This window comes from Lygodium microphyllum, chromosome 11 (assembly GCF_053477565.2).
Source record: "Lygodium microphyllum isolate KBCC chromosome 11, Lygodium_microphyllum_v1.1.10, whole genome shotgun sequence".
Lineage (NCBI taxonomy): Eukaryota > Viridiplantae > Streptophyta > Polypodiopsida > Schizaeales > Lygodiaceae > Lygodium > Lygodium microphyllum.
In genome coordinates, this window is record NC_141145.1 from 126,318,850 (window position 1) to 126,463,028 (window position 144,179).

Sequence of the window (144,179 nt, forward strand, 5' to 3'; positions counted from 1 at the left end):
TTGGTTGAGATGTATCAAGAGACACAAGTGTTTAGATCACTAAAATTGAGTGTCAATAGACACTATGTTTCTTCCCTGAGTCTTTCAAACCTGCAAAAAACCTTCAAGTTCTTTCAGATCCAGATCTTCCCCTTCTTGATTTGATACTGGGATCTTCATGTCTGAGTGGCATGGGTTGTTCCAATGGCAGAAGAGAGAAAATGGTGAGATTTTTAAGCTTGGTGAAGTTTGGATATGACTGTCATGTCAAAACAGGAACCAATGACTGGTAAATGAGATCCCACGAGCTCCACAGGTTGAATTTGCTCAAACCCTTTGAGATGGAGGACCCTCACTAATGGATCTAACTCCCCCTAAGAGGGTTTGTACTCATTTTGCCCGAGTTGAGAGATCTAAGCCTTCAAGGTGGTTGCTGTCAAAACTACACCCAGATTTGGGAAAATGCAAATGTCGAGTATGGTGTGCATCAATCTCCTTGATTTTTGTGCCAAGAAGTTGCGTCTTGACCTGAAGAACAACTCTCGAGAAGAAAGCTCGAAGAGATATGGCCTGGTTGATGAGATATGGCTGCTCCAACAGAGGTAGGTAGGTGTTGTCCACAGACACAATTATGGCAACAACTCTGAAAAGTGGCAATGTTGAAGCTATGGTTTTGCCCAATCTCAATGATTGAGGTGCCAAGGAGGAGCTCCATAAGTAGAGAAACACTTCTCTAGAAGGAAGTTCAAAGAGATTTGGCCTGTGGAGAGAGATATGAAAGCTTCAAGCTGACAGGGTGCTGCTAGCTATGGCTTCCATGGAAGCTTCATTGAAGGTAGGAATGCAAATGAAGTTGGAGATAGGGTCCATTACTCAAACTGAGCTGAGCAAAGATGGAAAGGAGCTGAGAGGAGTGAAAGGAGAGTTGGGCCATGCTCAACTGAGCTTTGATACCATGTGAAATACGTGGGATCTAGAGCATGGCAGATGCAGAAGCTATGGAGGTTGAAAGAGGAAAAAGAAACTCATGAAGACATTGATCCTTACTAGGACAAATTGTTACACAAGTGAATTAGGTTCCAAGATTGAGACTTAGACTCATAAACACAATCTTGTGTATTAACAGTGACATGACACTTTACTGGAAAGAAAAGAGTACTATCATTGCATTAGAAAAAGAGTGCAAATACAATGCTGTATAGGATTTGAGTGGTGGTACTTTCTCCTACTGTGCATATAGGATTCTGGTCCTGAGCCCTCACTGCTCCTCACAAAGGGACTGAAGTAGGTGTGATTGCAAATATCTCAACACATTAGGCGGTAAGGTTTTTATCTTCATCTTTTGTATGGATACAAGTAACAATTGGACCCTTCATCTACTCAGACTTGGAAAGACTACTCCCAAGGACTACTTTCGACAATATCAACTTTCTTTTCTTCCCCCTACATTACACTTTTCAAGGAATATTGGATATGCATACATTCTCAAAAGTTGAAATATACTCTTTTACTTTAAAGAATTTTTTTCAAATATAATGTATTTGTATTAGTTTTTTATTATGAAACTTTCATTGTAAATCTCTTAAAATTACTTATTGAATTTAATATATTTTATTAATTGTTAAATAATTCTATATGTTTCAATTCTTAAAAGAAAATAGTAATACTAAACACACATACACACACACATTGAGACAAAATCTATTGCTTTATTATGGTTGTGCTTTATGTTTCTATATAGACTACATGCACACACCCTCTCTCCCTAAAAACACACACAAATACTGATTATCCACATGTTCGCTACGAACAGTTAGATACATCACTAACATACTCATGCTTAAGTGCACAAGCTTTTATTTTAGAGAATTTTTAATTGAAAGTCCTATCCTTTTTATATACACACTTAAGTCAAGCCAACACCCTCTTTTGCATGGCTCTTAAACATTATATAAACATACATAGGTTTACTTTACCAACTATATACCTTAGACAAATCTATACACATTTGCTCTCCTTTCTCGATCCTTTACAACTTGCGGTTATTAATGATACTTGGAAACCTCAGATTCTTATTTTATGTACCACTTTGCACACATACACAAGTAGTATACTAGTCTTGTAATTTGCCACAAAAGTAGCTACAAGCCACTTTAGTGGCTGAGGTCCTATTTCATTATATTTGCAATAACATGTGCATATGATATCAAAATTAGATGGGACTTTACCAAAATTGTAAGATAGTAGAGTAAAAGACTTAGAACAAGTTTTAAGTAGAACTTCATTTTCTACAAAATTTGGATTTTCAAAAGTGCATGAAAATTGCTCAAAAAGGCATTCAATACTGCTATTTGGAGCTTGTAAAAAAGTTCACAGTTTTTATCTAGTTTTAAATCTCATGGGAATATATACTATACATATCAAAGTATTATTCATGAAAGTTTTAGCTTATTATTTTTTTTTGAGATGGTTTTGATTAGAAACACTAAAAGTTTTTGATTTTTTGCTAAAATGGTCTTTAAGATGGATATACGAATATATACTTCCTAGATTGTTTTGACCCTTTATTTTTTTTTTTCAACCGCTATCTTGTGCTGATCACATTTTCATGAAACAATTTCTTCTTAATCTTTCTCCTAATGAGAAATAGAATTTTTCGTAGAGGATCCAAATTGCCATAAGAGTGGCTTTTTTGCTACAAGACTAGTGTTAAGCATGTGCACTCATGCATGCACTCACACTCATACATGTTGCTTGATATTATTCTACTCCCATTCACAAATATACACATGCAAAATACCTTAGGTGTTGCATTTGGGATAATACATTTAATCTATCTCTATACAAAGATAGTATTATCAACTAGGTTGACACGTGGAGTCTCATCACAACAATAGCATTCTATGATTGGATATAATTCTACATCTTACTTTCTTTGTTTGAAAAAACCACAATATCTCTTTAACCATATCTAATCAAAATGAAACATCTATTTTACACTATGCATAATACTCACAAGTTTTTGAAGCACATAAAAGAGAGACTTATCGTATAGCTTGAGACATTGTGGTTATATGGACCGCCTTACAAAACATAAAATGGAAAATAGAAAGTTGCTTGATTAAGGTTTGAGATCTAGTATTTTTACATTTCACTTTTTTAAAAATATGTTTTGTTTAAGACTTAAATTATAACTTTTACAAAGCATAGTAGTAATTTTTAAAAACACATAAACATGATATACAAGTAGCATGCTTAAGTGCTAACACAAGTCTCTTCATTGTTTTATAATTATGAAAGAAGGTGCCATTCCCCCATCCTTTGAGAAGATATGCATTTTTCTTTGCTTCATTTAACTTTCCTTTACTTTTGATGATGTCAAAAAGATGAAAATGTAGATTCTAACCTTGTGAAATCTTGTATCTATGAAGATTATAGCTGCCTTTGTTAAACTAAAGGCTACAATGTTAGATCAATGATCAAGTAGAAGCAAATGATCATACTGCATTAATTCTAAGTAAACCAATTATTAGTCTCGTATTGAAAACTAACAATAACCAGTAATGGTGTATTTAATCATAGATAAACACTGATTTAAATCTAACCTCTTAAGCCTAACACCTAATTAATTTACTTACGGCCCAATTAGTTTAGCTGAAACTAACATTTTATAATTGATTAATAACATTTTTAAATTAATATTAACTCCCTTGACCCCTAACTAACCCCCTTATTTTAAACTAAATCCTTAAGCCTAACACTTATCTTTTATTTAAAACTAAAGTATATCACTAACTAACTAAAGGTATAACTACTAAAACAAAACTAAGGCTACTTTTTAAAGTAAGCCAACCCCTTAAAACTAACACTGAAATATTTGCTTTATAACCTAATTAGTTTAACTAAAAATAATACTTAGTAATTAATTAATAATTGTTTTAATTAAAACTAACTATGTTAACCTATAATAAACTACTAAAACTAATAGTAACTAATAAACTAAAGTAACACTAGTTTCTAAATTAATGCAAAGTAATGTGTATCACTAATAAATTAATCTAATGAGACAATCACTAAATTAAAGCAAACTAGCATGCATCACTAATTGATTAATCTAATGCTAAATACTAAGGAGTAACATAATAATTTGGTAGTAATCAACTAACATGGGAATTAAAAATCACTCATCACTAACTTATTAATTAACTATGTAATAATTAAATAACATTAGCATAATAAATAATTAAATATAAGTAATGTAATACTAATGTGAAATTGATAATTATTGTTAAGCATTAACATAAATAATTAAATGTTAAACTAAACTACCTTAATTACTAATTAAATGTAAAATAATAAAATATTTACTAATTAAAATTAAATATTAACTTAACTAATTAAACATTGAGGTAAACGTTAAACTAATCACATTAAAGTAACTAACTTAAGGTCTTTGAAGCCTATGACAAAGAAAGGCTAAAAAAGTTCTATGTTGATGATGAGATGGTTATGGAAGCACATGAGGCTTTCACAAGGTGAAGGAGCTTCATCTTTACTGATGTTACAAAATTTGTGATAACTGTGTTCCCTCAAAGCTTCTTTGAGCTACATGCCCTTGATGAATATGCTATTGATGGTATATAATTTTTGAAATCCATATTCCCTTGAAGCCTCTTCCAACTAGATGCTCTTGATGACTATGCTCAATATGTCTTCTCGTAGGCAAATTGGATGGCTACTTCAATGTGCAACCATAGGGAGTGTACTTTCAAGGTGCATATGAGATCCAAACCAATATCAAAGAAGATACTAGATTCACGCCAACAAATTTAGATGGCCAAGAACTATAGGTTGTTATCACTCCAAAGATGGTAAGGAATCTTCTCATCTTCAAATTTGGAGATAGTGTTTACCATGGCCAATATCACCTAACAAAAAAACAAAATGTGCCTAAAAATTTCATTGCATTGCAATTAATTATATTGTCACTTTCTGAAGGGCCAAAGCAATAGACGACATAGTCAACCTAGACTTAGCCACCTAATCAAAAGGATCTCACATAATAAAAAGATGAGAAATGAGAGAAAAGCAAAGCAAACAAGGCACATTCACCTCAAGAGTCCATATGTTTACATGTTTAGTGTTCTATGTATTTTGACATGTGTATTATGCTATTGGAACAATAGTTCCAATATTAACCACTTCTAGAGATTTTGGATTATGATGACTTCATTCTTTCAAAGATAGTCTATAAATGCAAGAAAGAGATCATATAATCGATTATGATGAATCTATTTCCTTAATAGAAAGCCTATGAATGCAAAAGAGAGAGCACATAACCGATCAACAAGCATAAATGAAAGAACTCCATCGACCCTTTGAAAGACAAAGCCTACAAATGCAACATTATTAGCCATTCCTATAGGTTTTGGATTATGTTGACTCCATTCCTTCAAAGAAAAATCCTATAAACGCAAGAAAGAGAGCATATAATCCATTCCTTTCATACAAAGCTTGCAAACACAAATGAGAGAGGGTATAATCAATCAACAAGCATGAATGAAGCACTCCATCCCTTTAAAAGGCAAAGCCTACAAATGCAAAAGAGAGAGAACCCCACCCTCCTTCAAGGCCTTGACCCCAAGTATGATGATACTATTGCACTTACTAGATCTATGTTATCCTCATCCTTTACTTCGTCAATATGTTGTAAACTATTTAAATTAGAGTTTAAGGATATGCACACGCACACACACACACACACACACATATAACACTTGTGACATGCCCACTTTGATGTGTGTGTGTGTGTGTGTGTGTGTGTGTGTGTGTGTGTGTGTGTGTGTGTGTGTGTGTGTGTGTGTGTGTGTGTGTGTGTGTGTGTGTGTGTGTGTGTGTGTGTGTGTGTGTGTGTGTGTGTGTGTGTAGCACTTGTGATATGCCCACTTTGAGACATCCTTAGCAGCATGATTTAGTGGCCTATTGAGAGAATTTTCTAGGCGACGTTGTGTTAACCCCAGTTCAAGACGGAGAAAAAGAAGTCTAAGAAAACTCCAAATGTGGACACAAAGGAAGAAGCAGGAAGGGAAATGGCCAAAAGCACAAGGGTAGTCTCAAAAGCTAAGTCAAAGGCAAAAGCTCATTTTTAAATGCAAGGCACCCATAAAACTTTTGTAAAAGAGTGCCAACCTCCCTCCTGTGCAAATTGTAAAGGGTGGATGGGTGTAGGTAAAGAGAAAGGGCAAGTAGAAGGGAATGGAAAAAGAGAACCTTGCCACAATGGCCGGTCATATAAAAAAGGAGATGACCGCTCAAAGGGATAAGGGTTTTGTATATAAACTCAAAAAGTGAATGAGAAGCTCATTCTTTGGTGTGTGGCAAAAGCTCTTCTTCTTCTCCTTCTTCTTCTTCTTGCCTTCTTGATTGTGCTTAAGTGAGGGAGTGTGAGTGAGTGAGTGTGTGAGGGTGAGGGACCGGGGTGAAGAAGCTCCCACCATCTCCTCTCTTCTTCTTCTCTTCTCTTCTCTTCTCTTGTCTCGCGCGACTATGGAGGATGGAGCCTGAAGGAGAGGGATTGAGGTTGCTTGAGCTCGTATCACAAATTATGGAGCTACCAATGTGTATGAGGGAAGAGGGTACTAGATTGGGCATCGAGGTAAGCTCACTACACTCATAGAGAGGGATAGCACGTCGGCTATGTGAGAGGTAGCCATTAGTGCTCGGCTTGAAAGAGTTGAAAGAATAAGTGGTCCATAGGTCTTGGCAGTCGAGCGTGAGCTCCCAACATTTTGGTTTCATTTTCAGGACCAATAGATTCAAGCCTTGAGCACTTGCGCGCTTCGAATAGAGCATTGAAGTAGGGTTTCACCCCCGAATCGGTGCTTGATATAGGCAGGAGATTTAGGCGATTTGATCTTCGAAACAAGGAAGTGTTTGGAGTTTTTTGATGAGTAGACAAGTAGATTACTTCAACCAAGGGATTATTTTGTGATCTTTTGTTTCATTTATGTAGATTAGGACCAAGAACTTGCAGGGAAACAGTAGGGTTTTGCTATTGTGAAACAGGTAGAACAGGGTGAAGAAAAGGGGAAAAAATGAGTTTTGGGGTTTAATGCATGCAAGACATGGAGTTGGAAGGTTAAAGATGGCTGGACAGGACCCTATAAGCCCAAAACCAATAGGGGAGAGCTCATTTCTGCACTTTAGTATGAGAGAGAGAGCTTAAGAGAGAGAGAGAGAGAGAGAGCTGCAAATATAGAATGAATCGAGCATGTTGGTTTCGAGTCCATCTTCCATTCTAGGTGCCTCCAGGCCTTCTTTGTGCTCTATTTGCTTATTCTGGAAGGCTATATTGTATGCCATAAACCCTAGGGACCCCTGGCATCGATCATGCCTGCGTAATCGAACCACCCCATCGGTGTCTAACTCCCAGAGTCGGGACCAGTTGGATAGTCCAACTGGTAGAATCTAACCATCCGACTAGTCAATCGAACCAGGCCCAGTTGATGGACAATCTGATCGGACCCATGCCGACGACTTTTTGTCCAACTGGACACCCATTCGGACCACCTTTTTGTCCAATCAGACAACCAAACTTAGGAATCAAACCACCTTGGTCCGATCGAACTGCCATCCGATCGGACACACCTAATCGGACTTGGACTATCCGACTTCTAGAGTCGAACCACCACCCAGAATTGGACCAACATGGCAAAACATAAAAATAGTGACAAATCACCCAATCTTTGACCAAAACTAGTTGAACCAGACCTCAAAACCCCCCTAGATAAATGACCTGGCTTACAGAAGTCAAGAACACGAGAAATTGTGGCCTAGAGGCAACCTCTAGTAGCCTAGTCTCGAAAGTCCAACCCCACTTAGAGTTGAAACCAACTCATTGACCCCAATTCCACCTTGACCGAGCAGAGAAGAGCAGTAAAGACCCAGACAATTCTTAGGAACAGCCAGAGAATGCACTTAGAGCCACATTAGACCTACGAACAAAAAGGGGAATAGCGTGAGCTGCATTTTCCATTCTGTATTCGCACCCCACATTGATTTTATCACTTGAAGTGCACTAAAAATCCAAAAGCCTAATTTTGTGCCATGCACTAAAGAGCACCATGTAGTGAGTGTAAATAATTTGAGAATTGGTTGCAATAAGAAGGAATGCACCTAGACTTAAGAAGTTGAACAAACCCATCAGTAGGAGAAGACCATGAAACTTAGATGAGTAATCGAAAACCCCAAGTGGCAAGACCAAGAGGAAGACACGACCTAGGGGTCAAATGCATCAATGATCAATATCATTGGGAAAGAGAATCTACCCGATTTAATCAACCTTATCGACACCCTGGTGGAACAAGAGACCTCAAATATGGTAGAGACTAGCACGAACCGCAGACGCAACGAAGAGCTCCATCTGGGAAATTTCTCGGATGAAATCCAAAAGATGGTGAGCAAGTACGACTTGCAAACTCGGATGGACCACCACGGTAGGCCATCTGAGGATATCATAGCGGACCTCAAAGAGGAGAGGAAACTAGTGCGGGAAGCTTTACAAGGCATAATGACATACAATTAGGAACAACAAGCTACAAGCTTACGATAGAATGTAGAAATGTGAGTGATCCAGTGAGTGTTAGCCTTAGCAAATAGACAGGACAAGACATGACGTAGAGAGAGAGAGGGCACTAGAAGGAGACCTTACGCTAAACGAGCTTCTCATGAAGCAACTATTAGATAACACGTCCATAGAGCAGAGTGTTGCAACACTTGCAACCTCACTACTCATAGGGCTAGGAGTCAGCCAAGGCTCCAAAAGCTAGTAAAGAATCCATGTTGTTGCTAAGTAGCTAGACAAGTACCAGTCCATACAGCTTCGTAGAGAAATTCGAGCAAGTTTGCAAGGCCAACGACTTCACTGTCTTGCTCAGCGCTTGCAAGCTTTCGGTCTGTGCCTAGGCAATAAGGGTAGGACTTGGTACATGAGCTTAGATACAACAAAGCGGAAAATTTCAACAGCCTCAAGGATCTCTTTATCAAGAGGTTCTCCGAGGTAGGGTACTTGGACAACCTCATAGTCCCCGACTAATGAACGTCAGTCGCATCAAAAGGACAAAGAGGACATAAGGGACTATGTTACCCACATGCAAAGTCTCTTTAAGAGAATCCCATCTAACGAACAACCCAACAAATGAGCAGTCTCCATAGTGTTCATCAATGGGATCTATAGTGAAGAGCTTTACAAGGCCTTAGCGAGCAACTCCAGCCTACAAAGATACGTCCTAGCTAGGGTTTTCGATGAAGCCATAAGAGTGGATGACTAGCTCAAGGACAAAAGCTCCAGGAGCTTAACTCGAGATAGCGCTAGTTCTACATGCTCGAAGAGAGCTGCTATATCTAGTGAGCGATCGACCCTTAGCACCCAAGACAAGGGAAGAGCATAGACCAAAGCCAAGAGCTGGCTAAGATGAAGATGGAGATAGCAAGGCTACAAGAAATGGTGAGGAGACCAATGCATCCACACATCCAATGTGTGCATTGTGGTGGCAACCACCTCCCAGCAGAGTATAAAGATCCAAGATCCAGGTCCTGCACTCATTGCGGTAGGTTTGTCAGCCATGATGCCATGCATTATAGGCTACCAACAAGGAGATTTCCGTATGTCCAGTAGTATAACCCACTATACCTAGGGAATAGGCTGTCGAATTTCTTTGGAAGGGGAGCTCTCCCATTGCCAATGATGTGAAACTAGCTATTCCTAAGATGGAAATCAACCCAACAGGCATGCCTAGGCCATTGGGACCCTTCATAACCCACCCACCAAACAATGCTTCAGTCCACTACGTGGAGGAGCCAAGCAATGAGGATGCATACATGAACCCTTATGTCTCATACGATGAAGAGGGTAGTCCAATCCTCATGGACTACTGACCAATGCCGGTGATGAAATTAGGAAGAGATAGGGGTAGAGGCTTAGGGGGATAGACCCAAGAACCGAGGACTTGTGGTCACCCATGCATATCTCCTCGCACTGCCCCGAACGAGAGCAAGCTAATGGAGAAAAGGATGATCTTAGGTGCCCAAAGTGTGAAATCACTCACTTGTTTGCCGAATGCCCTAGACAAAAGCCACCCTCCAGTCTCGGAAGCTAATGAGCCATTAGTACCATTGGGGCTGTTTGGAGTTGAGACATTTGACAGAGAGAACACACCTATCCCATTACACGTCATGACTCGTGCATAAACAAAGTATGCCGTCATATCACTGACTGGACCTAGCAATCTAGACAAAGCCTTGATAGGGAAAAAGATCCGTAGTAGGTGAAGGAAGAAGAGGAAAAAGGCCAAGGTCACGCTTAAAACAGAGAGTGCTATGACACTGCCCACACGAAATAAAGTCAGCAGAGAATGGGAGTGGCAAGGTATGGGAGTACCCCAACCCAAAACACCAACTCGAAGCCATAGAGAAGGTCAAGGAGTGGGTGAAAGAGGCCCAAGAACACTTAAAAGATGTTTAGCCCATCCTAGAGGATAAAATCAATGAGCTCTCTAGTGTGAGCACATTGGTTTCACCTGCAAGGGAAAAATCGAGAGACGTATCGGCACCACAAGCAATACCGCAGAGACGGAGCTTATACACTACATGCCAGCAAAATAGTCAAGGCCAATGGCCAAGGAGTGCTAAATTAAGAGATGCAAGTAGTTGATAACCTCCTCGCCACATTAGTGACAACCCCTGTGACTTTGCCTTTGGGAGAACTGTTGACACAGCACCCAACACTGTGGCAAGGGTTGAAGCAGTGGGTTGAAGGAGCAATGGAGCAAGGGGTAGCTAGCCTACACAATTATGATGCGATAACTCAGATACCCAGTCTAACGCTGCACTCATTGCTCAAGTCATTACATGTGAATGCTTTTTGGGAGGGCACAGAGATGCATGTAGTCCTACCGATCCTAGCATTAGGAGTTGCCACACAAATTGGGATCGTGGACACGGGGGTAGGAGTTAGTGTGCTTAGCCATGCAGTACTCTAGGCTTGGGATGACCCACCTAATGATAATGCTAGGTTTAATGTTACACTGGCCAATGGAATGAAGGTTAGTCCATTCAAAGTACTAAAGAATTGGCCATTGAAGATCGTGGGAGTCTAGTTCTCCATGGACTTCATGGTCATGAAAGGAGTGGACTACGACATCTTGTTAGGCCGACCCTATATATGCAACGCACGAGTCGTAGAAGACTAGGGGAATGGTCTGGATCTTCCTAGGCAATCAAACAGAAGTGGTAAGGGTAGAGATGGATACTTGGAAGACTACGCCAGTCGACTTAGATGCCATCTCAGCCATGCTAAAGGATGATGCACAAGTTAGAAAATTGTACGGGCCACTCACCAAGTATATCCCTTGTCCTAAGGATGAGCGAGATTGGATGAACGTGCTAGCCACGATCAATGTGCCATTCTCGAATAATGAGAATTATGAGCAAGCCGCTAAGGCAATTGGTAAGACTAGCGGCATGCCCTCAATACCAGTCTCTGCATGATGACTAAGAGGTTGCATAGACAACCCAACCCTGTCAATGTATGAGTAGCCACTATCACGAAAATTGAAGATGAAAATGAGAAACCGTGGCTTTGGCTCTCACCTACCATGACTGTCATCACTATCAAGCAAACACATACAGTTGATGCATTGATCGATGAGGGTGTTGATTTTAATATCTTGACTCACGATCATTGGGTTCAAATTGCCAGACCACCATAGTTACAACCCACTAACACCAAACTCAGCCCATTTGGGCGTCGATCATATGCACTTCTCGAAAAGTGCAAGGTTGCAATCTCTTTTGAGTCTAAAAGCATACCAATGATCTTTTATGTGTTGCCGAATGTGAAGGATGCAAGTACGGAATCACTATTAGGAAGTACGTTTAAAAAGCAGACACTTTGTAATGTCGACTACCAATCACAATGTATTCATCTAGCCATCAACAACGTACATATAGTCATGACTTTCAGCAAGGGCAATGCGGCTCCATCAAAGCCTACAAGGCCACTAGTAGAGCAACCCAGCACCAAGCATAAGCAAAGGGGTTGTAACTCATCACAACCTGCCAAACCTCAAAGCCAACAAACCACTGAAATCAAAGCTAAGGTCCATGCACTGTAGTTCAAATGGATGCTTAAACATCAAGGACCGCCACCTAAGAGCACACAATCATGACCTCACAAGGCTAGGAATTGGTATTCAAAACCTAGGAGGCAGAGAGGGAACTATAGGCATCGACGAGTGGTCAAGCAATGATGGGCCCCCAAAATCTTATTCCAAATGCAAGGCTATTACGAGGGTAATTCCTAGATATGGGTACCTAAAGCCAAGATGTCCAAGGGCACTACTCAAATGCTGCCCGCAACCTTGACCACACCAAGCTACATGACAGAAATGACCCCAATGCCACAAATGACTCAGGCTACAAAGCCCATAGAGCCTCAAATGCATAAGTCGGCAGAGACTAAACAAGTCTATCAACCAAAGCCACAACCTGCTACTCACGCACTACCTCAACCTAGTCTTGCTAGTGTTCCTAAAACCTCAGGAGAGTCTAATAGCATGACATCTGCATCACAAGCCAAGCCAAGTGCACCAATGACTCAACCACACCATCAAGAACAACCAAAGCTACAACCATCAGCTGTTGACTTGTCTAGACCTGTCAAACCCCAACCACCTATCTGCAACCCTTAGACCTTCTTACAAGTGAAGATCAATTCAAACCTTGGCCATAGACTTCATTGAAAATATGGGGGATGACTTAGTTGATTGCCTAAGATGCTTAGATGCCACATTTACCACACTTGCTAAAAGCTATGATCAACTAGACCTAGGTCTTTTGGACAAGCCTTTAGCAATGGGGATACGTAGTTTTCTTGCTTTTAGGAGGAATCCAAATTCGTATTTGTTAAAGCTCCCCAGGCATTCGAGGAATTAATTTCCACCGAGATATCCCAAGAACACGCATGAAAACAACGTCTCATTACGTCTTATGACAAGAGCACAATCCTTGCCACGAATCAGGAAATGGAGGAGTTGAAAGGGCTTGTTGACAACAACTCCTCTTTCTTGAGGAAATGGTATGCTCTTCGACTTCAATGGGAGCAAGAGGGCTACCAAATCATACCCAATACTGAGCAACGACGCACAATAAAAACCTCAGAGTATGACCCCACCTACGTAGCTTCAACCTCCTATATAGGGTGTTAACCATGATTCATCACTGAGCCCTAGAAAAGCACATCATGACCCATCCATATTTAGATCGAATTCTGACTGAGGAGGAGCTACACATTGCCAACAGAATAGACTCGAGTGACTTCCTAATGGATGTCCTCACCTACATCACTCAAGTAGGCATCTGTCCTTTCGACATGGACCACTATGCTAATTTGGAGTACAATCCGAACTTCTATGCTTGGCTCATGCAAAAGTAAAGCACTGTGAGCACGAGTTGAATGCCCTTGACCTCTCAACCCTTAATCCTAGGAAGGATTCTTCTCAATTCCAAGGGAGAGGGGGGAAAATGAATCAAACATGTAAGGTAAATGAGATATGCATGGAAAAAACAAAGCCTCAATCAATGTCCAAAAGAAAAGAATAATTAAAATTCAACTTGTGATTGAGGAACAATGTCATGAAATTTTGGAAATTGATAGAATTGCTTGAAGGAAAAGTCTCTTTCTATTCTTAAGCATTTTAATCATCCATAAGCACATAATCTTTTTCTTTTCGCAAGAAATTGTTTTAAGATAACTAATCGAAAGCATGGCTTAATGATATGCACCCACCATGATAGGACAGGAAAAGACGTTCTCAGAGGAAGAGTAGGCAAAGTATGACCTCTCACTTGAAATGAGGGCCTTTAATTAGTTCAAGTTTAGGCATGTCTTGAACTTGGATGATATAGCCATGAAGGAGCAAGCCATAAAACAAATTGTGGAGCAATGTAATCTGCAAAAGTATGTGGAGGTAGTTGGCCAAATGGTGGACTATAACCAATGTGCAAAGTTCCTTTGGAAATTCAATAGGAATCACGACACTGTGATCATGCAAAAAGGAGAGAAAACCCATTAGGTACAGATTGAGTTGACACTCGAGTTGGTGGAGAAGGCATTGGGCCTAGCCAACAAGGTGGAAAGATGACTGAAGAGAGACATGTATGCCATGCTAGGAATGGAAAAAGTGATGGGCCACACTAACGATGGTATTAGCTTGGCTGATATTCATGATCCAAAAATCCAATTGCAGGTCAAAATGGTGCATGCACTATTCTCTAGCCAAAGATACAACTCGATAATGAGTCGGATCAATGTGCTAATGCTAGAGAGCATCGCTACCAAGTCCTTCAACGAGGTGAACCTAAACGGCTTCGTGTGAGGAAGATGATAGAAATGTCAACAAAAGCATTGGCCACCGACGGAAGACCCGCAGGGGGGGAATCCGGGTCTCTAAAGCTGGGAGATCGTCGTCATCAAAAGCCTCTACCATTGGCTTCACAGGAGTCTTGAGATGGCCATTCAGAGAGGCCTTAAGGGAAGCGCAAGAAGATGAGGAAATTGATGAGATGTCAGACAGGTTCCCTCCATGCTAAGAACATTAAGCAGTCCAACAAAAGGAGGCTGAGTGAGGAAGAAGGAGAGTGGCAAGCACAATCTAGCCGAGGAGGGGCCAAGAAATGAAAGAAAAAGGCTCAACAAAAGAAGGACGAAGAACATAGTTGGAAGAAAGAAAAGGAAAATCTTTCAAAAGCCCAAAGGGAGTCCAAAAGTGCCGAAGAAAGAAGAAAAAGAAGAGAAAGGGCGGAGACAAAAAGAGTAAAAGAAGGATCCAGGAAGACTGAAGAGGAAAGGAGGAGGAAAGCAGAGTAGGAGGTGGAGGAGTTAAGGAGGAGGAAGAAGAAGGCATAGCCCTCACCATCCGCCTCTCTGAGTGGAGCAACCTTCAAGGGAAGAAGACATGGTTGGCATGAGTCCACTCAAATGCAAAGGCCCAAGCACCAGCTCCTCCCAGGCACCCAAACCCTCGCCACCCCCAGTAACTGAGGGCAAGGGTCTAATCAATCCCATCCCACCCATGTCCTAGTGTCTACCACCCCAATCAATGCACCCACCCAAGGCTCTTCTACCACGGTGGATGCTAGCAATCTTGTGGCCTAGGTATAGTTTTTGGTCAATAAAGAGACAACTCAAGGCGCAAGTGGAGGACCCTCCATGATAGGAGCAAAAAGACAGGCAACTCTACAGATGCAAAATCCAGATGGGACCCCAAAAGGTAGAAGATAAAAGCATCTACAACCACTGGTCCCACTACACTATTGTTGTCTACAAACTACGACGACTATGTGTAGGAACTCTTGTCATTGGACCAGGTGAAAGAAGACAAGAAAATAGTCGTTCACTGAGCTTGAGGCTGAAAGGGAGACGATGGTAGCCTCTCAATTAGAAAGAACCCGTCAAGTGGTCATGTATCAAAGAGAGATCAAGGAGCTAAAGGAGAAGCTTAAGGCCAAGGGAGGAGAAGAAGAGAGGTGGCAAGCAAAGCTTGTAGCGGAAACACAAAGCCTCATGAGCCTACAATGCCATTATGATGAGCTGGTAGTGCTATATAAAGACCTGCAAAATGAAAATGAAAATATACAAAATGCCACGAAGCAGCTAGTAGCAGAAGAAGAAGAGAAAAGTAGATGGCACCAAAAGCACATAGAAGATTTGGAAAAGAGGATGGCCTCGGAGCTTGAAGAGAAACAACACTTGGAAAGAGAAATCAAGGAACATGAGAGGAGGCTAAGGGTGTTAGCCTACATGCACAACGAAAGCCTGGAAGAAATGAAAAAAAAAGCAGATGAATGGGTGGAGAGGAGTGAAGAAAGGGTGAGAAACTTAGCACACTGACGGGCTAGCCCTTGCAGAAGCCAATGAGGTGTTAGCAAAGAGTAGGGCAGAAGTCGCACAAATGAATTTGGAAGCCCAACAACGTGCCTTCCTTGACACTCTCTTGGATGCCATGCAATCTAAGGAAAAGCAGTCCATTGAGTCATTAAGGAGAAAGCTGGAGATCACCTGCAACACTCTAAGACACGGACTGCACGTCCAACCACAAAACTGCAAGGCCCAAGGAAGCAAAGCCCCTAGAGCACAGGGGAAAAGAGAGGCAAAGGCCAACTAAAGACACAAGGTGAAGTTTTGAAAGGGGGCAGCAAGACTCGGCTCCTTAGTAGAAGGTTCTTAAGACAAGATCCTTCTTCGCAAGAATGCCGCCTCCTGCCACTCTTTTTGACCTCAAATGCCAACAAAGATATATGTGCAATAGCTAGGTCAATGATGCGCAAAAAAAAAAGAACAAGAGATCCCAAGAAGAAAATCACAAGGGAAATGCACCACACGTAGGTCATAGTCACTGCAACTAGGGGTCCTCAAGTTAGAAACGTCCGGTGGCTTCGGTCGGTTGGCTCCGTCCCTAACCCCGTAGTCCATTTTAATTCCCCACATCACGCTTCGGGCACATCAAGGGCAGGACATACCTAGGGAGGTCACACTCAACCTCTCTCCCTAGGCCGCACACTGCATTTACAACAATGCACGAACTAGGTCCTCAAGTGTGGGACAACACCACAGGCTTCGATCCAACTCCGAGCTCCACTGGCACTTGCACCATGCACTACACAGAGAGGTAGATACACCCCTTAGGAAGTGCACAACTTTTTCTTGCAAGTTAAGATTGTGTCGTATCAACCTCGGAGGGCACGAGGAGGGATCCGTATCCAACACCATCGTCACTTTCAAGGACAAATCTGTCCATCCGCCATTCTCCAAGAAGGATCCATCCAATATCATCTTCAATTTCAAAGGACAGATCCACCCACCGTCAACACCAGGGATGGACCCAGCCCAACACCATCTTGAATTTCAAGGGCAGATCCATCCAACACCATCCTCAGCAAGGGTTTGTATACAAACTCAAAAAGCCATCTGGTTATACCAACCCCACCTTCCAGCTACTATCCATTAGTGCCATGGGACTGGCACTCAGCTAGGAGGGGGGTAATGTTAACTCAATTTGAGATAGAGAAAAAGAAGTCCAAGAAAACTCCAAATGTGGACACAAAGGAAGAAGCATGAAGGGAAATGGCAAAAAGCACAAGGGCAGCCTGAAAAGCTAAGTCAAAGGCAAAAGCGCATTTTTAAATGCAAGGTGCCCCTAAAATTTTTGTAAAAGAGTGCCAAGCTCCCTCCTGTACAAACTGTAAAGGATAGACGTAGGAGTAGGTAAAGAGAAAGGGCAACAAGAAAGGAATGGGAAAAGAGGCCCTTGCCACAATGGCTGGGGTCATAAAAGGGGATGACCGTGGATGAGAAGCTCATTCTTTGGTGTGTGGCAAAAGCTCTTTTTCTTCTTCTTCTTCTTCTTCTTCTTCTTACTTATACTTGAGTGAGGGAGTGAGGGAGTGCGAGTCACTGAGTGAGGGAGTGTGTGTGTGAAGGTGAGGGACCGGGGTGGAGAAGTTCCCACCATCTCCTCTCTTCTTCTTCTCTTCTCTTCTCTCGCGCAGATATGGAGGATGGAGCTTGAAGGAGAGGGATTGAGATTGCTCGAGCTCACATCACGAATCGTGGAGCTACCAGTGTGCACAAGGGAGGAAGGCACTCAATCAAGCATCGAGGTAAGCTCACTACACTCGTAGAGAGGGATAGCGCGTCAGCTATGTGAGAGGTAGCCATTAGTGCTCGGCTTGAAGCTCACTACCAATGTGCATGAGGGAGGAAGACACTCAATCAAGCATCGAGGTAAGCTCACTACACTCGTAGAGAGGGATAGCACGTCGGCTTTGTGAGAGGTAGCCATTAGTGCTTGGCTTGAAATGCTTGAAAGAATAAGCAATTTGTGGGTCTTGGCAGTCGAGTTTGAGCTCTCAACACACTGCTTGGTGCTCTTTTGAATGACATGAGGTTTGTTGACTAGGATATCCTGAGTCCACTCCACAATAGAAGGTGTTGGTTGTTCCCACAAGAATCGACCTAAATTTTGGGTTCTAAGTAAACCAAGGTCACCTATTCAGATTAATTGGCTTCGATTTGGGCAATCTAGCAAGATTTAGTGGTCCATTGAGAGGATTTTCTAGGTGAACTGCTTGGTATTCTTTTGAATAACACGAGGTTTGTTACCTAGACTCTCTCAAGTTCACTTTGCAATAGAAGGTCTTGGTCATTCCCATGAGAATCGACCTAAATTTTGGGTTCTAAGTAAGCTAAGGTCACCTATTCAAATTAACTAGTATCTATCTTTGAGTATCTATTTGTGCTAGATTACCAAACCAAAGTCAAACTCATTTCTCACTCATTCATGCAACACAATAGGAAGATTAAACTAACACTTGAACGAGACAAAGATTGAACCAACATAGATTAAACTAACTAATTGAATCACACAACATGCAACACACAACCTTTGTTGAGCACATTGATTAAAGTAACCTTGTTAATTGAATTACTCCATCACAAGCCTGATCACAAGCAAGTTGACATTGGCATGGTGAAGATAGTACCTTGAGGATTTGCAACAAACATCATAAACCATGTCGATAATTAAAGTAACCTTGTGTTAATTGAACTACTCCATCTCAATCCTGATCGCAAGCAAGATGACATTAGTAAGGTGAAGATAGCACCTTGAGGGTTTGCAACAAAGACTGTAAATCATGTCGATGATGACCGACGACAACCACATTTGGGACCAGCAAAAGTGTGCATTCAAACATTCAATGCTAGCAAAAGCATTCAAGGGGTTCAAGCATTCATCCTTAAAAAAGTAAGTAGTGTTCCTCGGTCCTGCAAAATTCTTTTATACAATCAAACACCAAAAAAATCCCAAAAAACCCCTTTACTCATATCAATGAATGCATTAGTGCCTAGGTAGCTATCTGCAAAGAGTATGGAAGAGCTAGAGCCAAGGCTAGGACTACACAAAAGGTCAATGCCCACCACTAGTGTCATGAGTCTTTGTTGGCCGTGTTGGCCCTATAGCCAAACAACTCCATCCTAATGTGGTTCCAACAAGGCACTAAGACCTTCATCAAATCTGAGGATAAGCATACACTTTAGGGTATGAAAATCCATCTTAGAGCCAAATTTGACATTGAAGATGAATCTAACCATGTTGTCTTTTTTAAGGCACTCAAAGTCAAGAAGGTGTCACCCACAATGATGATTTTTCAATCACTCAGGCCTTCACTTCACACATGTTAGCTATAGCAGGACACCCCCCCCCCCAATGATACCCAAATGGCTATGGAGACTTGGTGAGGCTCTTATCTGCATGCATGTACAAAGTCGATGCAACCACTACCTCACTCATAGCCCACCCATTCTCAATGGATGAGCTAGAGTTTGTAGTTAGGAAGATGAAAATGGGTAAATCTCCAAGTCCAAATCTGGTTATCAATTAGGGGATAATTAAATTATCCTCAAGTCACATGACAAAAGCACCATTAATAAATGGTGGTCCCTCACAATTCTCAACACATCTTATAAGATTGTAGCAAAAGCACTAGCTCTCACAATTAAATTATTGCTTGTTAGAATACTACACCATGATCAATACAGCTTCCTCCACAATGTGCATATTCATGATGCTATCCTCAACCTCATCCTATAAATGGATCATGCCTTGGCAAGTGACTAGCAATTTGTGCTCATCAACATGGATATGGACAATGCATATGACTAGGTGAGATGGGACTTCATCTTGGCTCCAATCGCCAATCGAACGGATGGTGATCTTCTGCAAAATGATCAATGGCTTGTTTTCAAATGTCTCGATGGCTATCAACATTAATGGTAAGATGTTAAATGAATTATCTCTAAAGAGGTCCTAGGGATGCCCCATTTCCCCCCTTCTCTTTGTGGTTATTACTAACCCACTATTGATAATGATAGAATATAAGATACAAGCATTTCTTCTCAAAGGGCTTCCCCTCCCTAATGGGAAGCAATTCTATTGTCAACTATTGGCAGATGACAACTTCAAAATCCTTGAAGCTTCAAAGCCTAACATTGATTCTCTATTAGAAGTCTACAACCTATTTTGCAAGGTGTTAGGCTTAAAGATCTGTGTGTGCAAAATAGATATGCTTCCCCTCAAACACTCTCGACCCCCCAAGAATGGCAACTTGACTACCACTATAAGCTCATAAGACCTTGGTAGATCTTTTGATACCTTGGCTTCCCACTCAGGATAGCTCTCACGAAGAGGTAGAAGTCTAAGTGGTTCAAAGCTAAGGTCGAGGGAAAAATCAGGTTGTATGTCTGCCTCCCCGTGGGACATTGTGGTAGGATCTTTATTGTTAATTCAATAATTAACCCTGTTTCTTGCTTTATAGCTACTACTTCCTCCTTCTTCGGATTTGCTGGAGAGACTAGCCAACAACTTTGTATGGAGGTTTGCGAATTTTTAAAACTAGCACTCAATCTCTTGGGACTTCCTATGTGAGGCTAAGAACAATGGTGGGATTGGGCTAGATTCTCTCTTGTCCAAGGCAACTAGGCTACTCTTCAAGTTGGTAGTCAAGCTTGAACTAGATCTTCCATGGGTACACCTAATGACATCTTGGATGTAGGGTGCTTTACTAGCCAAAGGCAAGTGGATGGAGCTGGAGTGGATGGATGTCCTTGTCACAAACAAGGAGTTTAAAATCAAGTAATCCCCCATGGACAAGGAGTTTAAAATCAAGTAATCCCCCATGGCTAACTCCATCTTGAAATCCTAGAAGAAGTTCATCAAGGGCATGAAGTGGATTGTAAATTCTGGTAGACATTGAGACCCCTCTCTAAACCAACATATGTGGCTCTCCCCATATGGGTACAACAATGGCAAAGTGCCAACTACTTTTGCACACTAAGCTTTTCCAAGCATTGGATCATAAAGGAATTCAGAGATGGAAAGATATTTGTCTAGCTACTACAAGGGAGTTCATGGATGAGGATGAGATCAATGGAAGATTCACTCTTAACCAAGCTAAGCTTGCTAGTCTTAAGTAGCTCTTATAAAATAGAAAAGAGGATTGGCCTATTGCCCATACTTCCATCAAGGCTCCCATTGGGAGAGTCCTCCACATGGCCAAAGGCATCCCTTTCCATGTAGCAAAAAAAGGCCTAACTTTGTAGAAGGCTACCATTAAGGACCACTAGAAGGCATGGAGGTCGTGAATTCACAAGCTATGGACAAGCATCGTGTCCACAATAAGCTCAATACAATGCTTTGGAGAATTTTCTCTAAGAAGCTAAGCACCAAGTATAGGTTGACTAAGTTTACCAAAATGTCCCTATGGTGCCCTATGTCCTATAAAGTCAAGGAATCTATGCCTCATCCCATGTGGCATTTCCATGCAGCCCAAGCATCGTGACGGAGGATGAGAACATGGATACCAATGGCAGGTCTCAAGCCCAACATCATAATGAAGACATCACTTTTTGGTGATAAGGGCAAGCTTGATGATGAAGAATCTCTAAAAATCTAGAATGCCATCAGAGCCTTATGCCTCGCAGCTATTTGGAGAAACATGAATGAAGTAGTGATGGCCAAGGAGAAGAGAATTCTGCTTGGTTGTTTGATGGTCAATGTAACCAGAGAACTTCTAACTTATCTTAGGAAGATTAGGAAGAAGTCATATCTTTCAAGTTGGATACAAACTTTTAAAGAGGATTGTTGTATAACCTAGATTTTGGGTAGTGGCCATTAGGCTCTTCTTTTGCTCAAGGAACCTCTAAAGTGCATTGTATATACTTATTTGATAGCATCACTTTCTTTACATTTTTTTAAAAAAGTAGCATGTTGAAGAGCTAGCACAAGTCTCTGCATTGTTTTGTAATTATAGGAGGAGGTGTCTCCCCCTGTCTTTTGAGAATATATGCACTTTCCTTTGCTTTTCTTTACTTTCCTTTATTGTTCATTGTGAGAAAAAGGAAAAAATGTATATTCTAACCTTATGACAAATTGCACATATAAAGATTACAATTGCCTTTGCTAAACTAAAGCCTGCAATGATGAGACAAAACCCAATAAGCAAACTAGACCAATTCTAAGTACACATTCTCTCTCTCTCTCTCTCTCTCTCTCTCTCTCTCTCTCTCTCTCTCTCTCTCTCTCTCTCTCTCTCTCTCTCTCTCTCTCTCTCTCTCTCTCTCTCTCTCTCCCCCTCCCTCCCTCCCTCCCTCTCCCTCTCCCTCTCCCTCTCCCTCTCCCTCTCCCTCTCCCTCCCTCCCTCCCTCCCTCCCTCCCTCCCTCCCTCCCTCCCTCCCTCTCCCTCCCTCTCTCTCCCTCTCTCTCTCTCTCTCTCTCTCTCTCTCTCTCTCTCTCTCTCTCTCTCTCTCTCTCTCTCTCTCTCTCTCTCTCTCTCTCTCTCTCTCTCTCTCTCTCTCTCTCTCTCTCTCTCTCTCTCTCTCTCTTTGTGAATTACAACAATATAACCAACTTATTAGTTACTATAATATGCACGTGTGTACTATAATATTAACTACTGACTACACATAGCCTCTAAGTGCTTAATTAACTACAACACTAGCTAGAAATACTATTTATTAACCCATGACATACTAATAATTTATTAATTAATAATAATTAATTTCCAATTAATTGATTTTAAATAATTATTAATCCATAATGCGGCTCCCTAATAACTAAGTAGCATTATTTAATAATTACTTAATAATATCTAATTACTAATTCATCCATGCCTAAGCCTCCTAATAATAACTAATTACTAATTAATTAGTTTAAACTATTTATTAAGTAACCCGTGTCTTACTAATAATTAATTAGTTAATGTAACTAGTTAAGCCACACCTTACTAATAAATTAGTTTTAACTAATTTCTAATGATTAACTAGATCACATTTAACTAATTAACACCCTAGGTCAACTCCCTGCCAATTTGCTTAGGTTAGCCTCATTAGCAACCACAGTGATAAAGACAGAAGGAGAGGGGTGTCTACTTAGGTGTGTGAGATGGAGGACTCAACAAAGTAGCCATCGTCCTTGATACTGCCTTGGGAGGTGAGGTCGCGAGAGCTGCTAGAGCCCTTGAAGAAGGAGTAGAGGACATTGAAGGAGGGTTGTAGGAGAATGTTTACACGTACATGAACTTGACAACCCTACTCATGATCACGACAATTCATGATCATGATCACAAATGAACTCAAACTCAATCATGATCAATCTCACAAAACGAACTCACTCATGGTCACCACAATAAGAGTGATATGTCACGATATCACAATCAAAATGCTTACAAAGGTTTGAAATCACAATGAACTGACTCACATAATAGCAACTATGTGATTTGTAAGGTTTTTATTATACTCATTGAGTGCTTGAGCTCAAAAAAAAAATAAGTGTTGGTGTTGCTTTTCATAGCATACGTTCGATTTTTGGCATTACTTTTTTCGAGAAGAGAAAAAACCAGCGTTGGATTTTTTGAAAATGAGAAAAAACTAAGAAAGTAAAAAAAAACCAGGAAAAATATAAAGTCATAATGATCATTAACTAAGAAAGTAGGAAAAAAACCCAAGAAAAAGATAAAGTCATAACGATCATTAACTAAGAAAGTTAAAAAAAACCAAGGAAAAAGATAAATTCATAATGATCATTAGCTACCCATGTAACCAGTTGATGCAAGATTTTTAGGTTATCAATTTCTTTTCATTTCTATTAAGTGTGTTGTTCATTATCTCATAGGAATACTTCAGACCATGATCGTTCATACTGCCTATTACATGCACCTATACTACTGTTAAGGTAGTCGACCTTTTGCTAAATTGTAAACCATGGCTACAACATTTTCCACGATGATTACTTCTTCCATACGTCCCATGCCGAGAAGGGATACTTAGACTAGAAAAGGAGATGTCCAGAAGCTTATGCAGGCCTCTGTCTTTGTTTCATATATTAGTCCATTATTAGAATGGAGCCCCTACTTTACCAAAGACAATGAGTTGGGCTCCTACACAAGTGCTAGTGTAAGGCAAGGATTCAACATTCCGAACTATACCTAATCCCTCATCACCACTTACAATAAGTCTGATGAGAAAAACCAATATATACTAAATGGTGCTAAGGTTCGCAACATATGGAGTACCCAGCAAGCTTGCATAGGACGGATGATTCCATCATATAACTAATGTGTTTCTAGGACTTCTTGGCATGGGCATGGGATGCCATCAGTGTGTGTTGAATCCCAATATGTCTTGCAATGGCATTGTCCCAACTACCATATATATCTTTCTCTCCCTCTTGGCTCTCATCCGACAGCCCTTTGGCTTATCTATGCATTGGGAGGTTCAATCCGTGTGGGAGTCACATGCTTTGGGATCTCAAGGTTTTTTTTTAGCTATGTCATATTTTCGGATATGGCTCTACACAAAACAAATGAAAATTTAGGTTGATTACACACCAACGGATGGATGCCCAATCCGCATTAGTCTAATGAGTAGAAGGGCCAAGATGTCCAAGATCCCTTATGCATCCACAGTGGGTAGTTTGATGTATGCCATCATAGCCACTCGCCCTGACATAGCATTTGCAGTGGGAGTTGTGGCATGCTATATGCCTACACCAAGCAGAAGGCATTGGGATGCCATCAAGGGCATCATGAGGTATCTGAAGGACACAACAACTATGTGAATCTATTATGGTGACTAGGATACAAGAGTCGTGGGATACACTGAATCTGATTATATAGGCAACAACACCTCTAATAGGCATTAGAAGGCTAGGTTCTCACTTTCTTCTTTTGTCTGAATATAGGTAACAGCTAGACCCTTCACCTACTCAAGCTTGGAAAACTACTCCCAAGAGCTTCTTTTCAACAAAATTGACTTTCTTTTCTTTTCCATGTTATCCTTTTCAAGGAAAATTAGATTTGCTTACATACTCAAAGTGCAAATGTACTTGTTTTATTTTAATAAGTATCCCAAACTCATCATACATTTGTATTGCTTTTTAGTTTTAAGATAATCTCTTTGTGGTTGTGTGTGTGTGTGCGCGCGTGTGTGCGCGTGTGTGTATGCGGGTGCGTGTGCACGTGCGCGCGCGTGTGCACGTGCGCGCGCGCGCGCGCGCGTGTGTGTGTGTGTGTGTGTGTGTGTGTGATATTTTAAAGGGAATAGTCACACACACACACACACCCACATTTCTTGCTTAAGAATTAGTTGAACATATAAATTGACATGAGCAACACATTTATCTCCAATTGGAGGATATCCAAGGGGATTAACAATTAGGCATTTGCATAAACAAAAGCTATCAATGAACTAATTTAGGTAAGTTCTATATATACAATAATTGCAAGTGCACATTAATAACGAGTTTATTAGTTCCTTAGGTATGCATGCATTCTATTTAAATAGTAACCAAATCAAATTTGCATAACTATGGCAATCATAACAAATTAAATTGAGTGCTAGTTTCAATGTAGCAACAACTTGTTAATATTGTTACACTATGCTGAGACATTGCAAGTTCAATTGCCTTGTTAGTAGGAAGCATAAATATTAATGCATTGATGGTGTGTTGTAAGATTTGATGATTCTCTTATGTAAACGAGAGAGTGAGATGATTATATATTGATATGCATGGTGTGCAATGTGGCATGGATGACAACAAGGCTTGTAAGTTTGCATATTGATAACAACAATGACTAAAGCTCATATCAGGTAATGGGATGTGTGGTTATGATGGCTATGATGTACAAGCATGAGTTTGTAGATGGATGATAACAAAGAAAGAAAGGCTTGTTGTTGCCATAATACAGCAACATGCGTACACACATCAATGGCCAGTAAGACAATATGATATCAATGACAAGAAGAGTCTACATTAAACAAGGTGATGTAACCATGAAGGCATGCCAATCCATAGCAAGTCTCTAGAGTCCTCTAAGAGCATGGTGATCCTTTGTAAGAACAATCAGAAGTCATTGATTAATGGTTGCCATAGGACACAACATCATGTGCTCTGGCTATGATTAAACAAGGAGAGGAAGTAATCAAACAGTGTAAGGGCTAGTGCAAATTGTGGATTGTAGAAGAAGCTCGAGGGATGGGATCAAGAAGAAGAGGATAGAGAAGAGAATATTTCTCATTTGCATTTGTGGGAAAAATTAAGCCTTATAACACTAGCTTTCAATAATAGGAACATCCACATGTTTGACCCATGAAATCATTGTCTTTGTAATTAATTAACTTCAACCTATGAAAGGCATGTGACATCTTTTGGTGTGAACACAAGGCTTCCATTTTTTTGAGGCTTCTCTCACTCAACCGCCAAGACCCACGGATCGCTTATTCCTTCAAGTGTTTCAAGCAAGCACTAATGGCTACCTCTCACATAGCTGACGTGCTATCCCTCTCTATGAGTGTAGTGAGCTTATCTTGATGCCCGATTGAGTTTCTTCCTCTCTCAAGCACTTCGATAGCCCCATGATTCGTGATGCAAGCTCAAGTATCCTCAAGTCTCTTCCTCCAAGATGTGTCCTCCATAGCCACACACAAGACGAGAGAAGAGAAGAGAAGAGAAGAGAGGAGATGGTGGAGGGCTTCACCTCCAAGATCCCTCCCCCTCACACACTCACTCCCTCACTCACTCACACCCAAGGGCATCCATCCTCTTTTTTACATAACCGGCCATTGTCATTTTTCCCATTCCCTTCTACTTGGCCTATTTCTTTAATTTATGCCTATCCACCATTTTACAATTTGCATAGGAGGGAGCCTAGTGCTCTTCTTCAAAATTTGTGGGGTGCCTTTCACTTAAAAATGTGCTTTTATCTTTAGCTTTATTTTAAAGGCCATCCTTGTGCCTTTGTTTTTTCTCCATCCTGCTTCTTCTTCCATTGCCTCCGTATTTTACTTCTTCTTTTTTCGTCTCGAGCTGGGGTTAACATTACCCCCCTCCTAGCATAGTGCCAGTCCCATGGCACTGATGTGTAGTAGTTGGAAGGTGGGATGGGTGTAGCTAGATGGCTTTTTTGAGTTTGTATACAAGCCCTTGCAAGGGATAGTTTTAGGTGGACCAGCCCTTGAAATTGAAGATGTAGTTGGGGTGGGTCCTTTCTTCTTGCTGCTAGTGTTGAGGGGATTCGTCCTTTGAAATTGAAGATAAATTTGGATGGATCCCTTCATGGAGAGAGGCGGATGTGCAGATCCATCTTTGAAATTTAAGATGGTTTAAACGAATTCCTGCTTGGAGGATGACGGGTGAATGGATCCCTCTTTGAAATTTAAGATGGTGTTAGACGAATCCGTCTTTTGGCCCTCTGGTGGCTGCTTTCCCCTACAATGTTCCAAATGAGCACTTTTTGACTAGGGCTTGTTAAAGATGCGGGATCTAGATCATGGCAAAGGCAGAAGCTATGGAGGATGGAAGATAAAGACACAACTCATGTTGAAATGACAATGTAGACAATTGTTACACAAGTGAATTAGGTTTCAAGATTGAGACTTGAACTCATAAACACAATCTTGTGTATGGACAACAATGACACAAACACTTGACAGAAGAGACAAGTACTATTGCATTATCATCATTCGTGGTGTTGATTCTACCCTAGCCATCTATGTTTGTGACGTTGATTTAGCTTTGTCCATCCTTGTTTGCAATGTTTGTGAAGTTGGTTTCGAAAAAATGAGGGAGAATACATGGAAATCTTCCAAATGTAATGTGGTGGGGACAAGTCAAGGCTTCATGTAGTCTTTTGGCTCGTCTTTTGATAAAAAGAGACTATGTCATTAATTTCAATCAATTCAGATACAAGCCGTCAAGTTTTGAGCATTGGGCAGTTAATTCCAAGAACTGGCCTCTAAACCCTTAATTAAGGCTAATTGACAACCTAAAGGCCATGGGTTAATTTATGTATTTTGAAAAAAAGAAAAAAATCTAGAAACTTTTAAATTTTTAGCCATTTTTATTGATTTTTGAACTACCTCTCTCTATGCTCAAGTGGAATTTCTTACAAGGCCCAAACTTGAGTCCAAATCTCCCCTAATGTGGGGATTGAGCATGACCAATCTTTCCTTCAAATCAACTGAGAGGTGAGGGCTGAAGAATGTTGCAACAAATGGCAACATGTACATTCTTGCTTCCCTATGCACACATAGGATGGGCCTCTTTATGCACACAACATGATGCATTTTCTCTATCCACTACACTACAAGGGTCCCTAGCCTTCCACCTTGCGCCTACTATTGTTGGCCGGGTTGTGTTACACCACCATCAACTATACATGCTAGCACTGAAACTTATTGTTTTCTTAATCGGGTGTGCAAATGGATTCTATGCCATATCATTCAAGTATTGTGAGCAATGTGTGAATGGCTTCTATGCAATATCATTTAGGTGTTGTGAGTAGTTACGGTAAGTGAGTATTTTACCAATTCAAATCAAGTGGTTGGTGAGATTGAGAGATGTGTGCATCATCAGCTATAATGTTGTCACCTCCAACAATTGTTTCCTCTACCAAGTACTGCTACATGGTCCTTGCCATGCATATCACTTGTCATTCTAGTTCAATGGAATGTGTGATCCACTTCGAAGGCTTCTATGACTCTGAGCTCTTTATCAATAGCTTTACCTGGGCCAAGTGTTTCTAACTATATCCCATTGTGTATTTATGTTCATATTTGATGCATTAAGTGTTGGAAAAAATGGGTTAAACCTTTGTATATTCAAATTTTCTTGTTAGTCTAGTTATTCAGGTTTTTGATCTTAAGCGTGGGATGCATCCCTTCACGTCATTTTTGCATCATTCCATGTGAATATACCCATTTCTCCCTGAAACTAGATCTTGACTCTATAGTCATTTTCATCCTTTGAATTGGACATTTTTCTTTTTTATCTCAGTTTCTTTTTGCTTATAGATTTTTTAATGTTACTTTTCGTTAGTTTTTGCATGGTTTTCTCAAGCTCTTGACCGATTTCGATGTGAATGCATCAATTTTACACTAGAAAAGGGTTTTAATGTAATGAGCATGTTTGTCTCTTTGAATTTATTGCTTTTCCTTTTTACTATGTTGTGATCCAAGCTACGAATCTCCAAAATTAATTTCAGTATTCAGTTGCATATTTTTTTGGGGGTTTTAATGCATTTTTCTAGGTGCATATCACGCTTTTTTATATTTTCCAAGTTTATTTATCACTCAAGATGTCCCTTCTGACTCCCCTCTACCCCATTTCTCTTTTTCCCTCCTGTCATTGTAAAATTTTTCATTTCTATTGTGTTTTTTTAATTTTAAGGAATAAAACAAATAAACCCTACCAAAATAGTATGTTGATCCCCTTATATACACAAAACTTATTTATTTTTTTAACACACACACACAAAAGAGAGCCACCACCCACCCCCCCCCCCCCCCCCCCCCCCCCCCCCCCCCCCCCGCTTTGCATGCCCAAAAAAAGAAAAGGATGACCTTGGGGCCCTTACTAATTGCCCATTCTTAGGGGGAGGCCTTTTCTTTCTCGATTTTTGGAAAACAAAAAGAAAAACACAAAATAAACCTCTTATTTTAGTTTGAAGTTTCAACTTAAAAAAAACTCCCAACTACCTCCCTCCTGTAACCCTCTCTCTTTTTCTTTCTTTTATATTCTCTGTCCTCCCCCTTCTCTCTCTCTCTCTCTCTCTCTCTCTCTCTCTCTCTCTCTCTCTCTCTCTCTCTCTCTCTCTCTCTTCTTCTCTCCCCTCCCCTCCCTCGCTCTCCCTAACTCCTCAACCTTCCCTACCTCTTTCTCTCTCCTCACGCTCTCCTTGGTAGTCGCTATCCCCCTCCCTTGTCCTTCTTCCTCCTCCTCCTCCTCCTCCTCCTCATGCCTTCTTCATTTCCTCCCCTTCTTACCCTCCCTACTACAGTGGCCTCTAACCCTCCCTCCTCTCTGGCTTGTTCCAATACCACTACAACCTCCTTCTAATGCCACCATAGCCTCCGTCCATGCCTTCCCTCCCCCCCCCCCCCCCCCCAATGCCTCCCTACCCCACTCTGCTACTCCTCACCCCATTGCCTCCTTGTCCCACTCCCCCTACTCCCCGCCCACACCACTAGCACCTCCTTCCCCCAACAACCCACTCTGTCCATATCTCCTCCCCTCAAGCTTCCTCCTCAATCTCCTCCTCTTGTCTCCATCTTCTCCTTTGAGCTCCCTCATCCATCCCCTCTGCTCTATGCTTCCCTATCTTGGCCCCTCTACCTACCCTATCCCCCCCACCATGCCCGCCCTTTTTTCACCCTTCTCACAACCAACCCCCACATTCCCCTTTTCCCCACCTTCCCACAACTGCCCACCACCCCCTCCTTCACCCCCATCCCCCCCCCCCCCTCGAAATTTTTCCCACCCCCATAACCCCCTCTCTAGCCCTCTTTCCCACCTAGGCCATGCAAGAGGCTTTGTTATTTTCATGCAACGAGTCCCCTCCCCCAACTTCTCGATCTTCTACAAGTTAGCCCCCTCTCATGCACATGTTCATGCATTGTGTGTCTCAAGCTCATAGTATGTGCCTCTACGTAGATCTCGGTTCACACACAGGGATTGCCATATTTGTTGTTCGTGGATTTTTCTCCTCTATTTGTATGTAGAATTCATACCCATGCCTAGGGATTTGCCATTTGCATGTCAATTGACATTCCAACTGTTCTTATGAACTTGTGTTGCTAGTGTTCACAGCATGCAAGATGCAAATGTGCACTTATGCATGGTGAGGAAGTGGGCATTCATGTGCTCGATTGCTCAATAGATGCCTTCTTTCTTATAATTAATTCACACATTAATTTTTAATGGCCCTCTTCATTTAAAAGTTGAAATTTATAACACCAACATCCATTTTAAAAAAAGAAACACACTGAAAAAGATCATGAGAAAAAATGCCTTAAACCAAATTTACAAACCAAAAAAAAAAAACAAACAAACACATAAATTTTAAACCCAGCAAAAGAATAACAAACGAGCCCAACCATGAATCCCATAAATAAACAAGTAAATAAATAACAATATTACAATTCTCCCACTATCATTGAACTAGTGACCTTGCCTATCCTACTATCTCTCTTCAGTAAATTGGTACAATATTTTCAACTATACCCCCATGTTATAGTCATGAGACAATCCCCAACCACATTATAAGTTGTTAATTAAGGAACTTGTTGATTACTTTTTTGGCATAGGACATGCACACTCAACACAAATTTTTTAATTAATTTAAAATGACATGTTGTTCACAATTGCACATGCTTTGTGTGCTACACAGATGAACTAATTTTATTTAAAATAAACTAATTGTCATAAATGAATGCACAACAACACTACATACACTTTTAATTTCTTAATTTATGAACTTTGCATTTAAAGATTAGTCATGTGTAGCACTATTTCCAACATAATAGAATTTAATGGAAATAAAATTGAAACATATATTTTCTTATTAAGGTTGACAACCTAATAAATGATTTCACCCATTGGTAATAAATTTCTTTAAAATCAACCCGTCATTAAATTTCAATCCACGCGCTATGCACTGCAAAGCATTAATTAATCAATATGCTATGAGAGTTGGGGACAATGTCATTTTGTAAGTCTATTTACTAGTCTTATTGGTTCCTTCTTGTGGTCTAATTAGATGTCGAGTCATGATCTATATTGTTTGTGTGAGTTGTGGTCCGGCCTTCATTATCGGGATATGATGTGTTTGATGTTTGTTTTCTTTTGTGTGTCTAATGATGGCGTACTAGTTGCCTATTTGTCCACGTTTAACAAGGCTTTTAATTACATGTGTGCATAGGTTATGTCAATTTTTTTTTAAAGATATGTTTTGCTTGGGGTTAGTCTATCATCTCTTGAATAATATGTTCTTTTTAGATGTCTTATCGGTGTTATTTTGTTCTATTTTGTAGGCATTCCCTTCTACAATTAGAGACCAATTGAATCAATGGCACCCTAGTTGATTCAATATGTTTCATTGGTCAGAGTATTCCTCCATTCTATGGTCAAACCTTATCCACAAAGGTGGCTTAACATGATCTTGTCACCAAGTCATTTCCACTTGTACCCAAAGATCTTTCCATCTGTGATGCCTTCTTGTTCAATTATAGCATGTACTTTGGTCCACTCGACGATATTACTGTTACATTACATTCCAAAGGATTAGGGAAGGCCTTGTCCCTTCCGTACAGTGGTGATGTTTTTCCAGCATCTTGAGACTTAATTGCCTTTGATGTGATGATGAAGTTATTGCAAAGATCAGCTTTAAGACTCTTGTCCCAAATAGAGTTATCACCACATCATGAGAAGTGATCTCCATGATTACAGATCCCCTTTGGAAGTAGCCATGCAAGTTTTTGTAAGATAGATTTATGTCTACCAAGACTCCTAGAAATTATTTATCGAATATGCTACTCCTTGTATGGCCTCAAAAGGCATTATAAGTAATTAGAGTGTCTATTTATGTTTTAAGATGGACCAGCATCTCTAGTGAGTAACACAAGGGAATGTTACAAATGTCACCTTTAGTGCCTACTCGTATGTCTTTCTTACATATTCCACTTCTTCAAAGGGTCTACTGCATCCTTGTTAATCTTCTTACAGTCCCTTTTATCCCTATTGATCTTATTCTAATTGAAGAGGATAATGATTCTCCTCCATCCACAGTGATTCATTGCACAAACAATTTGAAAATGCTATTGATTCAACTCCTATTCCAATCCCTACCATCTTTGTGCTTGCCACATCAAGAAGTTCTCTTCCTACATTGTTGAGCTGTTCAAATTTGTTTCTAACACAACGAGAGGGTAACATTTGAAGTGATGCCTCCTTCCTCCATTACCTTGTGGCACATAATTCCATTTCATTCTTATGTAGGGACATTCAATGCTCTATTGAGTGGGAAATCCTAGCATGTGTTCAAAAACTTTATTCATCCCTCCATGACAAAATGCAATAATCCATGGACAAAAACTCCATCAAACCATGTTTGAGTTAGGTTTACTCAAGAGACGTTGACTGATATCACTCAATAGATGGAACAGTCAATTAGGATACTAGAAGCTCATAAGTCCAAAATGGCATCCTTGTAGGCAAAACTTACTAACAGTAAGGCACAATTAACCTCTATCACAATCAAAATGGATAACCTTAATTAAGTGGTTCATGATTCCACACCTAAAATGACTACTTAAACAACTAAGTTGGATTAGCCAAAGCTACCATTGATGTGCATCCTAAGAAGATTAAAGATTTATAACAGTAGCTAGCACAAAATTATTCCATCCCTCCACCGAGTCCAAATGTTTCACAGGTTCCTTCACCTTCCTTTGTGGACTTGGCTACTCTTCAATGCAATGCTTCATTGAGCCCTCTTTTAAGAAAAAGCTAAAAGCCTACAAGCTCAAATGGAAATTATTATGACTATCTTTGAGCAGTCTATGGAGAGTATTTCCCTTAATCATTCTTTTTGGGTTCATTATCATCAACAAAAGTTAGCATTCGATATTAAGTTGTCCATGATGGGGCTTTCTCCTCTAGAGGAAGGTTGGGCTAGAGCATGGACATTTTCCCTACTCATACAAGTGTTTTTGGAGGACTCTACTACTCCCAACACAATGTTGATGTCTCTCATGTATCATGGGAAACTTAATCATCCCAAATGATGATTTTTCATGATATGTTGTGGATGTTATTCTTCTAGCGGCTTTATATGTCCAACATCTGGAATTGCAAATTGGTGCAATCTTTCAAGCTTACACTTCTAAGGTGGTGGAAAGCTATACTAAAATATATTGGCATTCTTCAGTGGATGGTTCTCAACCAAAGATAATTAAACCAAAACCCACCATTTGATTCTATCTTCTTTGATACGTACTCACACCCTTCTTCCCTAGGCCCAACTATTCCTCCCCATATGTACTATCAATAATTTGTTGACCACTACGAAGCCTATCTTTTCTATGCAAACTCAACCTCAGGTTCTTCCCCGTTATTATTCCAACCCTCTCCTAGTCCACGACTTCGTGTCTTTAGCCCTTGTACCTATAATGTTGACCATACTTTTCCCCTACTAATCCTACACCTACTACCCCAGGCGGATCTACCTTTGATGCTTATTGCTATGAGCAGCAACAAGTCTTCCAAATTCCAACTCTTCAAATGAGACGCCATGACGTACCATTCATTCTCTTTGCAACCTACAAAATCTATCGCGTTTATTTTTAAGAAAACCACCACCCCAGAACTTAGAAGAGGGAATACCAAGCAGCGGCAAGTGCTCAATGTAGCGCAACGTTGATCACGTCAACGCAGTCAAAGCAAATGCCATGTGACGCCAGGACCACACGCGACGTTCACAAGCCAGGTCAACAAAAGTCGCACAGCCGCTGAATGCCAGGTCAACACATGGATGACCAGCATCAAGACGCTGCCTCAGTAGTTCGCCTCCTGCCTTCAATTGTCGATGCTTGCAGACGGCCATGATGTATCCGCCATCCTGATACTGACTCTACAATCTCCTCTCTACCTCCAACCTCAGGCCTTAAAGGACACAGACTAGGTTGATGCTCAAGAAAGCTTCACCTCTTAAAACTCGTTACACTTGATACAAGAGCCCCGACAAAGCCTTAATATTGACATGAGGATCCTGCAATACCATCGCAAAAAGGGGGGAGGGGTAAGAATGCCTGAACACAAGGAATAGGAAGGAAGGGGAGGCTCAGCAGCTGGTGGACGCTGGGCAGATCTGGCTGAGAGACAGAGGGGAGGAAAAGGAAGATTGAAAGGAGGGAGGAGGCTGAGGAGAGACAAACCAGGCAGGGTAAGAGGCTTATGGGAGCAAGAGGAAGAGGGCAGATGAGCAGGGGGACACAAGCAGGAGGAGGTGGAGCAGGAAGAAGATGGTATGGTGGAGGGTGGCAGAAAGCAAGCGGGGGGAAGAGAGGTGACTGGGGGCAAAGCAGGGCAAATGAAATTGGAGATTGACACCTGCTAGGAGATTGGAGACATCCTTGTCCATAGGGACCCAACTGCATCCATAGCAACCATCGCGGAAGGATGAGAATTGCAATGTAAAGTGACATGGATGAGCCAGAGCCAGATCCAGATCCACAAGCAAACAATCAAGAGTCCCATGTCCAATAAAACACATACCTCGATGCACCAATATGGATTGCACTATTTTGGAGCCAGACCTATTAGGACCAAGTAGAAAGTCTCCACCATCCTAAATTAGAGGCTTGTTTAAGAGTCCTCCGAGTGGCTATCCCAAATGTCTGACAATCTCTACAACCTGTCCAAGACAAAGAATAGCATGTCACTCCTTTGCTAACACTCAATTTGCAGCTTGTCTAAAGAAACAGCAAAATTTTCATACGAGTAATCCCATTTTTACCTCCGTGATGAGTTATAAAAGAATCATCACTGTTACTTTGAGAAAACGAAGGACCCATCCCAGTGAGCAAAGGGTTACCTTCCATCATAACACCATCTATTCTCAGAGATGTTTATTAACACCAATTATACTTGGGACTTTTAAATCCAAATGGTCCTCTTAACAATCTCTGCAAAGATTATTAACAGATTAATTTCTATGATCCATAAGGGCTGCAGCACCTGTGGATTCTCATTCCTTTAAGGTTCCCAACCAGTGATACATAATATCATACCAAAGGTTTTTGTGGGCACTCATGCACAGGCCATTGACTTCGGCTGGTACAGTGAGTTGGATAAGTAGAAAAAAGTACATATGCACATTCAGAATGCTTTTTTTCCTTACGAATGGGGTTGCACAATGAATATGTAGCTTTTGTTGATCGGGATATTTTGTGCAGTATGAATTAAGAAGATCTTGAGGATGTCCATGCATCATAAGGCTGGAAGGATGCCTTACTGCATATGTATCAAGCAGAGAAGCCTGCTGATGTTGGAGACAAAGAGTTAGCAAAGGATACTGAATTTGTGATTCCAGGTTGGCCATGCACTACAAGGCTCCTAAAGCACTGGAAGAATGTCTTACAAAATGTTAATTGGGCAGAGAGGCATCTGGATGTCGGGCATGAAAGTTCACCGAAGGATAGTGCACTCATCATTGATTGTCCTAACCGCATTGCCTGTCTATCAGAAAAATATCCCTTTGCAGGACTACCGGAGGTATTGAGGAACGTTAAGCCAGTAAAACTTTTGTAACCCCATGTAATGTATGGGGTTGAGTGATGGGGTTTGACCCACACAAGAGGGAAGTCAACAACCCCTTCAGGCATCACTTAATCATTCTGCAACACCCAAAGGTTTGAATACTACTCATCAAGGATTTTGGTGGCTCTCTCTGTGCAGAAGCTAGGTACTTCTAACAGCTGAACATCTGCAGATGACAGATTCTGTGCCCTTAAATGCTTGCATCTGTAAACGGCAAAGTACATCAGTCACCATCCTGTGCAGTGGCTCATGCTAACGTTGCCCGTTTTCCTTTAATATCACGAGCCTGATGAGCATAAACAGAAGACGGTTATAATTCGAAGATATCCAATCAAAAACCATTACTGGAAAGAAAAGATAAGCTTGGGAACCACTCCTCACCTTTTTAGCAATAGAGGACCTCGAGCTCATAAATACCTCGTAGACTTTTTGAAGCCTAATCCGCTCTTCTTTGGAAACTGAAGCCCTTGCTTTTGCAAGGACCGATTTCAAGATATTCATGGAAATAATAGGTCTTTCAGACTTACCATCTCTACAGTTGCGTACTGCCTCCACTTGAGAATCAATCAGGATCGCTTGCATATCTGCACCACTGTAATTTTCTGTCTGTGATGCCACCCAACAGAGATCAACATCCTCAGCTAGGGGCAGCTGCAGAAGAAAGGAAGCACATAAAATTGTCATTTGAAGTTTATAAACATCTTTCTAGCAAAGACATCCTACTCGCAGTCTCAAGGACCTTCTCCCCCTTCTTTTTCAAACTATATATTACTGGCTCACAGTAATGCATGTAATTGGATATAAGATACACATAAGAAGATACATAGACCTGATTCTCACCTGCTTTGAAAGGACTTTCAAAATCTCAAAACGTTCTTTTGCTGTAGGCAAGTCACACAAAAGAAGCCGATCCAAGCGCCCAGGACGAAGCAAGGCTGCATCAAGCAACTCTGGCCGACTGTTTGTATCACCACAAAGCTTCAATATGTCAAAAATCTATTAAAGTGAATGGGTTACCACTTCCATTTCTATTAACAATCGGATGTAGGGGAAGCATCTTAAATGCATCTTTGACAGCCATAACAATGTTTTTCCCATAAACAAAAAGCATAGATAGTAGAAGGAGAAAATTAAGCACTAACTGTACCTCGTGGCAGCAAAAACAAACACACCATTAAGAGCTTCTACACCATCAAGCTCTGTCAGCAACTGCATTATGAATAAAACAGAACTTTGCATTCAAACATGCAAGTGTATGTGGAGATCGGAAATAGTTAGGAAATTCAGCCATCCTCAGCACCATAGGATATAGATACCTGATTGACAACACGATCTGTAACACCAGTATTATCATGTCCACGCTTTGGAGCTATGGCATCAAATTCATCGAAAAATAGTATGCAAGGAGCAGCAGCTCTTGCTTTTGCAAAGATGTCCCGAACCTGCAAGTGTGCTTAAAAGAATAAGGATATTGGATTCTTCTCAGGCTCCATAAATAACGGCAAAGTCTAATTCAAATCTTGAATCAAAAGAAAAGCAGTCCATGGGAAGGGACTAACTCCTTGTTCAGATGCTCCAATATATTTATTCAAAAGCTCAGGACCCTTTACAGATATAAGCCTTAATAAGCATGCTGCAGCAGCTACACCAACAATGTGAGTTTTCCCACATCCAGGAGGACCATATAGCAGAACACCTGAGCGTAACCTGAGGGGAGCATTTGAGAATATCTTGCTGTACTTCACTGGCAGCTCCAATACCTGCTCAAAGCACACATAAAGTTGTTATTGTAGTGGACAGTAAATCCAAAGTTGCTCAAAAAACTCTTATCAGAATTTCAAAGAGAAGCAAGAAGGAAGATGTTGGCAATCCATCCATATACCTCTTGCAAAACTCGACAAGTATCACTAAGCCCTCCAACATCTTCCCAACTCAACTTGACTTGGTCGGATGGCCTTGCAATGTCCCTCATTGAAACTGGATAAAAGTCTTTAATTGCTTCAGCAAAATCTTCCTCCAAAAGCTCACTCCTGTTCTGACAAGTCAGATTTTTATTTTTCAAAATATTCCGCTCTTCTAACAGCCCGTCAACAATGCTGTTATCATTTTTTATTAAGCCATCATTTTCCGTAGCTGCTGTAGCTTGCTGCAACAAAGGCAGTAGACGACGAGCAGCAACATGGACAGCCCTGTCAACCAACACCTCCTGCCAACATAAAGTCAAGTTGTTAACACCAAGAATGCAAGGAACAAAATAGCAATCTCTCTCAAAAATTACTCTACATACATATAAATGCATATGTCTATATGCATACATATTGCATACAAGTATAAGCATGTATATGTATACACATTCAATCTAGTTTAGTTTATGTTTCCTTGACTGCAAATTATGTAACAAAATATGAGGATGTAACCAACCAAATCAGCTGTATCATAGCCATCACATTTGGAAGCAATTTCAGAAATTATATGCTGCTGGCAGACCAAATTGCGCTCATCAATCTCTTGGTGAAGAATTGCAGCGCGCTCTGAGACTGCTGGGGCTGGCAGTTCCACGTGGAAGTCAAACCTCCCTGCAAAACTAAGCAAGAAGTTAGAGCTAGGAAAGTCAATCTAAGAAGCTATTTATTCTGTACATTAAGAAGATGAGTTAGTCAGACAGATATAAGTCTCTCTTCATATTTGTGCATTAAACACAACATGACTGTTAGGTTCATCAAGCAATCAATAATGGACCATGACCATTTACTCCATTCACAGTAACAGGCTCAGTTAGGCTGCTTTAAGATTGATTTTCTCTGGAAAAGAGAAATTAGTCAGCTTTGTTTGTGTTTCCTTATGCTCCCACTATTCTTTCTTATGCAGACCTAGTGTTGAGCCAGTAAGCAGGCTACGGGGCTTAGACTTTTAATATGAAGACATTGTCATATATATAAATCATGACTCTCGTCAATTACTCTTGATTATTCAGAGAGTCAAATAAACTTGGACTGTGAGGCTTAAGCAAGCAGAACCTAAAAATAGAACCTATGGCAATAATCCATGCAAGTACTAGTTGACTCACTCAATGCAAGATTGGCACCTAAGCAGCAGTCAAAGCTGTTCAAACAGATCAAAAAGGTGCTCCATCAGTCATAGAAAGGCCGACATAGAGATGTCCAAGCAGCCAGATCCAGAAACTATCCAACAAGGCCCCATCTATCAGCAGATAAAAGAACTCAAAAAGGCCAACTGGGCTGTGCATTAGTCAAAATCCAAGCTTCAAGTTCTGGTATCAATGGAAAGGAGCTATGACGGAAAATTCTCCAGTTGGTGGAACTGATGATAATTAATCACGTGGTGAACAATATGGCCTAGTGTGTAAGCTTCTTGTAGTGCATCATATATTACAATTATATAGACTGTGCAGTGTGCATGTGTCCACATAAGAGGTTAATAATCAGATTGAGAGTCACATTGGCTCTGCTCATTGCACCCAACCGAGGAGCCTTTCAATCTTCCAGTCCACTATAAAATGAATTATGTGATCGATTTCCCCAGAAACTTTGGGTCCATACTATAGAGCAGTGATAAGTTCTATCTGACAAAGAGCAGCCTGGTTGTCGCTGGCATGCATTTGAGACTACACAAAACATGTTTGGCATCCAATGCCGATAATGCTCTTTTTATGTATCAGCATGTTTTGATTCTTTCTGAAGAGCTACAGCATATGGGATCTGGCAAAGAGAGAGAAAGAACCTGAAGAGCACAAGGATGGAGGAAGACTAGAAACTGCCTGTGCAACTGCAAGGAATACAACAGCACCACCATGTTGATTTCTCCCACAAGCCTGTTTGATTGAAAGCACAACAAAAAAGGAAGTAAGAGGGCACACATGATAATTTCTCTAAACAATAATTGCATACATGCAAGACTCCCATTGCATGATAGTCTATTTATGGTAATCAAAAGCTATTCCCTGTGTAGAAGTGAACAAGTACCTGGAAAGTATCTAAAAGATCAGAGAGAAATTCAGTAAGGGTAACTGCAGTACTGGATGGTTCATTATCCTGAGAGTTATTGTTTGATGGAATAAGCGCATCCAAGTCATCAAGAATAATTAAGGAAGGGGCATGTCTAAGAGCTTCACAGACAGTATCCTGAAAAGCTGTACGGACAGTTTGAACTTGTTCGCCCCCAAGCTCTCTGCATTTAACCATGATTCTGCAGAAATGCATAAAAACACCCACACAATCGTATGTTAAAAGACATGAAGCTTGCAAGTATAAAAAGAAAATAAGACACGTTCCTACTTGTGAGCAAGAATTGAATGATCTTCCTCAAGTTCCCTTGCTAAAGCCAATGCCAACCGACTTTTTCCAGATGCCTGAAATTGTAAAAGGAGTTAAGCTGGTCAACATCTTCAACAATGTCAAATTTGACTGGTAAGTCTATTGCTATACCAAACCAGTCTCAACCATACGTGTTAACAGCCATGTGGTTCACATACGAAGAAGGGCAAAGCCAAGAACCATAAAGAAAATCCCATGAAGTATAAGTAAAAGAAATTCCTCTTAAAGCTTTAAGCACACAATCTTATTGCATGTTAAAAGTTCATTAACCAACAATTGTTTCTAAAGTACCAAGAATGAAACAAATGATTATTTATAACTTTGCCTAAATTACAACCTTTTTGTTCTTTATAACTTTGCATAGGTGTGTAAGAATATCAACTACCTAGCCGTTAATAAATGAGGGGTCCGAGTAAAAGAGATGGGTAAACAAGGGATTTTGATTGAAATCCATCATAAAAGAGCTCAAAGCTAAAATAAGATTTAAAGCTTACCGCAGGTCCATGAAGAAGCACATAACCAGGAGAAGCAAGACCCATCTTCTGGCGTTTCTCTTGTGCTTCTGCGGACAGAAGTACCTGCAACCCTTGAATGGTTGAAATTTAAAATCAGATTAAAAATGAACATCATAAACGAATAAGAGATTTTAGAAACAACAAACAGTATTCCATACTTTTGAGAGCCTGCAATGCAGGTCCTTTTAGCCATTTTAGCGAATCTAAAGATGGAACCATGTTCTCGTCTGAATGTTTTTTGAATGAACTAGCAATCTGACGAGGTTCCCCAATAATTACATCCAGACACTTTCTGGGGATATCTTCTCCATTTACACCATCTTTATCCATCAACTCTTTATCGAGTAAGAACAGACCCTCCAAGGATTTTGGACTTTCAGCCATGGAGGCTTGCAAATCAGCTCTCTGAGAAGGTTCCTGCCTTTGTAACGATATGAGAAAAGGTAAGACTCTGAAATTCTCTTTCTTCAGTTTCTTGCTACTTTTGGGTAAAGAACCCTGATTGTAGTTGTTGCTGAAGAGGAACATGTCTTTTGTAGGACATATGCAAAACTGCATAACTGTTTCTTTTGAGATTGGTATACTACTGCAATGCCCACTTGAACACTCTGAAACAGCAGCCAGTTGAGCAGTCGCCCAAATTTTGAAAAGGATGTATGCTTTTACGCTTTCTGAGAGTTTTCCCATTCCTTTAGATACATCTGTAAGAGAAGCTGCAATTGATAGGAGCTGCTGGTGCTTCCCTGTTTCTTGTATGTTGCTTCCAAGATAAGATGTGTCTTCTTTAACTTCATTTTTTATATGATTATTAAAATTGGAATCACCTGACACAGCTTCTTCAACCTTGAAATCGAGTGGTGACAATATAACACATGGATAAAGTGGACATGGTGTTTCAGTAACACTCCTGACCTCAATATCTGTACAAAAAGGACGACATTAGCAAAACCTTTCAGATGTTCTTCTGCAACAAAACAAGTTTAGGAAATGGATTATCTATTCACACAATAAAATTGGATTCCAAATCCGAAAGTCATTTACTATACAAATCTTTATGTTTGTCATCTGGAGGAGATAACATCATAACGAAATGTTAAATTTCTTGGTAATCTGTTTAAATGGAACACTCACAAGAATGAATTGCAGCTCCTATCAAAAGTCGTAGTGTACTTGCAATCATTGCATGTCCTCTTGTCACTTTGCTGCAATATACAAGGCGAAGCACAATCTGCCTTTTCTGATCATCCATCTTTCCAGCTGGTTTGGCACTGGATTTCTGATTTTGTTTCTTTTCAGAATCTGCCTTTTGTTTAGCTCCTTGCCCACCATCTGAAGTTGTTATGACGACAAGCTGCCCATCAATGAAACAAATATTCCTTGCAGTTTCTGGGAACACAAAAATGGATGTGGTGGGGATGATTGAAAATAGGCACTCTTCAGTATCAACTGTTTGTGCAAGAGACATTTCAATGTCCTGGACACGTAACCATGCTTTTACAGTTGATGACTCAATAGAAGAAGCATTTCCATTAGCTTTAGTCCTTGAAGGTCTTTGTGGAACCTTTTTACGGGGTTTGGGTGCAACAATAAGCTCTGCCCCTGGTACTAGACGCACCTGTAGTACATATTATGATTCATCCCAAAATGATGGCGTGAATTTTATCGAATGAATAAATTAAAAATGCATACCACTTGCTTTGGTAAGGTTGAAATGACATGAAGAGTAAGGACATTTTCACCCTGAACCCGTATGGGAAAGAGTTGACCTGAACACAACACACCAACCTGTTTGCATTCTTTATAGTGTTAGCATGCTGCCTCATTTTTTCACATAGCATGCAAAATCAGTACATTCAAAATAATAACTGAAAGGATGTTGTTGGAATCATCCATGTCTTATGGGTAAACTAGCGTTCTGGCACCAAAATATCCTAAAGAGTTTTTGTAAAGCTAGAAGCAGAAATAAGTGGACTTGCCAGTAAAAAGCACAAATAACAGAAACCACAGCCATGTGCCAACAGCCCTACTAAAAGAACTTATTTTCCGAATGCTAATGTGGGGAATATCACACTGAATAACATATGCAGGTTACTCACAAACCCATACCTGACTCAAGATATGATCTTCAACAAACCCTGCATTGAGTTCCAGTATTTCCCAATCATCCTCTGTTGCTGGCTCAAGGACCACTGTCTTTGCATGAGCCACATGTGTTTGTGCCTTTACAAAAACTCGAGCACCATCTGGCAGCCCAATGCACTCTGCTAGTTTCTTCGACACCTGCAGCAAAAACAAAGATCATTAAAACATGAATGACTAGAAAGTTTCAGGAGTGCTAAAAGGAGAGCAGACTTGCTGCAAAGTTGAAATTTTGCAACATGCTAACAAGCTTATGTAGCTACTTAGTAAAAGACAGCCAAAGTTTACAATATATGCCACCTAATTGTCATATTTTGGAGAATAAAGAGCTTTCTCTCTCGTTGCTGTTTCCAAGCATTATTGGAGCTCTTGTTCCCATACTGCAGTCTTGTCACTTGCAGTGATGTAAGTCTTATCCTGTACTTTCATGACAAGATCTTACATTTACTTCATAAACCCTCAGGTCTTTTGCTCAATTGGTTTTTGTTTTTACCTTTTCTTTTTCTCTCTCACCCAAAACACCTCTAACCACAATGCACAATTTGTGATGGAAATCATGAAACACACTCATGGATACCCTGTGTACCAGCTCTTGATATTTACAATGGCAGTGCGTGGCACCTGAATTTCTCACAATCCCTTCTCTACTGAAGTGCCCTTCTACATTAGAAAGCGTGAAAACTCGGACCATGTGACATCATGAACTGGATGCTGCGAAGAATTTGGAAGATCCATGGGCAATGGCCCAATTCGCAAGCCATCTGTCAAGGTTTGCTCTAAAGAGGCTTGCAATTGTGGACATGAGAATTCTACATCCAAGGCACACACCTGGTCCTCTTGATGACACTTTTCCATGGCTTGCACAACCAAGTCATGGTAGTCCCCTCCACAAAGGCTAAGAAAACCCTTTTGACAAGCCATCATAGCATATATACCAATACAAGAGATGCAACTCCCATTTATATTATGGTGAACTTTGCATTCCCTACAAGCAATCTAATTACAACCCAAGAAATCCATCTGAAGGGCAATCTCTGTTTGGACAAGAGAAATGCTTCAACACCTCTTGTCCCATGACATCTCCACACTGCTGGTCCATTGATAGTTGTGGTGCCAGCAGGCTAAAAAGACATATCACAGACCGAATATCTCAATTGATGTTCTCGGACCAGGTAACCCTCTGTCCCAAACCAAAACCATGTGAGGGCACAACCACAGCTGACAATCTAGTTGTGTGTCATCGTCCCAATAACTACAAAAATGATGAGTTACTAACACTTCCTTGAACTAACCCATCTAGCTCCACGTGCTTGCTACTCCAAGATAGATGCATTTTTTACTGCACATGGATTCCCAAACAGTCCAACTGAAGCCACCCTCTACGTCAAGAAGCAAGAGAGGAATTTGATTATCATCATTCTTTATGTATATGATATGCTACCCACGGACCAAATGACTTTTGGTGATTGATTCACTCCTTGTACATCATCACATTGGCATTGCAAGGGGAAGTTAAAATTGGTCAATCATAGGCGGTGTCCAATGTTTTAGAGTGTGGTGTGGACACAACTATGTAAATAAGCTGTGTCAATACTTCTAGAGTTAGTTTCGCTCCATTTGAGTTAGGGATACGTCTGACTAACTTTAGACCTATTGTACTTATGAAAAAATGCTCTAAGGTGTGGGCAGCAAAGAAACGGCTCCTAAAACCTACAAAAACAAGATTGAGAGAGAGTGGTGGGCTGCATGGCAATTTATAGGAAGTTTGGGACACCCAAATTAGGGTTTGGCATGTGGGACATAGTAACTCTCTAGGATCGCGTTTCTTTTTAAAATAATAAGATTTCTTCATTAATAAAGCGTGTTTTGAGGTTATTTAAGTCTAGCTAATGCAGTTGTAGCTCAAAACCTCCTCTCAAGCCCAAAACTGAGCTATGAGAAATAAACCCTTGTATTTTTCCTTTACCCCAATGTGTCCCATCCCAAAGCAACTATATCGGGCAAAAGCTATACATCAACTACCCCAGTGACCTAATTGATTATAGAGGCAATGGTTATCTTACCAAGGGGGCCTAATTGATCACCCCAAAGATACTCGTCGGCTACCCAAGGGCCTACCAAGTCTTGCAAAGGCGGATGGAATTAACAATGGACTTTTTTTTTAGGTTTTGTTTTAGTTTGTCTTAAGATGATTTAGCATTAAGTCAGGATTTGAAATCAATGTTCATCCCATTGAGTCACTGTGCCCTAAAGCACGGGAAACAAGGATGGATAGCCCCACTACCTTCATAAAACAGGTAGAACAATCCCACACACTACTAGGATAAGTACCTAGGGATTCCTAAGGATGGGTGTATGTGTGACAATCGTATGGAGAATATGCGGAGAGAGCAGCAAGAAGATGTGGAAGCAAGCAAGACAAGCAAAGCCACTATGCAATCATAAGAAACAAACCTACCTTTGGAGACTATCATGTGCAATTACACAAGTATGGTGGATCTAGAGTCGACCACTCGAAGGGTGACCAAAAAAGGATAAATGCGTACAAATGCATATTTACATGAACAAAATATCAATGTATGGAGTAATGTAAAGGAAGATACAAGTTTTCACGCTCATGCAGAATATGATGCAACAATATCACTTGGACAATGCTCTCGCAAGGGAATTATTCACTTATCCAAACACTCTTTTATAATCATGTTATCCTACCATAATGTACAATATAAAGTAAATAAATGTTTGAGAGTGAAACTGTAAGCATCATCACTGTCACTATCAAGAGAAAGAAATCGCCTCCTCTCATACTAGGAGGAAAAGCAAGAGAAAAGCACCCTCTCCTTGTCAATCTAAAGAAATAGAGGAGGATATACCCAAGCCGATTCGAGCTAGAAGATACTATAGAATTGGCTTGTTGGCTACCTTAAAATATCTACAAAATTGTAATTAGAAGACACAAACTCTAGGCAAATAGTGTCTAGCTCAATCTACTCTCTAGTGAAGTGAAAATAAATCGCCACATGACATGTCCGAGGGGTAATGATCGAACTGCCTACAAGGGCAATGACACTCTGGTTGTTACAGTAGACAACTATGGGCATCTCACAAGGAAATTGAAGTGCAGCCAACAAGTTCCTCAAGTAGATGGCCTCAATGGTACCATCGAAGAGAGTCCGATACTCTGCCTCGCCATGGAAGCCTCTGCCATCTCCTACTTACGGCTAGCCCAAGAGATGGGTGTCATACCCAAGGTTTAGAGGTAGCCACCATGAGAATACTACATGTCAAGATCTCCTACCCCGTCAAAATCAGTGCATCCTTGTAAGCATAAACCATTACTATAAGTTACTTCATAATTATATGTGCACCTTAAATCTTAACACATTAAGACAAGCAATCCAATGAGATATTCTAGGTGTATTAAAATACTAACTAAGCAAACTAACTCAGTATGCAAGATCTGGCTTGGTATGAATCAACCAAAGTAATTTCCCTATAACAGAACATTAGATATGAACATCAAAAGGCTGACCCGAGGTATCCTTATACAAATGGACAGATGAGATATTCTAGATGTATTAAAATACTAACTAAGCAAACTAACTGAGTACGCAAGATCTGACCTAGTATGAATTAACCAAAGTAATTTCCCTACAATAAAACAATAGATAAGAGCATTAAAAGACTGACCCAAGGTATCATTATATAAATGGATAGTGGGATCAACAGACGTGGCTACTGGCATGTCTGATCAGTGCAATATTGTTCTACCAACTGTAGGGTGTAACTTTGATATGACAGAAAGATATTTCTCTCCGATCAAACAATCTCCATCCCCAAGAAACAAAACAACAAACCTAAGTCGGTCATCTCGAATGTAATGCAAAGCATTGCCTTGATTTCTACAATAGCTGCAAAATCTGAGCTAGTGAGGAGTATATCATCAACGTACAGTAGGATATAGTTGACCCCCGTGCTTGTGATGCACACATATAGATTTGAATCATAGGGAGTAGAATGATATCCATAAGTTCATAAAAACTCGTCCATCCAAGACCTCAGCACTTGCTTCAACCAATATAAACTTTCCACAAGCAAAATACCTTGTCGTTCCGATAAGTGGAAGAAAAGCCGAGAGTGTTTGAGGTAAAGGTCCCTGTGTCTAGCTGCCCATATATTCATTACACTAACAGTACTCCTGCACCTATACACTGCAAGTGGCGGGTGTCTATCACTGTCGCTTCATTTTTTATTCTTTCAATGACATTTGAATAAGGAAAGACCGGTCACACATTGTGACTGTTAGAGTTTTCACATATGCTCTCTCTCTCTCTCTCTCTCTCTCTCTCTCTCTCTCTCTCTCTCTCTCTCGCTTCAACCACTATAGCTCTTGCTTTGCTCTTGCCTCCAGTTGTGTGCTTCCACTTAGGCTCTACCTTTCAATTGGTATCAGAGCCAACCATTCCAGAGCTTCTTCATCCTTTGCTTCAACTCAAATTCAAAGCTTTAACTCAAGATTTTATGGCAGCCATTGTTTCTTCCTCTCGAGGTACGCATTGGGTCTTTCGTTTTTTCGACTTGTTTCAGCTTGCTCCATGCTTGTTAAGGAGCTTTCCAAGACTTAGCTGAGCCTTGTTAAGTGCTTATTGAGCTGAGGAGCAACCATTTTATTCATTTTGAGTGGATACAGAGCTTCTTATAGGAGTCATGGAAAGCTATAGCAACTTGACAACACTATCGTATTTTGGCCATAACTTTCACATATGGTATCGAATTTAGGCGTTTTATAACTGGAAACAAGGATCACAATGAGAGCTACAAATCTGGGCACTCACAAAGTTGATTCTATGTAGTTTTCTGTTCTCTCTTTCACACAAAACAGGATAGTTCTAGTTTGGATAGCAAACAATAAATTCCATAATACATGTTTGATGCTTCACCGATACTATTTTGGTGCCCAAATGGTATGGTTATTCTTTTGGGATTGATTTAAGCTTGAAATAGCTCAGATTTCACTATCATTTCAGTGTTGTAATAACAGGATAGTAAGTATTTATCAATGAAAAGCTTATGCCTAATGCTCATTGATACTTTACAGAATACTCAATGGAAGTACCGCTACTTTGGTTATTGTGTACACTTCCTGATATCCTATGGCATGACTTTGAGCTAAGATTTAGGCTCTGTTACATTGATCTTGACTATGGTTACATGCCTTGGTTACTTCAATGGCTTAAATAATTACTGGCTTAAAGAACCTATTAGGTTTTATGCTCTTGGCTTATGCTTCATGTATCTTGGATACTTTAATGTCATATACTTGATATTTTGAGCTTGCATTGCTCATTTGACATTCGATTTTATTCTAATGGGAGTTACCTCTGCTACTTTGGATATTACATAGAACTTTGAATTTATGCATTTAAGCTTAAGCTTACTTTCACCGAGACCGTGGAACACTTTATGTACATGCTCTCTTGATATGTATTGGATGCAATTACCCTACAATGGGCTGATTTTATCATGTCTATCACTGTGTTGTCGATGATATTTATATGCTTTGGGTTATGTATTGAGCTTTGCTCAATTGATTATGAATTTGGCAACTCTCCTCTCTTTACCCTAAGATCTCCTATGTGCATGATGTCTATACCTACCACTTGTATGGTCACTAACACACTACAATTGTGACAGCTCTCAGTGCTGGTTGTTCCTAGTTTTTCTTTCTTCATTGCTCACAGGTAGTCTAACCAACCTTCCTTCCGTGGATGGATGGTAAATCCTTGATTACAACTTAATTACAGCAACAAACAATTAATGCAAATCTGAAAATACAAATTTACCTACTGATCTTGGACAATGCACACCCGATTGGCCCCAAAATTGGCGCCCCTTTTGGTATTTCTTTAGCTTTATTGAAAAAGAAGTTAATTTGCAATGGGATTCTCCCGATCCCCTTCGCAATCGAAACTCCCCTTGCTATTCAAAGTGACCAGCAAGTCTTCAATCTATTTTGCCCCTTGATTCAGGCACTTAATTGGCCTTAACCCACTTCATAGATGATGGAAATGCCCCAAATTCAATGGCTAGTTAGTCCTCCACCTGAATTTAGCTGAATTTCACCTTGAGCCCTGAAAAGTCCAAGTCTTGGAGCTTCCAATTTCTCGCACACTTCCTGAGGCTGCTTCTAAACCCTAATTTCTGCTATAAATTAGGGTTTACAGCAGAGAAATTTGCAATTTCTCAACCTCCAAGGATCCAAATGTTGAGATCTTCAAATCAAGGTTGTAAAATGGCTCGGAGATGAGAGAGAAAGCTGTAGAGAGAAAATTCAGAGTTTTGTCGCAAAGAATGACTGAAAATCAGTCAAATGCAGCCATTGCCCTACCACAACAACTTGTAGATGCAAAGAACTGAAGAAAATCAGTCATTTACTGTTGTTGCCCTATCTCAACAGCCTATAAAGGCTATCACCTGCTATTGATTGGTCTTCTCCTGCCCCTAGTTGCCTCAGAAGATTCTCCAATGGCTGCAAATCAAACCAGTAGCGTCTCCTCTCTCTCTCTTGCAGGTTGAATACACTAACAATGCCTCTCCCTAGCCTCCAAAGACGTTTTTCAGTCTTGCATGGGCATTTTTGACAAGTAGCAGCCCTTCCCAAATGGTTTTTCCAGTATTATCCATATTTAAATATTAATTTTCAGTTTTTAAATACTGAAAATTAATCTATTAATTATTTCAGTGCCCTGAAAAATAATCTGACTGGCCGATAATTAAATTGGCTATGCATCTTCTACTCCCGAGTGTCTCTGCACCATCTTTGACCATCAAATTGGCATCAGGTACCATTAAACGCTACTTCTCTAGTGTCACCCACTGACACTTATGGCCAAATGAATGACCTGGGCCAACAACTGGCACCACATACTACCAAGTACCTGTGCGGCATAACTTATAGCAACTTTTGCCTTTGACATCCTGTGATTTCCTCGGGTCTCGTGCTCGTAAATTTACTTTAACCCTAGTTGCACCTCACAACTGCAACATTTACTTCATCATGTGATTAAAAATTAATCCACACGTTAAGTGAGGTTTAAAAAATACATGTCCTCATGACAGGTGGTTATTGACATACTACTGCAGTTTATTACAGCAGCCTGTCATTTCAGCTTTATGCATTCTATCTAAGGGCAGTCACTTGGATTTGACAATTACTTTATTATAGTTTATGGATAGCTTACCATTTTGGTAGTTTCTCTTGCTCAACCCTTGATTTGGTTGTGATTTGGGTGCTATTTTTCTATCATTTACAATAACCTGTTTGTCTTGGATTGTGCTTTCATCTCTTGCATTATGGCTGATGGGTCGAATAACAATGCTATCTTTAACATTGAGAAGTTGGATGGCACAAATTACAGCTATTAAAAGGCACAAATATGACAAGTTCTAGTGCAGAAATTGCATATTAAGCCATTGAGACATAAGGGTATAAAGCTCAAACGCTTTGATACAAAGGATTGAGCTAAACTAGATGAGTTATGTAAATCTACAATCATTTTGTCAATTTCTAAGTAGGTCTACTATAATGTTATCTCTGACGGACAAACTGCCTAGTAATTATGGGATAAGATTCACAATGTCTATAATAGCAAAGCCCTACCTCTCAAATGTATTAGTTGAAGCAACTCATGGACCTTTGTATAAAAAAGGGGACCTCCATGTCTGCCCACTTAAATGAGCTTCATTCTATTTTTAACCACTTGTCTTCGCAAGGAATTAAATTTAAGGATAGTCTTCCTCCCTTGTTCTTGCTAGTTACATTGCCTAAGTCATGGGACACATTTCATATTGCTATGTGTGCAAATATTGTGAGAGTGCACAACGAAAGAGAAACGTAACACAAAGAGAAACACAGAGAGAGAGAGAGAGAGAGAGAGAGAGGAAGCAGAAAATGAGGGAAGAATACTACACTAATTGAAGAAGAATGTTGATATAATGATGATGGAGTGTTCAGTCCCTGCATGCAACTCACAACATCAGTGAGGGCACCAGATCATGCTAATAATAGCAGCACTGAAGACAAAGGAAAATGAGAAAGTCGGAGTGTATACTAGCCAAGGAAGAAGAAAAATGATGATATATGAATGACTGCCAAGTAGGGAATGGCTATAAATAGCCACAAAACCCCTAAACTGACCTATTAAATCTCGAAATGCTATAAATGTTGGCCGACCAACATTTAATACTGATCCTAGCATAATAAATACCTAGAAAATGCCAAATGGCTACCAAAAAATTCAACTAGCAAGGACAATGTCTGTGTAAACGCCCCGAACAACGTAGTATGCTTAACAATTATGATATTCGCTTGTTTTCGAGATTTAATATAAAAGAGAATGAACACTTAAAGCTCAAAATGAAAATTACTCACAAAATTACAGCCATGAAAATGTAAGAGTAATGGAGACAAGATTGAGAGTTGAAGATTGGCAACCCCTCCCTCCCCCCTCCCCCCCGAAGGAATGTATTTCTACTCAACCCAAGTCCCTTAGGGAAGAGCTCAATTACAATCAACCTGAGAGTGAGGAGAAGTAATTCTCACTCTCACAAGATCATGCAAAGATGTATAAACACACATGCATTATCTATTATGCAATGATAAGAACTGATTTCTTTACAGTATGAGAGAAAAAAGAGGGGAAATCAGCCTTTCTCCATCGTTGATCAGCAGTACATGGATAGGGCTTGCTTCTTGTTGCTAAAATGGAAGAAAGAGCTCGAGAAGGAGGTGTTGTAATGAATTCACAGGCTTGTTATCCTATAAAACTGCAGTGATAGAAGAGGGAATATGGAGGAATTTAATAATGGAGAAGTGGGGGATGATGATGGGGATAGATGGGGCTAGTTTCTGGCTATCTGTGGGTGCTGTACATGAGTTTACAGCAAAGAAAAATGATGCTAAATGAAGAAAAACGAGCTCTTATTTATAGGAGAGGGAAGAGCTAGTACAAAAGGAGAAAGTGGAGTAGCACAAGACAAGTGTCCAGCCACATGTTATGAGATGTGACTAGTGGTGGGACACTTGGTAACTTGTGTGACAAGTGTCTTGACACTTGTCTCTTCTCTATGGCCTTCCTTTTTGGGCTAAATACTGTCAAGAATAGAAACAACCAAATTTAGTAAGCACAGTCAGAGTACAGAATTCACTATTTTTAGAATGGCATCCCTATTTTTTAGAACTAGCATTTTTAGGCTAATTCGAGGCTCCTAAAATTTAGGGACCTCCTAAAATTTAGGGACCCCCCAATATGGGTGTCATATGAAAACTTTTTCCGTTTACATCGCAAAAACGGTATCAGAATCTTCATGTGACTTTCCTATGCAAAGAAATGTGCATTTCAACCTTTCAGCCCACACATGCACATTGTGCATTTCATGATCGTGCCATCTTGTCGATTGTAACTGTCTGTTCTGGCGGATCTAGCCCACACTTCAAGGCATCAATCCTTTCTGTGTGCGAGTCTAACCCTGATATGTGTGAGCTCTGGTCACAGGTGCCCAATCGGGCCATATAGGTGGAAGTGTAAACTATCTTTTCTCTAACCCACCGCGTGGGTCCACCATAACCTGTGACCACTCATCAGTGCCCAGCTCCAATGCACTTTTCTTTATATCTAATTAGTGCAAAGGAAACAAATTTAATAAATCATTATATAGACAAATTAATGAAAAAGGATACAAATTTTGTTTCTATAGAGTTGTGACAGTCTGGCAAATGTGGACGACCTAGGAAATGTAAAAATTGCTCATGGGAAACACATTGGAACCTGACAAACAAAAGAAATGCACCCAGATAGCCACTCTCGAATGAATAGCCTCCCCCATCAAAACACATGACAGTAGACCTGTCTAAGCTCCAAAAGTCCTCATCTAACTCAGATTGAGACTCATAGGCAAGAGATGACAAGGCATGACAAACATGACTACTAATGCCCTCTCTCAAATCCTACATGTGGTGGAAGGCCAAGGAAGAAACGGATCCTAGGGTGGCAAGAGAAATGCCAATGTCGAGGAAGTCCATCAATGAAGACTGTTGATCAAAAAGCTCCTCACGATCCTAGGAAGTCCCCCTATAAAACACTAGGGGCCACGAAATCCACAGCCGCATCACCGAGATCATCCCTCTTTGAAAAGGATAGGGGGTACAAGGGAACCACTCCAGGAGTGGGGGATGGAGAGGAACCTATGAAAAAGATGGTGCACGAGCACGAACAAGTGCAGCAATAGACAACTGCCTCGGAGGACTCTACATAAGAGAAGGGGAATGGAGCCTATAAAGCCCACTCTCCTGCCAACCTGTCGTGATAACAACCCGTGTTGAACAATCCTCTATACAAACTGCCTACTCGGTGAAGACAAACCGGGCGTCAAGCCTAGTAAGGCCATAAACTGAGAGGAATGGAAAGCCCAAGTTCGAAACATAAAGGGCCTGTGAAAGGGAGCTCGACGCACATTCAAGAAATAAAGGCAAATTGCCAATACCACAAATAGGCACCAAAACAATGTCACCAATAGTGACAGAACCCTCAAAAGGGCATAGATCTTGCAACAAATCACCTCCTGGAGTCATATGACTAAAAGCTCCAATATCAACCAGCCAAGGCCTCTCAAAAGATGAGGCAACCATTGAAGAAGGATCCTTCAACTGAAGGATATGAAGGAACACTAACTCATGGATAACTATTGGAGTAGAGGTAGAAGGCACTAACGTTTTAGCTCCATCCTTTACACTCGGACCAAGGTGAGGGTACTTCCAACGTTTCTCCTCTAGATGTGTCTCCTTCCCAAAGTATGGCATTTAGGCTTCTCTGAGTCAAAGTCAAAGCCTGAAAAACTATCCAGTCCTTTAGCCTTTAACTTCCCTTTCTTCTTCTTCCCCCCTCCTAAACCTATAGCAAAAGCTTTGGTGGAGGTGGATCCACTAGCTACCTCTTTGGCATGCTCATCATGCTCCAAAATAAGTGAGACAAGATCCTCCCATAGAAGCTTCCTCAAGGGTCCTCAATGTAAGAAAGCTAGTGTAGAAGACATCAAATCAAGGAGATGGTAGCTGAGTCAAAAGAATCATAGCCATATCCTCTAAAGAGATCATCCTGCCAAGGGACGCAAGCTCATCCCTCGTGTCCTTCAACCTGTTGATATGATCCTTCAAGAAAGGAGAATCATCAATAGCAACCATCCATAATTTCTTCTAAAGAGTAATCTGGTGGACAAATGTCTTCTAATGGTATAAAGAAGTAAGCTTTGTCCACACTTCCATTGCTTTATGCAACCTACGCACATGCACTAGGACAGAATAGATTAAAGAGATAAATGTCATGCAAACCGACTCTAATGATGACTACATACTTGCAGCTTCTTCTCTTGATGTTTCGCAATTGACTGATGTCTCGTCTACCTATGCTCAATGTTGGTTGCTTATTTCAAGAGCTTCATTTCATGTCACCTCTCACTAAGAGTGGTTCCACTCCTATCGTAGCATGACAGGATCTGTAAGATTGGGTAATGACCTGGCATTGGATTGTTGATATTGGAGATGTCCAGTTGCAATTTTCTTCAAGCAGTATGTTTACTTTGCATAATGTACACCATGTTCCAACTTTGACCAAACAACTTTGACCAAAAGCCTACCTTCACTTGGACAATTGGGTGATATAGATTATGTTGTATCTTTTGGTGATTCCTCATGGAAGCTACTCATGGGAATCTTACCCTGGCACAAGGTACTAAGTCCAATACTCTTTATCCCTTACTTGTATCTGGGTCTATCGACCATGTTTTGGCAGTGGCTGCAATATCACATGTATCGTTATGACATCGTTGCCGTGGGCAACATATCCTTAAAGAAAATGAAAATGCTTAGTGGTTTGCAATATCTTCTGTCCCTTGACTTTTAAGTGTTTTAATTCTTATGATCATTGTCCTTATGGCAGGCAAACCCATAGTTCGCATAAGAAGTCTGGCATTATGCGCATCAATGAGCCTCTGGCTCTTATTCATTCGAACATTTGTGGACCTATGCCTTGCAAGTCTTTAGGTGGCGCAAGGTATTTCATTACTTTCATTGATGTTTACTCACATAAGGTCTAGACATACCCCATAAAGTAAAATCGAAAGTCTTGGCTACATTTTTGCATTGGCTTGCTTTTGTTGAAAACCATTATGGATATAGGCTGAAATGCCTACAACCTAATAATGGGGAAGAGTATGTAACTAAAGCCTTTGAGTAGTTTTGTGACAAGAGGGATATTAAGTGTCAATTGACCGGCCCATACAACCCACCCCAAAATAGTATGGCTAAACACATGAATAGAATGATTCAAGAACAAGTCCATAGTATGCTTAGCCAAGCAAGCTTACCGCAATACTGTTAGCAAATTAGTCAGCTCATGGTTGAGTTTGGACTTGTGGTTCAAGAGGCTGGGCACATAGATTATTTAGGCATTTTATTTGTCATTATTTATTGAGGTTTGGGCATTATTTGCAACCAATGTCATATTGTAGGCATTTATTTTGGCCTATATATTGTCTGGCTCCCCGACCTATCATATTGTAGGCATTTATTTTGGCCTATATATTGTCTGGCTCCCTCCTCATTCATTCATTCATCACTGGACAGTCCTTGGAGAGAGAGAGCAGGTGCCAGTGCCTCCACAGCTGGTGACTCACATTGTATCTGTACTGTCTCATGTCTTGGTATATGGATTCCATTTCCCGAGTATACATCTGAGTTCTCATCTGTATTGTGTTATCTCTTTCTTTTCTTTTGTCTTATGTTTAGCAGTTTATTTCAGCACATGTTTATGCTTCCATTGCTGCACCACTTCTGACATGGTATCAGTTTTCAAGATTTGTGTTTCAGCTATGTTTTATTGCTGATTTCAGGACTGTTTTCCCTTTGCTGATTAGGTGGCTGCTGCTCTAATCACGCGACCTGTTTTGCCTGCGTTTTTTGCTGACATCAGCATCCGTACAGCTTGCGCATCTGTTTCAGCCTGTGTTTTCATCATCAAGCTGTTGGAGACAATTTCCTACACCTGTTTATGCAGTGTGCAGCCTGCGTTTTGCTGTTTTCAGCACTCTTTTGGGCTGGGCAACTGGCAGAATAGGCCCTTTTTGCTGTTTCTGGTAGTTTTGAACTGATTTTTTGCCTTTGTGCAGCAGATTTTGGCTTCTTTTGATCAAATTTTGGGTTATACTGTATGTGAACTCTTGTTTTTTGCAGTCTATGCTCGTGGTTTGGCTGTGTTTCCTCTCCAAATACCTTCTCTTCTCTACTTCTCTTCTAAATCCTCTACAAATGGCTGCTCCATGCACATCCACTGATGATATGCTATATGGAGGTTTAGGTGAGGCTCTTGCAGCTTCAGAAAGGGGTTCGGAGACGAAGAAGTCGAAGGCCCAGTGTTACCACTGTGGCAAGAAAGGTCATTTAAGGAAGGACTGCAACGAGTTAGCGGCTTCCAGGAAGAAAAAGGAGCAAGCGACGAAGCAGGATGTGGACTCCTCCAACAAGTCATCATCTGCCTCAGATTTCGATTCAGATCCTCTAGCCAAGGCACGGACGGGATCCTCTTCTTCGGATCGTGGGAAGAGCTTAGTGGCCCCTTCCTCAGCTGCTTTCTAGTGGTGGTGATGAGGTCATCTAAAACCAACCTTCCTTCTTGGAATGGGTGGTGATAACCTGATTTAAGAGTTAATTACAACAATAAATAAATGCACATAAAATGAAATACACACTTTACCATAACATTCTTGGACAGTAGACTCCCTATTGGCCCCAAAACTGGCGCCCCTTGCAGTATTTCTTTAGCTTTCATTCAATTGGAAGGAGTACAACTCGAGATTCTTCAATCTCCTCCTGCTAACCAATTGCTCTTGCTATCATAAATGACCAGCAAGCCTTTTGGGTCATTTGCCCCTTGATTCACCCAGGACTTCTTCTCCAATTTGACCCTTGGCTGGCCAAATGCTACCCCAAATCAATTCGAGATGGGCTAGCTCTTGGAATCCCTTGATAATCTTCAATTATCAACTACTGATTTTAGTCCCTTGAGCCTTCAATCTCTAGCACGGATCCCAAGGTGGCTGCTAAACCCAATTTCTGCTGTAAATTAGGGTTTACTGCAGAAATTACAAATCAGCCCACCACAAATCAGTCCACCAAAAATGGCCGAGATCTCCTCCGATTGGCTAAGAATTGCTGAGAATGGCTGAGCATAGGCTGAAGGAGATGAGAGAATGCTATAGAGAGGAAATTCTGAGATTTGTCGCGAAGAACTTATCAAAATCAGTTGCTGCCCTGCTATACCAGCCCTAAACGGATGCACCAACAACAATCGGAGCATCAGAGATTGTGATCTTCAGGAGAAAATGCATCAGCAGTAATTGCCTACTTCCCAAGGTCAAGAATATGCAATCTCTATCACCAAAATGGTATCCAATGGCTGGGAAATGGCCCCAGAAGCTGGCAGCAACAGTCCAACACCTCTTCCCAGCAGCTCCAAAATGAAAAAACGAGATTTCCCTCTCCCTTCAGCCCTATTTAGCCTTTCCCCCACTTGCATGGGAAAGTTTTGCCAAGTGGCAGCTTTCTTAATCCATTTTCGGCAATTTCCAGCCATTTAATTAATTTTCAGAATTAATTAATTTTGAAAATTAATTCAACCCTTAATCCATGCCCAGAAAATTGACCTTGCCCATCCAAAAATTAATTGGCTAGGCCATTTGCAACCCAAAGTGGTCCTATGCATTAATTGACCCTTGGACAAGCATTAATCCATTAATTAATGCCTAGTCCCTAGTGTCACCACTGACACTTAATGGCCAATTAATGGTCCTAGGGGCAAACTGACACCAAAATTCACCTAGAATCTAACAAGTGTAACTTGTTACAACTTTTGCCTTTGACACCCATCTTTTTCACAGGGTCCTTGGGCCTTCAACTGTAAAAAAAGTAGCTTGCACCTCACATGTGCAACACATGTGCATCTTTTAATTGCACATTTGATTAATCCTTTAATCAAATGTCAATTAAACATAAGCAAAGCATCAAATTTTCACATCCTCGTGACAGACCACCCCCTTGAAATCCTTGCAATCGTCCTTGATTGCACTGTAATGTGTCAAAGCAAACAATACTGCACTGAAATTTTCACAAGGCATCATAGTCAACACAACATTGGCCACTGCTGGCTAACTATCTCATATGCCCACCATTTGCTGAAAATTTCCAGCGAACATAAACATAACATAAAGCTCAACAATAATTCAGAATTGTTGCTAGAAACTCATCGGATGCATCCCAAACTCTTGTTTCTCAACAGTGCTGACTACACAACCATAGTAAAGTATAAACCGAGCCAAAACCATGGCTGAATTGTCAATGGCGTTCAATACACATGCTGCTGTCCATAGAACTAGCTGAATACCACTAAAACTAATGATCATACACTGAAAACTAGCACTCGGTAATCAGTCTCTCATGATCATAACTTGATGCAAATGTACAGTTTCAAAGCTGCAATGAAAACCATACCCATCTACATACATACCACAGTGACTAGTACACTGAATAGTGACCTCATGGCAGACATACTATCAGCACAATACCTTGGATGCATGCTGAATACATCCGAGATCCACTATACACGAGAGCAGTCCATTCCTGGAGGAGTGGAAGTACGACCTCCCCCTTGAGTATCAGGTGGTACTCTGGACCCTTGCCCTGCTGAACCTGAAAGAGCCCGATCCAAAGTCGGCTCTAACTGAAAGGCATCAAGGTATAACTGCAACAACTGAGGATGGTTTGCCAAGTCATCCTCTTCCATCCATTTAGCATCCATTGGTGAACAGTTGTGAAACTTCACCCAACAACTTATGGAAGCTTTACCTTTGACCTTTTCTCTTTATGTGCCAAAATCTACTCGGATACCAATATCTCATCCAGCTCCTCTACATTGGACTGAATTTCAGCAAAAAACATCCTTAGGCACATCAGCATAAAAAGGCCTCAACAAGCTCACATGAAAGGCATAGTGTATCCGCTAGTGTAGAGACAATTTCCATGATAGCTAGCATTAAACGGAGCATTTGCATGACCAGCACTTATTCCTTGAGCCCCAAAAGCACGACGGGATACCGATGCTTGCCCATATGCGTGATTTTGCACACTAGGCATCATACCGATGCCGCGATACATCGGATTATGCATTCCATGAGCCATACCCGAGTACATTGGGTTATGCAAGCCATGCATTGGTTGCTGAAAATTATGGGGAGGTGTGCCATACATTCCCACATTCGGTCACTCACCCACCATAGCATGAAAATTGTGCTTCCACCAAAGTAAGCTAGCTGCCCCAAATTCTCATGCAAACCTTGCTGTCCAAAAACCATAGGATTAGCATTTACATCATGAACTTGCATTTGCATTTCTTGCCCAACTGGCACCAACTGCTTTTCACCATGAGCATCTTTAGGAGCATCTTAAGAAGGCTTTGGCTTGTTCTTCGGTGCATCTTGCTGTCCCGAAGTTCTAGAAGAGGATTTTCTCTTCTTGCCCTTGTCCTCCTTCGTAGGAGTGTTCAAAAACCGAGTAAACTAAGGATCTTTTGCTAATTCAGCAAAGATATTGGCTGCTGCCCTCATTCGATTCTTAAATGCATCATCAAATTCCATTTCCCCTTGTTGATCATCATCATCTTTCTGCATTGAGATTCCATTTTCAGCTGGGCCAGTAGATCAGAGTGGCAATGGGTTGCTCTAGATGGCAAGAGAGAAAAAATGATGAGATTTTTGAGCTTAGGTAAAAATGGCTATGGAGTTACAGTTAGGGTTTCTGACAGTGACCTGATTTTTTTTGACATTACAGAAGCTACGCTTAATGATTTTTGAAACTTTTTTTATGAAAATGAAGCTGACTTGATGCTCTATCAAAGCTCTATGCTCACAGGATACATCGCACAGTGCAGGAGACAATTCGTCAATACGAAAAGCATGCAGGCACAAACAAGACAGCAACGAACAATCCACGCAATGCTGGAGTTAGGGAGGCTCAATGTCATACTATGACGTACCAGGGAGGAGTGCCCTAAAGTGATGAAGAGATCCTCAAAAGAAATCGTGAGCTGAAATGGCCTCTACTGTGAGATCCAGGGACTCCAAGCAAGGTATGACCTGCAAGTCATAGATGCAAGCTATGGCAATGACTGAGAATTTTGACAATGTTGGGCCTATGGTTACCTGATGTTAGTGATTGAGGTGATAAGAAGAAGCTCTGGAAGTAGGGGAACACCTTTCTAGAAGGAAGCTCCAGGAGATTTAACTTGTGGAGTGAGATATAAGAGCTTCAAGCTAACAGGGTGTAGCTGGCTATGGCTGCCATGGAAGCTCAAGTGAAGGTAGAGTTGAGAGATGAAATCATGGGCTGGAACTGAGCCGACCAGAGTTGAAAAGGGACTGAGAGAGAGCAGAGAAGAGCTAAGCCGAGTTGAGCCATGCCCGGACTGTGCTCTGATACCATGTGAAAAGACGCGGGATCTAGAGCATGGCAGTGGCTATGGTGGATCGAAGAGGAAGATTAAGCTCATGATGGCATAGACACGACTTGACCTATTACACAAGTGAATTAGGTTCCAAGATTAAAGCTTGGACTCATAAACACAATCTTATGTATAAGACTGACAATAACCAAGACACTAATTGAAATGGGAAAGCATCATAATATTGCATTCATCATATATCATAAAGTGGTAGTCAAGTACAATGCTTTATAGTTGTTGGATAGATAGCAGTTTCCCTTTCTGTGCATATGGGATTCAGTCTGCCTGCATGTCCTAAGCCCAAAACTGCCTCATACAAAGAGACCATAGTGAGTGTTGGAGTGCGCGGGTAGCGGAAACGTGAAGATTTGCAGCAGAGGAAGTGAGCAGGTGAGTGAGAGTAAGAGTGACGAACTGATTTGGGTGTACCAACAATGTGTTGGTACACAAAGAATAAAATGTATTTATACTTAGGGCCCGTAAGGGTGCATTCACATGTACAACATAACAATACACGTGTAAAATACACGGAGGTGAATAAAGGACCTTTACATCCCAACAACCTCCCACTCAAAGGTCCAGAGTGAACCTTTAACCAACTCCCACTAGTCGTATGCAATGCTCATGCTGAGCCTTGCCTAGACTTTTAGTGAGAACATCTGCAGGGTTGTCCTGTGTTTTGATCTTGGTCAATGTGATTAAACCATCTTCTAGAATCTGTCTGATAAAGTGATATCGCACATCAATATGCTTTGTGTGTGAATGATACATGGCATTCTTAGCCAGATACACAGCACTCTCGCTATCACATCCCAACACTGGAGTACTCATAGACATGTCGAGATCCTCTGCGAATCTGCTCAACCATATAGCTTCCTTCCTTAGACGCTTCAGTAGCTGATATGTATTCAGCTTCAGTAGTACTCAGTGCTACGATGTTCTGCAACCTGGAGCACCAAGAGACGGCCCCTCCAGCAACTGTAAAGGCATACCCGCTAGTGGACCTGCGAGTGTCTAAGTCACCTGCCATGTCTGCATCACAATAACCCTGCAGATTAAGTGCACCCTGCCCATAGCAAATACACTTTCTTTGTGTACCCTTCAGATATCTAAGAATACACTTGACAGCCTCCCAATGTGGTTTGCCAGGATTTGACATAAACCTGCTGACAACTCCCACTGCATGAGCAATGTCTAGACGAGTAGCCACCATAGCATACATAAGAGAGCCACAAGCTGATGCATAAGGGACTCCCTTCATAGCATTGGCTTCCATGTCATCTTTTGGGCTGTTGGCTTTACTAAGCTTAAGGTATGGAGGTAAGGGTACTCCGAGAGGCTTAGCTTCAGCCATGTTAAATCTGTCCAGTACCTTTTCAATGTACTTTTCTTGAGATAAGAACAGCAATTTCTGCGTTCTATCCCTATGAATCCTCATGCCCAATATATGCTTTGCATTCCCCAAATCTTTCATGGAAAAAGCTGATTTCAGCTGATCTTTGAGGGCATCCAAGCTAGTCTTTCTCTTCCCAGCTAGCAACATATCATCCACATATAAAACAAGTATGATAGGGCTGCCATCTGTATCCTTTTTCATATACAAACAATGATCTGCATGGCTGCATGTAAACCCATGAGAGAGCATAAAAGTGTCAAACTTTTTGTACCACTGCCGTGGTGCTTGTTTCAGCCCATATAAGCTGCGTTTTAGTTTACATACCAACTGCTCTTTTCCAGGAACTACAAAACCCTCGGGCTATTTCATGTAGATCTCCTCATCAATGTCACCATACAGAAAAGATGTTTTCACATCCATTTGGTACAGCTCTAAATCCAATACAGCAGTGAGAGCAAAAAGCACACGTAGTGTGGTCATCTTCACGACAGGTGAGAAGACCTCCTGGAAGTCAATCCCTTTCTTCTGTGCATAACCTTTGGCAACCAATCTTGCCTTGTACTTGGGTTTCCCATCAACTATCTTTACTTTGTAAACCCATTTGTTTGGAAGAGGCTTTCTTCCTTTGGGCAACGACACAAGATCCCAAGTATCATTAGCATACAGAGATTTAATCTCTTCCTGCATAGCTAGCTCCCACTTATTGCTGAATTTGCATGCTTTAACCTCTTTATATGTCAGAGGCTTACCCTCATCAGTAAGCATCACATAATGCAAAGAGGGGTCATACCTATGTGGCTGCCTTCTTAGGCGTGTAGACCTGCGTACCCAATGATCTACATTCTCAAGAATCGGATCTACATCTAGAGGCATGTTATTTTCAGCATTTATTGGCTGTTGTAAGCCATTTTCAGCATGCTGTTCATGCTGTACAGCACCTTCATTTTCATTTCCAGCACCTGCACTTTCATAATCAGCAAGTCTATCTTGCTGTCCATGACCTCCTTGTGCTTCTATTTGCTATCCATCATCATCTGGCTCAAAGATAACCGGCTGATCATCAATTTCAGCCTGTGGTATAGCACCATGAGGCTCATCATTTGAAGTAATAGGTGGCTGCGAAATCTGAAATTTGACCTTTTTCATGTCTTCATCAGAGGCTAAAGTACTTTTCAGCAACTTTGCCTCATTAAACACAACATTACGGCTGTGAACAATTTTCTTGGACTGAGGTAGCCACACTCTATAGCCAAATTCACCCTCATCACCATAGCCCATGAAAATGCCTTTGGTGGATTTCGGGTCAAGTTTATTCCTCAGCTCATCTCTAACATGCACAAAAGCATCACAGCCAAATATTCGTAAATGGTCATATGAGGCCGGTTTGCCAGACCAAACCTCCTCAGGGATGCCATTATTTAAGAACCTGTTTGGAGAGCGATTGCAAATGTGAACCGCGGTTTTAAGTGCCTCTCCCCAAAATTCATGAGGGAGATTAGCAGTGGACAGCATGCACCGCACTCTCTCACATAGGGTCCTATTGTATCTTTCAGCCACACCATTTGAAGAAGGGCTATAAGGGGTTGTAAGCTCCCTCTTGATTCCATGCAAGTCACAAAAGGACTTAAATTCATTAGATGTGAACTCACCCCCATTATCAGTTCTCAAGCATTTCAACTTTCTACCTGTTTGAGCGGTCACGAATGCATGAAAAGTTTTAAAAACAGCAAACACTTCACTTTTCTTTTTCAACAAATAAACCCAAATCTTCCTGGAACAATCATCAATAAAAGCGGCAAAGTACGCAGCACCACCCAACGATTTCAAAGGCATGCTACATACATCAGAATGCACTAAGTCCAAGACATTTGACTTACGGGAGACACCAGAGTAAAATGAATTTTTCATTTGCTTTCCAAACTGACAGTCGTTACAAAAATCAAGTTTAGAGCCTTTTCCATCAACCTTCTTCAAAGAGGTAAGGACATCAAGTCCTTTCTGGCTCATATGGCCTAATCTCTTATGCCATAACTCCAAATGACAGCCAATTTCAGCAACTGCAAGAAACTTGCCATTCAAAGCTTTACAATGCAGACAATACAAAGTGCCCTTCTTGGTTCCTTTAGCAATCAGCATGGAACCCCTTTTTAATTTCCACAAACCACCACCAAATAGTGTGGTGTAACTATGCAAGTCAAGCTGTCCAACAGATAGTAAACTCTTCTTGATGCCAGGCACATATCTGACATCTTTCAACACAAGTTCTTGCCCATTATCCAAAGACAAGTGTATGGTGCCAATCCCATCAATGCTGCAAGCATGATTATTTCCAAGGTAAACCTTGCCATAACAACCTACATCAAAAGTAGCAAAGCACTCCAAGCATGGAGTCACATGGAAAGAGACACCAGAGTCTACAATCCAAGTCTGAGTGACACCATCATCAACTGACAAAAGTGCATCAATCACATCAGCCTTGGCGATCTGCATATCCTACATGTGACATACAAGGGTATCATAATCCACTGCACATAATACATCAGCCTCTGTATCCGAGAGCTCCTCTATGACAACACTGGAGGCCACATTGGCATTTTCCTTGCCTTTGCTTGCCTCAGATGCATCTGTCTTTTACTCTTTCTTCTTTTTGTCTCCTGCATTCTTCTTTCTCTCTTGTTCCTTCTTGTAATACCTGCAATCAGGCTTCTTGTGGCCCTTCCGACCACACTAATAGCATGTAACATCACTCTTTTCTTTTCCTTTGCTCTTGCTCCTACTTCTCTGTCCAGCATTTGCATTTTTCTTTCCAGCCCTGCCTCTAACATTATAAGCTGAGTTGCTGCCTTCTCCACTAGACTTACGTCTAATTTCTTCATTCAAGATCGAACCCCTCACACCATCATATGTGAGATTGGGGTTACTACTAAGAGAAACAACCAAAGAAAATGTATTTATACTTAGGGCCCGTAAGGGTGCATTCACATGTACAACATAACAATACACGTGTAAAATACACGGAGGTGAATAAAGGACCTTTACATCCCAACAGTGGGTGTGATTGCAAATATCTCAACATGTTATAGTGCCAGATACTAGTGAACCTCTTACCTATAATGAGGCCATGCGCAAAGATGATAGTTACTCTTAGGAGAGGGCTATGCAGTCAAAGTATGATTCACTACTGAAAAATCATACATGGGATTTCATTTCTTTGCTTGGTAAAAATGGACTTTGTCATGCAAGTGGGTACACAAGTTGAAAAGTATCCCTAGATGCCCCAAGCCAAGCTATAAGGCTGAATTGGTTGCTAAGGATTTTAAACAACAACATGGTATTGACTTCAATTAAGTCTTCCCTCTTTTGTCAAGATAACTATCCTACACTTGGTTTTGGCTTTGGTTACACAGCTCAATCTGAACCTCTATCAAATGAATGTCAAGACAGCTCCCTTACATGGGGACTTAAATGATGAGATTTATATGCAGTAGCCTAAGGGCTTTCAAGAACAAGGCAAGGAACACCTAGTGTGCAAGATGAGAAAGAGCCTTTATGGTCTTAAGCAAGCACCTAGGACAAAGGGTCCTAGATAGCCTCCTACCGTCTGACTCAAAATGTGCACTGTAATCAACTATAAATAGCAATGCATATGAAGCCTGAGGGGCGAGCCAACCAAACCTTCTAGGTGTTAGAGATCATCGCCCTGGTCGAACTGCACAGTCCAGTCGACTCTACAATCGGACTGCCACGTGGCAGTCCGACTGACTGCAGTACAGTCGGCTGCATTTAAAGCAGCCGACCTGCTATTTCTGGCGCCTGTTTTCTGGCTATTTATAGCCGAGTTTTCAGTCTTCTGTCCACACTTTTCTGCTCGCAGATTACAGACTGGTGGCACGCGCAGACTCCGTCTCTGTTCGCAGATTTCAGACAGGAGACAGAGCAGACTGCAGCGGACTTCGAGGTGAACAGCAGGTTGCATCGTCGAGGTGGAGACACGCAGTCCAGCGCACTGCGCCCGTGTATATATCTGCATATCTTTGTATACAGGACACTTTATACAGCAGATCTTCATCTTCCACTGTCTCTTTCTCTCTCCTCTCTCTCTCTGTGTTCTCTCTCTCTCAGTCCTACGCTTCCGCACCGCTGCACTCTGACATGGTATCAAAGCAGTGTTAAAGGGCTGACTGAGTGCAGAACCAACCTGAAGAGGAGTTTCTATCGCGACACAAGGCTGCGTTTTCAGCGTTTGAGAGCAGGCAGGAGGGTTGTGCCTCGGAACAAGGCTGAAGCAAGCGTGGGCGCACAGGAAAGGAGTCCAGGTGGTGGATTTGCTGCTGTTTACTGCTGTTTTGACGAGGAGGAAGTTTGAGTTTTCAGCTTTCAAGTGCAGGTTTTGCTTTTTCATCGCCTCCGGCGGGTGAAGAAGTTTCAGGACGCGGAAGAGCCCTAGCAGGCTGAGTTATCACCGTCAGAGGGGGCTGCTTTTGCATTTATGAAGGCATTACAGGTGAAGATGTCTACCGAGATTGACTTGGAGTTCCAGACGATTATGGACCGGAAGGAGCCTGTCTTACCGGCTCTTCCCGCAGATCAGAAGCTCGATGGCGACAACTACTGCATCTGGCGTGCGATAATGTTGGCCATCCTTGAGTCCTACGATTTGGCGGAGCTTGTACAGGAGGAGATCGACCGGCCCTCGGTGAGAGATGAGTCCAAACTCTCTTCCGATGCTCGTGCGGAGTTGGCCAAGGCACAGTCTCACTGGGACAAACTGAATGCCAGGATTCGTTCCCTTCTTTTTCTGTCTTGTACTACAGCCGTGATAGCTCACATCGAGCACTTGACAGTGGCTCGGGAGATATGGCTGGAGCTTGATCAGATGTATAACCGGATGACCCTTATGAAGCGGGTTTCTTTGGAGGTTCAGATGCAGACCTTGTCCGTGAACAAGTCTTCTTCGTTGCGGGAGCACATCAACAAGCTTAGACAGCTTCAGATGCAGGTTCAAAATGCGGGGAAGCCGATTTCCTCCAAAGACATGGCGATCACACTCTTGTCCCAGTTGCCGCCACGATTCGGTGCTTTCTACTCCGCCCTTATTGCTTCGGGGCGTGAGTCCACTCTTCGGTGGGAAGAGTTGGTCCCTATGGTCTTGGACCAAGAGGAACAACTAAAGGGACAGAATGCTTCCAAGTCGGAGGCACTGACAGGTCAAGCCTCTCAGAAGAAGGGAAAGGACCAAAAGAAGAAGAAGGGGGATAACAAGTCCGAGAAGGACAAGGACAAGGACAAAGAATCCACATGCCATATTTGTGGAAAGACTGGCCAATTGGAAGAAGGACTGCCCTGACAAAGACAAGAGGGACACCAACAAGAAGGACACGAAGGATTCTGGAGCGGTGGCTGCACCCTCATCAACTGTATTTCTTCATCTAGCTATCATTGAGGACTCTACACCGAATGCTTCTGATGCTACGATGACGGCTCCCCAGGCTCGAGAGTGGATCGTTGACAGTGGTGCCTCACGGCACATGACTCCTTCATCAGATGGTGTTGCCCAGTTGCGACCCTCGCGTGGGCAGATTCTCATTGGAGATAGCTCTTCAGTGTCTATTGCAGGATGGGGTGAGATGCAGCTTATTCCAGATGGACGTGGTGGTACCCATACCTCAGAGGTCTTGCATGTACCAGGTTTAGGGTATCATCTACTGTCAATTCATAAGATTTGTTCCCTTGGACTTTTGGTGGAGTTTAACAGTGATTCGGTGTAAGTCCTTGATCGTGGGTCAAGGAAGGTTCTCTCATCCGGATATGAGGAGAACGGCATCTATAAATTGAAGTCTTCCACCACCCTCTCTACTCTTCTTCTTACCTCTTAGACCCAGTCAGAGCTATGGCATGCTCGGTTTGGTCACCTCAACTATGATTATCTTCAGAGGGCATCACGTGGACAGCTTGTTCGAGGGTTGCCGGATATAGTGGTGAGCCAGCAGCCATGTGTCTCCTGCATTCGTGGGAAGCAGCATAGGGATGCCATTCCCCACAAAGCTTCGCGGCGGTCTACTTCACCGATGGAGCTTGTATCTAGAGATCTTTGTGGCCCTATGAGGAACGAGTCCTTGCGAGGAAGCTCGTACTTCATGTTGATCGTAGATGACTACAACAGGATGACATGGGCCTATTTTTTGGCATTGAAGTCAGAAGCTTTCTCCCACTTCAAGGATTGGCTTCTCTTTGAGGAGAACCGATCAGGCCGGAGATTGAAGACCTTGCGATCCGACAAGGGTGGTGAATTTGTTTCTAATGAGTTTGCTCGTTTTTGTGCAGATAAAGGTATTCACCAGGAGTTTGCTAATACCAACACTCCTCAAGAAAATGGAATTCTTGAACGGAAGAACCGCAGTGTGATCAAGATGGCGCGCACCATGATGGAGCACCGATAGACACCTCAGTTTCTGTGGGCCGAGGCTGTGGCTACTGCAGTCCACATCCTTAATCGATCCCCCACTTCGGCCGTTGATGGGATGACACCTTTTGAGGCTTACGTTGGGACTAAGCCCGATGTTTCTTATTTTAGGGTCTTTGGGTGTGATGCCTATGTTCACATTCCCAAGGCTCATCGTGGTAAATTTGAAGCAGCTTCCCGAAGACAGGTATTTGTTGGCTACAGCTCCCAATCCCAAGGCTATCGTTTGTATGATCCCGTTAAGCGAGATGTGTACACTAGTCGAGATGTGCGGTTTGTGGAGGTTCCGGCCATACCAGTGGGTGAGGAGCATCCCGTTCTTGGAGATCCAGGGGAGAGTTGGGCTCCCGCTACAGTTCCATTGGAGCCCGCGCCTTTTGATTCTGATTCTGTTTCTGACACAGAGTCTACTGTTCCACCGGTCATCCCCGAGGAGTTACCATCGGTGGATATCCCAGAGTCTTCAACTGATGGAGACGAGGGGAGGTCCGGCCTCCTCCTCGCTGGGCCCGTAGCACACTCCGTGATTCAAGGATCGAGGGGGTCCCTGAGGAGTGGGGACCGCAAGATGGTCCCCACTCCTCGAGATGGTCCACGGCGGTCACGGAGGCACCAGGCACATTCTACGGAGCTTGTTTGCTCTAACTGTTGTTTGATGACCCGTGTTATGCAGGATCGAGAGCCCACCTCCATGAAGGAGGCTTTACAATCCGCACCATGGAAGAAAGCTATGGAAGCCGAGTTGGAGGCTATTGAGAGGAAAGGCACTTGGTCACTCGTGCCACGCCCCCCGAATAAGAAGGTGATTGCTGTCAAATGGGTTCTCAAGACCAAGTACCTTAGCGATGGTTCTTTGGACAAGCACAAGGCTCGCCTTGTTGCTAAAGGTTTTGCACATCGCCCAGGGATTGATTGTCATGATACTTTTGCCCCCACTACTCGTATGGCGACTATTCGAGCTGTTCTTGCCTTGGCTGGCCATAGGAGATGGCCTGTCTATCAGTTGGATGTGAAGTCGGTCTTCCTCAATGGTGATTTGAAGGAGGAGATCTATGTCGAGCAGCCTCCTGGCTTTGGATCTTCAGATGGGAAAGTCTACAGGTTGAAGAAGGCCTTGTATGGCCTCAAGCAAGCTCTACGTGCATGGAACGAGAAGATTGATTCGTTCCTTCAGTCACAGTTGGGATATCGACGTTCTAAGGCCGATCCGCAGCTTTATATACACACTTCCAAGGATGGTTATGTGCTTTTTGTGTTGTATGTTGATGATTTGATTGTCACAGGTGATCATGCACAGAAGGTCCAAGAGACGAAGGCAGCTTTACATCGGACATTCAAGATGACGGACTTGGGTCTACTCCATTTCTTTTTGGGCCATGAGATTTCTCAGTCTCAGAGGGGGATCTTCATCTCTCAGCAGAGATATGTACAGGAGCTCTTGGTTTCTTTTGCGATGGAGGATTGTCGGACCCTTTCTACTCCTATGGATCCGAACTAGAAGGCCACTTCCCATTCAGCTTCTCCCATGGCGGATTCTTTCCGCTATCGTCAGTTGATTGGATCATTGATTTGGCTCCTCAACACTCGTGTTGATCTTTGTTTTGCTGTTGGGCTCTTGGCGGGGTTTATGAGTGAACCTCAGACGGTGCATTGGCAGGCTGCTCAGAGGATACTTCGGTATTTGAGGGGGACGTCTGATTTAGGGATTCATTATCCCGCAGGCACAAGTGGTTCAGATCTTGTTCTTGCAGGTTGGAGCGACTCCGATTGGGCCGGTGATATGGACCACAGGCGGTCTACTACAGGTTACTGTTTTACCTTGGGTGCAGGTGTTATCTCATGGAGTAGCAAGAAGTAGCCCACAGTAGCCCTTTCGTCTACTGAGGCGGAGTATCGGGCCGCGTCTTCCACCACATGTGAGGCTGTATGGCTTCGGAGATTGTTGGAGGAGCTTGGCTGCCCCCAGACTCGTCCTACTTTGCTGCAATGCGACAATGAGAGTTGCATTGCCTTGGCACAGAATCCTGTTTTTCATGCCCGGACGAAGCACATAGAGATCCAGTACCACTTCATCAGAGAGAAGCTTCTAGATGAGACCATCACCGTGGAGTACTGCAAGACGGAGGACAATCTTGCAGATTTGTTTACGAAGGCACTTCCCCAGGCTCTACTTCGGAGACATTCCAGATCCCTCAGGCTTCTGCCCCGCCCAGGCTCTGAGAGGGGGTGTCAGAGATCATCGCCCTGGTCGGACTGCACAGTCCAGTCGGACTGCCATGTGGCAGTCCGACTGACTGCAGTACAGTCGGCTGCATTGTGGCGCCTGTTTTCTGGCTGCCATGTGGCGCCTGTTTTCTGGCTATTTATAGCCGAGTTTTCAGTCTTCTGTCCACACTTTTCTGCTCGCAGATTACAGACTGGTGGCACGCGCAGACTCCGTCTCTGTTCACAGATTTCAGACAGGAGACAGTGCAGACTGCAGGACTTCGAGGTGAACAACAGGTTACATCATCGAGGTGGAGACACGCAGTCCAGCGCACTGCGCCCGTGTATATATCTGCATATCTTTGTATACAGGACACTTTATACAGCAGATCTTCATCTTCCACTGTCTTTTTCTCTCTCCTCTCTCTCTCTCTGCGTTCTCTCTCTCTCAGTCCTATGCTTCCGCACCGCTGCACTCTGACACTAGGGACCTCTAAAGTGGAATCCAATGGAAGGATCCCCAAATCCCGCATGGTCTGCTAGTACCAGCAAGGTAATGGGTCGCACGCAAGGGGCTAGAGTGTCTATAAAAAGGTCAGTAGCGGACTCATATGATGTGAGCAGCGGTGAGGATGAAGAGTCCAATACAGAAGACTACACGATGTATGCCTCGTATAGAGTCTTTTAGAAACTGCCACAATCCGAATATTGGTTAAGGATGTACACTAAAGTGTTAACAGTCTCAACCCAAAAGCACTCAGGAAGCTCTACTGCAAACAACGTAGAGCATGCCATATTCATGATTATCCAATTTCTACGCTCTACAACTCCATTTTGTGCACGAGAAATGGCGGAGGTGAGCTGACGAGCAATGCCCTACTCCTATAGAAACTCAGAGAACTCATGAGAGGTAAACTCACCACGAGAATCACTCCTCATAGTACCCACATGATGACCAGTTAGGTATGAACCAATAACACCCAAGCATTGAAAATAAGTGAAGGCATCAAACTTGTGCTTGAGGAAATATACCCACATGTACCTAGAGAAATCGTCCACTATCAAAAAGAAGTACAAAGCGCCATTCAAGGCGGCATTGGATATGGGACCACAAAGGTCTCATGTGTAGTAGACTATGGAGGGAAGGGTGTACGACATTGCTTACCTAGCTGACATGCTTTATAGGCCTCTCGAGATAGTTTTAGGCATGGAAGGCCGTCAATCATCCCCTGATGCGACAGCTCATAGAGAGTCATAGTGAAGATGTCCTAAGCGAAAATGCCAAAGACACTCAAAGTCCGTGGGCTCCCATGTGGTGGCCAAGGCCTAGAAGCGGTGAAGCTCTGAACCATCAGCAATCAGCTCAATAAGAAAATGGGTCATGTGGTAAAGATCATTAGGCTATGTCTTGCCACGAGCAATCACTAAACCAATCTAAGAGTCTAGGACCTTAACTGTGATCACAGTGAAGAAAAATGCTTGCTCCAACTGGCAAAGTTGCTAAACAGACAAGAAGTTCACCCCAAGCTGAGGGACATGATAGACATCATCCAGCAAAGCCACATCTGGATCCTGGTCAATGGAAAAACTAACGCGACCCTCGACGTGAATCTTAACCGAGAAGTTGTTTCCTACGTAGACTCTTTTGAATACAAGGGCTTGGGAAATGAAAATGCCCTCTATAGGGATCATGTCATGGGTAGCTCCACAGTCCATAAACCAAACAGATGCTAATGTGCTCGACTATGATAAGTGGGCCTCTACAATCACCTCATAAGACAACAGCTTGCAAATGTAAATGAGACTCACGTCCAATGTCCCTAAGGAGACAATATGAGCCTCTGTAAACCAATCAAACAAACCCTCTAGAGCCGAGTTCGCTGACTATGACGGCTGGACCCTAGCCTCTAAAGACGTTTTTTGTCTTGCATGGGCATTTTTGACAAGTGGCAACCCTTCCTAAATGGTTTTTCCAGCATTATCCATAATTAAATATTAATTTTCAGTTTTTAAATACTGAAAATTAATCTAATAATTATTTCAGTGCCGTAAAAAATAATATGACTGGCCAATAATTGAATTGGCTAGACAACTTCCATTCCCAAGTATCTCTGCGCCATCTTTGTGTCAAAAGATAACATACCAGCAAGACAATAGGGTTTGCGGGGAGGAACACAGAGTGAACTCGGCAAACATGGAGAAGAGAAGAGAAGAGAGAAAAAAACTCTAATGAATGGAATGATGAAGTTCTGAATCATGGAGCGAATGTGATACAAGGGAACAAGGGTGCCGTAGCACAAGAAAGATGATGAAGACAGCCACGAACCACGAACTGCAATGTCCTCCTGAAGGGGTATGAGGGTAGTGGAGAGGCTGGAGAGAAGAGGTGACGGACTGACTGAATCAGCCATAAGGAATGAATAAGAGAGTGGCCTATAAATAGGCATAGTTAGTCTAGGATGGTGCCCCTTTTTGGAGCTGCAAACCCTAAACACAAACGCTAAACACAAAACGCAAAAATGCAAAAACGCAAAAACGCAAACTGCGGATGAAGGGTGAAGGGTTTCTCAACACCCCCACTCAGGCCCAAAAAGGGGAACAAGAGAAGAGTGAGGTGGAGATGCAATGCTACATGCTGAAGAATGCTCATGCAACAGGTGCCACTTGGACAATGTCCCTCGTGGGGAAATTGTTCGCTTGCCCAAGCGCCCTAGTACATAGATGATGAAATCATGCAATGCATAGGAGGAATGTCGGACTTTGTGTGGTGCCGAGAACATAGTGACAGGAAACGGCCAGAACGGCCCCCCGGCACGTAGAATCGCCGTCCCCGGCATGTTTCCGGCTCGGACCGCGTTTCCAAAAAATGGAACGTTCCCTGTCTGAAACGTGACAGGAAACGCCACGTGGCAAGTGCATGCGCCCAGTTTTCGCCCGCGCCCTGTATTCGTCTTCGCGCTGTTCTGTTTCGTTCCGCCTGCATTCCGTCTGCTCCCGCCTGCGTCCCGCGTCCCGCCTGCTCCCGCCTGCACCCGCCTGGCCCATTTCTCCTGCTCCCGCCTCAGCCTGGCCCAGTTCTCCTGCCCCTAGGCCCAGCCACCTTCTTCCCTCTCTTCCTTCTTCTTCTTTCTCTTCTTTCCCCTCCCACCTCCAACCTCTTCCTTCTTTTTCTTTCTCTTCTTATTCTTTCTTCTCTTCCTTCTCTTCTTCCTTCTACCTTCTCTTCTTCCTTCTACCTTCTCTTCACTTCTTCCTTCTCTTCTTCCTTCTTCCATGAACCTTCTTCTTCTTCTCCCTTCTCTCCCTTTCCCTTCTCTCTCGACTCTTGAGTGAGTCTTGACTCTTGAGCTTTCTCCCTTCTCTCGAGCCTTCAATAATCAATTTTCAGCCTTCAAATTTTCCTTCTCTCGACTCTTGAACCTAAGGCCTTCAATTTTCAGCCTGAAATCATAAATGGCTTCATCTTCCCGCCCCGCTCGTCGGGTTGGTGGTCGAGGAAGAAGGTCTGATGATTGGTCATGGTGGGAAGAAGTAAATGCTGACCGCCCTTTGAGTGGTGGAGGATCTCGACCATGGACTTGCAAGCTTTGCCCATACAAGCGAACTAGTGGAGCAAACAAGGTAATCCATTGAGCCGAGCATTTGTATTTCAAATTTTTATTGATTTTAATTTTTCAAAGTTACTTAAATATTAGAATATGGACTACCAATTGCCACTTGTTCCATTTTAAATTTTAATATTTATGCATAATCAGGTCCGAGCTCATCTCCTACATGAGCCAAATTCAGAGGTGCAGTTTTGTCCAAATGTGACCTTGGAGAATCAAAGGGAGCTTCGTGACCGTGTAGCAGGTCAACAAGCTTATCTTGCATCTAGACCACGACGTGTTGCAGTTGACCCTGCAACTTTTGTGACACCATCCCCATCAGATGTATCTAGAGCAGGGTCAGTATCAGGAAGTGCTACCTCCACACCTACTACAGGCATTGCATCGGCCATGGCATTAACAACGCCACATGTTGCACGTAGACAAAGCACACTTGATGCTAGTTGGGATCCCAAGAAGAAGGAAGAGGTGGATACATCAGTGGCACGCTTTTTTTATCATGACCACATTCAGTTTCGTGCAGCCAGGTCAGAGTATTTTAAATTGATGTGCAAGAAGATTGGTGAGTATGGCCCTTCGTATGTACCTCCATCATCAGAGACCTTACGCACCACTTTGCTCGACAAGGAAAAGCGCCTTGTTGAGCAAGCAGCAGTGACTAGAAAGAGCATGTGGGCTAAAAATGGAGTTTCCTTGATTGTTGATGGTTGGAGTGATACACGCAAGCGATCCATTCATGGTATGGTTGCTTATTCTCGTGGGAAAATGTATTTTATATCTTCACATGATGCATCGGGGACAGGAAAGTCAGCAGATGTACTTGCAGCAGAGTGGGTTACAGGTGTTGAGCTTATTGGCCCAGAGCATGTTGTGGGATTTGTTGCAGATGGAGAGCCTGCAAATAGGGCAGCAGGTGCTATTATTCAGGGATATTATCCACATATCACAGTTTCATATTGTATGGCTCATTGCTTGAACAACCTACTAAAGGATATTGGTAACCTGTCATGGATTGCACCTGTCATAGAGCAAGGAGCTCAAATGGTTAGCTTTGTTTTGAATCACCAATTTCTTCGCCATTACTTTTCTTTGCGGTCGAAGAAGACACTTTTAAAATACTCTGATACCAGATTTGCCTTTAACTTCTTGATGCTAGACAGGTTAAGAGAGTGCAGTGGTGCCTTGAGGCAGTTATTTCTTAGTGATGAGTTTACCTCATCAACATTGGCAGATACTCCTACAAGTATCTTATGCTTGGAGAAAGCAAATAACTCCACTTTTTGGCATGATGTAAAGCTGATAGATGCTATGGTATCACCCATTGTACATTTATTGAGGGTTATGGATGCTATGCAACCTTGCATTGGCAAGGTATATGAGGCTATGGACAGGTTGAATGAAAAGTTGCAGGAGTTGGCACCAAATGATGAGGCGTATGAGGAAATACACCATTTAGTTGTGACGAGGTGGAACTCCTATAGCTCACCCATGCATGCAGCTGCATTTGTTGTGGATCCTGAGTTCCAGGGCAAGGGTCAAGAGAATGACAGTGAGATTATGGATGCATGGAGACTTATATTGTCTCGTCTAGTGCCTGATCATGGCACTAGACGAAAGATCAAAGATCAGCTTTCATGTTATAGGACCTTTCGGGGTTCTTTTGGTTGTGGGGATGCACAGGAGGATCGCTGTAAGATTGGGGCAGCTTTGTGGTGGGAGGACTATGGTTCGGATAGTCCTGAGTTGCAACAACTAGCTATCCGTATTTTGAGTCAGTCAATTAGCTCCTCTTGTTTGGAGCAATTGTGGAGTACCCACGCTCACATTGCTTCAAAGAAGAGGAACCGTCTTGGTCTGGAGAGGGCAAACGATCTAGTATTCGTTAGTGCTAATTTGAGGATGTTATGTAACAGTATGACAACAAAGCCTGATCCATTCACAGAGTGGGAGATGCAGCAAGAAGAGGAGACACATGCTGATGTTGAGGGAGATGCAGCAATTCATGGTACACATGATGATGAGGCTGGCACTTCAGGAGTGACTAAAGCAGCCTCTGAGCCCCATCATGATCTTTGATTTAGCTTACTTATCACGAGTCTCATGATACATGACACATTTACATTATATATGATATTATCATCATTGATGACACTGTGACACTTGGGTTGTTGACAGTTGTGCCATGTCGATATTATACTTGTACTTGAGTCTTGCAGTCTTGCAGTTGCCCTTTGGGCTATTTTGACATGCGGCATGCCGCATTTTGCTTTAGTCTAGAGATTAGACTTTATATTTGCAGTCTTTTTTGGGGCAATGAGCATGTTCTTTCAAAGATTAGACTTCAATTTCATATTTGTAATCTTTTAAGTTTTTTGGCAATGGTACCATAGGCATGTTCTTTTAGCTTAGACTTTTAAGTTTAGTTCATTGTTCATTGTTTTATCATTTATGATTTTTGGCATATGTATTATGGATTTTATTATTTATAATTGAATAGCTTACCTCTTGAGCCTTGTAAGTTGCAATTCAATTTCTAATGAGTAGTTTTAGAATAATGCATGATATCTTAAAGTTAAAACTTAAAACTTAAAATGATTTGTCCTTGTGGATTATATACCTTGGTTTTAAGTTTTAACACTCCAGACTCCCAGAGTCCACATGGATTATCAGTGAAATATTAATTTTTTTTCATGAATTTTGATTTTTTAAATGCCGTTCCCGTTCCCACGTCCCCATTCCCTAGGTTTGGCGTTCCCGTCTCCGTCCCCGTTCCCGTTCCCCGTTTCATGTTTCTATGGCCGAGAACCATAAGGATATGCCCGTACTCGATCTCGGGAGGTGGCTCCATGCAAATCAAGTGACCAAGGCAAGAAGAGAAGAGGAGAAAGAAGATGTAGAGGATTCCTCAAATCCAAGAGTTCCACCTGAAAGATAACCTGCACTAAAGAGCAGTAGACAGAGTGAACTGGAGAACCCGAAACCAAACCTCGGGAGAGAAGCCACTAGCTCTATGCATCCATGCTGGAAGGAATACGAAGGCCTCGTCACCAAGTCGCGGTTGAGCCTCCAAGGTCCCAATCTAGGTGGTACCTGAAGATCCTGGTATCAGTAGAAGAGGTGACTGGTCGAAGAGAGCCACCACAAGAAAGTAAAAGATGGGTGAAGAACTGTCAGAGTGCAGCGGTGCGGAAGCGTAGGACTGAGAGAGAGAGAACGGAGAGAGAGAAGAGAGAGAGAGAGATAGTGGAAGATGAAGATCTGTTGTATAAAGTGTGCTGAATACAAAGATATACAGATATATACACAGGCGCAGTGCGCTGGACTGCGTATCTCCACCTCGACGATGCAACCTGCTGTTCACCTCGAAGTTCACTGCAGTCTGCACTATCTCCTGTCTGAAATCTGCGAACAGAGACGGAATCTGCGCGTGTCACCGGTCTATAATCTGCGAGCAGAAAAGTGTAGGAGACTGCTGGGGATGTCGGCTATTTATAGACAGAATCTGGACAAAATAGGGCGCAGAAAAATATCCTGTCGGCTGCATTAAATGCAGCCGACTGACTGCACTGGTTGGACTGCCACGTGGCAGTCCGACTGTGCAGTCCGACTGCCTGTCCGACTGCACACCTGCCACTGTACTGGCTGTACCTGCCCTGCTGCCCTGATCAGGCTGTGATCTCTAACACCCCCTCTCAGAGCCTGGGCAGGGTAAAAACCGGAGGGATCTGGAATGTCTCCGAAGTAGAGCCGGGGGAAGTGCCTTCATAAACAAATCCGCAAGATTGTCCTCCGTCTTGCAGTACTCCACAGTGATGGTCTCATCCAGAAGCTTCTCTCTGATGAAGTGGTACTGGATCTCTATGTGCTTCGTCCGGGCATGAAAAACAGGGTTCCGTGCCAAGGCAATGCAACTCTCATTGTCACATTGCAGCAAAGTAGGACGAGTCTTGGGGCACCCAAGCTCCTCCAATAATCTCCGAAGCCACACAGCCTCACATGTGGTGGAAGACGCGGCCCGATACTCCGCCTCAGTAGACGAAAGGACTACCATGGGCTGCTTCTTGCTACTCCATGAGATAACACCTGCACCCAAGGTAAAACAGTAACCTGTAGTAGACCACCTGTGGTCCACATCACCGGCCCAATCCGAGTCGCTCCACCTTGCAAGTACAAGATCTGAACCATCTGTCCCTGCGGGGTAATGAATCCCTAAATCGGACGTCCCCCTCAAATACCGAAGTATCCTTTGAGCAGCCTGCCAATGCACCGTCTTAGGTTCACTCATGAACCCTGCCAAGAGCCCAACAGCAAAACAAAGATCAACCCGAGTGTTGAGAAGCCAAATCAAGGACCCAATCAACTGACGATAGCGGGAAGCATCCGCCATAGGAGAAGCTGAATGGGAAGTGGCCTTGGGAAGTGGCCTTCCAGTTCGGATCCATAGGAGTAGAAAAGGCCCGACAATCCTCCATCGCAAAAGAACACCAAGAGCTCCTGGACATATCTCTGTTGAGAGATGAAGATCCCCCTCTGAGACTGATAAATCTCATGGCCCAAACAGAAATGGAGTAGACCCAAGTCCGTCATCTCGAACGTCCGATGTAAAGCTGACTTCGTCTCTTGGACCTGCTGTGCATCATCACCTGTGACAATCAAATCATCAACATATAAGACAAAAAGCACACAACCATCCTTGGAAGTGTGAACATAAAGCTGCGGATCGGCCTTAGAACGCCGATATCCCAGCTGAGACTGGAGGAACGAATCAATCTTCTCGTTCCATGCACACGGAGCCTGCTTGAGACCATACAAGGCCTTCTTCAACCTGTAGACTTTCCCATCTGAAGATCCAAAGCCAGGAGGCTGCTCAACATAGATCTCCTCCTTCAAATCACCATTGAGAAAGGCCGGCTTCACAACCAACTGGTAAACAGGCCATCTCCTATGGCCAGCCAAACCAATAACAGCTCTAATGGTCGCCATACGAGCTGTGGGGGCAAAAGTATCATGACAGGGCGCTGTGCAAAACCTTTAGCAACAAGGCGAGCCTTGTGCTTATCCAAAGAACCATCGCTAAGCTATTTGGTCGTGAAGACCCACTTGACGCCAATCACCTTCTTATTCGGGGGGCGGGGCACGAGTGACCAAGTGCCATTCCTCTCAATAGCCTCCAACTCGGCTTCCATAGCTTTCTTCCATGGTGTGGACTGTAAAGCCTCCTTCACGGAGGTGGGCTCTCGATCCTGCATAACACGGGTCATCAAACAATAGTTAGAGCAAACAAGCTCCGTAGAATGTGCCTGGTGCCGCCGTGACCGCCGCGGACCATCCTGCAGCCCCCACTCCTCAGGAACCCCCTCGATCCCTGAATCACGGAGTGTGTCACGGGCCCAGCGAGGAGGAGGCCGAACCTCCCCTCGTCTCTCTCCATCAGCAGAAGACTCTGGAATATCCACCGGTGGTAACTTCTCAAGGATGACCGGTGGAACGGTAGACTCTGTGTCAAAAAAGAATCATAATCAAAAGGCACAGGCTCCAGTGAAACGGTAGCAGGAGCCCAACTCTCCCCTGGATCTCCAAGAACGGTATGCTCCTCACCCGTTGATATGGCCGGAACTGCAACAAACCGCACATCGCAGCTAGTGTACACATCCCGCTTGACGGGATCATACAATCGATAGCCTTGGGACTGGGAGCTGTAGCCAACAAATACCTGTCTTCGGGAAGCTGCTTCAAATTTATCACGGTGAGCCTTGGAAATGTGAACATAGGCATCACACCCAAAGACCCTAAAGTAAGAAACATCTAGCTTCGTCCCAAAGTAAGCCTCAAACGGGGTCATCCCTTCCACGGCCGAAGTAGGGGATCGATTAAGGATGTGGACTGCAGTAGCCACAGCCTCGGCCCACAGAACCTGAGGGGTCTGTCGGTGCTCCATCATGGTGCGCGCCATCTCGATCACACTGCGGTTCTTCCGTTCAAGAATGCCATTTTCTTGAGAAGTGTTGGTATTGGCAAACTCGTGGTGAATTCCTTTATCTGCACAAAACCGAGCAAACTCATTAGAAACAAATTCACCGCCCTTGTCGGATCGCAAGGTCTTCAACTTCCGACCCGATCAGTTCTCCTCAAAGAGAAGCCAATCCTTGAAGTGTGAGAAAGCTTCTGACTTTAATGCCAAAAAATAGGCCCATGTCATCCTGCTGTAGTCATCTACGATCAGTATGAAGTACGAGCTCCCACGCAAGGACTCATTCCTCATAGGGCCACATAGATCCGTAGATACAAGCTCCATCGGTGAAGTAGACCGTCGCGAAGCTGTGTGAGGAATGGCATCCCTATGCTGCTTCCCCCGAATGCAGGAGGCACATGGCTGCTGGCTCACCACTATATCCCGCAACCCTCGAACAAGCTGTCCACGTGACGCCCTCCGAAGATAATCATAGTTCAAGTGACCAAACCGAGCATGCCATAACTCTGACTGTGACTTAGAGGTAAGAAGAAGAGTAGAGAGGGCGGAGGAAGACTTTAATTTATAAATGCCGTTCTCCTCATATCCGGATGATAGAACCTTCCGCGATCCACGATCAAGGACTCGCACCGTAGTACTGTCAAACTCCACCAAAAGGCCAAGGGAGCAAATCTTATGAACTGACAGGAGATGGTACCCTAAGCCTGGTACATGCAAAACCTCTGAGGTATGGGTACCACCTCGTCCATCTGGAATAAGCTGCATCTTACCCCGACCTGCAATAGATACTGAAAAGCTATCTCCAATGAGAATCTGCCCACGCGAGGGTCGCAGCTGGGCAACACCAGCTGATGAAGGAGTCATGTGCCAGGAGGCACCACTATCAACAATCCACTCTCGAGCCTGGGGAGCCGTCATCGCAGCATCAGAAGCATTCGGTGAAGCGTCCTCAATGACAGCTAGATGAAGAAATGCAGCTGATGAGGGTGCAGCCACCGCTCCAAAATCCTTAGTGTCCTTGTTGGTGTCCTTCTTGTCTTTGTCAGGGCAATCATTCTTCCAATGGCCAGTCTTTCCACAAATATGGCATATGGAGTCTTTGTCCTTGTCCTTCTTGGACTTGTTATCCCCCTTCTTCCTCTTTTGGTCCTTCCTCTTCTTCTGGGAGGCTTGATCTGTCAACGCCTTCGACTTGGAAGCATTCTGTCCCTTTAACTGTTCTTCTTGGTCCAAGACCATAGGAACAAACTCTTCCCACCGAAGAGTAGACTCTCGCCCCGAAGCAATAAGGGCAGAGTAAAATGTACCGAATCGTGGCGGCAACTGGGACAATACTGTGATCGCCATGTCTTCGGAGGAAATCGGCTTCCCCGCATTCTGAACCTGCATCTGAAGCTGTCTTAGCTTGTTAATGTGCTCCCGCAGCGAAGAAGACTTGTTTACGGATAAGGTCCGCATTTGTACCTCCAAAGAAACCCGCTTCATAAGGGTCATCCGATTGTACATCTGATCAAGCTCCAACCATATCTCCCGAGCCACCGTCAAGTGCTAGATGTGAGCGATCACGGCTGTAGTACATGATAGAAAGAGAAAGGAACGAATCCTGGCATTCAGTTTGTCCCAATGAGACTGAGCCTTGGCCAACTCCGCACGAGCATCGGAAGAGAGTTTGGACTCATCTCTTACCGAGGGCCGGTCGATCTCCTCCTGTACCAGCTCCGCCAAATCATAGGACTCAAGGATGGCCAACATCATGACGCGCCAAATGTGGTAGTTGTCGCCGTCAAGCTTCTGATCTGCAGGAAGAGCCGGTAAGACAAGCACCTTCCGGTCCATAATCGACTGGTCTCCAAGTCAATCTCTGTAGACATCTTCACCTGTAATGCCTTCATAAACGCAAAAGCAACCCCCTTTGACTGTGAAAACTCAGCCTGCTAAGGCTCTTCCGCATCCTGAACCTTCTTCACCCGCCGAAGGCGATGAAAAAGCAAAAACCTGCACTTGTAGGCTGAAAACTCAAACTTCCTCTGCGTCAAACAGCAGTAAACAGCAGCAAATCCACCACCTGGACTCCTTTCCTGTGCGCCCACCCTTGCTTCATCAGCCTTGTTTCAAGGCGCAGCCCTCCTGTCTGCCCTCAAACGCAAAAAACGCAAATTTGTGTCGCGATGGAAACTCCTCTTCAAGTTGATTCTGCGCTCAGTCAGCCCTCTAACACTACTCTGATACCATGTCAGAGTGCAACAGTGCAGAAGCGTAGAACTGAGAGAGAGAGAACGCAGAGAGAGAAGAGAGAGAAGAGAGAGAAAGAGACAGTGGAAGATGAAGATCTGTTGTATAAAGTGTGCTGAATACAAAGATATACAGATATATACACGGGCGCAGTAGGCTGGACTGCGTGTCTCCACCTCGATGATGCAACCTGCTGTTCACCTCGAAGTTCGTTGCAGTTTGCACGGTCTCCTGTCTGAAATCTGCGAACAGAGACGGAATCTGCGCGTGTCACCGGTCTGTAATCTGCGAGCAGAGAAGTGTAAGAGACTGTTGGGGATGTCGGCTATTTATAGCCAGAATTTGGACAAAATAGGGCGCAGAAAAATATCCTGTCGGCTGCATTAAATGCAGCCAACTGACTGCACTGGTCGGACTGCCACGTGGCAGTCCGACTGTGCAGTCCGACTGCACACCTGCCACTGTACTGGCTGTACCTGCCCTGCTGCCCCTGATCAGGCTGTGATCTCTAACAAGAACTTCATGTGGAGTAGGTTCCCCCTCTGAGGTGGGAGGTGGAGGGGCCCCACTGAAGTTGAAGAAAAAGTAGATGCTCCCTCTGAGAGCAAAGAAATAACATCCCCCTCTGAATCCCCCTCTAAAGTAGATAGGAAATCCAAAAACTCATGGATCACGGACTCCGAAATGTTTGATGACGAAGAAACTGCCGCCGATCGTGCCGAAGAAGGTATCTAGGGTGCCGAAGAGCTCCCAAAGGTAGCCTCTCAAACCTGAGTAGTCAAGGGTGGGGAAGGATGGGGCTCAGAATAAGCAAGAGGTGGGCAACAATCGCTATCTCTTAGTGGAGCAGACTGGGTAGTTGAAGAAGAGGAAGGAGTCGAGCAGCCACTGTCTCTCAAAGGAGCAGACTTACGAGGAGACGGTATCAAACAATCATTGTCTCTCGATGGAGCAAACTGCAGATCTATAGGTCGTGGAAGCCATTGTACCTGAAAATAAGTGGGAGAAGACTGCCACTGGCATTGCGATGATCTCCAAGAGGTCGTAGCGCCAATCAATCCTCCATGTGCTCGAAAGGACTTAGTGCACGTCGGATACGTCTTATTGCCTTGAGCATAGTACTCTGATAGCCGATGTAGAACGATCTCTGTGGCCCAGAAAGGAGAGATGGCACAAGGAGTGCCTGGTAGAAGACGCATATACTCCGGGGGGATCGGGAGCAAAGATCAAAGTCGGCAAGCATCAGTGGTGTATCCGGTGATGCCACATTAGGAGCACCGAGTAGTCTGGTCATCTATTGGTAAAGAAGCCATGGATACCAGTGTGCCTTGCTAAACAAGGAAGAGGTCAGCCACCATGAACCACGAACCGCAATGTCCGCCTCAAGGGGGGTGAGGGTAGTGTGAAGCACGAACCGCAATGTCCGCCTCAACGGGTGGGAGGGCAATGGAAGGGCTAGAAGTGAGCTGCCAGTGGGAGGAGGATGTGACCAACAGTAAGAGATTGTAACCAGTAGAAAAACGCAGGTGAGGAGAGAGAAAGACTAAAAACCCAGACAGCAAGTGAGAGAAATAAACGCAGGCAGCACAGCCTGCAAGAGAGAGAGAGAGACTAAAAACGCAGGGAGCAAGACTATGATGACGTGGCAGGCTGTACGGCAACAAGTCTGCACAAGAACAACAATCGCCTGGCTGGAATCAGCTCCAAACTGCACGAAGAGGGCTAGAAATCAGGCGCCAATTGATAGAGACAGCAATGGACAGCTTCGGCTGAGATGTCCTCCGTGAACGGGATGTGGGCAGCAAGCTGAAACACCTAAAATCTGCAAAAACGAGATTGTTTTCTGAATGGAGAGTAATCAACAACAGTCGCTTTGCTATAAACAACTGCAAACTGCGGGTGGAAGGCTGGAAACAAGCGCCAAACTATAGATGACAGCAAGGGACAACTGAGATTGAGATGTCCTCCGCGAAAGGGGTGTGAGCAGCAAGTTGAAAACACCTGAAACCTGCAAAAACGAGATGTTGATGCAAAGGAAAAAGAAGAGAAGTGGATACCGAACCCGCCACCAGTCTTTGCCTTCACTGGAATGGAGGATCTTCGCTACTAGGTGAGCAGATCCAGCTCTAATACCATGTCAAAAGATGACGTACCAGTAAGACAGTAGGGTTTGTGGGGAGGAACACAAAGTGAACTCGGCAAACATAGAGAAGAGAAGAGAAGAGGAGAAAAAAACTCTGATGAATGGAATGATGAAGTTTTGAATCATGGAGTGAATGTGATACAAGGGAACAAGGGTGCCGTAGCACAAGGAAGATAATGAAGCTAGCCACGAACCATGAACAGCAATGTCCTCCTGAAGGAGTGTGAGGGTAGTGGAGAGGCTGGAGAGAAGAGGTGACGGACTGAATGAATTAGCCGTAAGGAATGAATGAGAGAGTGGCCTATAAATAGGCACAGTTAGTCTAGGATGGCGCCCCTTTTTGGGACTGCAAACCCTAAACGCAAAACACAAATTGCGGGTGAAGGGTGAAGGGTGAAGGGTTTCTCAACACTTTGACCATCATATTGGCGTTAAGTATCATTAAACACCACTTCTCTAGTGTCACCAATTGACACTTATGGCCAAATGAATGACCTAGGCCAACAACTGGTACCAAATACCACCAAGTACCTATGCGGTATAATTTATAGTAACTTTTGCCTTTGACATCCCGTGATTTCCTCGAGACTTGGGCTCGTAAATTTACTCTAACCCCAATTACACCTCACATGTGCAACATTTACTTAACCATGTGATTAAAAATTAATCCACATGTTAAGTGAGGTTTCAAAAATACATATCCTCATGACACAATAAGCCTTCCATAAGCTTAACAATACTAAAGGCATTATGAGCCTTCCATAAGCAAACGACCTCATATGGAACAAGTGCGGGATCAAGTTAGGATTCCAACCCCTGCACTAAATTCCATAGGTTTTGAGAGTCTAAGATATGTCTCATTAAGTTTGACCAAATGGTGTAGTTTAACCCATTAAAACAAATCTTGTCATTAAAAGCATGCATGGCGGATAAGAAGCTAGAACCATGAGGTGTCTGTGAAGAGGGATAGGTGGGGTAGGATGGAGGATAAGATAGTGATGGTGGTGGTGGATAAGAAGAAGGAGGGAGTGATAGTGGATAGATAGAAATAGGATATTGATGTCCAATGAGTGTTGATTGATGTGAAGATACCGAAACTATCATAGTTTCATATGGTACCATATGTGGAGATAGAGATACTGGGATACAATAGCCCCGTCCAAATGTCGATCGGGGCACAACATAATGACCGGATGGTCAACTAGGTAAAGCCATAGAGGCAAACTACGGTACCAAATGATCCAAACTTAAGTATGATTGAATGCACTCCTAGAGGGATAACCCAAAAGTGTGTGGGAGGTCAAGCCTCCGTCACACGAACACCACCCACAATCAAGTGGAGGTCTTAAAGGCTATGCCTAAGTGTGTAGAAACCCCGGTCTAGTGTGTGGTGGTAAGTATAATATACTCGATGGAAGCAAAAAGACAGTGAACACAATAAATAATGAAGTGAATGACTATTAAATATACAATACTCATGTATTAAACACACTATACAATGAATACTGAACCTCGAATTCCCATATATTTGGGATCAAGGCAAAGATTATGAGTTGGAGAGTGCATTGTACTTCAAAACGAATCCTGAAACTCAGTAAGACAGCCTCTGTGTGTTGAATAACAAACACAACCAAAAAGGTTGAATCTGATGTAGACAAGGAATGAGAAGAGAGAAAGACTAAAAACACAAGTACCTGAGGAGAGTGAAAAACTAGGTGATAGCTGAAAACAATAGACAATTGCACAAAAAGTATATGCAATAGCCTGAGCAGAGAGAAACTCAACAAACGCAAGGTTCCAGATGATGGTGACAGTGTCAGATTGATAGCAACAGCTCCAAATGATGGCGTCAGAAGCAAACACAAGGTTCTAACAAAAGGCCACGACTCTAGGGAACCAAGCAACACCTCCTAGATACGAGCAACAGCTCCAAGATACAAGCAACAACTCACAGGTGGAGACAAAGGCTAGAATCAGGTGCCAAATGATAGCATATAGCAAGGGGAAAGTCTAACCACAATGTCCTCCACAAATAGGGAGTGGGCAACAGAGATATAGCTCCTACAACCTACAAAAACGAGATTGAGAAAGAGTGGTGGGCTACATGGCTATTTATAGAAAGTTTAGGGCACCCAAATTAGGGTTTGGTATGTGGGACACAGTAACTCTCTACAATCACCTTTTGTTTTAAATTATAAGCTTTCTTCATTAATCAAGCATATTTTGGGGACATTTAAGTTAGACTAATGCAGTTTTGGCTCAATAGTACGATCATCCTAGTACTTGCATCTTTTGAGTGTGGAACTCTCGTGCCTACTCTCATTCAATGTCTTCTCTCTCTCTATTTCCAAAGGGTCTACAAAGACACTAGGATGCATTACACTTCTATACTTTGGACAGTAGGCTTTCAGTGAACCTTGGTAAAACCAAGGTGATGGTATTTAATACTACACCGCAGTGGGTCAGGAGATCAGCACCTAAATTCACATATGGATCTGAGGAGCTAGAGTATGTGGATTCTTATACATACCTGGGAATCTTATTCACAGGGCCCACCTTTTCTATGCGAGAGGCAGCAGACACTAGACCGACTTGCGGACACACAGCACTAGGTGGTTTGGAGAGGATGTGCTCACAGGTGCAATTCCAAGAATCCCGCACCAAGCTATGGCTCTTCGATACACTGGTCACATCCACACTACTTTATGGAGTACAGATATGGGGGCCCAATCTTGACCACCGTAGCAGATCACGACGCACTTATGATGGATGGAGGTCGATGGAGAAACCTCTAGTGTCCATGATATCCAGGATGATCAGATGTAAGGCCTCAGTGCCACATGAGATCATCAGAGCCGAGCTAGCAGCTACACCGATTGTGGTAGAGGCCCTCACCTGATTGGTCGCATACATACATAGCCTATGGGACTTACCCAGACACAGATATGCACGGTTGGCCCTTGAGTCCTCCAGGCAGCTTGCCAGAGAGGGTGATACTTCATGTTGGTATGCACAGTTGTCGGCCTTGTTTGAGCTGCATGGCTTTAGCATGGGCAAGTTACCCCCCTTCCAGTACTCCCTTGATGCACCATCTCTTGATCTGAGCAGGTTAGAGATTCGCAAGATCATCATGATGGATCTTACCAAGTTGGATATCAGGTGGACATGGTTGATGCCAAGGCAGGAGCTAGGGACAAAAATGGCTTTCTACCGCAAGCATTTCCTTCATACTACAGATGATGGATTTATTGTTCCCCCAAGATACATGGACACCCACCTTTCCCATGGGATCAGATGTACTATTGGCCAGTTGCGCACCTCCTTACATCAGCTAGAGATTGAGACTGGCAGATATAGATCCACCCCACCAGAGGAGCACATATGACATATATGCCAATTAGAGCCAGAGACAGAGGAGCATTATATCTGCCGCTGCCCAACGTATTATGAGGTCCGTGGTCGTTTCCACTGTCTCTTTAGAGACGGATTTGGACCACTATCCAGAGTCATAGATTTTACTGATCAGCGATGCCTCGGTCTCTTTCTTCTTGAGATACGACGGCTTCGTGACATGCGCCTCAGGAGTACAACTACTTCAAAACACCGAGGCCCTTCACAGAGGCAGCTCACACACTTCTTTGCAAAGGAGACTCAGAAAACTTCAATACAGTTATAACCACAGTCCACACGAGAGCCTCTCTCACCGCCACAGTCCACACACAGACAAGGAGTACTGATTGATTGAGCCGTTTAGCTTAGCCGATCCAGACATCCTAGGCCTCGACATAGACACCAACAACACCTTCATAGGCGGATACAGGGGATTATTGCTCGGGCTAGAGCTAGGCCTTCCATACCCACATGAGATTGTACCATTTGGAGCTCATTGTTACTAGATAGAGCTCTATGTTTTACACATAGCCATAGTTAGTTTTTGTTCTTATTTTGCTTTGTGCTACATATTTTGCCAAGACAATTTGTACCATCATACACATGATTGTAACTCATGGTCTCATAGGTCATTTTGGCCTTTTGTAGACGTTAATATATCATTTCATTTCTCTCTCTCTCTCTCTCTCTCTCTCTCTCTCTCTCTCTCTCTCTCTCTTCTTTGCAAAGGAGACTCAGAAGACTTCAATACAATTACACCCACAATCCACACGAGAGCCTCTCTCACCGCCATAGTCCACACACAGACAAGGAGTACTGATTGATCGAGCCGCTCAGCTTAGCCGATCCAAATGTCCTAGGCCTCGGCACACACATCGACGACACCTTCATAGGCGGATATAGGGGATTATTGCTCGGGCTAGAGCTAGGTCCTCCATACCCACATGAGATCATACCATTTGAAGCTCATTGTTACTAGATAGAACTCTATGTTTTACACATAGCCATAGTTAGTTTCCTTTCTTATTTTACTTTGTACTACATACATATTTTTCGCAGACAGTTGTACCATCATACACATGATTATAACTCATGGTCTCATAGGTCATTTTGGCCTTTTGTAGATGTTAATATATCATTTTATTTCATTCTCTCTCTCTCTCTCTCTCTCTCTCTCTCTCTCTCTCTCTCTTTTCGTAAAAGGTAATTGTATTAATTACGAAAAAAAGGTACAAGATTACATGATTACATGATTACAAGAGACACGAGGACCCTAGGCCAACGTGTGGGAAATCTCTCTCTCTCTCTCTCTCTCTCTCTCTCTCTCTCTCTCTCTCTCTCTCCAACGGTACTTTTAACAAATCCCGAAACGTAGCAAGCAACCTCAGAAGGTGTCTAGCAACAGCAAATGCACTAGTATGATACTAGATAGTATCAAACATGCAAAGGAAGGTGCAAATCAGTAAAACGCAAATTAGGCTGACAATGTGGCAACTTATCAACAGGGGATGACAGCAAAATGCAGCCAAAGGGAGCCATGTAGCAGGCTATACCATAGCAGAAAGTACAAAACACAGCAACATGTGCCACATGGCACATATACAACATGTTGCACGGGCTACATAGCATAAAATAAGGTTTCAAAAAAATTTTATATTTCCCAAAGTTCTTCATTGATACGTTGGACCCTTCAACGTGATTAACAAAATAAATAAAATTACTTATTGATTTGAGCTTTCTACTCATTGAAAAATATGTAATGCTTTCCATGTAAGTTTACTTGAGCCATATATAAGACCAGAACCAAAGATCCCCCAAAAATTCAAGAAATAGAATAAGTCTTGGAACATGAACAAACCCAATTTCACAAGGATCAAACCACAAAAAGTGGCCTTGTGATATGAAAATTATTGTTGAAATTTAAAGGTTTATCAACCAAGTATATCAAGTCCTGACTTAGATCAAGAAAGGATTAAAGCCTTGAAGTTTAGGGCTAGACCTATCAAAATAAATAGTTACAATCACCAAGATGGCATGATCATTGAATGTTTATACAATGTGTATTGTAGGCTGAAAGCTTAAAATGCATATATCTTGCATAGAAAACTCATATGAAGTTTCCCAACACTATGTAATATACTCATAAAGAGTTTTCATATGTTTTTTTTTAAAGGAATGTCCCTAAATTTTAGATCTCAAATTGACCTTAAAATATTGGTCTTAAAAAATAGGAATGACATTCTAAAAATAATAAGATTTGTGTATTAACAATGCTTACTAAATTTACTTATCTCTATCCTTGACAATTTTTAGCCCAAAAAGAAATACCATATAGAAGAGACAACACTCGTCACACAAGCTTCCAAGTGTCCCACCACTTGTTACACTTCATGACATATGTATAGACACTTGTCTTGTGGTACTCCACTTTCCCTTCTTACACTAACTTTTCCATTTCTGCTATAAAGAAAGTTCATTTTTCCTCATTTTACATCAAATTTATTAACTCTTAAACTTTTGTACAGTAATTGAAGATAGACTAAAGTTGACCCTATCCATCTCCATCATTATCCTCAACTTCGTCATCATCATCAAATACCTCCATATTCTCTCTTCTTTCGCTACTATCCTTGACAATTTTTTGTCCAAAAAGGAAAGCCATAGAGAATAGGTAGGGATCCCTAAATTTTAGGGAGAAGCTTTATGTAGCACCTATATCAGAGGATAGTCCCTAAAGTTTAGAATGTCCCTAAATTTTGGAAGCCTCGAATTGACCTTAAAATACTAGTCGTTAAAATTAGGAATTAGATTTCTAAAAATAGTAAGATTTATGCATTGATAATGCTTACTAATTTGGTTGTTTATATTTTTGACAATTTTTAGTTTTTTTTTTTTAAAGCCATAGAAAAGAAACATATCAAGGCACTTGTTACACAAGCTTCCAAGTATCCCACCACTTGTCACACCTTATGACATGTGTTTAAACACTTGTCTTGTACTACTCCACATTTCCTTTTTTGTATTAACTCTCCCCTTTCTCCTATAAAGAAAGCTCATTTTTCCTCATTATACATTGAATTTCTTAGTTATAAACTCTTGTACATCAACTGAAGATAGACTAAAGTTGGCCCCATCATCTCCATCATCATTGAATACCTCATGCATTAGCTTTACTTAAACAGCCCCAAAACTTGCTTAATTAATGAAGAAACCTAGTTTATTTAAAAGAAACACGATCCTAGAGAGTTTCTGTGTCCCATAAGCACAAACCCACTTGGGAGGGCCCAAACTTTCTATAAATACGTATGCTGCCCTCCATTCAGCTAACAATCTCGTTTTTGCAAATTTCAGGTGTTTCAACTTGCTGTCCACACCCCGTTCCTGGAGGACATCTCAGCCGAAGCTGTCCATAGCTGTCTACATCAACTGGCGCCTAATTTCCAGTCCTCTTCTCGCAGCTTGGAGCTGATCCCAACTAGGTGACTGCTGTTCCTGCACAGCCGAAGCTGTCCATAGCTGTCTACATCAGTTGGTGCCTGATTTCTGGCCCTCTTCCCGCAGTTTGGAGCTGATCCCAACCAGGCGACTGTTGTTCCTGCACAGACCTGCTGCCATATTGCCTGCCATGTCATCTGCAGCCTGCATTTGGCAGTTTTCTCTCTCCTCCAGTTATCGCCCAGCTTCTGTAATCTATCGCCAAGCTGCCTAGCCTATGTTTGGCAGTTTTTTCTCTCCTACAAGACTCACCTACCTACGTTTTTAGTCTTTCTCTCTCCTACAAGCTGTCTTGCCTACGTTTTTAGTCTTTCTCTCTCATGCAGCCTGTGTTTATAGTCTTTGTCTCTCCTCACTGTCGTCTGCACCAGATCCAGCTTCTCACTACTGCGTTTGCTGGTGTTCGATATCCGAAGGCTACCTTGTTGCGATTTGAGATCCATTCAAAGTATGACACACTCTCCAGCTCATAACTCCTACCCTGATCCTCTAAATACAGGAGTTCGAGGTTCAGTATTCATTCACTGCATAGTGTGTTTGCTGCATGAGCATTGTATATTCAACAGTTATATCACTTCACTTATTTTCTGTGTTCATTGTCTCTGAGTTACCCTAACCCTAATTGTGTTCTTTTATCAATCCATGCTTTGTCATACAATTGTTATTTGTGTTTCTATGTCAAAGTATTTCTTTACATGGTATTAGAGCCTGGTACTCTCTAAGAAACCTAGGCCTTTGATCTGAAAGCTCTCTGCAAGAAGCAAGAACAACAGTAGGTTCAAATGACTTCGAACACATCAATACCAATTCTGTCTCCAGAACAACCTATGCCAAGAACCAAGCGAGAGTGAGCAGAACATCTTGCTCCACAAAGTTCCAACATGGTGGAAGACACTTCTGACAACACAGAAGAAAGGCTATACAAGCTTTCCACTAAAGTATATCATGTGATCATGGACTTTAGACGAAAGAAGATTAAGGAGCTTGATCGAAGGATTGCCCTTCGGGAGAAGCTACTCAATGAAGGTATACATGAATTTTTCTCTTCAGATATTGCGCATAAATCTGATGATATTGTAGGGCCATCGAGACCTCCCTCAGGGATGGGCCTCTTGTTGGAGCAAGAGATCCAGAGTATGTTCAATTCCTTCATCCTCTTCCATTCACTCCGGTGCAAGGTACTTTAGATTCATCTTTTGTTCCTTCGTCTTTTACCTCTTCTACTTTTTGCAATATACAAGTAGAAATCATGAGGAAGATAGAGTACAATTTGTTGTCCGAAAAGGTTCTCTTGAGGACCAGTTTTTGTATGTTAGCACATGTCGTGGGGATTATAAGAAAAAGTCACATACCTATTCTTCTACCCTTCCTTCTTTTCAATTTACTTCTCAAAATTAGAATGAATTTGGTGTTCCTATTTCTACATTGCATGGTGCATCATCATCATCATCATTTCCTTTTCAATCATTAAATGGTAAAAATGAACAAAATGCATCTGCATCTTTTACACCACAAATTCAAAACCCACCCATCCCACCATATTCTTCCGCTGCTTCTCCACTTCTTTTTACACCATTACATTCCCCTATCAAACACCTCATGTTGCACATTACACTACACCGGGGGGTTATGGAAACATAAGCAGCGCCTTTAGGACCTCATCCTTTCCTCCATCGGGTGGTATTCCATCTACTTCTCACACACTTTTGGGATCATTGCAGCCTGGGTATCCCCCCCAGTCTCTCCCGAGTGTGGATCAATTGTTTGTACCATAGCTTGCCTCTATAGCATTACCAAGTGGACCTCCTGGTCATTCTGTTGTGCCCTAGCCAAGCTTTGGACAGGGCTTTCATGTCCCAATGCCTCCACCTCCATCGGCACCTTATGGAAACATTCATGTTCTAGTGCCTCCGCATCAATCGGCACTCGTTGGACACTCCTAGCCTATTTCCAACTACCCACCTTTTCCCCCTCATTCTTTCTATCAGACACACCCACCACCACCATCTTACCCTCCACCTCCATCTTATCCCACTTTCCCAACACCTCATGGTTCTGGCTCTCTTCTGCCAAGAAGGCTTTCAATGATAAGACTCATTTTAACGGGTCAAACTTTACCACTTGGTCGAACTTGATGAGACATGTCCTTGACTCCCAGAACCTATGGGATCTTGTGCAGGGGTTAAAACCCCAACCCAATCCCGTACTTGTTCCATACGAGGTTGTCTGCTCATGGAAGTCTAGGAATGCCCCCACTATTGTCGAGCTTATTGCCTAAGTTTCACTCTCAACTTCAGCATTTTGACTTAGAGTCAGAACGATGGGCACACTTGATTGACTGCTATGCAGCTTGAGATAGGACCCGTCGTATAAATCTTGACCATGAGCTCCAACTCTTTAAAATCACTGACTAGGATGACTTGAAAGTCAAGTTGGCTGAGTTTCAGCGACTTCTTGCCGAATTCTCCACTCTAGGGACTCCCAAGTCCTCTAGCGACGATCAATTCACATTGTTTCTGAACAAACTCCCCAAGAAATACTTCAATTTTGTGGAAGGTATAGTTTCCAAGCCTACCATGCCTACTTTCTATGAATTTGAGTGTCAATTGTTGCATTACACACAGTTGTTCAATCAATTTCATATGAACTCTTCCTCAAAGGGGACCCTTGTTGCTCATTCTCAGAAGGGGCAACAAGGGAAGGGCAAACAAAATCAAACCTCCACTCAAAATCAAAAACAAAATCACGGGGAATCCGAAGGAAACTCCCAGTCATAACTTAAACAAGGGTGGCAAAATGTACCTTAAAAAAATAGGTATTGTCAACATTGTCAAAAGGCCGTCATTTTGACGACGAGTGTCCCTTAAAGGCCAGAGGCACAGCACCCGAATCTAAGTCTCAAACCCCCGCCCCTCAATCGAGCAACACCCAACAGGGGAGGCAGGGTGCTGGCAAGGGCAATTTAAAGGTCAAACTCATACTATCACCGCTCAGCCATCTCAGTCGGCAACATTCCCAACTCCAGAGGGATTGTCGGACTAGTCTACAAAGGTCCACATCATCTCCATAGAGACATCAGATGTGAGTCTCATTCACATTTGTGACTTGTCTCCTGACGAGGTTACCGCAGAGGCCCACTCGTCACAGCCAAGCACTTCAGCTCCTGTTTGGATTGTGGACACATCATATGACTCCTATAGAGGATATTTTCCGTACCCAAGTCCCTGCAGCCGAGCAAGTCTACATAGGAAACAACTCCTCGATCAAGATTCAAACTCAAGGTAGCGTCAGTTTTGCCACTGACAAGGGTCCGGATCTAGCTTCGTTGGACAATGTATACCATGTCCCCCAGCTTGGGGTGAACTTGTTATCTATTCAACAGCTTTGCCAGTTGGGGCGAGCAGTTTTCTTTACAACGACCACAGTCGAGATCCTTGACTCTCAGACTGGTTTAATGATTACTTGCAATGAGGCATAGCCTAATGGCCTTTACCACATGACTCACTTTCCAACCGAGCCGACAGCCAAGGGCTTCGTGTTCCATAGCTTCCACGCATAAGGCACATCTCGGGAGCCTACGAACAATGAGCGTCTTTGGCACTTTCACTTAGGGCATCTTGGTTATGACTCTCTTTATGAGTTATCCCACCATCAACTTGTTGAGGGCCTTCCCCGCCTAAAACTAACTCACAATGTCTGTAAAGCTTGTCAACTCGTAAAGCAACACCATACCCCATTCCCTTAGCAATCTACACATCATGTTGAGGAGCTTCTTAGATTGATTTATGTTGATCTTTGTGGGCCGACATCCACTGTCGCCTTGAATGGCGCACTGTACTTCTTTTTGATAGCGGATGATCATTCTCAATACATGTGGGTGTACTTCCTCAAGCATAAGTCCAATGCTTTTACCTATTTTTCTGCTTGGGTGCTGCTGATTCATAACCAGACTGGTCATCATGTTCATTACATGAGGAGTGATCATGGTGGGTAGCAAGTTTATCTCCCACGAGTTTTCCGAGTTTCTACTGAAGCATGGCATCTCTCGCCAGCTCACCTCTACTAACTCCCCCTCAATGTACATCCCCAACCAGTGCCCAACTGCGGCTCTTTTTCAGAAGACCCCGTATGAGGCATTTTTTGGCTCTCGGCCTATCATTTCCTACTTCAGAGTCTTCGGTGCCGTTCTGGGGGATGCATTCTTGTGTCACAACAAAAGTACGCACTTCAGCTAGTGGAATAGCACACTTTGGATCAAACATAGCCTATGGCCACACCTCTTGATCCTACTATCCACTTGTCGAAGGATACCCTAGGACAACCCTTCGATGCACATACCTATCGCTCTGTTGTAGGAAAACTTCTTTGGTTACTTCACACTAGGCCAGATTTAGCTTACTTAGTCAACATACTAAGTCAGTATTTCACAACACCTAGGATATTATATTGGATTGCATGTCTTTGTGTGTTGCGTTAATTGCGGTGTACTTATTCTTATGACCTAGCATATGGTTCTGGTTTATGTTTGTAGGGATACACTAATTCTGATTGGGCAGGAGATCCCGACACCCGGTGTTCTCATGGCTGCTACCCCTTTACCTTGGGCACAACTCCCATTTCTTGGTCAAGCCGTAAGCAAAAGACGATGACGACTTCCACGGGCAAGGCTGAGTACCCTCTCTCTTCGATGGCACCACCAAGGCCATTTTCCTGAGGAGTTTACTGGCGGTACTTCATTTTCCATCCGACTCTCCTACTGTTGTCTACTGCGACAACCAAAGTGCCATTGACCTTGTTGCAAGCAATCCGATCATTACACCACGGACGCATCATGTGGGAGTCCACTTTCATTTTTCCAGAGAGCAGGTTGAGCTAAGCACTATCCGCCTAGAGTTTGTGTCCACATTCGATAATTTTACAGATATTTTGACCAAAGCGATCAACCGGTCAGTTCTTCAGTACTTGTTACCCAGGATCGGTTTGGGTACACCCTCCCCCTACTTCTTCAGCTTGACGGGGAGAGGGTGCTTCCCTCTTACTTTCCCTTCCAGTTTGAGAGGAGGCGGCTTCTACTCTTGATAGTGACAGTGATGATGCTTATAATTTTTAGACATTCATTCATTTATTGTATTATGGACATTTGTAACTTCATCCGCACTGTCAGGATGATATGATTGTAAAAGGGCACTTGGACAAGTGAACAATTCCCCTGCGAGAGCACTATCCAAGTAGCACCGTTGCATTGCATCTTGCGTAAGCATGACATCTTGCATCGCCCTTTGCATTACCCCATGCATTGGCATTCTATTCATGTAAACATACATCTGTGCGCATTTATCCCTTTTCGGTCTTTTGGAGTGGTTAACTCTGGATCCACCATATTCGTGGCATTACCCATGGCAGTCTTCAAGGCAGTTTTTCCTTAGCTTGCTTGCCTACTTGCTTTACCTATTCACTATACCCACAGTCATTTTCCTTCTTCGCCGACACCTAGTAATGGTAGGGATAGTATGCTTGTTTTGTGAAGGTCTTGGATGACCATCCTTATCATTCTCTCGTTTGGGGCATGGATACTCAATAGGACGAAACCTGTTTTGAACCCCCACTAAAATCTACATCTATCAAATTCAAAAAAAAAAAAAAACAAAAAAAAAAAACAAACAAACAAACAAACACAGTCCATAGCTGATTCCATTCACCTTTGTAAGGCTTGGTAGGCCACTGGGCAGCCGACATGCACCTTTTGTCCGATGCCCTGTCCTCTCTGGGGTGATCACTTGGGCTTCCTTGGTAAGGTAGCCATCACCTCTGTAGTCTTAATAGGCCACTGGGCAGCCGACGTGCACCCTTTGTCCGATGCTCTGGCTGCTTTGGAGTGGGACGCCTGAGGGTAAAAGATCTTTCTCGTGGCACCGTCGTTGGGCCTCAGAGGGGATGTTCAACTAAAAATGCATTAGCTTTACTTAAACAGCCCCAAAACTTGCTTAACTAATGAAGAAACCTAGTTTATTTAAAAGAAACGCGATTCTAGAGAGTTTCTGTGTCCCATAAATACAAATCCACTTGGGAGGGCCCAAACTTTCTATAAATATATATGCTACCCTCCATTCAGCTAACAATCTCGTTTTTGCAGATTTCAGGTGTTTCAGCTTGATGCCCCGTTCACGGAGGACATCTCAGCCGAAGCTATCCATAGCTGTCTATATCGGTTGGTGCCTGATTTCCAGCCCTCTTCTCGCAATTTGGAGCTGATCCCAGCCAAGCGACTGTTGTTCCTACACAAACCTATTGCCATACTGCCTGCCACGTCATCTGCAGCCTGCGTTCAGCAGCTTTCTCTCTCCTCTAGCTATATGTTTGATGCATGAGCATTGTATATTCAGCAGTTATATCACTTCACTTATTTTCTATGTTCATTGTCTCTCTGAGTTACCCTAACCCTAACTGTGTTCTTTTATCAGTTTGTGCTTTGTCTTACGATTGTTATTTGTGTTTCTATGTCAGAGTATTTATTTACACCTTCTCAAGCTCCTCTTTCATTTCAAGAACAAAGAGCAAGCCATATTGATATATTGCTAATCAACAATGAAACAGAGCCGATTTTTCCTCTTTCTACTCTTATCTTGCAAATATTTGTATTGTCAATCAATATGATATCTTTATCCATACAACACTTTAATAATTGCATTTCTAGTCAGCCATGTAGCAGGTTGGACATGTCAAATAGATCCCAGCAATTGGCCACACAACAAGTCAAACACGTCAAGCAGGCTCATCACAAACTATTGTTACGCCCCCGTTACAAAAAAATTAGTAAGGACTCCTATCTTTTTTCGTCGTCCTTGAATTTCGGGTCTAATTCCACCTGTGCAGCAACCTTAAATCCATTCTTCTAGCCCTTGATCTGTTCTTTGCCTAGTGGTGCCAGCATCCCTCACAACTCTCCAATGCCAAAGAGGGAGTGTGAGCAAGTTGCGATGGCAATGCATGCTAGCCTCATCCCTATACATATGTGGTAAACTCTAAGTGTGGCTTTTTGCAAGTACTGATGATACCTGGTAGATTCAAATCTTGGAGTTAATTTGTCTTTCAAGTTCATGATAAGAAGCTAGCCAAAGAGCAGTTGTTGCTCCTAGTCTATTCGCACATGAGGGGACACTTCAGCAATCTAGCCAAGGCAAGAAATCCATGGTCATGATATGCAGTTGGTTCATGACCGACATCAAGATTCAACTATTTCTATTCCTTGTATTTAGGGATTGGTATAATCAACTTTAACATCAATGTCTTTTTGAGGAGCCTTGGCAGTGGCTTGAACACCCACTGCTTACCTTGTATACACACTTGTGCTTTTTTATATGGATTCCATTTCCTAGGTTCATTATTCCTAAGTTCATGTGTTCTGGTTTTTTGGTTCAGTTCTTTGTGCTTACAGCAATTTCATCTTTTTGCTTCTATTCCTCCACATTCATCTAACATGCAAACTATGTCTACTCAAAACCTATAGCCTTTACACATAAGCAAGAATGCTTCTTTTATGGATGTGAAGTTAAGAGCTGCTACAGAAGCACTACTTACTGGAGCTGAATCGATCATTAGGACCTCTCTGTATGACATACATATAAACCCATAACTGTTAACTGGAGCTGAATCGATCATAATGGGCAACTACTTTTGGAAACGCCAAGTTACATTAGCTGTGATATGTGAAATCTCGAATTTCCTAGGCCATGAATTGAATCGATAATCACTGTCTTGTCCCTTGGTTATGTGCATCACACCATATCAAGGTCATAACTGCTACAAAGGCCTTAAATTTGTTCTTAATTGGAAGTTACGTCTCTAGAATTAGATTAGGCGTGCACATTGGAAGGGTGAACATCCTACGAATGGGGCATCTCACCCTGGAGCAATTCAACCAAATCAGTATCTAGTCATCATGACTGCTTAAAAAGCATAGTTAGAATGAATGGGCATTCTGTAAGAGAATACCTCGATGGCAGTGGGCGAGGAAGAGGCTGCACCAGCCCAGGCCAAGTACCAAGGGTCTTTATCCCTCTGCCGGAGCTCGAGGACGACATAAGATAGAGTGATGTCAGTGGAGCCTGCCTGCAGAGCCTGGATGAGAGCGAGAGGCAAGGCGGCGTAGCAATCCTTGATTCCCGGCACCCTGCGGACCTCCACCTCCATTGTACCGTATTATTGTATCCCACTGTGACTAGGGGAAGGGAATTCGGATGGAAGGAAGACCAGCTTTGTAGCTGATAGAGTGCTTTTTAAGTCGAATAGGGAAGGCAGACGTGCCAGGGGAAGATCAGTTAGCCATGTTGGGCTGCGGCAACCGGTGTATCAATGAGGATAAGCATCGATGGAGTCAATCCCTGTGTGGGAGAAGACGGTCGCTTCAATCCGCTGATCGAGAGACGAGCAAGCATCTATTTAAATTTGTACGCAACCAGTCCACAACAGCATTTGACTCTGCACGCAACGCAGAAGAAACTTTAAATAGATGCTCGTAGACTGGTTGCGTCGCTCCTTGGCAAAGCAACCGCCAGAGAGGAGCTTGTTTTACGGGCACCTTACATTCTCTATTCCTTTAGACTTAAAATTTTGTCGTTTTTCTCATTAAAATATTTTCAAAATATTTTTACAAGTGCAGCTATGTGATGTTTTGTAATCGTTTTTTTTTTTTGGGTTAAAGAAGGAAAAAATATGAGTATACCCAAATTGATGATAAGTTTTTTTTAAAAAGCTTAAACATTTGAAAGCTTTTAGGCTTTTCAAGTTTGTAAATTACAAAAAGCTTAAAGGAAAGCTTTGAATGTTGGGAAGCCTTAAGCCTATATAAAAGGGGGAGAGTAAGTGGTATGGACCAATTTTTTTCATTACGAAATTAGTCTCTTATTTAAGGAGAGAGAAAGTCATACACAAGTGTGTGGAGACACATACGTCAGTTCTTCAATTATCGTGTTTGCAAGACAAAAGGTTAAATTTAAATCTTCAGCGTTCGTTCTTTTTAGGATTAGTTAAATAGTAGTGAAACAAAAATGAAAAAAAATGATCTTTTAAACATATGGTGAAAACAAAAGCGTAACAAACTTTCGAACGTACTTAAAAAAATGAAAACATCAAACTTCAACAAATCGGATATTTTAAATGGACAGGGAAATGGCACTTTCTCCCATAATTATTTAATTATGAAGAGATTTGCGCCAACTCTTTGACATGCTATATAGCATGTTTTCTCATTTCATTTAATTTTTTGAAGTATTATTATTATTTATTGATTTTATATATTTATTTGATTAGAATTACTATTAAGAAGAAAAAAAATCATCATCCTAGATACAAAAGCAAGTATTTCATCTACATCATAAGATGTAAGAAAAACATGAAGGAGTACGTAGGACAGACGATGGATATCGAGAAAAGAATCCAACAACACAGAAGAAATCCCGTCAAGAAAATGAAGAAAGACATAGAAACATTCCAACCATTCAAGGATAACTTCGAGGTTAACATAGAAGTAACAATTGATAGCATTCAAAAAGCTAGGAATTTTAAGCAAGCCACCATCCGTAAGAAAAATGCAAGCGTGACAAGGTACAACAACCAATACGGACACCCACAGCAATATGTAAAAAGCATTATTTTTTGAAGAGAATAAACCTCATTTAACATACCAAAAGAAATGTAAACGTTTAAAATCGTGATCAGTGACTTGAACTACATATTCTCCTTTCGACATCCACCATGTATTTAAACAACACAAAAACTTATCTACAAACATACTTCACTTCGAAACATGATGCATGTCTAAACACCATCAGTAAAACTGCTATATAACAAACATGCAAGAGCTGTATATAGAACTTCATACTCAATTACTGAGCTACACTTATTAACCTAGTTACAAGTGTAGCTATGTGACATTTTGTAATTATCTTTTTTGTTATTTTTTTGGGTTAAAGAATGAAAAAATAAGTGTACACCCAAAATTGAAGAAAATCTTATTGAGAAAAGCTTAAACGTTTGAAAGCTTTTAGGCTTTTCAAGTTTGTAAACTACACAAGCTTTAATTGTTGGCTCTCTTGAAGGATGACTTATTGCACGAGGTGTGTGTAGATCAAGTAAACAGGGACTTGGTAATAGTGGAAAGATATACCCTCGTGCAAAGCAACATAGAATCAACTCCATTGGCCTCACTCTGAGCCATGACCAGCCACCCCAAGATCAAGCCTCGCACGAGGGAGATGCTAGCCTTCAACTACAACCCACTCTTCGCTTCGCACCTCACACCTACTTTCACATCTCCAAGAAAGGTGTTTGCTCCAAGGGCATCGACCTACCCATGAGAGAGCCATACATGATGCACGACTTTGTAGTCACAGAGAATTTTGTCGTCTTCCCAAACGTGCAAGTGGTTTGCAGTCCGTGCTCCATGTTAGCACTAGGGCGCTCACATATAGTGTGCAACACTAGGAAGACACCTTGCTTTGGGGTCCTCTAGCAAGAAGCAAAGAATGAACACGACATCCTCTAGTGGTTTGACATCTCATCATGTTGATCATTGCATGTGTCGACTATGTGCTCCTCGGCAACTTGTAGAACTTCTAGGTCACCGTCACCGAGGTCCGGCTGAACGTCGCCAGTGGCCAAGTCATCTCCCAAACGTCCTTTCGGCCTCAACCTTGAGATGGGCAACATCAATTGTAACTTTTCGGGTAGGCCAAATCAGTTCATGTACTTGTATTGTATCTTAGGCAAGGATCATAAAGAGGTTAGCACAAGAGGAACAAGTAAGAAGGAGCAAGAGAGGGACAACGCAACATGAGAGGAAGGAGGACGAAGAATGAGAAAGGAGTTGAAAGAGAGAGAGAGAGAGAGAGAGAGAAAGAGAGAGAGAGAGAGAGAGACGTAGTAGACGTAATTAGATGTTGGATGTAGATAAGGGACCCACGGGCCAATTGTAAGGGGCAGCAACAACCGCCATCCTGGTCGACTTATGTAGTATTAGTAATAGTCAATTAGTTAATTAGTTACACTTTTGTAATATTAGTGGTATTTGCAAGGCGAAGCTAGTGAATCACTTGGATGCTAGTGAGATGTTGAGGGATAGCTAGTTTGACTTATGTAATATTAGTGATAGTTAATTAGATAGACTTATATAGTATTAGTAGTATTTATACTAGTTAATAGTTAATTAGTAGTTCCAACATTAGTAATTAAACTTATAAGTAATATTAGTAGTACTTAATTAGTTAGACTTATTAGTAATTTTAATAGTTCTACTATAATAGTAAATTAGATACACTTTTGTAATATCAATAGTATTTGTAATGGTTAGTATGTAATTAATAGTTGCAATATTAGTAGATAGACATATGTTAGTTAATAGTTAAACAGTAGTGAAATGAAAATGAAAGTGTAACGAACTTCGAACATACTAAAACAAATGAAAACGTAAAGCTTCAATAAACTAGATATTTTGAATGGATAAGGAAATGGCACCTTCTCCCATAATTATTTAATTACGAAGAGATTTGTGCCAACTCTTTAGCATGTTTTCTCATTTCATTTAGTTTTTTAAAGTTTTTGAAGTAGTGCTATCATTGACGATCTTTTGAATGTATGGCGAAAACGAAAGTGTAACAAACTTTTGAATGTACTAAAAAAAAACAAAAACGTAAAACTGCAACAACTCGGATATTTTGAATGGATGGGAGAATGGCATCTTCTCCAATAATTATGGGAGAATGGCACCTTCTCCCATAATTATTTAATTACGAAGAGATTTGTGCCAACTCTTTGGCATGATATATAGCGTGTTTTCTCATTCTATTTAGTTTTTTTTTTTAAGTTTTAAAAATAATTTTATTATTTATTGATTTTATCTATTTATTTTATTAGAATTACTATTAAGAAAAACATCATCATCATTGCACGTCAAAAAAATAAACTGTCCTTTAAAAAAAGTAAAATTACAAAGTGTAGCATGTTTTTTCATGAACAAGTGTACTATAATTTTATGATAAAAACATATTGTTCTCATCAGCATCAATGGATGCTACGAATAAACAAAGTCACAAGGCATCCTTCAAGACCTCTAAAAAAAGGAAAACTATGGCTTCTAGAAAAACATTACTAAAACCGTTTGCTGCAACTTGGTACGACATAGAAAAAATTGAATCATCTTGGGCGACAAAATGTGAAAGCATCATTGGAAGACTAACAATGTGTGCATCTTGTGGTATAGTCACAATGCAACATCATGCTATCAACTCGCAAAAGAACGATCTGTTTGCTACAACTTGGTATGACATAAAATATTTTGAATCAACTTGGGTGATAGAATGTGAAAGCATCATTGGAAGACTAACAATCTGCGCATCCTGTGGTATAGTCACAATGCAACATCATGCTGTCAACTTGCAAAAGAACGATCCATCTACAGAAGAAATAAAAGTTACAATGGCTTTGTCAATCACTATTCTCATCCTTGTATGCCATCAACATGAAGTCAACATGATGATAACTAAATGCTAACCATATCTTGCAAAGAAAGAGAGAAACAAATATGTGGTGTCACTCTTACCAGACTACACAAAACAAATTCTCAATGCAAAGCTGTTACAACTTCAACTATTGAGCATCATTGATACATCCATCTTGGTCTGCAAAATGATAAGACCGATTGCGAACGAAACTCTAGTCTCTTAGAATGATGGATCACTTTCACAGCTATCTACTAGAATTGACTTGACTACATCTGATATCGCAGAGATGTGTTTATTTTCAATACACTACATAATCCATCGATCTAGAAGTACATGGCTATAGCAAAACATCCACATCCAAGGACAAGGCTTTGCATCCTCAGTAGCATGCAATCCATCGAAAGGATTATAGAGCTCCATTATGAAAGCTCTCCATTTGACCCAATGCTCCAAGGAGATCACGATAATGAAAGATATTACAATTTGCTAAAAAATGTAGTCGATCCAAGCTGATGATAGGCATTTCAAAGAGCCGATCAGCACAAGTTTGCATTCATCATATTATGGAATAATAACCGTCTCATTGAAAGAACAACGACGTTCATCAGGGTGGACGACTTGCCTATAAGAACCTCACCCTACCTAGATAACACCTTGGAAAATGTAGTGTTTCCATTTTTATTCCCACTTGGCCATGGCGCCTATATGATGGCAACATCTACCTTACCGAATATATCAAGATGCAAGATTCAACCCTGTTCTCTGTGTACACTTTACACAAGCCTTACAATTTGATTCTATACCAGCTAAAACAGGTTGTCTTGATCACGAACAACATAAGAAGGACTTGCTCACAAAGGGACATCAACAACTACAAGTGCGCAAACAAGCACAATTCCAATGAAGAGGTCATCAAGCACAACCTCCAATACAATGTTCCCACCTCAATACCGAAATCCCCATCTTGGCACCATTATTACTTGAATGACCTTATCACAATGGTCAACACATGGGGGATGCCTCATTTCTTCCTCACATTCACTGTAGACGAGATCACCAATACAAGGTGGGCCGAGATCAACAAGTTGGAATGCATCGCAAAGGAGTTCAATCCTGAATTCTCATGGAAAGATTGTCCCGTCGAATGTGCCATCCTCTTCCACACCAGGTTCCATCTTTTCTTCAACCACCACTACATCCTTAGCAAACCTTCATGCGTAGGGCACATCCAGTACATTGTCATTAGGTATGAGATCCAGCATAGGGGCTCCTTATATGCACACGTAATCCTATGGTTACATGAGATAGATGTTGCAAATACGACTAACGAGATATGCATGTTCATTCCATCCAACGATAATTGGTGCAATTTGGCAAGAAAATTAAGAGCCCTTGTCATGGCAAAGAAAATTCATAGGTGCCATCATGCTTGCTACATAAGCAAAAGTAACAGCTACAATAAATGCAAGTACGGATTTTCGCATGTCTCACGCGACGATCCGAAACCAACAATAGACCCTAAAACTTAAAGATACATCTACTACTGTATTGGAGATAAGCATTGAAATGTTTTGCCTTATCACCCAAAGTTACTGCTCCTATGGGGAGTGCACATGAATATCCAAAGAGTAACGAACTCTTCATCTCTTACTACTTGCTCGAGTATGCAATGAGGGCGGAGCCGATTGGGAAGATAAACATCCAAATAGAAGATGCCAATAGACTTGGATTGTAGGACTTGGACTCCAACAAGTAGAATTTAATTTCCGCCGCAATATTGTGCAAGCCAGTATCACCAACCAAAGTGGCATTGAATTGCTTACAAAGTAGCTTACAAAAAGTAGCTTACAAAGTACTACATTAGTCATTGGTCACTTGGTGCTCAATGTACATTACAAGTTGAGCAAATCATCATATGTTGGTTGTAGTCCAATGCCAATTGAGTCAAGTTGAGTTCTTGTGTAGTAGTTGCAATTAGGTTGCAATTGTATTATTATGTCAATTACAATATTGCATCATCTTTGGATTGTGTCAATTGCAATATTGCATCGCCTTTAGCATCATCTTAATCGTCAATTGCAATATTGCATCATCTTTAGTTATTTACTGGGCATATTTCTTCAATTAGTTTGCCATATTGTGTTGATTACAATATTGCAATTAATTTAGTTTATTTATAGTTAAGTTAATAATTTATATAGTCATCGTTTTGTTAATTAGTTTGTCAATGTAGTATAGCTACTTAGTTCATCAATGTAGTTTAGTTAATTAGTTTGTAGTTTTGCTAATTAATTTGTCAGTTATTTTAATTAATTTATTTTGTTCATCTATCAATTGCAATTAATTTAGTTTAATTAGTTTGTCAATCAATTTAGTTCATCCATCGATTGCAAATAATTTATTTTAGTTAATTAGTTTATCAATTAATTTAGTTGGTTAATTATTAATTTAGTTAATCTAGTTCCTTACATCAAATAATTTTAGTTTCTTGATTTAATTATTTAATCAATTTTAGTCCATTAGTTGTTCATTGCACCAATTAAATTAGTTTGTTAGTTCCAATTATTTTAGCTAATTTACTTAGTTTAATACGTTATGTTAGTGAGTTAGCTCAAGTGTTGTCTTGCCACACTATTGGTAGATGCATAAGTATCGAAGACCCTCCTATCTAGGGAGTTCTCCATGAAGTCATAGACAAGGAGCCTCTACTACTATGTAGAAGCCAATGAGGGAGACTAGATTATTGTATTGTCGCAAAAGAGAGAGAGAGAGAGAGAGAGAGAGAGAGAGAGAGAGAGAGAGAGAGAGAGAGAGAGAGAGAGAGAGACTATAGGTTCAATTCTCATGGCCATGAGAAGATCAAGTGATTGCAATATGGAGGATTGGAGGCTAAGATCTCTAAATACTACTAGTTAGTTAGTTTAATTCTAAGTTTTTATAATTCCTTATTATTGAAAAACTTAGTTTAATACTTAAGTAGTTAGTTTAGTTCCTTATTACTACTTAGTAGTTAGTCTAATTGTTTATTAAACTAACTAAGTTATTAATTAACTAGCTTAATGAATAGTTTAATTCCCTAACTAATTCATTAACCTTGATGAATTAGTTTAATACCCACCTCCCTTATCAGTTAGTTAATTACTAGTTAGCTAGTAACTTTAATGAATTTGTTAGTTAGTTTAATACTTACCCTCCTTATTAGTTAGCATTATTAATTAGTATCTTATTATGCCTTGTGGGATATGTATTACTTAGTTTAGGTATGCATCATTAATTTAGGTATGTAGAAATAATACTATTAATTAGTATGAATTTGTGGCTCTAAGGGTAACTCATGGGGATTAGTTAGGTGTTAGTTTTAAGTGGTTAGTTTAATTAATCAATTAGAATTAATACAATTAATTCAATAATGGCTAGGCGATTTGTAGTAGTTTAGTAGCTAGCTAAATTTAGTATTAATTAGTAAATTCAATATTTGTAGTAGTTTATTAGTTAGTTAAATTTATTAGTAATTAGTTAATTCAATTAGTACTTGATTAGTCAGTTAGTATTAATTTGATTATTCGATTAATATTAATATAATTAATATAATTATAGCTAATAGTATTATATTAATTACAACTAATGAACAATTGATTAGTTGAATGAATTAATTTAATAAAATTAGTTAATTTGATTAGATTATGTTAATTCAATTAGTTGAATAATTTTTTTAAATTAGAGTGCATTCAATTAGTTAAATCATTAGTTGTTCTAACTAGTAGTTATTAAATATAGTAAGAGAAGTATAGATTTTAGAAAACTATTGGTAAAAGAATTTCTAAGAAGAAATGAGAAAAAATATTTTTTTTAAAACTGCCATTAGCTACACCCATAAAAAGCATAGGCATTGTTAAAAAGCAAAAAAGATGAAAAGTAGGAAAAACTAGGTTGACATGTGTAGCTATGTGGTTAGTTTTGGAATTGTGAATCTTCAATAAAAACAATATCAAATTAAGGTAAGATATTCTATTCATGGATATTGAAAAAATTACAATTTAGGTGAATGTTATTGAATATTTGATTAGAGTTCAAGGAATGATGAATGTACTTAAAAAATATTTTTTTTGTAAGGCATGGATGATGTAGAAAGTAGGATAATTGTACTTATTTATTCAATATTGAGAAGCATGGAATAGATAATGTACAATATATTGCTATGCTAAATCAAGTTTCTTCTCTTCAAAAAGTGATATTTTTAACATTTTGTTGGGTGTTTGTATAGGTTGTTGTAGACTGCAATACTTACATTCTTTTTCAAAGTCGTGTTCTACTCCAAGTTTTTAGCCTTCTCTATGTTATCAATTGTCACCTCAATGTTAACCTCAAATTTTTCATTGAATGGTTGGTAGGTTTGGATGCCATTTTTCATTTTTTTTAATGGGTTTTCTTTTGTATTGGTGGAGCCTTTTTTCAATGATCATCATGTGGCCTACGTAGACCTTTCCATTTTATTTGTATATGATCCTGTAGATGAAGTGCTTGGTCTAGCTTCTTTCCATTGTTGCTTTTAAATTGGCCAGTACATGTTGCTTAGAGTTGGTATTGGATGATGTAGTTGTGCTTGAGCTAGAAACAACACTCATTGTGGTTGAGGTTGGTGTTTTGGTGCCATTAGAACTTTGATTTCTTATTAGTTTACTCGACTTTGCTCTTTTGCAATGAGTGTTACTATTGTTAGAGATAGTTTTTTGTTTTGGGTTAAATATATTGCGAGTTTTAAAGAAGCTATGTTTTGAGTACTTGCTTGGGAGTCACGATAGGCTTTTCATGGTCATGAGTGTAGCTGTTCTTTGCCATGTATATTTTCAGTGTTTTGTCTTCTTCTTTTGTTACTTCTGTGAGGGCCTCGAGCGAGATGTTGAATCTATAATGTAGGATCTCGATTGTATATGTGGAGATACCGTTTGTTTGGTGTCTATTAAGACTTGGGTGACACCACCCTTTCGTAGTGGTGGATTGTCATGGGCATCTTCATAGTGAAGTTTAAATCTATCAAGTACATGTTTTTTGTTGAGTATACACTTGGATGTTGTTTGGAGATCATTGTAGTTTTTGAAGCTATCAATGTATGTCAATGGTCTTTGGCTAGTGATGTTCACCATTCTCATCTAGTTTGTTGTTAGGTACCTACATCATTATGCATCAACAAGACCATGCTTAATTCATTGAAAGGTGTTTCTGTGGTTTTGGATGTATAGCTTGAACATCTACATGCATAGTTCGATATGGCTAGATGAATTTATATTCTTGGTTTTTTATAGATTCTAAATAGTATTGTTTCTATTGAGTGTACCTTTTGGAGTCATCTTTGCATTTGTGGATGTTTTTTTTCTATAAAAAAGAGTGAAAATTAATTGTGCTAGTATATTCAAAAGGCTTTTAATATAAGTGATAATATTTGGAAAAGGAACAATTGCTCTTTTACGGGTTGTCCAATGAAGCTATCTACAATGCCTTTGAGAGACCAATGCTGCTTTGGCCACATATACCAACTCCTACTACTTTGAGAATGAGTTCTTCCAAGAGGTTATGACAACCCCTTTAAAAGTTGTGGTCCAAGGAGTCCAGTTAGATGAGGTACATGCTGATGCCACGGATGAGTTGATGCAAGCCATTCAGCATGAGATATCCTGATCATGTGGCATAACACCATCTAGCCCTTCAAGTGGTTGGATGATTTGAATGCATATTGTAGCAAGTAAGCACCCATATTGTGGCAAGCATTCTAAGATCGACACATCTCTCTCTCTCTCTCTCTCTCTCTCTCTCTCTCTCTCTCTCTCTCTCTCTCTCTCTCTCCATCTAATGTAGTTGGCTCACCATCTATAGCTCTAATAACCCCAAATCCACCACCTCTTGTCGCAATGCTTTAGATTGAGTGAGGTTGTTCAAAAATAGCTTCTTACGCATTAGCATCACAAGAGAATCTCCTCTTGTGCAATCAATTAAGAGAGCATGATCATTATAATAAACAATGCTCCTTACTTTGTGTCATGTTGTTGATCAAATAGAGAACATTTTGCTTTTGCAATACAATCTAGGATTGTGCTCAAATGAAGAGGCTTTGAAATTGACAAACTACTAGCTGTGTGTGTGTGTGTGTGTGTGTGTGTGTGTGTGTGTGTGTGTGTGTGTGTGTGTGTGTGTGTGTGTGTGTGTGTGTGTGTGTGTGTGTGTGTGTGTGTGTGTGTGTGTGTGACCGACCTACATGTTCCACATGGCACAAGCCCATCTTTCTTCTTCCTTCCTTTCCCTTCTCCATCCCTTTTTCTTATTGTATAGCAATCCTTTCTCATAGTTGGTGGGTTGATGCAAGATGCACTATCTTGAGAATGCAATGTATTTGGAGAGAAACTTGGTGCAATCTATTGTGAGTACAGGGCACAAACAATCTACTTTCTCTAGATGTATACATCTAATAGACCAATGTCCTTGCTCTTTCAATACATAAGTTTGAGACAAGGAGGTGTATTCTACCTCTCTTTACAAAGGATGATATCTCTCATGGATGTATGCCAATCATCCATGTTCATTGATGGCATGAGAATAGTGAGGACCATGCCCCTTTGAGCTCACTCAAATATCTTTCAATGCCACGTCCAAAATTTTGGGGTTCTAAAATAGTGTGGAGGTCTCTCTCTCACATCTACTCAACTTTGTTAGCCAAAGATCTTCCTCAAAGGACCATACATATTGCTACTATTGGTCTTGCTTATGAATATTGTGGGGATTGAGGGAATGGTCTTACTTATGAATATTTTGGAGATTGAGGGAAGGCATTGATTATGTTGTGGTTTGTGAGCTTCACAAAGGCATTAATGAGGTTTCTAAGGTGATATTATATTGTTAGGTTACAAGCATGTTGTTTTCAATAGTTAAAATCAATGTCTTACTAGCACAACATTATATTTTCCTAATGATCACAAAATGCTTTCTTCATCTGCATACAACAAATTTGAATATAGTAGCAATACATCCATAGTCCTAGTGAAAGGTAAAGCTTGAGTGGAAGCATACAAGTAGAAGCAAGAGCCATGGTGGATGGAACAAGAGAGCAGGCGCAGTCACAATGTGTGACTGGTCTTCCCTTATTCAGTAGTCACTAAAAGAATAAATAATAAAGCGATAATGGTGGGTGCCTATTAGTTGTAGTGTACAAGTGTGTGGTTATAGTGTACAATGAATAAATGTGGGCAGTTAAGCATAGGTGCCTTTACCCCCAACAACCTCTTTATGTGCCTTAGTGAGGAGTAAAAGAAAAAAGAGAATAGTACAACATGTACATAGAGTATAATTAAGATGAGGAAATACTTCATCTCATCCTATAGTAATAGCATTTTTGAAGTACACATAAACACATAGTAGAGCACCTTTAGGGAAGTAGAGACTGACTCGCATTGAGCTCACAAAACCTTTAGGCACATCCACTTGCACAAGTCTTAGGCTAGGTTGCATCCACCATTTATGGATACACTTGGGATAGTAGTTGAATAAAACACTTTTGTACTCAGGCCATGAATACTAAGGGCACATTAGGGTCTAAGCACAGTCCACGAAGTGTACACATGCACCACAAGTAGGTAGGTGCATCACATAGCATTCTTATTGATTTAGGAACATTTCCCCTAGAAATTTTTGGGGCATTTTTCACCTATGACACTGATAGACAACCTTGAAGAAATATTCTCTTTGCGACCTTGGTACTTTAATCAACCACTATTGTATTTTTAGCAAGACCTTGATAATGATTGCAAAGGTTTCCTAAAACATTACTCTTGCAATAAGTTGTAACAACTTTCCCTCGAAAGATCAATTGTCTTGAGTTTTGGGAAATAATTTTCAGGAGAGGAGGTAGTCACATTGAGGGGGGCAGACTTAGAGCACAAGTGCCCTTGATAACTGTACAATAGGGAAAATTACATTTGCAAGTATTGAATGAACTAAATTTAAATGCACACTTTAAAAACCCAAAAAGAGAGGAATCTATTGTAAGATATCATGCTCAATAATGGGATATCAATAAGGTAGGAGCATCTGCAATCCCATCATCTTGGGCACTCGAATATGGGGGGAGAATTGAAATGAATGTGATCAAGCCTTCCAAGGCGCATGATCTTGGTACAGAGTAGCACTACATGAATCTATTATTGCATCCACCTACTAGAAGTGCCAATGATGAAGGGAAACATGGTGAGGATCTTGAGAGTAAAACTTTGGGAAATATGTGTGCAACCACCATATGCCTAGGGATACGACTACTACATTGGCAAGGGTATCACCTACACAACTTCAAGAGGACCCTAGAGTTTTACTTAGAACTGACTGATGTACAACAAAAGGGAATGACCAAAGATTGCCTGAGAAAGCCTTAAAAAGGAGCCACACTTTACCCATCCAAGCTTTATGAGCACTACTAGACCACTCATGAGGAAGTTGAGCCGAAAGTAGGGACAAAAAAATCCGATGACAATCACCTAATGTATTGAAGTGACTCTAAGTCCAAAGGAAGTAAAGACTTTGAGTCAAGCACCAATTTCAAGTTCATAGATGATTGAAGATTGATGTTAAGTATAGTATTACTTGCTTTTGAGCTTTAATGTTTGTATGAATGTACATAAATCAATAAAAAAAGTGTGATTGAGCACCATTAACACAAAAAGTGCATTGCCTTCATTCACTTTGCTTGAGAAAAGATCAAAAGCCTGTTTACAAACCATGCACTATCAATTTGCATAAGGCAAAGAAAGATTGAATATATATATCCTTTTAGTAGGAATATGTATCCTACCAAATTGATAGTGCATGGTTAGATCCTAACAAGGAATATGTAGACTAGTGCAGGAGATCATAACATAATTGAAAGAAGAAAGGAGGCTAGGAAAAGACATGTTGCAGTAAGTTGCTAGGTTTATACAAGCACAAAGGGTCGATAGGAAAAGGAAGAAGGCCGAATAAGTTTAATAAGGTCTAGCATATCTTGATGTCTACTACACGAACTCGGCCAAGAGCCAATGTAGACAGAGAAAGAGCACTTGAGGCATTATCAAAGAAAAATTATCAAAATAATGAATGTGAATCATAAAGACAAAGAGGAATTCCGTGATTACATTGCTCACATTCGAAATCCCTACAAGAGGATTTTGACAATTTAATGGTTTACTAAAAAAGAAGTCTTCAATGTGTTTGTTAACGAGATCAAGAATGAGGAACTATATAGAGTGCTGACAAGCAATTTGAATCTACAAAGGGACATGCTAGTGAAGGTTTCCAAACAATCAATCCATGTGAATGATCTACCAGAGGTGAGGAATGTTAAAGCTATTTAGCCCACATGCATCATTACCATCCATAACTAGAGATCTATGATTCACAATAGTCAACCTATTGTACATATAAGGATAAGGGAAAAAGTGTGGACATTATGCAGGAAATGACAAGACTTAAATCGGAGCTTGTGAAAATTGAGGATGCACTACGATGGCCCATGAGACTACATCTTCAATGCATCCATTATGGTGGCAATCATCTTTCATCTTAGAATGTTTAGACCCACGACCACGTACTTGCACAAACTATGGAAGGATTGGCCACAAGGCCATGCACTACTAATTGCTGAGAAGGTTCCCATAATCTCATCCCTATCCACAATCTTTCTATCCCATGAATAGGTAGTTCAACTGTGGAAGAGGAGCTTTGCTTGCTCTACCAGCCCCTAACAAATATAGATGTAGAACTCCTAGGGTTAACATCAATCCACTGATAAGAATATGAAGACCACTCGGGCTCATTGTCACCCATTCCACCTAGTGATGATCCCATGTATTTCTTGGAAGAGCCATTGGAAGAAGAACCATATGTGAGCCCTTACATCACTTACGATGAGAAAGTAGACTTGATCTTGATGGATTTTGGACAAGTTCTAGATATGGCTTCGGGAAAGGAATAAGTGAAGGCATGGGAGGAAATCCACCACAAGAACCTCTAACCTATTAGACTTGTGGTCACCCAAGACATATATCATCTAGATAGCCAAAAAAAGAATAAGCAAATAAAGACAAGGCCGACTTGAGATGTCCAAAACGTGGTGCCACACACATGTATGCTGATTGCTCTAGGTAGAAACCCTCCATTACCTAAGCAATTGTACCATCGATGCCACTCAGTCTCTTTAGTATTGAAATGATTGATGATGATGCCATGATGATTCCCTTGAATGCCATGACTAGGGCCCATGTGAAACATGCCAACATTTCAATGCTACATGGACCAATTAAATTGGACCCCTCATCCATAGGGAAAAAGAACTAAAAGAAAAGAAAGAAGAGAGTTGAAGCAAACTGACTCTCAAAATTGACAGTGCCACAAGGATGACAAAAGGAAAATGGTTCTTAATGTGGAAGCAAAAACGTGTGCTCCAAAAATGAAGGAAACGGAAAGTGCTAAAGTTGGAGAATACCCTTATCCCAAGCAACAACTAGACATAATAGAAAAGGTGAGAAGCTAGGTGAAGCAAGCACAAGTGCATCTTCAAGATGCCGAGCTCATAAAACGTTGCACGTCTAGCTTAGGAAAGACTTGATTCATTGGATTGTTGGTTTGATTGATATTTTGATTTTCCTTGGTGTTTATCACATTAGGATCGGCATACATTAAGAAGAAGGAAGAAGAGCACACAAAAGCCTCAAACAAATAGTGAAAATACAATTGACTCCTATGAATACCATAAGACTCCATCACACAACAAGCATGTCACATGCACAAGGTTATGTAACAGGCACATGGACCTTCATAGCACATAAAGAATTTGAGAATTTGTTTTTTCTCCTATCTAGGGTGGAAGGAGGAAAATAGAAGAGAGGGATTTTTGCCTTCTCCTGTATGTTTTTGCTTTTTTCTTTTGTGGTCCAAGATTTTTGCCTTTGGTTTCTAAGGTAGAAGAAGGATAGTAGCATATCACTTGATAGGATATAGAGAAGAGAGGAGGGGTAAGTGAGGAGATTAGAGCTTCACAACCATCAGCGGCTTGTTGTCTTTGTATTCATCATCGAGATATGAACCTCTCTTTTATTTTTCTTCCCTCTATTCTATCAAAACAATCTATGTGAGATTTTCTTCTCTTCCTCTCTAGCATCTCTTTTCCTTCATACCCTTCACCCCCCTCTTTCTCTCTATCATGACTACACTATGTGCACTAAGAGTCATGTGCTCCATTCACCCTAATGGAAAAGTGTTTATATGATGGTACATTGGTGCATAGCACTTGTGTCATAGTGCTTTGTTTTTCTTTATAAGCACTTAAATCACATGCATCTAGTTAGTCGGGAATTGATTGGTGGTTTACTGGATGTAGCACACCTATATCTTAGTCAAAGTGCTTTGTTTTGCTTCATAAGAACTTTGATTGTAGTGCTTGCATCTCATTAGTGCTTGTGGAGGTGATTGGCTTACTGGTTGACATCATTTCAAGGAGTATGTTAGTTTACAATAATAATATGCTATGCGAGTTTTCATTGGATTGTTAGAGCATACCTAGTCAAGCACAAAAACTTGTGAATCCAACACAAGATATGTTTTAACTTTAGCAATATGCATTGAATATATGAATTGATTTGTGGTCACTAGCACTATGTGCTAAATAATTGGACAAATCAATTTATGTTGATGATTGGTGTACATCCAATACTTTGTCAATTTTGTAGACCTAGTCGAGTACATTGCATGTTTGATTTGGCACATAGCATAGTGCCTATTAATCCAACACAAAACATGTCTTCCTATCAACCCCAACAACCCACTATAGCACATAATTCTCTTTATCTAAGAGTTAGTGCATATGTAATGTTTGAATCATCTAGTGTACCATGCTTTTTTCATCTAGCACAAGGGACTCCTAGCCTAGCTTATTGCTTTGTATGCTCCAATACACATGTTATGATGATTATATCCATACTTCTTAACTAGCACATAACAATAAGAATAAATAATTTCTTTGTCACCCCATGTGTCATGCTAATCCCTAATGAACACACACATAGACATGTCACCCACATGATCACACACCACAACATAGTAATCCACCACACACGCTCCATCACATAGCATGTTCACTCCATCACATGGCAATGCTCTTGCACATACCCTTCACTCCATCACATAAGCCATGCTCCCCTCCATCACATGGCAATGCTCTAGCACATACAATTCACTCCATAGCATTAGCCATGCTCCATCACATGCAAGCTCTGGCACATGGCCTTTAGTTCTATCACATAGCCTTGTAACACATGCATGAACTCTCCATCACATGGCCTTTAGTTCTATCACATAGCCTTCTAACACATGCATGCACTTTCCATCACATGGGCTTTTCAATTCATCACACATAGCTTTCACTTGCCCACATATCCTTTCACTCCATCACATGCAAAATCTAAAAGATGGCCTTTTGATCTATCACATAAACCTTATAATCCACCACACACTACACTCCAATACATAGCCAACACTCTAACATATACACTTCACTGTGGCTCATAACACTTCACTCCATTGCATAGCACATGCTCCATTACATAAGCCACATTGTCACTCCACCGTCTAGCTTTTTAGTCCACCACATGGCTTTTTGGTCCATCACATGGTCACTACATTCTCGCATATTCCATCACATGCATAACACTACTTCACATAGCACTACCCACCATCACATCACATAGCTCTTTTTTGCATCTCCCTTGCATCATATACACTTTTCCTCCATCACATAGGTCTCATAACACACAAACACCACGATGCAAAACAAACATCTACACCACACTGCACATCACATAATTCACATGCACAATTTGCACTTCACAAACACTCACAATAGTTGGTGCATGAAGGTATGTATATTATCAATTGCATAGTTAGTTTTATGATTGCTTACACTATTAGTTGGTCACTCGCACGTATAGAATCACACACTATGACACATCATTCACACATTAGCTACATTGGCTAGTACACACAACACACATTAGTCACATCACTCACAATTAGTCGATACAGACACATTATGGTATCACACTCTTGTGCCGTGTACTCTAGGGACTATTGCTAGAGACCTCAAACTACATGATGTGTTTGATATCAAGTCTCATTTAACAACCGTGGAGGTATCCTAGATGTGAATACCTTAATCTTACTACTCCTTGACTTGCAAGATCCCCTAGAATTTTGTCTTGAGCCAACAATCCCCCAAATACCTTATAAAGATTCAAAAAGACCCTTTGAGGTATCAATAATTTGGGGTTGTGCATCCTTTCTCACATATCATTTGAGAAGCCTCTATAGTAAGAGAAACACCTTACCAACCATTAGGATCACCTCACTTTTTTAGGAGTCACGTAATTGGAGAAGAGACTCATTTGCACATAGGAAATTCATACTCAGAGTATTAGTATCACGTACACCAAGAGGGGCTATTGTTCTTGCTTGTACATCCTTTAGAAGTCAATCAATCAACCCATTGTGACTTGTAGCCATTGAAATCCTCATTGATATTACACTATAGGTTTTCTACACTTCTATTGTGAGGAAAAAAAGCCTTTCATGCTTGAAAGAAACCCATAAAATATATAGCACTTAGAGAATCTTGAGTCTAGGAAGGTGAATCCTTTGAACACATAGTATTCATCTACTTGAATCCTAGACATACTACAAGTAGCCAAGGAAGGCATAATCTCATGAAATTTTCAAGAGTGCTCCTTGGAGGGGACCAAACATCTCTCTCAAGACCCACTCAAAGACCTTGAGTTTACTCTAAGACGAGCCATTGATTAATAGAAGACCAAACTACACTCAAGAGTGGAGCATAAGCTTTGTAGACTCTCCTAGATTACTAAAGGCACCACAACTAGACCTCAAAATGTTACCCAAGCCTTCATCTCCTATCCTCTAATAGAGTGTGAAGTACCTCAAGCCTTTTCTTCTTAGACATTGTATCTATTTTGAGTATAACTCGAGTACTCTAGAAGATTGAAATTTGACACATGCACAAGCCTATTTGATTTGGATAAGAATCACAAAATTGATTGAGAAGAGGCCTTGACTAGTGGACTTTACTTTTGTATCCAAATCCACAAACATAAGGAGAAAAACTAGAGGGCATTGAAAGTAGTCACTTAGAGTTGCAACAAATTATAAGATCCATCTTGGAGAAACCTAGCTTGAAGCATATCTATATGGTAAGGTAAGAATTAGACACCCACTTACAATTGTGCATTTATGTAAGTACAACTCTTAGAGCACACATAGGCATCGATTCCCATAAACACTTCCAAAGTCCACTATTTGTACACCCTAGACACCTCCCCTTAGGATATTCCCAATAGCATCTAGGGCTAGGCAAATTCCTCACATAATAAGCACATAGGGCACCACAATAAACCATAAAAACATTGCTCACCATATGAAGGTCATAATGACAATTGGCGTGCTAAGTGTAGATATGCAGATCCATCTAACCAAGTGGTCCATCATCAATGTCTGCATATGTTGAGCTTGCCATGTCAACATCTTAGATTCTCCACATATCCACTATGCTATGCCTATTTTCAAGATAACAAGCTTGTGCATCCCAGTGATATGCCCTTTTTCTTATTTGTTCATTAGAAGATGACATGTATGGTCATAATCAAGCAAGAGGAGCAAGGAGGAGTCACGAGTGTCCAAAGTGGCCGTGGCACAAATAAGTCGGATTGGGAGAGGCAATCACTAGCTACTATACTACTTGGGGTAGCAAGAGCAAGGATGTGGTAAAGGGTGGGAGAGTAAGACAAGGATCAAGAGTAGTAGGACCTACATCCTAGAGACTATTGGGTAGAACCAAAACCCCCAAAGCCATGCTCAAATAGGTTTTGTGTCTGCCCTTGGTATGTGCAGATCAATGTGTATCACTATCCTCCTTGTGACATTGGGGAAATAGGATTTCGATGAGGTGAGAGGGTTGTTGTTATGATCATGAGATAGCATCATCACCTTTGCAAGGATTGGAACCCATCATAGTTGTGAGAACCCAAGCAATGACCATGGCTATGACTACGTCCACCCTCTAAGTTGAGCACTCAACTCTATATGCAATATAAACCATGATAATCTCTACTTCACTATCTCAAGAAATCAATGTGCCTTATCCACATACATGCCCTCCATGATGGAGAATATCTCCTCATCTATGGCTCATAATGGTTGTTGTAGTTATGTTTGGATTTCTTCCTCTACTTTTTTATTTCTTTGCCATTCATCTCTCTCTCCCTCCTTACTTATGCTCATCTCAATGTATTACCTCTCTATTTCCTCTTTGGCCTGTAGAAAATATCTAGTGTGGACTAGTTTGTATATTGGAGTATAGTTGCATGCTAGCATAAAATTATGACTGCTTGCTTATATGTGTCTTCAAATGCATTGCAAACACCTATGCAATAAGCCAAAACCAACAGAGAAAGCTTGACTCTACTCAGCTTTCTCTCTCTACTCTCTTCCTACTTTTTATCTCCTCTCTCTCTACTCTCTACTTAATTCTACTCAGCTTTCTCTCTCTACACTCTACACTCTACACTCTACACTCTACACTCTACACTCTACACTCTTCCTACTTTTTCTCTCCTCTCTTTCTCTACTCTCTACTCTCCACTCTCTTTCTTTCTACTTTCCTTCTCCTTTATGTAAATGGACTAGCTTAGGAGAATACATCACTATTAGAGAGGACAAAGAACTTAAAGGAGAAGACTAAATACTTGGAAAAGAAGAGAAGATCATGATGTAAAAGCTAGTCTATGATCTCTCACAAGTTACATTAGAAAGAGACTTGTTAAAGGAGTAAGAGGTGTTCATTGGCTGCCTCATGTTTATTTAGCAAGATATGTATCTAAAAGTAATTAAGGTTCCCATTAAGCCATCCAAGAAGGAGGATATGGAGAGCTTGAAGAAAGAGTTGGAAACTATAGAAGCAATTCTCCATTATAACTTTGACACTATGTTACAAAGAATAAAAGTTAAACACGACAAGGAGGATATAATACACATTTACAAAGATGTAGGATATATGCACCAAGAGATCAAAGAAATGGGATTTATAATAGTAGCCACTTTAAGAGAGCCTTCTAGTTCTAGTATTAGACCACATGAAATAGAAGAAGAAAATCATGTCATAGTAGAACCACTAGAAATTGCTTCTCCACTACTAGCACATGATAATCATTGTGACTCAAAGCTAGAAGAACAATCCCCAAGAGTAGCTAGGTAGAGAGCCTATTTTAAAAACACCACAACCAAATCTAGAGGTAGATAGCAGATGTTTCAAACATTCAATCTACTACTCAGCTAACATCCTATTTAAAATGTTAGTAATAGAAGAATTGGAGGAGCTTGATGTCCCCAACTCTAGGGAATTCCAATAGACAAGGATGTTGTTTCCATTTTCTTCACCTTCATCACTGCTTAGAACCTCACTAGAGTGTTCTCCATCTCCATGATCAACAAAGTCATCCCTACAATCACATTTATTGTTGGAAGATGGTTCATAAATAGATAAGGAGCCTTGTATCCAAGTGTATAAGGATAGAAAATCTTCACATGTCAAATATGCATTGATATCTAAGGAGGTGTAACATTCTTGATATTAATAACCATGCTTGGTTTGCTTTCTATGAGACCACTGTAAAGAAGTGTGGATCTTACATGTTGTTTTACACTAGGTGGCATGGAGCTTCATATTCTCATATGGAGCATGGAAGGTATAACTTTCTATGGCATCTCACATCAATGCTAAGGATGCAAAGACTACCTACCCATTCCAGCCTAGGGACTTGGTGCCATCCCCTAGTTCTTTTGTCAATGCAATGTGACTAATGATCCAAATCATGCATTCCTAGTCACATGTGACTACCTTAGATTGCACATTCTCTTAACGTTGTATAAGGATCACCTACCAACTCTGTTCTCTTCATTTGTAAATGTCAAATTTGACCAAAGCTCCATGGCTCGGATCATACTTCAAGCTACATTTTTACTAGCATACTACTCAAAGTTACTAGATGACATGGCCAAGAGTTAGTCGACTTATTTTTCTCAATCCCCTTCTCTCATTGTCTCCCATCTAAATGGTCGATAGTTAACAAGTTCTTAATGAGGGCAGTTTGTATCACTCAAGTATTTTACCAATCATTTGTCAAGGTATAGAATTCATAAGGAAAAAAGAAATGAAGGAAAAGAAAAGGAAATTAAAGAGAGAGATCTCTTAGGTACATGAATTAGAGACACCTTGATGGCCTTAGTCTAGTAGACTACATGTCTAACATCCTAGCCCTTTTCCTCGCATCACAATTCAGGGTGCCTCAAGGGCAAGACACCTTGGGCTTACTCATTAAACATGTCACCTTGAATTTCATTACACCACATGTTCCCTTCCACAGATTAGGTCCTCATGTGTGAGAAATACTCTCGAGTCTAGTTCTTAGGGAGGGGAGGGTCCCTGGGAGTTATGGCGTGCCTAGTTTAGAACCATCTCCCAATCTCACTTCACAAATCATCCATCACTTGTACATTTAGCTTAGACACTACCCTAAGGGATAGAGCATGAAGATTTCTTTTACAATTTATGCTCAAATGGACACCTCATCTACTATCAACATCCATCCCACTTCCTTAAACAACTCCATCCTTATGTCACTTCTTCATCCTTTGCCTCTCATGTGCTTTGGTCATTGGTACTTGCTAGAACTTATTATCTCATATCTCTACCAATATTGACACTCTCTGGACCTCAAATGGAGAAGGCTACAAAAAGGTTGAAATTTTCAAAGTCAAAGGGTTGGTCACAATAATCAAAGCAAGGTTGTGCCAATCGATAAGAAAAGGTAGACCAAGAGTAAAATAAAGCTTGTTGGACTTCAAGAGGCGATAGAAACCATGATAGAAGAGCGTGAGAAGGATGAGAGGGATGAGGCTGCAAAGGAGTCCGTGAAAGGACAAGGTGATGTGAGAATAGTGTCTTCTAGATTTCCCATATCCTTGAAACTCTTCTTGAGTGGAAGGACGATATCCTTTATAGGTGTACCTTGGGGTTGATTCATAGCATGGAGCACAAGATAAGTGTGACTATCTTGGTGGCTAACCTCAACAAAAAGTGGAGAGATGGTGTCTTCTAGATTTCCCATATCCTTGAAACTCCTCTTGATGAGTGGAAGGATGATATCCTTTATAGGTGTACCTTGGGGTTAATTCATAGCATGGAGCACAAGATAGGCACGACTACCTCAACAAAAAGTGGAGAGACTATGCTAGGTATACCAAAACATATGTGGAGCATAAGGAGCATTTGTAATTAATTGAGCTAGCTTCTTGGCTCAATCATGAGCTGGAGAAGAAGTGGCTCTATGATGATCTATAGGTTATCTATGATTTCGAGGTTTGGACAAAGCTTTATTTGTGAAATTAGCTAGCTTTGTGCAATGTTCTCTTTCAGTTTTCATAGATATGATGCAATATATTATTGTTATTATCTAGAAAATGCACATGTACACATAAATAAATATGCACATTTACAAACACACTGTTACTATCTAAGGACATTCAAGTATACTCACTACTCACTTACATCTAGATCATGGAGTAAATCTCTATTGGTTTAGGCAAACTAAGTACTTCCAAACACAACCTAATGATCAAATTACGAAGGGGCATTAATATATATATATAGATGCTAGGAATCTATTGGGATTGAACTACTAGCCCATTTTATAACTTTAATGCTTTATCATGAAAAAAATTCATGCTAGTTATTATATTTCCCACTAATATTTTACTATGTAGATATTATCTCTATTATATATATGTGGTTACATGTGTTTTTGTGTGTGTGCATGCACACACATGCATGCACACACACACACATGAAGTTGTAGTAGAGATGCTCAAAAAAGACATCATAGAGCCTTCACAAGTGATTCAGGGAACCAAACCACATTTAGTTTGGAAAGACAATGGCCAATACAAATTTTGCACTGACTTCAAGCCACTCAACAACACACAACAACATCTATCCCCCTACCAACGTTAGACATGTTATTGGATGAACTAGGTCAATTAAGATATTTTGCATTATTGGACCTCACCTCAAGCTTTTGGGAAATAACATGGGATCCCAAGGATACACACAAAACAACCTTTAGAACTCCAATAAAGCTATATCAATTCAAAAGAATGCCATTTGTTGTAACACATGCGTGAAGCAAATTCCAAAGGATAGCAAACCAAATATTTACAATCTTAATAGATACAAATAATGTACCAGTCACTTAGATGAGATATTGATTCTCACAACTACATGGGATGAGCATAAAGAAATACATTTAAGTATGCCAAATGCAACTTGCAACTTCAATTGAAAAATTGCAAGTGAGGAGCAACAAAACTTAAACTCTTAGGCTTCATAATCTCAACCTTAAGAATTAAATTGGACCCTACAAAAGTTATGGAAAATAAACAATATCCAACCCTAATAATAGCCAAACACATGTAAAGTTTTTAAGGTATGATAACATTTCCAACAAGATTCATACCTTATCAAAGCATATACAACACACCATTGAGACAATTGCTACAGAAAAATGTAAAATTTCAATTGACCAAAGAATGTGACCAAAGTTTTGAAAAGTATAAATAGTTCATATGACTCAACAACTCTTAAGTATCTAGATTTCAGATAACCATTCACAATATAAATATATGCCTCAAATACAGTACTTGGAGCGATATTATTACAAGTTGATGATGAAGGCCAATTGCAAAATTGATATCATTTATCAACTATAGCCTCACAAAGTCAAAGCAATATCAATCAAATACAAAAGAGGAACTATTGGCCATTGTATGGTCACTAATGAAACCAATCCTTATGTACATGGCACTCCAATAGCTATGGAGATAGATCATCAATCACATCACTGGTGTCACTAAACCACAAAAACCATCCATGAGGTAACTTTTAAAATGGATACTATGATTAAAAGAGTACCAATTGAAGCTACAATAAAAGATAGACATCAACAACCATTTAGCAAATGGCTTATCAAGGTTATAAATGTAAAACACATAACTACCACTACAAAAAATACTAAGATTACAACAAGTAGATCCAAAGATAGAAAACATCATTGGTTGACATGAGGCTCACAACAACAAACAACCCGCACCACCAACATTTTACTATAAAAGAAAATCAACCCTACTTTACTCGAAAGAGAACCTAGACTATACATTCCATAAGCATTCATAGAACTATACATAAATTATTACCATCATGCACACCCATTCTTTAGCCACTTGGAAGTGCATGAAGTGATCCAAAAACTCTTTTCCAAATTCTGTTGGCCCAATATGAGAAAGGAAAAGGACAATACATGAAAGGAATACATAGAATGCCAAGCTACAAAGGCACTAGAGAACAAAAAGGAGAATTGACACTCGTAAGAACAAGGAGACAATCAATAATATACTAATCGGAGATCAATGGTTGAAGATGCTCTAATTATGCAAAGAACAATAAAAATAAGTAATATTCATCCAATAAATGCATCCCAAAAACGCAATTTATATTCAATCTTGAGAATGAACAATCCTATAAAGAACTATTAAATGCATAGCAACCAAAGAAGATAATTTGAGGTAAAAGCCCCAAATTTTGGCAGCCCTAAGGTGAAGAAGTGTGAAGACAATGTGGGAAGGGGCAGTTTCAATGCTATCAAAGAGAAATTGAGAAAAAGGTCCATTTTTTGAAAAATTGAAGATGAAATTGTAGAAATTATAAAGAGTCCTTACCTAAATTACTGAATGTTGCACTTGGAGTTGAATTAGACATTGATTTTGATGAATTGGGCAGAATTTCAAAAAAGACTCAAATTCTCCAAAGAAGTTGGCCAAAATTGAGCTCAAATAGTGAAGTACTCCAAATTTTATTTGAATGTTCGACATTGTACCAAACACCAGAGTAGGCATTTGATTGGATGATTAAGTTGAAATTGATAAAAGCCCAAATATTTCCACCAAAATTGAAGAGAAATTGAAGGTGCATAAGAAAAGCCCCAAAATTGTCATTGACGAGTAATGTTGAATTTCAACAAATTTACAAAGAAACTCCTCAAATTCTTATAAAGCCCCAAATTTGGGACTAAATTTAGTAAAATATTCAATGAGAAATTGAATTCATACTAAAAACCCTAAATTTTTAGATAAATTCCTACAAAAAAGCTACTAGTTGAAAGGGAAAAATACATTGGTCTTAGACTTGGTGGCAAGATAAGCAAGAGGTGCAAGAGTTGCTATTGAAGGTACTAAATGATGGCAGTATTTGGAGAGAACAACAAGTGCATATTATACTCTAGAGAAATGGGTAGTCTAGAGTTGTAGAGGCTATTAGAAATTTAGTAGGGTAGGACAATTTTCATTGATGTCATGCTAGATGACTTGTAGAGACAGTTGGAATGGCAAGGTTGCAAGTGGCAGTCCAAGAGTCAGCAAGAGTGATGCATGATTTCCATGGCAAGAGGGGTAGAGGTGGTGTCTACAAAACCAATGATAGCAACTCATATAAGAGTCATAGATGTAGGGTAGCAACAATAGACATGCACAATACTCCTACATAGAATAGAGCATAGGGTAGTGTTAGGAAAATCATAGTGTATGTGGCCAAATTAGGTAGCTAGGTAGTGCAACCAAAACCCTAGGTGGTGCAACACTAGTTGTTGTACTTGAAGCGAGACATTGAATCCCAAATTATGTCAACAATGGCAACATGATGACATACTACTGCCAATGGGAGATTTGTCACCACGAATAACGAGAGTTGGCATGAGGGCAATGGCTCAAATAACAACTAGTAGAGGTGTGGTGCTCAATGGCAATAGTTGCGTGGAAAATTATTGCAATCAATGGCTATGAAGGTAAGTGGCTCTAACACCATTGTTGGACCAAGTGTGGACTAATTGCATGATTAATTATTTGAGAAATACAACACTCAAGGTGATGAGAATGAAAAATGCACACTTGTGTGCTAATAATACATAACATGCCTTTTTATAATATAAGGTAACCCTAAACAACTTAATTGTCGTAGGAAACCTTAACTAAAACCCTAACCTTAGTGTCACTTACTATCTAGAACACAAGGGGAAACAACTACGTTTAATGACGATTCAAATAGCTGGAGAGCCCAAATCAAGGATCAAAGGGAATCAATCATAGCCCATCAAATGGCCTACATAATTGTTACAAAAGAAGCATTTTGGTTTGTCTTGTTGATTCTAGTGAAAAACTTCATTATGCCCATTTTGTATAAATTTTTTAATCAATTTCCATTGGTGTTGAAGCTTCTTGTTCGATTCTTGAGGTTTATATACATTAAGGAGGTTATACTTATTTATAGTCATCGTGCTAACTAGATAGCATAGTGGAATGTCATTGATCTATGATCTTGGATGCTTCATGCCAGGTTTTGAATTATTCTTGGCCCCAAAGAAAGTACAACATCATTGCTTTTGTCATTGATGGATTTGCACACAACAACAATTGATTTAATTTGACAACAAACTATTGATATGGGCTCCTTTGGTCTTTGTTTTAATTGTTGGATTTGTTGTAGTGTTTTTACATTATATTTTGGTCTGCAAAGTTAGTTTCCAATTAGATTTAACTTGCTCATCTTGTTGTAGGAACTAGGTTGTTGCCATTCCTTTTAATAGTCAATCCATGTGAGTATGTCTTCAATTTGTCGGACCAAGAATATATTTGAGAAAAGTCTAATATTCCTCTATTTGTTTGAACTTAATTTATGAAGTTATTTATGTATCACTTCTAGCATCAAATTTGATATTGCCTATAAAACTATATCTCATGGGTATTGCTGTTGGTACTTAGGGTACTTTGCATTGACATATGTTGGAGAACTTGGATTCTAGCAATGTGAATTGGATTCTAGCTTGCATCACGAATCATGGAGCTATCAGAGTACTTGAGAGAGGAAGCAACTCAATCGGGCACCAAGGTAAGCTCACTACACTCGTAGAGAGAGATAGCGCATTAGCTATGTGAGAGGTAGCCATTAGTGATCACTTGAAACGCTTGAAGGAATAAGCGGTTCAGATAGAGGGCGAGAAAGTGCTAGAAGGAGACCTCACACTAAGTGAGCTTTAGACGAAGCGACTGCTAGATAACACTATAGAGCAGAACAGAGCGCTCCAGTGTTGGCAACATCGCTACTGGCAAGGTTGGGAGTCAACCAAAGCTCTAGGAGCCAATAAAAAATCCCCATGGTAGCAAAGTAGCTATATAAATACCAAGCACTCGACAACCCATACAGCTTTGTGGAGCAATTTGAGCAGGTCTGCGAGGCCAACGACCTCACTGATCCTACTCAACGCTCCCAAGCTTTCGGAATGTGCTTAGGCAACAAGGGCCGGGGACCTAGTACATAGGTCTAGATGCTGCGGAGGAGTGAGCCAATTTTAACGGCCTGAAAAATCTCTTCATTAAGAGATTTTCCGAACTTGGGTACTCCGATAACCTACTAGTATGACTCATGAACATCAAGCAAAGAGAAGGTCATTGATGTAGATGCAGAGACGTCGGCTCCACAGATGGTTGAGAAGGGGAGTGCTAAGGTCGGGGAGTACCCTAACCCGAAGCGCCAACTCGAAGCCATTGAGAAAGTGAAGGAGGCCCAAGAGCACCTAAAAGACACTGAGCCCATACTAGAAGACAAGATCGATGATTTCTCAAGCATAAGCATGCTAGTCTCTCCTCCATGACCAAGATCAAGGGATGCATTGGCACCACAAGTAGTGCCATCTAGACAAAGTCTAAGTGCTACAGGCTAGCAAACTGGTTAGGGCCATTGGTCAAGAACTGCAAAGTTAGGAGAGAGACAAGTGGCTAGCAACCTCCTTAATACATTAGTGACTACCCCTGTGACTTTAAGCTTAGGCGATCTACTTAGGCATCATCCAATGCTATGGCAAGAGCTGAAACAGTGGGTCGAAGAATCAAATGAGCCAGTTGCCACAAACTTACACAACACAAAAACACAAATACCGAGTCTGATGTTGCACTCCATGCCTAAATCCTTACACATTAATGCTTTTTGGGAAGGTACAGAAATGCATGCAGTCCTGCCTTAGCTGTGGGGGATGTCACAAGAAAGGGAACGATAGACATGGGGGCAGGAGTGAGTGTACTAAGCCATGCAATACTCCAAACTTGGGGTAGCCCATCGGTCGAGACTGTTAGGTTCAACATCACACTGGCTAACGGAATAAAGGTGAAACCATTCAGAGTGTTGAAAAATTGGCCAGTGAAGATCGCATGAATCTAATTCTTTGTTAACTTTATAGTCATGAAGGGAGTGGACTACGACATCTTGCTAGCCCCTCAACCCTGGATGCACAATGCAAGAGTCGTAGAAGATTAGGGCAACAGTCTTATCTTCTTAAGCAATCAATCAGAGACTGTAAGAGTAGAGATGGACACTTGGAAGACTACACTAGTTGACCTAGATGCCATCTCCACCATGCTAAAGGGTGACAGACATATTAGGAGATCCTATGGGGCCTTAACCAAGTATATCCCATGGCTTGAGGACGAGCGAGATTGGATGCATATTCTTGCTACCATCGGCTTGCCGTTCTCAGACACTGAGGAGTATGGACAAGCCATCAAGGCAACTGGCAAGCCCAAGGACACACCTTGGCACCAGTCTGCATGATAGTTGGAAGCTTACATAGAAAGCCCAACCTTATCACATTCCAAGTCCCAAATAATAAATGAGAGATCTTGGAAATCCTAGGATATCTGACTGATAAGTTGGATGACAATCTAGCAACTAATCTCAAGCCACTCCACAATCTCTTGGATGAGCTTGAATGGAAGTGGTCCAAGGTGCACACTTTAAACTTAATGTACAATTGGGCTTTAGTCCCCGACCAGCAAGAAGAGACATATCAAAACTTGGAAAATGATGAGCAACCGGACACAGACAGCTCTGATGATGAATATGAAGACTATTGTTCCTTCAGTGATGAGAGTGAAAGGGAAATCGATACTATAGAATACAACATGAGAGGACGTGTAATAGAACAAATACGAGTGGACCCTAGACCATGCAAGCAGAGCACCCTTCGAATAGAGAAAGGAGTCACGTACAAGGACTATGATCAAACTTGGTTGGAGCACATGGGCGCAATTGACTACAAATAGGCATGCCTAGCCCAACCGAGTGACGCACCACTGCTAAGAACGGGCTCGCCTTCCGAGCTGTGACCACCAGGAGAGACCCCATTTTCTAGCGAAGATGGAGAGTTTGATTTTGAGTCAGAAGTCAGCTCAGATAGTGACCATGAGATACCTCGACCTTCCAAGACTAGACACACCAAGGGGGACCTACCCATCCACCTTAGACGTTGACGGTTAAGGGAGGAACAATGAAAGCTGCCTAAGGAAACACAAATAGAAGAGTAGCGAAGACCGAAAGACCTACCAAAGAGATTCACAAAATTCAAAAAAGGAGACATGGTGGTGATTTTGATGGAAGCCAAACGACAGGGGCAAGTAAGTGAACAAAGGACATGCCAAGGTTAAAGAGGTCAATTTAGCCAGGGAAGGAGAGACACTATGAACCACCATCTTTATAGCCGATGACTTGATTGAGAAAGAGGAAACAAGTCTCATTACTCTCTTGCGAGAGTATATAGACGTCTTTGCTTGGTCCCTTGAAGAGCTCAAGGGGGTAGACCTAAGTGTAGTGACTCACAACATACCCATGACCCCTAACGCAATGCCGGTCAAGCAGTGACCGTATCCCATGAATCCAAAGCATGCCCACACCATTAAGGAAGAAATTGACAACCTAATGAGAGTAGGATTCATCTATGAAATTGAACACACATACTGGGTTTTGCCCATAGTCATCGTATTAAAGAAGAATAGAAAGATTAGAGTGTGTGTCAATTACAAGAAGGTAAATGCGGCTATAAAGAGAGATAACTATCCATTGCCATACACCGAGCACATGCTCGAGAGAGTAGCCAGCAAAGAGGCCTACAGCTTTTTGGATGACTTCTCTGGATACAATCAGGTGCAAGGGCATCCTAACGATAGGCATAAGACCACATTCGCCATTGAATGGGGCGTCTTTGCCTACATAATCATGCCTTTTGGGTTGACTAACACGCTAGCTATCTTACAACGACTGATGTGCACTATATTCAAAGACATGCTCAAGAAGGAGCTAGAGGTCTTCGTGGATGATTTGTGTATTCACTCTACTTGGAGGGAACACTTAAACACGGCCTTTAAATGGTGTTGACTGTATCATCTCTCATTGAACCCCTTGAAGTGCCAGTTTTGGGTGAAGCATGGATGCATCCTACGACACGTGGCGTCAAAGAACAGCTTTGCCATAGATTTCTCGAAGATCAAGGTCATTATCAACCTTCCACCCCCAACTGATTACAAGGGCGTTCAGTGCTTCTTAGGCCATACATAGTATTATTGACAGTTCGTGTTGAACTATGTATTGATTGCTAGACCTATACACAAGCTGTTGATCATATTCAAATGGACTAAGGAATGCCAATGCATGTATGAGGAAGTAAAAAAGGATCTGACCATGGCACCAATTCTACGAGCCTCAGATTGGACACTCATGTTCCATGTGCACATTGACGCTTTGAAATTCACCATAGGAGCTGTGTTGTGCCAACCTGGTGAACACAACCTAGATTACCCAGTGACCTTTGCTAGTAGACAACTCATTGAGACCGAAATAAATTACTCAACAACGGAGAGAGAGGGCTTGGCCATGGTGTTTGGTGTAAAGAAATTTCGGCATTATCTTTTGGCTACGCCTTTTACCTTCTTTGTTGACCATCAAGCCTTGTTGTATCTTGTTAACAAACCTTGCGCTACAGGACTCATCGCTAGATGGCTACTTCTACTTTTGGAGTTTGACTTCTCCGTGGTGGTGTGTAAAGGGAAGCAGCATTACGTGGCTAACCATATGTCTTACACCTAGAGTAGTAGGGCTAAAATAAATCTATCACCCAAAACTGCAGCCTACTACTAACAAACCACCCAAATCTAGTCTCCCTAGTGCCCCTCAAATCTACAGAGCACCTAGTAGTGGGACACCCGCAGCTACAACCAAACCCATTGACCATGAGGCCAACCTACACCCTCAGGAGCAAACCAAAAAACAACTAGTAGCTATTGAACTCTCTATTACCATCAAACCACAACCACTTGCTGGCCTTAAACCCTCTTATAAACGGCGATCAACTCTAACCTTGGCCATGGATCTAGCTAAAAATACGGGGGACTATTTTGTTGCTTGCCTAAGACATTTGGATGCTACTTCATGACATTGGGTAAAAGCTACGATAGACTAGACTTAGTCTCTTGGAAGATCCTATAGCAATGGAAGTACGCACGCTCCCTTGCTCCTAGGAAGAGTCAGAATTTGTATTCATAAAAACTTTCAAAGCAGTTGAGGAGTTAATTGCAACTCAGATTTCCAAAGAACAGGAAACCACACAACGTCTCATTACGTTGTATAACAGAACCGCAGTCATGGCCACATACCAAGAAATCGCACGGTTGCAAGAGCTCCAACTTCCTATAGGGTGTTTACTACCATCCCTAACTGACCCTTGGAAGAATACATTAAGGGACATCCTTATTTAGATCACATCCTCACTGAGGAAGAGCTGCACATCGCTAGCCGAGTGGACTATGACGACTTCTTGGCCCTCACTTATATTATGCATGTGGGCATACGCCCTTTGGACATGGATAGTTATGCTAATTTAGAATATAACCTGAATTTCTATGCTTGGATAATGTGTAGGTAAAACACTTAGAGTATGTGCTGAAAGCCCTTCATCCTCTAACTCTTTAATCCTAGGAAGGATTCTTCTTATCTCAGGGGGGATGGGATAAGTGAGGTGAGGTGAATCAAAATCAAATCAAACACCTAAGGAAACAAGAAAAGGAAAAAAAAAAGATCTTAAAAACCTCAACCCACACCTAAGAACAGAAAATGAAGGAAAACATTGGATAGCGATCGAGGAAAATGTGACAAACTTAGCTTGGAAGGAAAGCCTATTTCTGTACTAAACACATTTTAATTCACCAAGCATGAAGTTTTTTCTTCTAGCAAATGACTGTTTTGAAAAGCACTAATGACAAACCATGGCTTATGACAGAAGCTGAAGATGTCATAGTAAGACCAAGCCCATCACCTTCCCTTCATGGAAGAGGAAAGAGTAAAGTACGACCTCTCCCTTGAAAACTGGGCAACTCAGATTCAGGAGAACTCACAACATCGAAGAGGTGGTGACCAATGAGAAGGCCATCGGAGGATCTCGTTAACCAGTGCAACCTCTCCAAGTACATCGAAAAGTTCGGACAAGAGCCTGTTGACCACACTAAGTGTGTGGAATTCCTAAGGATATATAATCCCAACAAGGAGTATGGGACTATATCCATAAGAAGTGTAAAAGTAATCAAACAAGTGCAGGTCCCACTCAGCAAAGCCTTGGTGGAAAAGGTGTTGGGATTGGAACCAAAGGTGGAGAAGAGGCAGAAGAGAGATTTCTATGCCATGCTAGGGATGAGAAAGGAGAGTGTCTTAACGAATGATGACATAAGCATCCAGGACATTCCCAATGCGAAATTCAGATTGCAGGCCAAGGTGATCCACTCCCTCTTCTCCAGCCAAAGATACAACTTGCTCATGCATAGATCAGTGTGCCCGTGCTGGAGAGTGTGGCAGCTCATACCATGTTGGATGAGGTAGATTGGAATGGCTATGTGTAGAAGACCATAGACCAATCCGCTAAAGCACTAGCCCTTGGAAGTAGACTGACGGGTGGAGAGTCCCCAGTATCGAAAGGAACCAACAAAAAGAAGCCTTTAACCAAAGCCTCGTTTATAGTATATGGAGGAATTTTGATCTCCCTTATCCAAGAGGTGATAATAGAGGCACAAGAATGCACAAGAGGGAGCAAATGAAACACCTGATAGGTCACCTTCTCATCAAGACAAAGAGTAATCAAGTGAGAGGACGGTAAGTGAAGAGGAGGGAGAGCAAGAAGCTAAATCTAGAAAAAGGAAAGCAATGACTCCTCCTAAGAAAAAGATGACATAGAAAAAGTAGGTGGAAGAAAGGAAGAAAAAGGAGGAAGAAGACCTACAGAAAGCTAAGACGAAGTCAAAAAGAGCTGAGGAAGAGAGGAGGAGAAAGGCCGCTAAACAGGAGGAGGAGTTGAGGAAGAAGGAAGAGGAGAACATTGAGCTGGCCAAATGCAGGTCGATGGAGTAGCAAGATGAAGAAGGCGAGATGGACACCTTGAGCCCGAGAAGAGAGGAGGGCCTGGGTTCAAGCACTCAGGTACCTGAAGGTGCACCAATCACATCGCAGGAGGGCAAGGGCAAAGCCCCCGTTCATCCCATTCTGCCACTCATGGTGCCTACCCCCGCAACAGCAATGCCCACCCAGAGCACCTCGATGCCACTAACCTCATGGCTTGGGTGCAATATTTTGTCAACAAGGAACTGGCTCAAACAAAGAGCATGGAAACCGCGACTGTGGGGCAAAAAAGACCGGCAATAGTAGTAGATTCCGAGTCAAGACAGGACCCTAAACGGAAAAAGGTGGGAGCCTCCACAACTCCCATCCCCACAACTCTGATGCCACCTGCTAACTACGATGATTACATCGCAGAGCTGCTTTCTCAATTGGAGAAGGCCAAGGAGGAAAAGGTAGAATAGCAGTTGGCTAAGTTGGAAGCCAAGAAAGAGTCGGTGGTGGCCTTCCAGTTGGAAAAAACTCAGCAAGTGGCCATTTGCTAAAAAGAAATTAACAAGCTAAAGGCCAAGCTTAGCACCAAGGAAGAAAAGGAGAAAACCTAGATGCAGCAGCTCGAAGACAAGAACTAGGAGCTGATTGCGCTACAACGAGAATACAAAATCTTGATACTACAATACTAAGACTTGGAAGCTCAACTGCAAAGAGTCCAATCAGGCATGGAAGAGCTTGTTGAAAGAGAAGTAGAACGGAAGCAGGAACAAGAGGAGCATCACCGAGAGGTCGAAGACCTCATAGTCAGGGTGTTCCTGGAAATAGATGAGTAGAAGAGGCTGGTGAGAGAAATCAAACACTTGGAAAAAGAGAAGGAGGGGCTCACCCACAAGGGGAAAGAACAAGAGTCGATCATAACAACCTTAACATAGAGGCAGGGGGAGAGTTTCGAGGAGACGACGAAGAGATCCAAAGAGTGGGCAACCTGCAATGAAGGGAGGGTGAGAACCTGGGCACTCCGTCTGGCTCAAGTAGAGAAAGACAAAATACTCATTGAAAGCAAAGTGGAGGCTGCCCAATTGAGCTTACAAATACAACAACACGGCTTTTTGAATACCCTATTGGATGTCACCCAAGCAAAGGAGGGAGAGTCCATAGGATCCATCAAGAAAAAGCTGGGAATGGCATGTAGGGCCCTGAGGGCAGGCCTGCTGACACCATCACAACCTGGGGGAATCGGCCCAATCCTGGAAGAGCAATGTCACTATCTCCTATTGGTAGGCCTAACCCCACAAGAAGTGGACGCGCTTGGATTCACCGATGAAGAACAATAGGAGCCAAGGAAGGAGGAGGGGGTGGACATGAACTTTGAAATGGGGCCACATGAGGAAGAGCTTGTCCCACCAGCTCCTTCCCCATGGCCTGACGAGCAACAACACATAGATATCTTTGCAGATGAAAAGAAGAAAACAAATGGTGGAGAAAACAAGAAGAAAATGGAATGCCAAAGGAGTGAGGGCACCCCAAGCACCTATCCCACCATGTGAGGACGATTCCCCAGCAAGCTTCCACTCCAACCTTGTAATCTGGAAGAGGCAAGAAACAACCAGGAGCTCCTTTGACTTTAATTTCCAATTCTCCACCACCATGCGTAGAGTTTTGCCCATCAAAGTGGTGGAGAAGGTGATTAACATCAGAGCCAAGCTCGAACATAAGTGGCTGAAGGAAAGAGAGTAAAACCCCACACGATGGGGTATTGAAGAGGCATAATTTTGGCAAAATAAAGTTTTTGAAGTGCCAAGGTCTGTGCTTGGCTACGAATGCCAACCTACATGGAGAAGAAGGGTTTGCAATGCCAACATGGACACTTGGATGGCCTTTTGCAACACACAATACTTCGAGTAGAATGACCCAACTTTCATGCCCTACCCTTGAAGGGTGGGAGTGGATTTTGACTCCAGTGTCCACGGCCGCTATGATTTCCCAATAATTTATAATCCACATTGCACTACATATGAAGATGCCCTCGTCTTCATGTCAGAAAATTTGTATGATACCCTAATCCACTTCACCAACAAATTCTCTTCATGCCTTGACCTTGCCTTTATTACCACTTGTAATTACCTTAGACTGCTCGGGATACTCCTTAGACAAGACCCCACTCCACAAGAGCGTGGCCTACTAGTCCTCCATTTTGATCCTAATGCTATAGACAATTGCGTGATGGCTCGACTAATGCGGCAAGCTGCTCTACTACCTTTCTTTTGCTTAGCTCTTCTAGAGGATATGAATGATAGCCGCTTCACCCCCACTGCAATCATCCATTCCTCTCCACCACCAGCCTTCTGTGGGAATGAGCGGGATCTAGGGCATGTCAAGGAGCTATGGCAGATGAAAGATGAAGACCAAACTCATGATGACATAGACAAGTAGAGACAAACTGTTACACAAGTGAATTAGGCTCCAAGATGGTAGCTTGGACTCATAAACATAATCTTGTGTAGGACTGACAAAGACAAGATACTTAATTGAAAGTACAAAACATCATGACATTGTATTCATTCCATATATAAAGTGGTAGTCAAGTACAATGTTTTATAGTTGTTGGATGGGTAGCAGTTTTCCCTCTCTGTGCATATGGGATTCCTATAGCTGCATGTCTTTAGCCCAAACTGCCTCATACAAAGAGGCTACATTAGATGTGATTGCAAATATCTCAATACCCCTCCTCAATCACAACCAGAAAGTACAAAGTGTGTAGCAGCTTTAGTGAGAGAAACACTTGCAAATTGTGGGCACACCATAAACATGGCAAAACACCAGAGGCTGTCGCAGAAAAGGCTAAATGTGGGTACCACAAACATGATGGTCATCCAGAGGCTGTAACAGGGGCCTTACAAAGTGTACAGAGGCTGTAGTACAAGGCTACATGAGGAGTTTTACAAGCTTATGTCGGAAGCATTAGGGCTAGGCAATACAAGGCTAAAAAATTCAGTAAAAATAGGATCAAGGACCATGGGGCCCTTGTGGTTTCTAGCATTTCTTTTGACATAGATCTTCTGTTCATTGCAGATGTCGATGTAGTCTAGCTTGCTCTTTTTGATCATGTACTTGTTCTTCACTTTTCTTGCTGCTTTAGAGTCTTCATGATTTTTCTGCTTCTTCTTCTTATTCTTTTTTCTGTTTGATCTTTTGGTCCTCTTCTTCTAGATCCTCTTGATTTACTTCTTCATTGACTTTGCTTGCATATGCATTAGTCTTCATATCCATGTTCCCCTCAAGAAAAGGTATCATTATCTTTGAGGCAATGGAAATGACTACAAACTTTTGCACTTTCATGTCTTCAAGGTCTTCAAATGGGTACGTTGATGGCATTTGGATATAGGTAGCTCCATGTCTTCCTATAGGTAGAGTAACATCTTCTATGTAGTGTAAATGGGCCATAAGATACATGTTACTCTTCATGAGAAGCACCCACTTAGAAATTTTCATGTTTGGCATTGGAACTCAGCTTCAAATCCTTGAATTTTTGACCAACAAAAAGACTTGAAACCTAATGTGTCAAAGGACACAAGAAGGTAGTGTGAATGCCTTCTAATCTTGATGGTTATGCTTCTTGTGTGCTGGCTTGCAAATGCCTTCTAATCTTCCTTGAACTCTTCCAGATCTTTAGAAATTTCCAAGGAATGTAACTTAGTGATTTAAAAATTATTACCGATAACTCCAATGAGAAGAAATAGTGAGAAGATGAAGTACAAGAGGAGCTTGAGTTTTGATGTTGGTGCTTGAGGTCTTCTAGAAACACTTCCCTCCTTAATTGAGTGATGAATCTTGCTTGGAACTTCAAATAGTCAAGGATTAGAGTGGCCTTAGATGGGGAGGAGAGAGAGAATAAAGATGAGGTCAGCTAAAAAATCTTGAAGGTGAAAAGCTATGGCTTCTTTGCAGTTAGGGTTTTGACCGACTGGTTTTTTGTTCCATGTAGCACGTGTATGTAGTTATGGCACGAATGATTTGGTGGAGAGTAAGCTGACGAGGTAGGCATCATTTTCCCCATGACTAGCAATGGATCCACGCAGTGCAGGAGGATATTGAATAGTACGACCATCATATAACGCAGAATGGGCACATCAACCTCCAATTTGGACAATGCTGGGATGTAGAAGGGCCAATGTCGGGGCTGCTCGTGCCAGGATGAAGTGCCTTCAGGTTAGGAAGAGGTCTACAAAAGAAGGCTTGAAGAGATTTTCCCTAGAATGAGAGATTTAGGAACTCCAAGATAGGTGGGTGCAGGCTGGCTATGGCTGCCAAAAGTAGTGCAAGATGAAAATGAAGTTGAAAATGAAGTCATGGCCTAACAATGAGTTGGGCTGAGGTTGAGAGGAACCAAGAGAGGATGGAGAGGTAGTGCCATGGCCGCCGACTAGGCTCTGATACCATGTGGAAATGAGCGGGATCTAGGACATGGCAAGGAGCTATGGCGGATGGAAGATGAAGACCAAACTCATGATGATATATACAAGTAGATATAAACTATTACACAAGTGAATTAGGTTCCAAGATGGCAGCTTGGACTCATAAACAAAATCTTGTGTAGGACTGTCAAAGACAAGATACTTAACTGAAAGTACAAAGCATCATGACATTGTATTCATTCCATATATAAAGTGGTAGTCAAGTACAATGCTTTATAGTTGTTGGATGGGTAGCAGTTTTCCCTCTCTGTGCATATGGGATTCCTGCAGCTTGCATGTCTTCAACCCAAACTGTCTCATACAAAAAGGCTACATTAGGTGTGATTGAAAATATCTAAACACCTTCAAGTCTGCCTAAACACCTCTAGGGGTATCTCCAAAGCCACCAATTCCTTAACAAATCTATTAAGCCCCCTTCTCCACCCCACTCGGATGATGAAGCTTAGCTATCGTATTGCCTATGTAATTTCCAGAAAAAAAGAGAGAAAAAGTGGAAATACTGGACCCCCCAAAAGCACCTTGGGTGCCACAATCACTGCACCTAGGGTTTCCATTCCTAGCCCCATCCCCCACTGCACATGCTTATGACACATCCAAGGGTAGGACATTCTTCCAAACCTGTCTCCCTAAGTGACGCACCGCACATACAATGATGCATGAACTAGGTCCTCAAGTGTGGGATACCATCGAGGGTTGGTTAGACCCATCTCCCAGTTCCACAAGCATGTGCACCACACGCTACACGATAAGGCAGAGACACCCCTAGGTAGTGCACCTTCTTTTCTTTCGAGGTACAAATAAATGCCTCAACCACCGACTTTGGTGGCCCCATCATCCATGCAATACGCCCCTGGCCCCCACCACCTTAACCAGGTGATCCCTTTCTTTCCAAGCCCAATTTCTCTATAGTCCTGTCATCATTGACTCACACATCCACCCTTTCTCATTGAACCCTCAACTCAAAACTGCAATGTCTCAAGACTAGAACCCCCCTAAGAGAGGGGCCATCTTATGCGACAATGTTCCCATGAAGGCAAACCAAGGCAGCCTTGTTGAGATATTTGCAATCACACCTACTTTAGTCCCTTTGTATAGGACATCTAGGCTACGAAGATGCAGTCCATTCTAGGAAGAGAGACAAAATCCCATATGCACAGTGGATGTTACGTGCTACCAAAGAACTCTATTTAATGATGTACTTGAACTATCACTTTCATATGATGATAATGCAATAGTACTTGTCTCTTCTGTCAAGTGTCTGTGTCATTGTTGTCCATACACAAGATTGTGTTTATGAGTTCAAGTCTCAATCTTGAAACCTAATTCACTTGTGTAAGAGTTGTCTACATTGTCATGTCAACATGAGTTGCGTCTTTATCTTCCATCCTCCATAGCTTCCGCATTTGCCATGCTCTAGATCCCGATCTTTAACATGGTATCAAAGCCCAGTCGGGCATGGAATAACTCACTTCTCTGCTCTCTTAGTCCCTCTTAACCTTAGGTCAAATCAAGGTCAGCTCATGGTTCCATTTCTCACCTCCATCTCTACTTGATCTTCCTTGGCAGCCATAGCCAGCAGCACCCTGTCAACTTGAAGCTCTTGGATCTCTCTCCACAGGTCATATCTGAACCTGCTCTCTTCTGGACATTTGTTCCTTGACTCCCAAGGCTTCTCTGTATCACTTAAGAACCTAACATTGGCCATTCCATAGCTCAGCATTGTGAGTTTACACAGTTGCTGCTCTGTGTGTCTACCATAGCCAAATAGACCCTACCAACTTTGAGGAGTTGGATCTTGCAATAGAGGGCATAACTCTCCTTGTTGTCTTCTACAAACTTGTTCCTCAACTTTAGGCGAATCATCGTGGCACAACACAACTTGACATTGGCTACTGTATGCAACGACATTGCAGAAATTCGTTGCTGTTGTCAAGACTCTGCCTGCTGACGTTCGAGCTGCTATCGCCATTGCTACATGCCGCGATCTAGATGAGGATCATAGGGCTTTGATAGGCCCTGAAAAGAGCTACATTTCCATAAAAAAAGTTTTGAAAATGATCAACCATAGCTCCTGCAATCAGCAAAAAACTAGGCCCCTGTCATGAAACCCTAAAATCCACCATAGTCAATTTTCCACTCAAGCTAAAAAATCTCATTATTTTCTCTCTCCTGCCACCTAGAGCAACACATTGCCACTCTGATCTATTGTTCCAGCGTCAAATCAAGGAGGGGAAGAACCTGGAAAGATTGAAGAAGGATCGATGACTTCGAACAAAGAAGATTCAAGCTCAACATCAACACAGACGTAGTCTCCGCATAGTGTGTTTTCACACTGTCATTACTTGTGTCTCTTGACACATTGTAATCTGCTCTTCCACTGATAAATCTCAAATTTTTGAAGTTTATTTGCTACTATTTCTGTAAGTCTAACATGGGCAAAGACTCTCCAACTACTCGTTTCAAAGGAATCGGGTTTCACACCTGGTAGACCCGCATCAAACTCATCCTGATGAAGAAGGGCCTCTGGGCCATTACCACTGGAAAAGAGAAGAAGCCTCGTGATGCGGATCTTGCTGTAACTTGGCAAAAGAACGATGATAAGGCCCATGCCATTTTATCAAACTGGAGCTAGAATGGAGATGGCTGGGGTGTAATCAACATTACAAAGGGAGATGGCAGTGTCTGGATCATCATCAAAGAGATACATGAGAGAGGCATATCACCTCCGTGTCGAGCTTGATCGTGAGTATGAGCCAGAAAAACAAACCATATCTCATGTCTTCTACATCTAAAGAACTTTGTAGGCTACAAGGAAATAGTAATATAGGTCTATGGACTAATGGGAAACTATATCCAAAAGATCCTTTGCATAACTTCATGCCTCCATTCAAGGATATTACATCCTTAGTAAGCTTCGTTATAATGACCTCTTAGGATACACTCAGCATATGGATGCCATTAGCAATGTACACAAGTTAGTAGAAAGAGATTTGTTAGAGAAGAATAATGCCCCATTAGAGCAATGTAAGCACAAATTACTACAGAACAAGGAGACTATTTTAGAGCGAGAGAAACAGAGAGATTAATTGAGGCTTAAAGTAACAATATTGGGGGTTTGCAAATGATGCAAGAAACTTTGAAATATTCAAGACATGAAGCTTCAAAGTGGTGGTATTAAGAAAAGAATACATGCAGCGAAGTAAGTAAGCTCTTTGTTACTTTTTTCACCATCTCATAAAGTATTTGTAAAATAATTTATGATAAACGCTTTAAAATGCTTCTAAATAAAGAAGCTATCAAAGCAATCTTGAAGGATCCAAAGTATCAAAATCTTGCAAAATAGGAGATTGAGATTTTCTTGAGAGGGAGTCAGAGAACAATATATTCTCTCTGGGGTCCTTTGAGGTGAGCAATACATTTTAAATTGGAAGTTTACCTATGCTAATATTGTTGTTGTGTCACCTACTTATAATATGTGTGTATTCCAAGTTATGTTTGAGAATTTTGAAACCTTGCATGGGATTTTCCACAAGAAAAATATACCCCAAATCATTAGTGAGCAAAGGAATAGGAGAATCTTGGATATGGAAGGATTTGGAAGATTCAAAGTAGAGTGGCATCTAGTAGGTGATTTGAAGACCCTAAAGTGCATATACAATGTCTCAAAAGGGGCCAATGCAAATAGCCCATGCATATAGGAATTGAAAAAAGGTACCCAATAATTTTCTCAAAGATCCAAGTTTGAGAGTAGTTTTAGATATTCCCTTGTCTTGACTCCATATATGCACAATGCGTGGTTTGTGCAGGATCATTGAGAAATTACTTTTCTTGTATATATGTTTTGCTTGGACAATGCGAGCTAGGTCTACGTAGGTCAAGGCAACTGCAGCACTTGAAAAGGCATTATCAGACGTTGGTTTGCATGGTGGAAATGTGAAGATTGAAAGGGATGAGAAAGTCAAAGGATGGTTGAGACATGCCAAAGAAACTCTCCATTGTGGGGGTGTGAAAGCATAGAGATTTTTATCTCCACCACCATTCGATAATCCTAATCAAGTAAAACATTCCATTCAAAGAATTCAATTCAATAGGTGGAAGTGCATCCACGATGCAATTGTGGACAATGCTGACGGTGTGAAGCACAATCGCGCAAGGCCAACATTTGGAAGTCTTTAGATACAATCTTTAAGTTTTGTGACATGTATGCATGGAACTCAAATTACTACTAGACCTTTCAAACAACATTGGACAAATTTAAAAAGTCAATGGTTAGTGAATGGACAGATCAACACATTACCCACTACATGGTACTTTATCTTCATAATATATGATAAAGTATAATTTCTTAATTGTAGGTGCATCAAGCACTAATCTGGCATCCTTTCTTATGATTTGATATCACATTATATATAACCACATCCCTTGATTTTCCAAGGAATATGGCAGTTTATCAGTACGGTCAACTCAATGTATGGAGAAAACCCATTATCAAGCGTGTACCGGCTATTTCAGTCATACAAGTTATGGTGGAGGAGTAGAGAAAGCCAACAGTTTAGAAGAATTACACTAATGGACATATAGAAAGCTTGTCCATAGAGCTAATAGAAAAGAAGCACTAAGAATATCTAAAATCAACAAGGCAATGCAACAGTTGGAGAGACAAAGAAGAAAAGAATTGTGGGAGAATTCTGATGCATCGATCAAACATACTATGTGGCGACAAACTAGACAAAGGCAAGGAAAAAATTGGATACCCATAACCAATAGTTCCTCGTAAATACTTGAGGTGTTTGTAGAAATTTTGACACAGAGGAACACTTATCAATTATCTATTTTTGGAAGGAACATTTTACATAATAAATATACAACTCACTTTTTTCGAAAAACCGCTAATCTTGAGTATACAACAATGAAGCTCACTCCTCTACTCTTGGCCTCTTTGAAGATGGCCCAGCTTCTTCTTGTAATTGTTTCCCTAGTTCACTTAAAGATTTTTGATCAATTTTTGGAATTGATCTACTTCTAATTAAATGTCTTTTTTCATATTTTGCAAGCATATTGGGATCCTCAATCCCACTCATTAGCTCAAATGATGTGTACGTTAAGTGGTATTTGGCATGTAGTTTTTGGAAACTAGGGCCTTGACCAAAAATTCTCATAGCTTCCTGTTTGTCCAAAAACATTATCATGTCTATGTTCCACCTAATAAGGCCCTGCAAGATATCTTGACAGGGTCTTATATGCAAAAAGAGGGAACTTTGCATTGTCCCTTGAGAACTTGTGGTGGAATGCAACAGACTTTGGAAAAGTGAGGTCTTTGATGTAATGGCCCAAGGCATAGTCTTTGCCTAAACCTCACTTCCATTTGCCACCTGCACGGCCAATGAAACCATCTTCATACACGACAAGTTGAAAAATAGGAAGCATACTATTGAGTCTTAGGTAAATTTTTATGGGAATCAACATGGTATCCAAATGCACATAGTTTGTGAAACAAATGTTTTGATTTTCATATGAAATGAGCAACTCCTCACTCCATATTTGAATGGATGATTGGCCGATTTGCAAGGACTTAGGAGTCAAGTCCTTGTTTGATCTACCCAAGTGAGAAACATTCAAAATTTTTAATGTTATCTCAAACTCTTCCTCTAAAGGAATGCATGACTCATATCGGAGTGCATCCTTGTATATCATAGTCAAAGTCTTTGCTATGGAGAGTTATTCCGTTTCCTTGACATTTGAATCCACATGCAGATACTTATCCCAATCTGGTACAATAAGATTAGAATTTGTTTATAGATTCTGTGCAACAATGGCTGGGTAATAGTAGTCCTCCCTGATGTTAAAAAGGGCTTGGATATCGAACAAGAGAACATACTACCTTTCATCAATAGGGAAGGAGGAAACTAGAGCTATGGGAACTTCACCAACATCCTCCTCAACCTCTTGCTCAACAATAGAACCCACCACCTTTGTGTTCTCCCTTCTCAAAGCTTCGACATCGAGTTGAGCACTTTGCTCCCTCTCACTGGCC

The 144,179-nt window shown here is 41.4% G+C and overlaps 2 protein-coding genes and 2 pseudogenes across 3 annotated transcripts; 2 read left to right on the forward strand and 2 right to left on the reverse strand.

Moving 5' to 3' along the window:
• Nucleotides 1–35,579: 35,579 nt before the first annotated feature.
• On the reverse strand, nucleotides 35,580–100,290 carry PEX1 (peroxisome 1). Of its 2 annotated transcripts, XM_087688123.1 has the most exons (18): nucleotides 99,732–100,290; nucleotides 43,201–43,374; nucleotides 42,784–42,879; nucleotides 42,226–42,709; nucleotides 41,919–42,014; nucleotides 41,253–41,795; nucleotides 41,074–41,165; nucleotides 40,541–40,614; nucleotides 40,229–40,451; nucleotides 39,987–40,077; nucleotides 38,667–38,821; nucleotides 38,128–38,451; nucleotides 37,805–38,005; nucleotides 37,562–37,687; nucleotides 37,393–37,454; nucleotides 37,086–37,203; nucleotides 36,627–36,896; nucleotides 35,580–36,531 (listed from the first exon to the last, which is right to left on the reverse strand). In XM_087688123.1, exons 1-18 carry the CDS (start codon nucleotides 99,927–99,929, stop codon nucleotides 36,493–36,495), a joined length of 3,366 nt encoding a protein of 1,121 aa, XP_087544249.1. In that variant the 5' UTR covers nucleotides 99,930–100,290; the 3' UTR covers nucleotides 35,580–36,492. The 2 variants fall into 2 exon arrangements, with proteins under 2 accessions (XP_087544249.1, XP_087544248.1); XM_087688122.1 differs by having other exon boundaries at nucleotides 41,253–42,014.
• LOC148029342 (uncharacterized) lies at nucleotides 59,896–71,433 on the reverse strand (annotated as a pseudogene).
• Nucleotides 74,939–76,584, forward strand: LOC148029343 (uncharacterized). Its single transcript, XM_087688759.1, has one exon. The coding sequence runs from the start codon at nucleotides 75,055–75,057 to the stop codon at nucleotides 76,582–76,584; it is 1,530 nt and encodes a 509-aa protein (XP_087544885.1). The 5' UTR covers nucleotides 74,939–75,054.
• Nucleotides 87,289–88,719, forward strand: LOC148029344 (uncharacterized; annotated as a pseudogene).
• Nucleotides 100,291–144,179: the final 43,889 nt, after the last annotated feature.

Excerpts from the sequence above, each read along its gene's own strand:
- PEX1 (XM_087688122.1), bottom strand. The coding sequence starts at position 99,929 with ATGGAGGTGGAGGTCCGCAGGGTGCCGGGAATCAAGGATTGCTACGCC. Across the intron at positions 42,880-43,200 it reads AAGATCATATCTTGAGTCAG|GTTGGTGTGTTGTGTTCAGG; the intron begins GTATGGGTTTGT and ends GAATGCAAACAG. Across the intron at positions 40,452-40,540 it reads CATTCAATTCTTGCTCACAA|AATCATGGTTAAATGCAGAG; the intron begins GTAGGAACGTGT and ends GCATTTCTGCAG.
- LOC148029343 (XM_087688759.1), top strand. The coding sequence starts at position 75,055 with ATGTGCAAGAAGATTGGTGAGTATGGCCCTTCGTATGTACCTCCATCA.